This window comes from Haemaphysalis longicornis, unplaced genomic scaffold (genome assembly GCF_048455015.1).
Source record: "Haemaphysalis longicornis isolate Haplotype H1 unplaced genomic scaffold, Haemaphysalis longicornis Haplotype H1 scaffold_4, whole genome shotgun sequence".
In the NCBI taxonomy this organism is placed as follows: Eukaryota; Metazoa; Arthropoda; class Arachnida; order Ixodida; family Ixodidae; genus Haemaphysalis; species Haemaphysalis longicornis.
This window is the reverse complement of record NW_027526361.1, coordinates 11,319,683-11,460,002: the sequence shown is the minus strand read 5'-3', so window position 1 is coordinate 11,460,002 and position 140,320 is coordinate 11,319,683. Positions and strand designations below refer to the sequence as shown.

The window sequence follows — 140,320 nt, the reverse complement described above, 5'->3', positions numbered from 1 at the left end:
AAATGCTGGGAAACATTTTAAACTCCCGTGCCCCTTTGACACCTACTTCTTCTCGCTGTTTCTCCTGCCAACTCAGTGCAAGAAAAGCTCTGGCTAGCATTATGTACAAAAGGTGTGGTTTCTAAAAAAAGTGGACACCAGCTCAAAGCAGTATTGAGTTGCTCGTTTAGACGAGTTGTGGCGCTATCATGTGGCACAGTGGAGAGAATTGCAGCTTTATGTGAGCCTTGCCTTCGTCGGAAAAAAAACTCTTGGCACAGGTGATGATTGTACTTGTCACTGTGAACAGCAGCAGGGATGCCCTTGTGGTGCATCCACTTGTTGGGAAAAGGTTGTGATGCCTTGTGTCTTGCATGCAATTTTTTTTCTAGGCAAAGCAAGAGAAGGGCAGCACAACCCCACGAAGGCTTTACGTTGCTCGGCATGCAGAGCGAATTGATTTCACATTTGGAGCCTGGCTACCCATCTGCTTCGACGCAGCCGGTGAGGATTGGACAGCTTCTTTCTCTGATCAGTGTAGTGCTCTTTGGCGTCCCTATAGATGGTATTCACTGAAATGTTTAGCTGTCAATTTCTTCACTTGGCAACACCGCAAACAGCCACAGACATGGCCGAAGCACCATGGACATAACACACCTTGTGCCAAGGTGCTCGCACGCCACAGAAAAAAAAAAAAAGAAAAAAAAACACCGCCGTGCGTCGTCTGCTCTATTTCAACCAGATTCTCAACAGTGGGGTCAACAGAGATGCTATTAATCGCACACACATTGGAGTCGAGGCATTACTTTGCGTTCAGTGGGGTATAGTTTGGAACGTCTAACCCACATCCTATGCTTAGCACGGACAAGTACCGCCATCCTGCGGAGCCCGACGTAACCAGTGACGGCGCACTCACATGGTTGCCTGCATGTGTGCCTTGCCTGTGAATACAACATATACTGTGGTTTGCTGGCCAGATATAAGGCTTGCTGCTCATCGATGCATTTTAGTGAGCACTAAAGTCAATCATAATGTCACTACTATCTCAGCCTTCCCTTTTTCTTGCTGTGGTAAGCTTTTTTTATGTACAAAATACACGGATAACCTTAATAAATAGTCATTTATTGCAACATTGAGAGAGCGAGAGCAAACATTTTGTGTTGGCTTAGTGGATCCGTCTTTGTGATGGCTGTGACCTCAAGAAGGCGGTGGATCACTAGGTGTGGGCCAGCTGTAATGCGGCTTTCTGCCCCCTTGCAGGGGCACATCCAGGATTCTTTGGGAGTTGTGGGGTGGGGAGATTGGGGGAGGGCACGTATAGAATTGTTCATTTTCAGGAATAACTGAGTAACGCCAATTTGTACCCCCTGATAAATGTGTGGCGCGGGAAATTTGCCATCAACATAGATTTTTATGGTTACAAAATGAGGTTGTTTGTGACACGCAACTCTCGTGACTGAAAACAAAAGGTGCTGAGTTTGGTAGCGATCCTAAATCTTCTTGAAAATGGCCCCACGAAACTGTTATGTGACAGAAAAATCCTTTGTTGTAAATAATATCATCATAAAATGATGTGATGTTAGTGAGCAAGGGTTTTCAATGTAGGCATTTGGGATAGGGAGCCTACATGCACCGCGCCTTCGTCGTTTAGGGTGGCAACAGCAGAGTCCAAGGTTTCCTAATGGTGGCTTTGGCGGCCGCCAAACTTGACGGGCCGCCATATTGGTCCCCTAGTGCCCGCCCGACCTATGGAGCTGGCATCCGTAGGTGCGGAACAGGCTATCTCTAGCACGGCCTGCTTCGAAACGATCGTGCGTGGTTAGTGGTTATCGCCAAGCAGCTTTCCAAAAACTTAATGCTGCTGGGCACAGTTAAGATCGTGGGATCATTCGTTTAATGCGGCATTCACGTCCTTGGTAAAAGCTTTTCAGTGCCTCCTTTGGAGGCACTAGCTGTGCGTAGAAGCGCGCGACTACGCGATTTTTCGTGCCTGGAGCTCGATGTGGCGCATAGCCGGTGTATCTTGTTTTTCACATGCAGAATCGTGCTACGGTGCAATTATTTTTCGCAGGTCAGTTCGGTGGCAAACAGGAAATATATCTCAGAATTATCTACTAATACATAAGCATTCTTCCGCCGCTTGTTGCACCAACGTTTCATTTCCTTGGTGGCCTCAGCTTTTTCAGTCCATCTTGTCGGTGCTGCTCAGAACTTGAATCTTCAAAATGTGCCTAGAAGAAAAAAGTCAATCTTAACAACAATATTTGAAAACCACATTGTGCACTTGAATTACTCGCTCGCGAGGCAGAATGCTTGCTCTCGCGCGTTTTTTTTTACCTTTTGAAATGGAAATTGATTATGCCATCTAACTAATGCAGTACGGGAATTTTTATGGGACGGTTCGCTACAGAAATCTTTGCAGACTTTAGTGACCCCTCATACGCAGTTTGGCAGTGTTGCAAGAAAGAAGCAATCATATATCATATCATATGTTTTATAACCAATCAAAAGCGCAGAAATTTTTAGGTGTCTGGTTTGAAAATAATCTGTCATGGAATACACATGTGTGTAAATTAACCGCTGAACTGAGCAAAACGGTGGGCTGTTTATATAAAATTCGAGATATCATACCGTTATGGTTAAAAAAGACGCTCTATTATTCGTTATTTTTCTCTAAGCTTTCCTACTGCGCTTTAGTATGGGGCACAACTACTACGCAGAATTATAATAAATTGCTATTTTTGCAGAAGAAGGTATTAAGAATATTCGAAAATTACTACGGCAGGCCTGAATACCTACCTACTCATGAACTCTTTCTAAAGCATTCACTTCTTAAGGCAAATCAAATATATTGCTACAAATTACTTCAGTACATTAGAGACAACAAGTTATACAATACTTCCAGCCCTGTAACCACCACAGAACATAACTTGCGTAGACTACATCGACCAATGCCATCTACAAGAACAAACTATGGCCGGCAACACACAGGTTATCAAATCCCCTCCTTGTTGAACAAAGTTCAGAAACAGATTAATTTTCGCCAACGGTTGTCAAAAACACAGATTAAAAATGTCCTGTTAGAGCAGTTAATTGCATATAGCTAAAATTTACCCAAATATAAAATAAAATGTTGCAGCGAAATTGTAAATATATATGCTGAAGTAAGTCTCTGTTTCGGGTGTATTTTGTTGTTCGTTCTTTTGTTGTGTTGTTGCATTGTAGATATCTATGCTGAAGTAAGTCTCTGTTTCGGGTGTATTTTGTTGTTCGTTCACTCCTTGCACTGCACGAAAAAACACACGAGTGTTTTGATACCATATCCAGTGTGAAAATTTGGTTCTGTATTCTTTTTTTTGTGTGTGTGTACAAAGTAGTCGCGCATTGAGCGTTCGAGGAGCACGACTGCAAATGTACTCTCTGTAGTCTGTAGCCCTCTTTTGTTTTTGTTTTTTTTGTTTTGTACACTCGACTGCAAGTGTGCAATATACACGCTGCCTGCCACCGGAGCAGGGGCCCCAGTCAGGCTCCAAGCCTTTTGCCTCTGCTCCCCTTTCTGTACGGAAAGAAACAATAAAGAAAGAATATATTCCACCCCCGTGCGGAATATCACCACAAGCAACGCAGGGGACAATTTTTTGGCCGATCCGATGAATATCCAGCACACGGCAGCTTCAAAGTCGATTGCCGAACGCAGCTGAGCGATGAGAACATACTCTGAATTGCAGCGCGTTCTAAGATTGCGCAGTCGCCCAGCGATCACTTTTGTCGCTTGGTATCAACCAATTTTTGTCGCAGTGACGAGAATCGCGCCTTTTCTGTCGCAAGCGTGAACGGTCCGGGCCTTTCGGGGATGTTTTATAACCAGGCTTAGTTTTGAACATTCACGTTTCATGCACGGGTCATCCGGCATAATCGAGCCACGCAAACAATCCACTTGCGCGCACGCTGCATTCGCACGCTAAATTGCCACTCGGCTACGTGCAGCCGTCGGTGAAAGTCATCAAAACAGGCCATGGCCTGCGCTACCGGCGCGCAACGGCGACGGAGGAGACGTTGAGGGCACGACGACGCTCGCTGAAAGCGTCGCAGGTGCAGAGCATCTAAATACTAGAATATAGCTGCAAGTACGCGTGCAAAAAACATGAAGCGAGGTGCAATACTCACAGCGCAAACACGAGAAGCAGCAGTGGGCTCCCAGGGGTCCCTTTTCACTTGAACGAGCCAGCGCTTTCTTCGGTTCGGGCTGGCCGGGAAGGCGGAACATCTGTGTGCTTTTTCTGCAATGGTTCGTACATTGCGGAACGCAACAGCCGGGCATTTTTGGTGCTCATACAACTCCTAACACGTTCACCGAGCTGGCATGGTTATGAAAAGCTTCCCGTGGTCAACAAAAGTCACCGCGAGTCACAGGCGGCAAAGACGCAGCCCTACGCACATGGCGGCAGTGAACCGGCTGGGGAACATGGCGCCTTATCAGCCCCGTTGCTATGGCAACGTGTGCTGGCAACGCTGCCCGACGGCGGGAGGCGGCACGAGCTGTGTCAAAGAGTGGCACCACCCTAAACGACGAAGGCGCGGCGCATGTAGGCTCCCTAAGTTGGGAAACTCCGCCTCAAAAAACAGCCCGCCCTTGGACCCCCCTTGCTTTGCATCGTGCATATGGTGGCACCACTGCGGCCACCACACGCACTATCCAAAAAACACAGTAATTATTCAAATTGACAATTTAAGGGGACATGCTCCTCGAAACAACTTTTTTTTTAATAATGAAGTTAGGAGGCTGAAATTTTCACAGTTTGTAAAGATTGCGCTCCTCTGGTCATATATGCAATCAGATTTCGAATAGCTGCTCCGGATAAAATGTTATGCTGCATGACTTGCAGAAAAATGCCTTTTTTGTGCACACTTCTTTTTATAGTAAAAATTTTTCCTGAAACTTTTAAAATAGCCTAGGTGGTTCCTTATTAACTGCAGAGTGCACAAATCTACCTGAAAAAACCTCATATTCATTTTCCTCACCACGGAAAAAAAATGACTGGTAGTGTGCCTTTTCTTGTTCTGTATATTTTTGTTTTATGACCGTCAGAAATATCTAAGGACACAAATTGCATAATGAACAAGATTTGTGCACTCTACGTGTTATAATGAACATCTGTGCAAAATTTCATCGTGATACAACAACTTTAAGTGGGAAAATAAGTGTGCACAAACTCAGAAAACGGACAAAAACAACAAACTGAGAAAAACGCAATTGAAAATTTATTTCTTTGGCAGATTCAGAAATTCTTGCTCGAACAACATGAAACTTGGTGGGGATATAGTCTGAAATGCCCACATTGAGGTACTAAAACTAGAACGCTCCTGCTGCATAAGTTGCACCCTCACGGTTCTTGCGGGTGGAGTCCTCGGTACAGGCCCATTTCACTAGGCTGTGGCGATGGGACCCAGCCTCAGCAGTCAGCCTGGCAGACATCTGCCTGATCTTCCGCTGGTCACTTACACTGCTTGGTCTAACCAGTTCTTCTGAAGGGAAGATTCCCAGTTCTTGGAGAACTTGCTCATAGCTAGTGTGTACCCTGTTGAACCACAACACCGTGAGAGCAGTGGCCGTCTCCACTACAGTGAACTGTAGGTTGTACGATACCGTCCTGTGCCAGATGCGCAGTGCTGCTTCTGTCTCCATGGATGAGTAGTCGACATTTTTTTCACACACAGGGGCATGAAAGGCTTGCCACACTTCCTCCTCTTGCTAATCAAGCTTTTGGGGGTGGCTGCAATCTTGACAGTAGTTTGACAGCACCTCAAAATCCAGGCAGGGACCAGTGTCAAGAGAAATGGCAGTGCCAACACAGTTGTGGCTTTTGTGTCCTCGTTTCTGCCAAGTACAATCAAACATCACACTGACGTCAGTCTGACCAGTTTGCAACACAGTTACTTGCCTTGCTTCCAGCATGGTTGTCAGAGACTGCTCTTGTGGCCGCGGCATGAACTTTCTTGGCAATGTTGTGGAACGTCTTTTGGTGCAGTGGTTTTGGTAGACCAAGAATAGCACAAAACCTGCACAGCTGATCGTGTCCAATGCCAACCGCGCGTGCAGCGAGTACCGCTTTCACATTGATGGCGAAACTATCACGGGGACTTCCCCTGCAGAGTTCTGGGTTGCGGCCGATGGCGGCAGCGTGCTGCGACGAGTAGATAGAAGAAACCACTCCTGCAGGGCACTCCACGTTTTTGCAGTTGAGTTCCAGTACCAATGCAAGGCCCTTCCGCTTGTTTGCAACCTCAACTACGACGAGTTCGTACTTCCCGTACATCGCGCACACGGCGCCGCTCACAAGGTCACTCAGACCGTCGACTTTGGAGATAACAGTGCTTGCACCACTCCCGTTGCCGACTGTCTCCCCGCCATGGAAGGCTGAAACTTCTTCTCCGATGCGCTTACAAAGCTGATAGCGTCACTGATAAAACCAGCCTCGCCTGGTTGAGCCCTGCTCGCAATGCTTGAAGGCGGGTCGCTGTTGGGCCTCGCCGTGCCGGTCGTGCCAGCGTTGGCCATAATCGTCGCAATGCCGCGCCGCTTCCGCTTTCCCTTGTACGGGCGTGAAGTCTGGGACTTGCGGCGATGAAAGTCATGCTTCTTCTCACCGTTCATGATTAGCAACACACGATAGAAAAGATAGCGCAAAGTAGCGAATGGAACGACACAGGCGATGGCGGCTCACAAGCGGCGAGAGCCAATGGCGGTCCCGATTTCGCGTCACGTGATTTAAACCCAGTGGGAGCTCCTAAAACAAGTGGGAAGAAATATTATTTTTTTATTTTTTACGCGGAGATACGAAGCTGGCGAGCAGTTTGATTGAGAGAAGGCTTTGTGTACCTCTCTCAAGTGACTGAAATGGCGGCCAGCCTTGCTGCCGTGCAGCAAAAACTCTCCAAGACGGCCGAAATTCGGCTTGATTGCGTGATTTCTAGACTCACCGCGAGTCATTCAGACACGATTTTCCCTAAGTTCTCATTCATATTTCGTTTCCTTTTTTTTTTTTCTTTTTTTTTTATGAAAGAGGGATAGTCAAAGATGATAATGCAAGTGAAAACAAAAAACAACATATGTGTGTGTCCCCTTATTAACGGTAAATTTTATTTCAAAGGAACATAATTATTCATTTTTGTACTTTTCTAAGTTATTCATTGCTTTTTTTACTGCGGCTTCTTGTTGAGATTGTTTCTGTGTCTGCGCAACTGCTTCGACCGATTGGTGCGAACACTCCAGCACAACATAGGTCCGACCTGAAGTACTAAATTTGAATTTGTCGCTCGGCCTGCATCACACTCTATGCCAAAACTAATCCAGTAGCTGATCAAGTTGCTCTAAATGATGCTTTCAAGCCTGCATAAAAGCGTCGAAGCTAATTTTTAGCTCTTTTTTTGCCGCTGAAAGACCGCAGATGGTGTGCAGCAGATAACGCATATTGCTGACCACACAGTTGCATTTTTTTACTGCTCTTGGTTCGAAGGCATATAAAACACTTGTGTGGTTGAACACCTTGGACTTCTTTGGCGCGACAAATTTACGTGAGCACCCAAATACCATTTTTCGCTCAGGCATCTAGCGGTGAACCACGTTGTATAGTTTACTTTGTCACCAACAGATGGTGCCGCTGTACGGAAAAATCCAAAACAGTGGACTAATCGTGGGGCCACTTTTTGATGCATGGGGCCTATGGGGAGTTTCGCAACTCCTATATCAAGTAACTCTGGTTTGAGCCACGGTGATTGTTGTGCATTGGATAAATGTGTTGCTAGTTCTGGCTTGTATACTCCCATGTGTGAACTTGCGATGCTGTGCTCAGTGCAACCAACAGACTTCCCCTCCTTGTTCTGTTTTGTTGCCAGGGAACTACACTAGGCGGGACCTGAACATGCCAAATGCTGTGCCCGAGAGGACAGGAGGCTACCAGGACTATGCCAAGGACTCCCCGCTGACCAAGATTGGCCTGTATCAGGCCACACTTACAGGTGCGGGGGGGGGGGTATGGTGTTCCTTCTTCTTCTCCTCCCAGTGGGATGTCGGTCTCTGGATTTTCATCGCTGTCCCCTTGCCACTCGCAGGGACTGCCATGTCTGAGAGCGGAGTCACATTCACCCACGTCTTTGCCTCCCCATCTTTGCGGTGCATCCAGACGTGCACCAACATACTGGCAGGTATGGTCTGCGTGGCTGTCAGTGCTCATGTTGTGCTGGAAGCAGAGCTTTTCTCAGCACTTTGAAGGTCGTCCACGAAATAAGGCTGTGTTAATAGCAGCATGCTTCTTTTTGTTGGACACCGTTGGGTTCATGGCTGGAAATAACATCCTCTGTCATTGCGAAATCTACTGATTGAAAGAAGAAAAGCTGAGACTTTTTTGTCGCCCTTCTTACTCTTTTACTACTTGTACTTACTTACTCTACTTACTCTTGTACTTGTACTTGTACTGTTGCCATCAGAAATTTGGCCTGGATTGCAGTCTAGCCCTGTGGGACCTTGTATGTTGGTGTTGTAGCTGCATTGGCTTCCCCCTACCTCTTTTTTTTGAGGGGAAAAAGCTGCACACTAATGCACGTGAGCTCATATGTGCATAGCACTGATTGGTCTAGCCATAATTTGCATCATGTGTATGATACGTGCGCTGCCGTGGCCAACTTGGATCCTCCTCGCAATCTTGCGTGCACAGTCGCTGACCTCCTTCCACAAGCGTGCATTGAATTGGAATCTCATATCTCCACGATTTATGCAAAGTTTACAGCCATTGTGCCACATTTCTAAGCCTCGCGTGGGGTGGGGAATGTGCAGCGCTGCACTTTGACGAGGTGCTGATCAACGTGGAGCCGGGCCTGTTTGAGTGGCTGGCCTGGTACCCGGAAGGCACACCCGCCTGGATGAGTCCGGCCGAGCTGAAGAAGCTGGGCTTCCACATCAACCTCGACTACCAGCCGCTCATCGAGGCCGACGACCTGAGGCACAAGAAGGAGTCCGTCGAGCAGTACTACATGCGCAGCTTCTACGTGGCCCAGGGGGCCCTCAAGAGGACGGCTGCAGAAGGTGGGCACAGGGGGCCGTGTGGCGCATTTTCTTTCATTGTTTCTTTTCCAGGCCACAACTGGCTTGTATTTGCTGCTTCCCGTTGCTTCCCACAAGACATTTTTGATGCTGGAAGTGAGCTGCCTGTAAGAAATTGGCGGCTGATGTCTCTGTCTTGGCAGTTTCAGCTTTATATTTTCAGGGACTATGGAATTAGAATACAGCGATGGCACACCTCGGCTACCAAGAGATTATGGGTCCATTCAGTTGAAATGAGGTTCACTGCAGTGCGTGCCCTGGTTCACGATGTGCTGTACTGACTCAGCGCATTCAGTGGTGGTGCCCTGCACTGCGCCCCTAGATTACTCACGGTGCAGAGAATAACCACACTTGGTGCTGTCCAGTGTGAGTTGTATATCACTCCTCCACTGAGTCCACTGCGATACCCCAGTCGTATATAGCGCTTTCACCTAAACCCCCGTGCCAGCATCTCGGGTAAGAAGCTGCGCATTGCTCCGCTTTGACCAAACCTCCTTTGGTGCAGGGTGTGTTCGTCCCTACTTCCGTGTTTGAACCTACACCATGCGCCTGATGGTTTTAACTATAGGAGCTAAACGTCGCTGTGCTGTGACCGTAGCTCTTCTGGTGCTAAGTGCTCCGTAACAGGGCATGCATCTTGGCCGCAGGCGGCAACGTGCTTCTGGTGGGCCACGCTGCCACCCTGGAGACGTGCACGCGCCAGCTGACGGGCCGCAAGCCCCGGTCAGCTGCCGAGCTGGTGCAGCTGGTGCACAAGATCCCCTACTGCGGCCTCTGCGTGGCCCAAGAGGTGGTGGGCTCGGACGCTGCAGGAGGGGACGGCGCCGCGGCAGCCTCGTGGGCCCTGGTGGCGCCCCCGATCCCGCCCTTGACGCACAGCGCCAACGCCCGCTTCGACTGGCGCTGCATGACCTGACTGCACTGGGGGCTGCTGAGGGATGGTGGGGTCAAAGGCGACAGACTGGGGAATTTACAACGGCCCATTTGTTGGAAACAGCAGTTGCAGCACGCTGCTACGCGAGCCATCAAGCCAACGGGTGTCAGGGCAGACCAGCAGGCTGGTTCGCGCAGCATCTCTGGACAGTCACTGTTTTGCAACTTGGGTGGCAACGACCCGACCCGTTTCTTCCACGTGCCCTTATAATATGAGTAAGCTAATTCCACACATCAAGCCATGACCTGTCTGTACTCCCCACGCTGGCAGCAGCAGCCATGGGGAATTACAGTTCTAAATATCTGGTCTCTCTTATTTGCTTTCCCAGGCCAGTTTTGAGCAGTCCATAACTGCTCCCACATTATAGATTCTATGGGCACATCAAATACGGAGCTTCTTTGGAGCAGTTCTCGGCACCCAAAAGCGGCAAATAAAAAGGTGCTGCCCTTGCTGCCCTGTTTGGGTCCACTGTACAAGCGCAAGTGTGCAAAGCAGCAAGTGACAGGGAACTAGCAGGCGGTGCTTCCGCAAGCACCCGCCTCATTGGTGAGCCATTGCAAGCATAGCACACCGTTAGTCTTGCAAGTGCTTCTTGCTGGGTGCTCAGACAGGTTGAAGGGGCCAGGGAGACAAAACACAACATTTTCCATTCGAAGTGACTCGCCTTCATTGACCCACTCGGCTCCATTCCAGCTGCAAAAGAATGTTTTAATCTGGAAAAGCGAATACAAATATTGAACAACTTCCGAATTTCCCACCACAGTGACATTATGTGGATCAGCACTAAAAACATAGCTATCAGTGTGTTAACCACACGTTAGTATTGGAGTGATACGATCAAATGAAACTAGTCGTGTCTCTTGGTGGTGCCTCTTGCCGGTTGCCGCCAGTGGCACAAGCAAGATTCTGTCGTGCCGCAAAGAAATCACTGCAAAATGGCCACAGCTTCATCTGTTTTCCTTTGTTTGAAGCTTGCGATAAAATTGGTACCATTATTATCGACACAGAGCAGTCTTTTTAATGAAATAGCAAACTTGTATTTTCTCCTCGTGGCCCCTTTAAGGGGATGGGACATAGCCAGCAAACCTTGGGTTTTAGTGCACCTCTGCAGTTTTGGAGCTGTTGCCAAGTGGAACTGCAGGAGCTGTGGTAACATGAATACATCTGAGTGCCGTTTGATGCAAAACTTGTGGCAGGGTTTCTGTACGACTTTTTTTTTTTTTTTAAACTAAATGCTCAGGGCTGTTTGTTTGAACTGTTTGATTTGTGGTGCACCCATTGATGTGCCCTTGTCTGCTAGTGTAGCTTATCTGAACACCTAAACCAACCGGTGCTCAAAAATGCCCTTTCTTGTTTGTTTTTCGTATGTAGCACTCAGTGGAGGCGCATTGTTTTATCACTGGCCATGTATAGAGGCATGCTTGCAGCATGTTGAAAAGTATGGTGCATTCTGCTAGCGAACAAGCTCTTTCTGCACTTCTAGCAGCGCATGTGTGACTGACATCAGCCTGCAGAGGCCACCTGAGGATTCATGACTTATAAGCTGCTCCCCTTTTGTAAGAAGTGCTCCAGCAGCTGCATCACACATGCTGTTCTCCACCAATAGAGCACATGCTGCACTAACAGTCACTCAGAACAGCTACAAACTGGCTGTCCTGGCATCTTACCCCCATGGCACTGCCACGATTCCCGGAAAGTGCGCTATGGATCCGGGCTGCAGTCGATGGCAGCATTGGCTTGGCTCATCGGATTTTTCAGTGCAGTAATGTTTGGTTTCACGCGTCATAAAACTAACCAATCTCAACAAAACTAAAGAACAAAAATAATGGTGTAAGGGGGATGCATGCCAGCACCATGAAGTTGTTGGCCCTGACTCTGCTTTGCTGTGTTACTTTTCTAGCACTGCAGTTTTCTGCAGTTGTGTTATGAAATTTCCCCAGGCCACATAATATTGCCCAGAGAGGCACCCCACTCACTGCTGCACAACATTTTAATGGCTTCTTCCGAGAGGTTGGCAGTTTTTAAAGCTACACGCGCGTGTCGCTTTATTCCAGGCCATAGCTTTGTCTTAGTGTGTGTTGTTTTGCTCAGTTTTGTTGCTTGGCTCAAAGAATACTTTGGCAATGGCTAACTAATGGATTGTGCCAGGAGCTGTGTAAAGGCAGAGGGCCTGACATTTCACCTCTTACACTGACTGCTTTGTCTTTTTGTGGCTGCAGTTAACTTGAGAAGAGCCTAAATGCCTTGCTGCTTAGGCCCTGTAGGTAAGGCAGAAGTGCCGTCTATCTCCGGTGAGCCATTGCAAGCTAAAAGAACATGAGTGCGCAATTTCTTTTGGCAGCTTGATGATGCCTTGTGGGGCTTTCCAAATTTTTAGCCTCAAGTACCCCTCCGTAATCATTATGCGTCTGCTGCTGGCCTCTGCTTTTGTGTGATGTTCAATCCTTTTGTGTAGTTTCGCTAGGTTTAAGAGTGTTAATGATATTTTGATCAATTAACTTTTTTTTTGTTTTGAATTTTGATGTTGTAGTTGCACTAAGCATTTTCTCTGATCAACACAGGGTATTTATAACGTCACTGCCCAAAATCGCTAGGATTAATAAAAGTTGCACAAGGCTATAATAGCTTTGTTATGAGATCACTGTTGCAGTGGTGAAAGACCTGCTGTAACCTGCTAATTCAAAAACAAACAAAAATTTACCGCAAGCGTACACTGAAGAGCAAATTACAACAAAAATGGGTTGTAATGGAGTAGAAGCTGTAATGTAGCAGTTGCAACATCCAGCCATTGTTTTGCACTTTTTTTTTTTCATAATGCATATCGAAAGAGAGGCTGGGTTCTCCCCACAGTGGGTGGCGGTGGAAATGCCGTCCACTGCCCCGCTTCATTGCCCACTGCCTTCGGTAGACCGCCCAGTGCTGCGGCTGACCAGTTTGAAATGCGCGCCTGAGGAACTAAAAACGGCCACTGTGCGAGATATCAACGCCGGCGGCAGCAGGCCGCACCTCCCACCATCTAGTTACGTGAAAGGCCGCACCTCCCGCCATCTAGTTGCATGAAAAGGAGTCTGAACAAGTGGCTTTGACGTCTCGGATTGCCAGGTGCATGCAAATCTTGGAGTCAGTGCTTGCACTTATCACTTTCATGAGTGGAACTTAAGCGCAAACAGACACATGGACGAGAAAGGGAAACGACACCAGCGCTTAAGTTTCACTCATGGATGTTCACCAACTAGCTCGTCTCTCCATTTTGCTTCAACTTATCACTTTCTTATTTTGCGTGAGAGTTTCCGTCTCTCACCATGCGGCAGCCCCATAACGCTTGGCATTAGACCAGAGTTGTTCATGAACAGTGTTTGCGATGAAAATTTAAAATTTCTAAGCTTCTTGTCCCCCCCCCCCTTTCTCGTTCTCAAAATGTCCACCTCTCATATAGTGAAACGGTCTTTAGAACCGGCCAACTTCATTGTTACCTGTCGCAACAGTAGTATGGTTTTACTTCTTTTAGTGTAGCCTTAAAATTGTGCAATTCATGATGGTTAAGTCTTGTTAAGATGGTTAAACAGGCGTCTGGTCTGTCACACTGCATCACAGGTTACCAATGAATGCATTGGTGTTCTGACTGGTACCATAACCAGAAGCTTGAGTCAAATCTTTCCCATCTTTGAGAATTTTCGACTCCTGCTCATGAAACTCTCTGCATGTACTGAGGCGTACTTTTGCTTGCTGAAAAAAGTGGGGTTGCTGCAGTGAAGTCGACCCTGCAGACGTAATCAGTAGCACATTTTTTTGGTTCTCTTGTGCTGACGAGTAAATTGTAACAAGCGTTGCAATCAGTGCACGTTTTTTAATGTGCTCTTTGTTTGTTTGTTTTGCTTCAGCTGCTGTTGTCTGGTTGCCCGCAAATGCCGGAAGCATTGACCGTGCAAAAGACCTTTTTCTTGGGGCCTCCCTTGGCCATTAGTAGAGCCAAACAGTGCTGAATTTTTGTGCATATTCTTGGCTAGCAGCATCTAGTGATGGCTGGTCCTTGTGTAATGCAGTTGGCACCGTGGGTGTATTCTTGCTGCCTTTGTGTGTGCAGTGTGTATGTTTCCACGTGAATTCTCTGTGCTCCTTTAAGCTTCAGTGCAAACAGCATTTGGTGTGGTAGGATCAAAACACTTGGTCTATGCACTAAATGCAAGGTGTTTGTATGCATGTGAAGATGTGTGCGTCGGATGCGAAGGAAAGAACATTGCTCGCCGAGTGTTTTCTAACAAAGTGGACTCGCTGATGTGATAGTGTACTTTTGTACGAGTCGCTCCTCCTACTGCCAATGTCAACTGCCCCAGTGCGCGCGCGTGAGAAGACCCCAATGAATTGTTTTGCGTGCTCTGTGGAACTGTGGTTGCACGGGCGATTGTTGGCAAGCGCAGACGGCCATGTTGGCGTGCGACTTCAGTCGACGGTGACTGTGACGGAAAGTGCCATTGGCTGGGGGTTTCCTTTCTTTTCCCACTTAAAGGGACCCTCGCTTCTCTCTTTTGGAAGGGTTTAATGGTGTAAGCTCGCCGTTATTCACGCATATATAGACGATTTAAGAGCTGATGTCAGATAGTTTTCCCTGGCACGTTGCCGCTGTTAATTTATTTGCGTGTAAATACACCCCTTGTGCTGACGGATGTTTGTGTACAGGTTGTGAAGGTGTACAATGTGAGTAACTGTTTTTGGGCAAAGGGTGAACTATTCATTGTGTAATTCAAATTTTATATGTGGGACCCCCGAAGTTTGATGTGAAATTCCGTCATTAAATTATTTCTTGTTAATGTGCCTTGTCCAGTTTCTGCCGTCTAGTTTCTGGCTGCCAACAAGGATGAGAGAGAGAGAGAGAGAGAGAGAAAAAACTTTAATGAAGACCAGTGAGGTTAGCTGAGCTGTCGCGCTGGCTTGCTATGCTAGACGATAGAAGAAAAGGATAAAGAAAACAAAAAAAAAGAAAAAAGAAATCATAAAAATGAAAAGATGTCATTTGATGCGCCAAAATTTTCAATCGCAAAACTCTGTCCAGTTCTGTGCTGTGGAGAAACTCTAAGAGAGCTTTGATTGCCTGTGTAGCCTGACTGGGACCTGACCAAGGTCCCAGAGCAGCCCTCAAATCAAGTCGCGCACCGAGCTGCCTGCACAAAGATAATGTTAGTTTCTGTCTGTGCACGGTGTACTTTGGGCACACGCATATAACGTGACGAATGCCTTCTCGTGAGCCACATCTGGAACAAAAAGGTAAAGATGCCTGCTGGATTTTGTAGATGTAATGTCCTGTGTAGGCCACATTCAAGCGCAGCCTATGCAGAATGGCTTCCTCACACTTGCTGAACCCAGGTGGCATTCTAATAGTGCACTTATGATCAATCGCGTGAGCTGTTCTTTTGGAAGCGACTTTAAGCTCTCGAGTGCTCACCTGAAGTCTGTAAATACAGCCCACTGAATGGCCGGCTGCTTCAGAATATACTGAAAAGCAGCGCGCAGTCCAACCAGCTCAGTAGCTGTCGTAGAGGACTTGTGGCTAAGTAGGACGCAGGTGGTAGTGAGCGACAAAGGGATCGAGATCCCTATCGCCGGCGGTGTAGCCGTCACTGAGCCATTAGTGTACACACGAGTGTGGCCTCTGTATTTGTTGTTAATGTGCTCCAAGGATGAGAGAGCTGGTAAAGCAGTTGCCGGGGTTCTTGCACTGCAAGCTGAGATGCTTGGACAGTTGCTCCACTTGGGTACAAGTTAACGGCAATAGCTCATCTAGGGTATCACTCTACAAAAGCAACTGACCCGGGCGTGTGTGCGTGCACGTTTTGAAGGGGCATTGCGGGTAATATGTGACATTGTATGTTCTAACCTAGTTTGTGTCCTCGCCGAATTAGTGGCGAAATATTACGGAAACGGCTCGTGTGACGTTCAAAATACCCACAGTAACGCGCTGTTTGCGCCATGAGGAGGAACAGCCCAGTATGGTTACGCGGCGTAGCGGCAACTTCCATTGTCATTCTCAAGTTGCACCTGAGTATGTGGCTTCACACGTAGGAAAGCACCTGTGCATGTCCTGTATAAGATGTGCCCACACGAAAAGAAAAATCAAACGCCCACGGAGTGGGTTCAGAATGAAATCAAGACATTCTTTAGCATAAAGGCCACCCAGTGTTTATGGCTTTAAAAACTGCATCTCCAATACATGGTAAAACAAAATGTTGCATGAGCAAAGTTGCACATTGCAGCCATAAGCAAAGGCTCGACACATTTTTTTTCTAGCCAATTCTGTAGCAGCATCACACGAGTGATGATTAGTTGGTGTGCGTTGTCATGCCATAGAGTAGCAAAATCAGCAAAAGCAAGCTTGTGCGAGAAGATCCTATTCACACTAGCTTTGTTACTGTGCGCTGTGCGGAGTAACAGTGATAGAGCCAAATCTGCATTATTTTTTCAACATTTAAAACTGCATTTGCATAATTAAATGCAAACTTTATTCACCAAGTCTGTCTTGTAATAAGGTTTAGCTAATTACACTTTCTGCTAGTGATGTATTGCTTATAGTTATTCTTGCAGAGTGGTGCGATTTCCCCAATTTTTATAGACATCTGGTTTTTTTTCATTCAACCATGACAGCATTCAAACCAAATAATTAATACCTGGACTTGGCACATCAAACTGCTGTTAGGCCCATGTAGACACTGCAAAACTCACAAAATACTGGGAGAATAAAATTTTATGACATTTATTTTGTATACTAGCTGTTGTGGCTTACGAGATAAGGAATAATGATGCAACTCAATGCCTTTCTTTCACTTTGCACAGAATGTTTTAAATGCAACTGCAGCCAACCTAGTTTACTCAAAGGGTGTTAATTTGCAACATCAATGAACTACGAACATTTTTCAATTCTCGAAACGATTGGTTATATATATATGTATTTTTACCCATTCACTCCTCGATTTCAGGTGATAGTACGCATAATCAAAATCCTCAGAAACACATTTAAAGGTCTGCAAGAGCTTCGTATTAAACTGCAAGCTTCAAAGCTAGTTGTAGTGGACACGCACTTAACGGCTCGCTGAAGGTGCCTTTCCCACGCTTGCTCGGGCGGTTCACGTTACCCGAGCCGCCGAATGTATGACGCGTGACTTCTCATGTTCCACGCCTGCACCACCGCGCCATTGGGGACCAAGGGGGGTTTCACCGTTTCTCTTCACATAATGAAGGCACTTGAGTTCCAGCAACCGATCGGTGTGTACGCTATTTATCGTCGCTCGTCACCCGACGAGACAGTAGTAAAGTGGCCACATAAAAAAGCGACTAGGATTTAAAATACAATTGACGACCGATTTTTCGGGCGCCTAATATTTTGGACATGCTTGATTATTCTGGCTTTTTACTGGCACCAGGACATTTGCTTTTTTGGACTGCCTGATTTTTTGGACATTTTTGCGGTTCTTTAGTGGTACGAATAATCAGTCATCCACTGTAACTCTGAAAAGAAGAATTCAAATTTTCATTGACTTTTTAAAGCGAAGCTGTTTGTGCCACACGTATGGTGTCCTTCGTCCGAATAAAAAACTCGGCAGGAAAGCTAACTTAATGGCCTTCACAAGCAAAGGCGCATCAAGTGGCTTGAGAAAAAAAATGCTTCCCATGGTGGGAATCAAACCCGGGTACCTCTGGTTATGAAGCCGACGCCTGTACGATTACGCCTATCCGACACGGTCGAAGCAGTTTGGATTTTGGATTGCATGAGAGAAATCTTTCATATTTTAACAACCTTTCTCTTGAGAAAGAGGTTTCGTTTTTCTTTACCACCTCACTCATCTCCCATTTATTCCCCTTCCCCCAATGGCTACAGGTCATTCCCACATTGCAGTGTGTTTTGGTTATGACTGAGACACATCAAGTGCCTTCAACATTCTTCGGCCAAATTTAACTGGACAACAAGGCAGCCGTTAAAAGTCATAGAGTCAAGATATGGATGCATATACAAACGCTTCCAAAACAATGCCCCTTGAGGAAACCAGGACACTTCATCGAATGCCATTTTATCGAAGGCATGCCCGTTTCTTCGAAGCCGTTACGTCGAACGCCGTTTTATCGAATCAGCGGGGCCCCATTTCATCGAAAAGCACGCACCTACCAGCAGTGCATGAAAATTTTTGACTCTTTTTGGCTATCTTGCGGCTACTTTCCGACCATATGATATGGTTTCATCCCTCGCCACCCTTGCCCAGTTCAGAGCATCTTGCTAATGAGTCCTCAATGATAACCACACGTCGTGTCCTGCCAACACGATTTGGTACAGCAAACCAACAGAGATTGCACAGAAGCATACGAAAATTGTTTTTAAAACAAAATTAGTGGTGTAAAAAATAATGCAGGATGGGCGAAAGATGGACAGATAACCCACTCAAGCATTTAATCTTTCAGGTTACGAGCTATTGCTCTTAAGAAATCTCGGACTGGCATTTGTCGGCGATTCTGGCGATGATGCTCATGCAACGACTGTTCTTTTTTTGCTTTGGCGGCCTCTGGCTGCATAGCAAAGATTGAATTTTGTCTTCAGTCGCTTGACGTTCTTGCTGACGGCGGCTGAGGAAACGGCTGAAACCGGGGTGCCCACAACTTTGAGGAAGCGGCTGTGCCAGCTCTCCACGGCATTATTTTCCGTGGCTCCCCTGCAGCTATCAAAAGCTGGGCAGACCACAACTTGAAATAGTGGCGGCGTCCGAATTACAACGGTGCCCAGCAGCTGATGTGCTTTGCCCACGAAATAACCACGAAAGTAGCTGCGAAGCCGCTGGGGAAGTCATCCGCTTGATTGGCCTACAGCACTTCAACACTAGTGCCGTCTGGAACATGGTTGTGTTCTTTGAAGACTTTCAAATCGTGCGCTCCTAGATCCACGTCATAGAGAGTTACCACGCGTCCCCTGCAAGGTCCGTAACGCTTCCACTTTCCGTAAAAGTTCTACAGAACTTTCTTGTCGGAAACGTGGGCGTGGCCATCTAAGCAGAGCTTCGGTTTTCCATGGCTTGTCGTAGTGAACTCCATTGCGCGTATGCTAACTTTTCGGGGTAAAATATCTGCTACATATACCACCAAACACGTGCAAAGTTGCCAATCACACGATATGCCACAATCACAGCGAAACGCCCCCACGCCGCAACAAATACAATTTGTCGTGACAAGCATGCGCACATCGGGGCAACGCGCACGCATGTTTGGGAGAACGGTACATGAATCTTGTAGAGTCTTATCTACTAAGCGTTTCCATGTGGCTGGCAGCAAGCTTGCACTAACACTTTCACTGTGCTATTATAGCTCTCTTTTATGGGACAGAATAAATATTCGATGAAACGACATTCGATCAAAAGTCTTCGATGAAACGGTGTTCGACGAGACACTATTCGATGAAACGGCTTCTACGAAACGGCGTTCGATAAAGTGTCTGGAACCACCCCTTGAGGCATCCATGGTGTAAGAACACCTTGTTTATATTATCTCTAGATAAGTTTTTAGCTCGCTCGATGTGTCAGATAACTAACATGCAACCTATACATTTATACCGCTGGCATCATGCTTACGTTCAAGCTTCCCCTAGCCGGAATTTTCTTTTCCCGAGGTTGTAGGTCAGAATTAGAGTTTTATTGCAATCCTCATTAGTCCATTAGTTAGTCAGAGTGTCCCCTTTAAGTGCGTGTACTTTTAACATATATGGTGCAGAGGCTCATGTTTAGCTGAATGCTAGCCACCTCGGTGTTCAGACCAGGACAAATGGCAATGCACAAAAAAATTCCCTCAAGATGAGTGCACGCCAAGGCATATTGGTCACTCATTTCAGGATAGCCAACTGTGTGTTGACACCCGGCTTGGTGTCATACAAAGGCTACAACATGAAATCACTGTGCCAAGTTCTACTGGGAACACACCAGCAGTGTAGGCTGGAGACTTCTTGGCTTGTACAGAAGCAACAGAGCAGCCCACTGCATGATGCGTCACAGCAGTGTGCGTGCATCTGCTGCATTGCGTGCGTTCTTGTAGAACAGACAGACAGCCGGTTTAGTTTTAGTAACAAAGCTCTCTTTATAGGCTCTTTAGGGCAAAACAGAAGGGCAGCATAGGGGCGAGTGGTGCTTCCAAAGTATGTATGCCAGCCATCCCATTACCCTTGGTGTGAAGTTTTGCCTGTGAGCTCTGTGCCACAGGGCGATGTTCTGAATTACGAAGAAAAAAAAGAGAATAGTGATTTTAGGCCATTATGGCTTCGAAATTCTCACACAATGCACAGCGCTACGAGAAACACCAAAATAGCACAAACTGTTTGGCACGCATTCCCGTGGGCAGGCAAATCAGCACGATGCAGATAGTGATGCACTTATCCTCAAGAAATGGTATGTAGCACATGAAGAACTTACAAAGTTAATCTGTTTCGGTTGTTTGTGCGGGAAAAAAAGGTTTCTGCACTACAAGCTATTACGTCTTTTACACTCGATGCTCCCTTCAGGCTAGAAGGGGACGGAGGCACACCTAGCTGACCGGACAGCCACTGGCAACGTCGCTTGAGATCTGGCTATCACATGAGGGACCGGAAGACCAGAACTTCATCAGACAGTCATGCGTTCAAGGACAAGTCACGGAATGCATCACTGGAAAGTCAACCGAATAGACTTTAATAAACACAACAATCATGTGGCAATTATAACATCCTAAGGTTCCCCCAAAGAAACGTCTCGAACTGAGGCCAACGAATTCGAAAGGCAATGAAGAGGAGGCGGCTACTGCATGCGAAGGCTATTGTGGACACCACTGGCTGGCCGTGTTGCGCTCAGATGGGCTTGTAGAGGAGCGTGGTCACGTACTTCTTACGGTACCTGTGCGTGGCACTGAGCACCATGACGCCGTCCTTGATGGAGAGCGCGTACAGGTGGTTCAGCATGACGTGGTTCGGTTCGGGCAGCAGCGTGGGCTCGCAGCGCAGCGGCGTGTCCTTGTTGAGGATCACCTGCAGCAGGTGCGGCGGCAGCACGGGCGGGCCCTTCTCGTACGGCTTGGCCTGCGGCGGCTCCTGGCCGTAGTCGCCGGGCGGCGAGCCGGACACGCTCTGCGCGCCGCTGCCGGAGCCCACGCTGTCCATGGCGAGCGCCTCGAACACCTCGAAGTCGGACTGCTTGACGTTGATCAGGTTGTTCTTGGTGCCCATGTCGTTGTCCACGGTCGGCTCGTTCTGGTCGTGCACCCAGTGGCCGTCCACCATGAACTTGTACTGGTGGTCGCCCTCGGGCACGTCCAGGATCACCACGAAGTCCCCGTGACTGTGCACCATGGGGATGGGCTTCCAGTTGGTGAAGGTTCCGCTGATGGACACGTCCTTGCCGCCGCCTTCCCACTTGAACACGGTCGGCAGCGTGGCCTTCGTCGAGCCTTCCATCGTCGAGGCCCTCGGCCGCATGTCCGAGTCGCCCTTCCGGAAGCTCGGGTAGTCGTCCGAGTCGTCCAGCGAGGCCTGGTAGATGAAGCGGCTCTTGCGCGAGCTGCTCGTCGTGAACTCGAAAGCTCGGTCATCCTTGCCCGGAGACGACGGCGTGTCCGTGTCCGTCGAATAGGCGCGGTCGCGCTTGCTGCCGGAGCCGGTGTTGCCCATGGGTGGTTAAGATCTCTCTCGTTTTGTTTACGCGCTACAAACAAAAAGTAAGAACATAACCGACTGGCCGCTTGGTAAACAAAATCAATCACAGACGGCCATTTTATTTGCGTTTTTCGGTCCGCTGCTCGGCTGTTGCCAGATGACAGCGGAGCGCGCATGCAGCATGGCACGTAGACCGTAGACCAAGCGGTGTTCGTTTACACGTTTTGCACATCATTGAATTGACTCAATTTCTTCCTCCAATCGTAAGTAAAGTCGTGCACGACTATAAAAATTGCTTGGCGCTCTTGTGAAGCGTGTTTTACGCACTCACATGCGTTGTCTTTACATGTTCGTTTAAATCCCTCAAAACTAAACGAAAGAAAAATTATGTTTAAACAAAACAATTTACGTCAAATTGTCTGTTGTTTTATATTTGAAATTGTTAAAGCTTAACTGCATGTGCTTTATTGGCAACAGGTAAAAAATGTACATAAATGGCAACAACAAAGGGTGTATTCGATTGACTACACCGTGGTTGCACGGGTGGATGGTAGACAGGTGAGTTGACGAAACTGACGTTGATTTCACTGGTAGTAGTGGTTACATTGCACCTGTGGTAAACTTGACGATGTTGCGTTGTATTTGGCCTCATTGGTGTATAATTCAGCGTATGCCGGCGCGTGTTTGAAAAGTACGAAACATCTTAGCGGTTTTGCGGAAATGTTTCTCTCGCCACATTCATGCTGTGCCTTCGGCGGCTCTCTCGATGTCCGAGGTAAGTCGGCGTAAAAAAAGACGTCGCCCTAACTTTTAGTGTCCCTGAAAATACACAGACAACGCCGTAATAGTTGTGTTATCGTTTAGTGTTTCAGTTCCAGCTTTATAATTTCCTCCAAATAGCCCTTGGGGTGTCTGCATTTCGGAGCGCGTCTCTAAAAATTGTCGAATGTGCAGTGTACTACGCCGTTTTTCTAACGATTGCGTTATGTATTCATTTTACGCCATAATACAGTACTCAGAAATAATAACACGTACTCGCCAGTAGCATATTGCAACGGTAAACAGATAGTCTGGCGTGCGCGCGACCGTATTTCTGCTTCTACGCTCATCTTACGTTGACCTCCTCATTGTTTGGTACGCTAAAGTTTGACCTCTGAGTAAAGCTGCGTAGAAATAGATACATAAACTAAGGCAAGCTTCACCCAGTCTCGTCGTACATGTCGTTGCACCTCATTTTTAACGCCAAATTATGCATTCTCGCGTTACTTGCTAGGCGCATGACTAAACACGTCTGCGTTGTACCTGGCCCGATTCTCAATGCTTACGCCTCATCGTTCGTAGTTTTCATTTGTCGCTGCTATTTCACCATTGACAGAATCCGGCATATTAGAGACGCTGCGTAATTTCTCGTTACACCACCTGCGCCCATCCAAGTGCAGCAGTAACGCTATTTAGCTTACTTAGATGCTTCACAGCTTCGTTGATCCGTGTATTCCGTACCAAAATGACAATGGAAGAAGCCAGTTTTTTTTGCGCAGCTGTGCTCCCAAAAAAACCATTGTTCGGGTTGCGCACACGTGTCGCCTCAATCTGTAGTGCCCCACTTTAGCGCGAACGGTAAACTCATTTTTCGTTTTCCCGCTGTATTTTGTGTCCATTTCAGATTAATGTTAGGGAAAGCATGAGAGCACCACAATGTTTTCCAGTGCCGTTATCTCCTGTCTAGTCGAGACTCGTCTCAAGGAGCATGGCTGCTGACACAAGAGATATCAGCTGTCAGCCCGAGCGGCCGTTGCTTTCATCCTGTCAAGTGCCCATTATCAGCAAGTTGCCTAAAGCGGACACAGCGGAAGGTGCCATATTTCTTGGAGGAAACTCTCTCGAGGAAAATGCTGGTGTCCATAGCGGGAAAGGTGCTGGCACAGCGAAGGTGCCTGACGGCATGTCGCACACCGCACAGCCATCTGGGAACTGCCAAAAGCGCTGGGAGTGGAAGTCGCTGAAAGAACGCAAGTTGCTATATTATTTGTTCTTTTGTAGTTGCCGAAACATGTATTTGACACTGGCTATTTCTTCCAACTTCAGGGCTCAGACAGCTGTGCAACTAGAAATTTGCATGTGTAGAATAGCCAGGTGTGTGCCACTACTGCAAACATGGCTGGCACTGAGCTAACACAGATGTTCAAAGTTCAGCGCTTCTGTTGTTTTGTGTTTTTAACTTCATCATCCGTGTTATCTTAGCACCTGCGATGTTGGTAGGGAAAACCAACTAACTCTTTCCAGCTCTGGTGTGCCATTAGCATGTTATGCCGTTCCACGCACAATTCTATATATTTTTAATGTGATAGCATGCTTACCAGCTACCTCCCTGCTTCAGTTTTGTTAATAGCAAGCCTTAAACTCTCCTTACTGCGTCATAGAGCAATTTCTCTAGTAGCAAGATGGTTACACGTTGTCTGAGAACCCATCTGCCCTACCTGTAAAAGAGGGAGAAGGTGGCTGGGATGTGTAAAGCAGCAGGCGTATGCATTTAGGGCCCCTCTGTGATCGCAAAGTCTGCCAGTCTTTCTGCTTTTTTGGAAAAGCTGTATTTCTGTGCTACTTTCGTACCAATTGCTTCGTGTAGTTCTGGCTGTCCTAATGTCTTGGTAACGGGCAACCATGTCTTTGTGTTCTTCAGTTACGGAGCTCGACTGCACTCAGCTGCGACTTCTGTGTTCTAAGCTCTCCCACCTTATCAAGCGTGAGTACCCGTGCCACTGTTTTGTGGATGCTTTGCGTGTACAACGTCTGGATGACAGCACTAGGCTTAACTGTACAGCAAATCGAAAGCGATAATTTGACGCTGCAAAGTGTGATCACCTGTTGGACAAGGAGCAAATGTTTACATTAGTAACGTCTAGTGCCCACTTACTTTGTGTCAGTGGTCTTCTTTGCGATGAAAACGAGGTACATTGAGTAAGTGTTCAGAAAAAAATGTCATGCGCGCAGCCTCATTTTTTTTTTTTAAACATGGACAAACACTAGAAATACATAACAAACAGACTGTCTTCAGTGCAAAAGAAACGCACACAGGCTGAACATTAGGGGCATGCAAGTTACTCTACAACATGGTGTAGCCTAGTCCTTCTCTTCAGTGCACTTATATAGCAGGTATTTCTATAGTAGGTACTTATATAGCAGGTATTTCTCTTCAGTGCACTGATATAGCAGGAACACAGCAGTTCGATAGAGGACATTTGAACGTCCTTATGAATACTTTACATATCGGTTCTCCTCACCACTTGCCCTCTGGTGCTAAAACGGCAGCAGCCACATTTGTCTGTCTGCTTCAACATCAAGCAAAAAAATTCTTGCCTATAATGAGAGATTTTGCATTTCTTGAATGAGTAGTGCCCTCCGTCGGTGCTACAATGATGTAGTTAATTGTTTTGAGTTACAAGATGACAAGCATTCATTTTGGTGCTATAGGTGGCTTAATTGTTTCACAACACAGTAAAAATGACCTGCACCCATTAGTTAGAATTGTTTTGATTTCATTTTGATATAGTCAGGTTAGTGCATTTGCCATCTCGGTGGTTAAACAAACTACACTATCAAGTGTGAGCTTCATGCAAAATCAGGCAGATGCAATTTTAAATGCGCTCCCAGTAGCTTTGTAACACCCTACACATGCTGTTCTATTGCATGCTGCTCATTGCCGTTGTGGTGTAGTGTGACTAACACTGCGCTTAGCGCCTGTTGCAATTTTGTAAGGTTTTAGTGGCGAAATGTTTCCAAATGTGCGCTCCATTTCAGAACGCTCGTCAGATTTGGCGCCCTTGCTGGAAGAGCACCACAACCTGCAGGAAGAAATAGACGCCCGCAATGTTGTCATACAGCAGCTTCTGAAGCTCACCTGCCAGCACTTGGAGTTCCCCCGGCGTCCCATCCAGATGTCCGTCATATTCCCCGAAAGCAAGGCTGTTGAAAGCAGTGTTGACGCTGCCTCGTACGAATGATCTCACTGGGGCTGCGAATCTCTGGGCATCCGCACTGTTGGTTTTACTGTACTAACTTTTGTTGCAGGACATTTGAAGTCATTTTTTTTATTACCACTTGTTGAAACCACTGCACGGGTATATATTTGCAATGGATTGTCAAATCAAGTGCCATGCACAGCTTTTGCACGTGTGCACCTGTTTTGTGTCGCGGCAAGTTGTTTTGTATTTACATCTTTGCAAGCACACATTGATGCTTTAATAAAAGCTACTTGCAATTGCCAGCTTTCTGTCCTCTTCCTTATGCCGGCTGTTTTATACTTGAAAAGATGTGCTCTTCGCCTATACTGCCAATGTTGGCGGGCCCCTGTAACGCGGTAAAGTTTGGGCAACCATAAAGGTTCCTTATTTTTTTTAAGTTACAAGGAGTGCAGGCACACTTCGGTATGAGTCAACAGGGCTTCGTTAATTGTGGTGTTGTAAGGAGTAGCAAAATTTGAAGGCTAGGCTGGACTATAAGCAGTTCTTGCCCAAGACGCTGAGCGCAGGCGCCGGGCTAGGCAGGGCCCAGCATTTGCCCCTTCCTTGGACACATTTCTGCTGCTGAAATGCTGTGACCGGCGTTATCTTTGGTTCACATTCGGAAAGACTTCGGTGGCACGCAGCCGCAGAGCAGGGAGGACAGGCTAAGCTTGCCAGAGTTGACCGTCTAAAATGCGTGAACAACAAATGGCAGCGCCCATGAACCGTCGCAGTGTAAATGAATGTCGCATTGTGAACTGACCAGTCATCATCGCGGCGGCACGGAACAATAAGATAAAAGAGTGCCGATACTTTGTACTCTTGCCGAGCGCAACAGTGCCGTCGAGACGACGGGAAACATTTCATACCCTCCTCCATCACCATTCGTAGTGGAGCTTTGCTGGACATCCACTTTTACTGGAGGGGTGGCGACCTATTTTTTATAAGGGTGTCTAATCGTAAAAAGCAAATTGTGTTTGAAAGTTCATTCACGCAAGCTGTGTATTTCGGTTGCTAAAGCTTGCAACGGGGACGGCGAAAACTGTTCTCATGCATGATGCCACCTAAGGTCCAATCAGATCACAGACCATGTACATTTCAAGCAGATAATGCTGCTTAAAATGCACATACCAAAAGAGGCTTGCCAGTTAAAAAGGGTTGTATTAACCAAAATACCAGACAACTGCAATTATTCATCAAGAAGCTTGCACGCACTAGTGAAGCCCCAATATTGTCTGATTGACTGTCTGATCTTAAACCTTCTGTTGACTGTCTGATTTTAAGCCTTTATAAGCAACGAACCAGTGCAAGAGGCACGAATACGACGAGTAATAAAGCGAAATAAGGAGTGCTATAGCTACCCTCAAATAGCAGGAGCATGAAGACGTCCATACCAAAGGAACCTATAAAGCGTCCATTCTTTTTTTTTTTTCGCAGAATACGCCCATACAATTACGAATTTTTCTACAGTACCACGTCCGCTCGCCTCCTCATTGGTTGAGTGAGCGGCGCAGAGGACCAGGCAGACAAGGAAGCATCGGCGAAATGCGGAAGTGGGGGTATTAGTACTAAAGAACTAAAACAGCGGGTGCGCTAGCTCCAGGTAGACATCACTGGTAGCATATTGGCAGATGGACAAAGTTTGAGCGTTGATGACAAGGACATTATTTGGCTTTTACACAGAAAATTCCTATACTATGTTATTTTCATAATCATCTAGTTATTCGGGGCTGTATAAAAGTTTCTTGGCTGTGGTCTGGGGTTGGCGCACCACTTTTCCTCACGTACATGGGCAAATGTCTAGCGAGGCGAAATCGTTGCTGTCAATATGAGCACAAACCTCCTCAAGTTATGTAGACCGTGCGAGGTCTGTCAGGATAGATCAGGTTGGTTAGCCTATTATGCTTTCTCTTGTACTTTAAGGGGTATTCTTCAGTCTATTCTGTTTCTCTGAAACCTTTCGCCACACGCCACTAATTTTATAATTTATGTCTTCCTTTTCTTTGACAAATAGCCTGTTTAGAAATGTGCGTAGGTGAAGACAGCTGCAGCCACAGCTGCCATAAGGAAGTTATTCAGTCTGTTTGCAGAGCGGGAGGGAGGAGATCGAAATTGAAGCCAAATAACCTTGGAAATAGGGGTGCCTTCAATTGTGCGAGGCCCGTGACATCAGCCTCTGCTCTATAAATAAAGATTTAATCTCTGTCTGTCTCACCTAAAATGGAACCACCAAGGCTTTAAAATAATGCCACACCCAGAAAAAGCAGCCTCTCCGAAGTAGCGGATCATTGGACGACATTTTGTCCATCCACGCGCCCAGTATATGTAAAATCTTTTTTTACACAAAAAATACATTAATTCGATTTTGTGCGTCACTTGTTTCTACATTAAGTAGAGCTAACTTTTGGACCCGATAACTTCGCGACAAGGTCCCCTTTCAGAATAAGTTTTGTTCTTGTTTCAGCATTTTGATTAAGTGTGGGACGGCAAAAGTTAGACTTGGGTTGTGTGAATACAGTCTCCCGAAGCATCCTCAGGTGATTTCTCGGAAGGCCAATGCCACCTTCGCATCCTCGTTTTGGGTGTGACATTGTGGGTCCATGTTTCTCGGTACAGGCTTGATAATTGGATTATTTGGACATAGGCGTTTTGTCCCTCACTTCCAAGTGCACTGCCGCAGTCTCTTCTTTTGATGGACGGAGCACAGAGTCAGGTGGAGAGAACAGGGAGGAAGGGGAGCACATTTAGTGCAGGTCAGCACCCTGTGCGACTGCCCCGGTCACCCACCCCTAAGACGGGCACTGGGCACCGTTGCGATCGTACAGGTTTGAAGGCATGTGCCGAGGCGTCTACGTAATAGGTCAGCTATCTTGTGTGCTGTTTGGTGCGTAATTCTTGTGGTCGCGTGGCGTTTCCTGTCACAGGTGATAGCCCACACATCCAGCCATGCATGCACTCAGCAGCATTACTGTATGCTTCGAATTTGCCGCCATTAGGTTTATACCTTGATGATGTTAGTACCAGAGTTAATACTACTGACTATAGTTCATATCACAAGCTAGCTGCAGCACTGTGGAGGCTACATTGTTATCAATAGTGCGCCCACTGAGGGCGCCTAATCCGCCGTGAAGGGGGTCCTGAAAGGACACTCCCTTCTCCCCACTCGGCAAGTGGCACCGCACGGCCCCGGCGCCTTTTGTCGCTTCCTTCGCGGTGAGTTAGGCGCCCTGAGGGGGACAACAATGTAGCCTCCACAGTGCTGCAGCTAGCTTCTGATATGAACTATAGTTAGTATTGTGCTACTTGCGTCCAATGCTCACAAAAACAAATGTAAGTAAATTAAAAAATAGATACTTTTGTCAGCGCTTTGTTTAAATGAATGTCTTCAGTGCTTTCGTCTATTTTCTTTGACGCGATGCAAATTACGATTAGTCCTTAGGGTCTAACGTTCCTAGCTGATTAAACCCAATACAAATAGTCGGTGCGTTTTGAATCTAGAAATAAGGCACGTAAACTGTATATAAAATATTTATGTTCAGCAAATTTGTAGAATATTTTTATGCAAAAAAGCAGCCGAATGTGACGTCTGGGTGAGATAACACTTTTGTGCAGTGGTTTTGGCCCAAAAGGGTTATATCCACCGGGTGGTAGCAGACACTTGCCCTATCTGCATGAGTTCATGATCAGTCCGGTGCAGGCGCTGCCACTGCAGAACTGCATGGTCGTGCACATTTTGTAGCGAAAGCTACACTACGCTACCTCAGGTGCCCTTCGCGGGGTGACCACTTTTGACCTTGAGAGCAAGAGCTCAAACCACACCCCTTTCCGCAAGCGCCCGGCATGGAGCAGCGGTCCGATGGCGGGGAGGTCTGGTAGGCTTGTTCTTGGATGAAACCGGGGCAAACTTAAAGACAGAGGAAGTGGAACAAAAGGACAGCCGCTGGTCTAAACCAAAGTTTAATATCAGAAAGGCTGATATATATAGACACTTAAAAACAATAAAAAACACTGCGCATGAGAAAAACAAGTTTACAAAAGCTACGGTGATAAGACAACTAGATTGACGCGGCTACAGTCAAGGCCAACGAATATATGCTATCTTTTTGGGAGGAAGATACGCTTGCTTGGCTGAAACTTTCTTCTTTCTGCTATGTGGAAAGCTTCCATAATTTCGCGGGACGTTTGTTCACGGTGCCTAAATAAAATGTCAGTGACAGGAAAATTAGGTTTACATCTGCTGCACTTCGTACAATGTGAAGAAAGATGGGATGATGGGGGGGGGGCGTTTAATGACAATTCATGCTCTCCCAAACGCACGTTGATATAACTTGTGTTCCACTTCCTTTGTCTTTGCTTAAATTGGCGCTGGTTTCATCCCAGTATATGTCTTTCCAACTAGCCCAGCTTGTAACCTTTCTGGCGAGATATCGGCGAGGAGGGAACGGATTCATGCGCGGGATCTTGTGTCGCCACCTGGCGGAGCGCCCGGCAATGAGCAGCGGCCCGATAGCGGGAAGAGATAGGCGGCAAGCCAGAGATAGGCAAGGAGATAAGGGAGACGCACGTGCGTGAAACCTGTGTCGCCACCTGGCGGAGGAAGGCGAGGAGGCCGCCGCCGCAACAATGAGCGCGTGCCGCAAAAAAAGGCCAGGAGGCCGCGTGCGGCACAAAGCCGTGTGCGATAGTGGAAGACAAACATCAAGCTGTGGTCGCTCATACAGCGGGGCGGCGTAAACAACGCCGTGAGGCTAAAAATGATTGCAAACATGTATGTTGCAAACATGCAAACACGTTTTCTAAGCCACACCTCGACCACTCCCCGACAATGGGCCTAGTCAGGGCAGTGAAGCTCCGCTATCAGCTAGGGTTGACCAAAGCTAACCCACAGCAATTCTTCGTCTGCTCCTGCACTTCCTCTCAGGGCTCTCGGGGAATTGTGATAATATGGGCTTGTTTGTACATACTTAGTTTGATAACAGCGCTAGGACAGAGAAGGCGACACGAGACTGGGCGCTGTCTCGTTTCGCCTTCTCTGTGTCCTGTCCTAGCGCTGTTATCAAACTCTCAGGGAAATGCAGGGAAAGCCGTGAACTCATCCTGCGCTCTCTGCACCGTCGGTAAATCGAAGAGAAATGTGCAGGCGCCGCGCCGGCCGCGCGCCGCCTTCGAAAGTCGAAGGGGCCCGTGCCACGTGCTGGACTACCTGAATGGGTTCAGTGAGTAGGGCACAACCACCATCATCATCACCAGCGCAAAATAAGGCTTTGAAGACTTGTAGTGCCTCACTCTTTATTTATGTTTATTTTGCTTTGAGCCTGTAAGATACAGCCTTGTTGTCGTCTATTTTCTCTAATTGATGCGGGGGTTTCGGGCTCACCTGGCGTAGCGACCAGCTCGATGTTTGCCTATGCATCGACGTCATTCAGCCATCCATGACTCTCAGATCGTTCCCTTTGCTTTCATCTGTCCACACGTTGACGGTAGCAAAAGATGGAAGCGATGGAAGCGAGAGAAGCGTCTGCTGCTAGTCGCGACAAAATGTTTTTAATACCATGGAGTAGTCTTCGATGCGAAAATTTTTCTGGGTTGCTGAAACAAATTGTTACCCCGACTTCCATCACAGTCGTCGCGACGGACTTCAGATATTTGTATCTAGACCACCTCGATGAAAGCGCCCTACAAGACCGTTGTAAGGCAAGTAGCGCACCGGCCCGCCAAAATCGTGTGCTGAAGTGCTGAAGTATTCGCTTCCTTTTGGCTTTTCGCGTTAAGAACTAAGGCAATTGTTTGCGTTCTTCTAGGAGCTGAATCCGGACATCGAAGTCACTACTGAAAGCCTTGTGAAGCATGTTTCTGAAGGATTGACAGCGGCGATCGAAGGCAACACCAAAAAGGCACCTGAACTGACGGCTATTACAGCCTCAGATTCGTTGATCCTCTGCCTGAGCATGTCGATAGGAGACGTCAATTTCAACTGGAAATTCACAATGGCGGCACAGAGCAACAGCGCCGTAAGTTTAGTCACGTCACTTTTTAACAACTGCCTACGTAATACGTTCGCTCTTGTAGTTTTATTCGCAGGTCACGCTCCAGATGCTTGTAATGCTAGCGACCTTGCAAGAACAGAAAGAGCGTCTCTTTGCTTTCCTGCATAAGAAAGACGCCGAAATAGCGGAGTATAAAGCGTCAGGTGCAAGAACGACCAAAAGTAAGTGTATGACGTACGTGACGTGCAAGTCACCAATATTTACTGGTTCCGGTGCTTTCCAGAGCAACTTCGTACATCGCCATTTGACGAGGACGAGTTCAAGCACCAGACAGTCTGTGCAGGGGTATACGCTTCTCATTCCCTTGTTTCACACAGTACACCACTACCCAGGCGGTATTCATTTTCAGGTATTGAAGGAGCGCCTGATCAACTTGCCAACAAGTGCTTTCGCTGCTGAGGACATTGGACTAATGATGAAGATTTATCAAGAGGTGTCATCGTCTAAGCATCAAACCACAAGTAAGTGAAGCTGGCTGCCGGCACACTCTGAAACCTGGCGTTCTTTTTAACAATCAAACGCGGTGAGCGCTTGCCTCTTTGCTTGCCTTCTGGCATTTTTGTTTCCCTGCATCTCCTCCTGAGGTGTACTTCCGTGGGCAACCATGTTTCACAGCTGCCATCACAATAGAAACAGCGGAAACGTGTTGAGTGGTGCAATTGTGCCCTATTATTTTTATCGTCCTGGCTCCTTTCTCTTTGCGTCCTCTTCTTCTTCGTCCTTGTTAGCCCCACATATATGCTGTTAGCATAAACGTGCTTTGCTATTTCTATTACCAGCTTGCTCAAATTACTCCTGCAAGCCTCCGTACATGTCTGTCACACACATTTCTAAGCCAAAGGTTACAACGCATTTACTATGCCCTCCTCTAGTTAGCTAGAGCATCGCCTTCTGTATTTTACAATGCCAAACGCATCAGCCCCGAGCGGTCAACCAAGCCCCTTCCTTCTACTCCGGCCACTCTCCCCCAATAGCTAGCCTTCCCAGTGCTTTAGTCTTGTGACTGGTTAATCTTGGGGCGGCGCATCGTAAAAAACCGGCAACGTTGGCAAAACATTCTCCGCAGCGGTTCTGAGTTTCCTAACCCTAGTGAGAGCACTGTTACTTCAGCAATCTCAAACATCGGTTGCCCTAGCAACCAGGCACAAGCCACTCTCGAATTTAGTTGCGGTCGGGTGATCCCGGTTAATCTCGGGACCCTGCCTGACGACGGCATGCGGGTACTGCAGGTGCATTACTCACTTCCTTTGGGAAGCGGGCGATGCGTTTGGCATTGTAAAATACAGGAGGTGATGGCTAGACTTAAAGATCGGCTGTAGCACCCAATTCTCTTTTCTTTGCTAATATTTTTTTTGTTGTTGTTGCCCATTATTAAAGGCATCACTTGGTTACACTGGATGGTGAATTTTTGTGTTGTGGGGAACTTGATGCTTCCGCATTCAAAGATAGCGTCCCTCTGGAAGGTGCAGAGCAAGTGTGTGATTGGTTGTTCCTGTACCACCGCTAGCCATTGGAGCAGTGTTGCACATAAGCTGCATGTGTGGTGTTTTTCGTTGATTGTGAGGTTTAATGCACCGACGCTACACAGGCAATGTGGCACGCCGTAGTGGAGGGCTCTGAATTAATTTGACCACGTGGGGACCTCTTATGTGTGCCAAAAACTCAAACGCTCGGGCGTTTTTGTTTTTTGCCTCCATCAGAATAGCGGCCACCGCGGCCGGGAATCGAACCCGCGTCCTTGGGCTCAGCAGCACAACGCCTTAGCCACTGGGCCTCCGCGGCGAGTCGTGTGGTGACGGAGCTGATATGTGCTTGGGCTACTGAATGTACACGCCAGCTTTACCAAAACCAGAATTACCTGCTTGCTGCTGAAATTATAATGCATGAAAAAGTGCAGCAAATGAGGCAATAATTTTTCATTTAAATGTTCGTGTCATTCATTTGTGTGTTCATGTATAAAACAAGAAGTGACATATCATTCAACATATATATATCAAATTTACATTGAATGCTGAAGATAGTTTGGTGTATCAGTAACCTAATGTACAGAAGTTTCGCTAATGCAAGCTCTAGAAAGAATAACTATGTGCCTCCGGTAATTTTCTAATATTGTCGTGAAATTCAGAAAACAGCAGAGAAAAAGAAAAGTGCTGGCCCAAAATTTTGGGCCCCAGATGCGCACCATGTTGTCGTTGCCACGTGGTCTTGAAGGCATAAGGAGATACAGCAAGTATTGTGCCTAGCTAGGCAAAGGCTGTCTCTACAACCGAGTCCACTTATAACAATATCGTGTATAACAATATATTGGATATTATGATGAACAACTATGGCACCATACACTTTCACAAGCGTTCTATGGTAAAATAATCCACTTATTACAAGGCTCCAGCGCCGTGATATCGGATATAATAATTTAATCCGGTTACAGCGCGCACCGACCGAAAATTCGAGCTCCATGCCGACGGCATGCACCACGAGCCGCAATGTACCATGCATCTCTTCCACCCCTCAGAAAATGAGTCGACTGCACCGCTTACGAAAGGAGGAGGAAAGCAGTTTTCCTTATCTGCAAATAAGTAGTAGTACAATCTTTCTTGGATGCGAATAAAATGTTTTGCTCTCTGTTTTGTCCTATTTTCGTTGTGCAACCCGCTTGTAACAATTACCGGTTATAGCAATGGAATTTTCTTGGGACTTTAATGTTGTTATAAGTGGACCACCTTATTCTATGGTTTGGAAGACAACCGGTTACGGGTGACTGAACTCGACATTTTACCTACCGAGACCGTGTCAGACTAGGGGAAAGAAACAACAAAAAAAGCTAGTTACGCTTGATTCCAAGGTATTCTGAAAGCACTATTTTCAAAAACTGAGCCAAGGTACAAATAGAAAAGGTTTCAGTCACACACTGGGAACACAATTGCCTCTATATTCATAACTAGCAACTGCTTGCAGAAAAGGCATGCCAAAATGAATGTTTGAAGACCAATCGAGGCAAATCACTGCGACCACTTTCTCTTCTGCTACGATTAAGATTGATTTTATCAGCTTTCCCGGTATCAGACTCCCCTAGCTGCAGTGATGGCTAAAAGCCACAGTGCCAGGTTTGTGTATTCTTCTATTTGGCTGGATTAAGGACAACACTTATGTTTGCAAAGACCAGCGTTCGAAGGACGAAGAGCACCCTTCTTTTTCTTTCCCTTCTTCCCCCCCCTCCCCCCTTTTTTTTTTTTTTTTTTTGCTGTTTTGCTTAGATTGTTGCCAATGTAAGGACTTGCAAAATGTTTCTGTTGCAGATGCCGCAGGTGGCAAGCTATCCCCCCCATGTGAAGCAGGTGAAGCGAAAGCAGTTCCAGAAGCCAAGCCACACAACAACCAGTCATCAAGGGGCAAAGCATCATCCCCAGAGGTTATCACCGAAGAGCCTAAACCAAAGAAACCTAAGAAGCGTCTAAAGCTCTAGGAATTTATGAAATGAGTTCTTATGCACTGCGCAACAACTGAATAATTTCAGTGATAACTGGAAACGTTACATACATACGCTAGAGATGAATTTTGTAGGCACTTTTTGACTACCGTAACTTCTTGTCAGTTGGAACAGGTGGCTGCAACTGCAATATTTGGATGAAATTTTAATGCATGGTTTTTTAGGGCGGATGTTTTATGCGAGTATACTTTACGCCAGTAGTAGATGTGTTTTGTTTTGAAGTGAGGGCATGAGATACTGTGCTTGCCAAAGCTTTTTCTCATCTTTACCCAGCCAGATCTTATATTTTATACTGCATGTTGCTTCTGACTTTTCTTTTTATAACAACAAATTTGTGACCCGTTCACACTTTGGCTCCAGCGCTAAAAGCATTATGACCATGGATATGATGAGGACAGTGGCGAAGTAAGTAGTTCTATTTATGTAAATTTTACTAGTACATAGATGAATTGTCAACAGTGTAGCTACGACTTCATGGTTGGGAATAAAAGTCTGCAATTTGTTGAAAAAAAAAAAAAAAAAGGTAGTCCGTGTCGGCAACTTCGCATGCAGTAGTTTGTTAACCGATGCCCTGCCTTGCATTGCCACAACCCGAGGCAGGTATACGAGGCTGGTCTCGCACAAGAGATTCATTTTCAGTTGCTTGCATGCTGAGCTTTGTATTTCTTGTAGAACAAATGCTAACTGTGAAGTTGCTGGAACTTTAGAATAGCGGTGTGCGACCTCCGTGATGCTGCCATTTTCCCGCATTTTTCAAAATTTCATCCGGCCAATTATCTCCATTCACATTATTATAATGATTACATTTGTAACTTTCGCAAAATCGACATTATTGTGGAAATGCGGTGCGTTACACGGTTCTCCATTTTCCGTAATTATTTTAATTTTTTCTTGTGGTTTTCTAAATTTCGTTCAATTATCTTCATTTACACTATTATAATGATTACAGGTGGAGCTTTCACGAAATCTGCATTATTGTGTAAATGCAGGGCGTTACACGTTTTGCCATTTCCAGTATTTTATATTATTTTTTAGTTTTTCGGAATTTTGTTCGACCAGTTATCTTCATTCACACCATTATGGCGATTAAATTTTGAACTTCCGCGATATCTGCATTGTTGTGGAAATGCAGGGCGTTACACGGTCCTGGCTGTGGGGGTACCCTGCAAAGAATGCTACGCATTAAAAAGGCAATGCTAGCCCCATTAGGCTTTGCTTCTCACTGCCTCTACACTGCATGCTTGTTTTACCGAGTGGTGCAGTCGTTCTGTGTGCATTATATTCCATAACTGCGGTGTGGACTTTGGTTAAGAGCAGTCGAGCCATGCCTTATTTAAGCGAAGGCATGGATGCACACCTGTCCTCTTAATGGTGATAAAAGTGTGCGAGCAAAAAAATGTTACCTACCTGATGACGTTGCACTTTATGGCGAATGTTGTGAAATCCTCATTCTCTCCGCCTGTTTTAGTGTTGCCGTAGCTGGATGTCAAGTGTTTCTTGCCTAGTAGCCAAGGTTCAGTCATTTTGTTTGAACTTCGGTTTTAATAAATTTTTTAAAATGTTCTTAATAAATGTCTTGTGCTGTTTCGTCTTGAGTTGTTGTGCCACCGCAGGATCCCCAATGTGCCAAAATTTCATGGCTGTAATTTAGCCATGTTCTTGCAAATATTTTTTGTGCACCTTTGGAATACGCTGCCAGTCTGCAGTCCATTCTTCTTTTTGCTTCTCACTGTCAACCTTGCAAGGCACGTGCTATTTTGCATGTGAATTTTTGTGCCATATTTTGTTTAAATTGGACTGGATTGGAGTGGAAAAACGTTTGGAAGGATACAATTCCAATGCCCCCTCTCAGCACCTACGCTCACTGTTTACTCAGATAATAGGCACACATTGAAACATGAGCTTCGACAATGCGGGCTTGGCTTGTATAGCGAAATCAAGATACTCTGCTTCAAGTAAAACGTCAATATCATTTGCATTTGTCTTACATTATCAGCAACCAGTGGTGGTCCCAGGGGGGTAAGAAGAGGTCCTCAGCTTTTTACTTTTTGTTTTTAAGCATCCCACTTGTGCGAGGTCGCAAACGTGTTGCGACCGTCAGAAATGCAGGCTCGCGCCAGCTGTTGTACCGCCTAAGGGGGGCCAAAAACCACTGTGCCGCTAAGTGATTGTGCGCAAGTGGGTTACTCCGGCATGGTTATCACCTCCTCCACAAAATTGGTGCAAGGAGGGGAGCGGTTCTTCATTACCCCCCTCCCCCCTTCCCCCCCAAAAAAATTCGCCCCCTCCAAAACCAATCTCTGGGACCGCTACTGTCAGCAAGCCACAAGTCTTATCAATGAATGAGGTTGCGAGGTGCTTTAGTTTGCTGTACTTGCTGCTAGAAGTCTTCACTCACGTAAAAACAGCCTTGCAGGTATTTGTGGCATTAATGTTAAAGACCAACTTGGACTAGAAATTATACAATTAGATCAGCACCTCGTACAAATAACTTCCATACCTAGTGCCCAAAAAGAAACCATAAACTGCGATGACCCTTATTGGCATGTATTTCTTGACACTAAGAGACATACCAACAGAATTTTCTATGAAAACACAGGGTTTTAAATCCCACCGAGTGACACACTAACAGTATGGGAGAGAGAGAGAGAATAAACATTTATTGAGCATAAGTGCTGATGGCAGGGCACTCGCCCGGTGGAGGGCATCCTTATTCCGGGATACCCAGGCTGCGACTTGCCGTCCAGGCCCTCTTGACCAGTTCTTGCTGGTGTCCAAGGTCCGGATCGACCAGACGAGCCATCCACTGCTCAAAAGTTGGGTAGGGGATTGGGGTTAGGTTTGGAGTTTTTTGGCACTCCCATACCTGGTGGTACAGGGTGCCCGGCGTTGGACAGAAATTGCAAAGGGAGGGATACTGAGTAGGGTAGATGGAATGGAGGAGGGTGCTGTGGGGATAAGAATTCGTCTGCAATCGCCGAAGAGTGGTGGCTTCTTCTCTGCTTAATTGAGGATGAGGTGGTGGGAATACTCTTCTGCCGAGCCTATAATGTCCCAGGACGTCTGAGTACCGGAGAAGTGGGTCCGTTTTGATGTCAGCGGAGAACATTCCGTCTCGGGTAATGGCCCGGTGTGTGTACGCGCGGGCAGCGGTGTGAGCCGCCTCATTACCGTCGATGGATTCATGCCCAGGAACCCAGACGATTTCCATATCAGGTAGTTATGCAATATTTTTCAGAATGGTCAGTGCTGGTGTAGAGATGCGCCCCCGCTGATAACTTCGACATGCCGCTTGCGAGTCAGTTAGTATTGTTATAAAGTCCTTGCTGGTGGTGGCAGCCAGGGCAATTGCAACTTCCTCTGCAGCTTCTGTTGAGGCTGTACGCACAGTCATAGCTGTCATTTCCTGACCGGCCGCGTTAACAACACAGAGGGCGTGTGCTGGTTGATTCGGATATGTGGCTGCGTCGCTGAATCTTGTTGTTGGGTTATTTCCATACTTGGCGTTGACGGCTTTAGCTCTAGCGATGCAGCGTGCCTTGTTATGAACGGGGTGCATGTTTCTTGGTATCGGTAGAACTCGGATGTGCTGTCGAATCTCTAATGGAACACATATCTTGTGGTCTGGGAAAGTGGCTGCAATGCTTGCATCCTCCCCTTAACTGCAATAGAGCCACTGCCACTCACAAGCGCATCTTGTGGACTCGCAAACAACCGCAGCCATACTAAACTCTCATGTTACAGCTATACTAACCTGGCAACATTATGGTCCTTTGTTGAAACATCTGCCCTTGATTACACTGGTGGCCCAGCATTTCCACCACTTAAAACATAAGGGCCTTTTTAAAGGGTCCATGAAGACAACATACACCTTTGGTTAACTTGAAAGAGTGAGGCTTCAGTACCTCACTCAGCTCCATTCCAACCACAAAAGACGCTTTTAACCGATAAAAACGCAAGAAATACGTAAGAACTTTCAAATTTCGCGCCACAGTGACGTGTTATTGGCACGAGTGACGTCATATGGGCCATCACTTAAAACATAATTTTCAGTGTGTTAACTGCAGGTTAGCATTCAAGTGATTCAATCAAACAGAACTAGTGGCCCCACTACAATCGTCCAGTCATGTGTCCTGGTGATTGATCAATTTGGCCGCCGTCAATCGGCCAAACAAGATTCTGTGACGTCATAGAAAAGTTGCCGGAAACTGGCTAGCGAGCCGCCACTCCTCCACACGTTTTCTTTAATATCTCCGTTATTTTTTCCGAAGTTTGCGATGAAATCGGTATCATTGTTATCAGGACAGAGCAGTCTTTCTAATGAACCAAACTTGTATTTTGTCTTCATGGCTCCTTTAATGCTGTACTTTGTAAAAGTAAGAAAGTTTTTTTGTAGCATTTTAAGAAACAAAGCCAAAATGTTTTCAGAAAATCTCAGCTGCATTACGAGTACAAATTATTGTGAGAGGCACAAACCTTGCTCTTGAAACTCCCAAGCACGCAATCCGGCCATCCATGATTGCTCCACATCAACACAGCGAGCTGAAAACCCGCTTACTCTTGTCGGTGCTATTTATAGGCAGTTTATTTAGAAATGCCACATCTGGGAGGCAGCACTGTCGACGGGGGGAATCCAGAATACTGCCACATGTGCTGCTTTTGTGGGAACGCTGCAGCTGTACTGGATATCACCAACCCACCTCCATGGAGATATCGAGGATGGCTTATGGAAAGGAGAGCATATCATAACCATTATCAGCTTTAGTTCTAATTTTTTCATCGTGCGAATTCATAAAATGTGATTGGCTGTATGTCTGATTCAGGGTTGTGAGCAGGAAACGGAAAGAAGAGCGGGACTAGACCACACCTTGGTGGGGACACTGTTCAAGAGACCCAGACACAGTTGTCGGATGGAAATTGAATCTTTCAACTCGTATACTAGAGGGTGTGGAGAGTACTAGAGCCAAACATGACCTGCTTTTCATGTATGCATTGCAAGCTATGCTCAAAAGTGCATTTTTAATCCAATGATGCTGCTGGTACTAGTACGCACGTTTTTATTCACTGCCACTGTTGCCACACTACGTCAGGCAGAAAATTTTCATTTGCACAAGGTGTCTTTGCTCTTATCACTGACATCACATGTGAAACCAAAGGTAAGCTTCCATGACACCCATCTTCTCACTAGACACTTTCTGAAATACGAAACCTGGATCTGGGCAGCAAGGTTTGTATTGAGAATAAACCAACCATTCTACTCTACCTTTGACAGGATACAAAAACTACAGAACTACCGAATTCCACATGCCTCGCGAAGGAACAACCGCAGTTAGACAGTGTGCTTATAGAAGACACCAAAATGCGACAGATTATGCATAAGCACAGGCATTGGCAATAACAGCTGGAGTACAAGCACTTTTTTTTTTTTCACATTTTACATGTTTGGCGTAGTTCTGGAAGGTCTCAGCTGAGTAGTATATTGAGCCTGAATGTGCACCGGCAAGCTTGCAAGTTCTCACGTGAGAGGTGGCAAGATTGGAAGACAAAAATGAGGAATCAGTTGCAGTGCAGACCAGCCCCTGCACAAGATCCTCTCCGAGGAGCTGTACAGTTCGTTGAGACGTACGTGGCATTTGCAAATGCACTCAGGTGTTGCAGATGAATTTTCTTGCCCTTGCAGCAGATGATATGTCTTCAGGCACTGCTTGTCTTCGCCAAGACCACAGAAATGGCACAAGCGGCTGTTCCTGTGCTTTTAATTTGCACTTATTGAAGTCGAGAAATGGGCTTGTATTGTTCGAAAGATTTCGTGTTTTTTAAAGGGCCCCAGCGCTTGTACAGAAGCAAACGATGCTTTATTCACCAAGAAATTAAGCAATTTAAGTTTAAATTTTGATTCTCCCGCCAAATCGTGTGCTTTCGCACATCTACAATGACATCACAGGAATCGCTCTGCAGTCGGTTGCGGAGCCTTGTTTACCTTTAGTCAACCTTAATGGCAACGCATGCCGCGAAGGGCCGTTTTCTGCATTTGCTTTGTTTGTGACCGTATGTGACCTGGCTTGTCTTTGTTGAGGTAGAAAATCATCGTTTCATGAAACATGGTGTTTGCTCGACAAATATGGTCACATAAGACACCATCGCTTACGTCACTCAGCCAGTGTTGCCCGAGACAACCACAAAGTATTGCAGTGCTGTGCAGCTACAACAAGCATAGTGCGCACAGTACCAACAGCAGCACGCATCGTACTTTTAAGTATGTGTACTTGTGTAACTTCCACTGTTTACCCCACCATTCTTACTGATATAAAAAGAATGTGCCCTAAATGTTAGTGCAAATAGCTCGGTCGGCAAGCTTACAAGCCATGCTAATTTGCGTTTGCTTTTGCTGGCCTCAGCCAATCGCAAAGCTGGCACATATGACAGCATAGGTTCTGTTGCAGAAAACGAGTTACAGTCGAATCCCGCTACAACGAAATTGACGGGACGTGCGAAAAATTTCGTTGAAGCGAAAATTCGTTGAGGCGAAATCTGCCCCAACACACCACGGAAAGGCCAGAAAAATAGCCCCGTGCGTTTCCGCAACATTGGCAGCATAATACAATGTTTAGAAAAAGGAGTGACGCGCAATAACTCATGTTTATTCGGATAACAAACATACCAATGGTTATCTGATTTTTCACCACCCAAAGAACGCGTTACGGAGGGGGTGAAGATATGCAAAACGTATCGCTGTACAACAAGGCGTGTCCACCGAGCTGATTACTTGCAGATAGCTGCTAGGCCGTGGGAAGCCCCCCTCTCGCTTGTGGCAGGAGCAGTGCCGTTATCTTATCCTCTGACAGGGCACTGCAGCTACTGACCTTGGCAGGCAAGACGCGCGCGCTTGCATTTAACAGGACCGCGCGCTCGCGACTAAGATAGGATGACTAGGCTTCAAGACCAAACGCGCAAACATGATTTTCGCTCTTGGCTATGAAGAATGGTAGAAGGAAAACGGCAAGGACAGCTGCTCACAACGCATACATGACGGCACCGCGCCAGCAGCGGAGCACATTCATGCAATTTCAACTGGATACGGACACAGAACAGGGAGGATTTTAGAGAAGCAAAGGTCTAGCTTTGCCTGTAGTGCCAGAAAAAGCGTAGTGGCGGCGTCGTGAACTACCCAGTACGCCCGCTTGATGGCGCTGTAAACACGGCTTTGTAAACATGGCGGATGCTTTTTGCACAGGCCGCTTGAGCTCCTTAATAACATGGCTGCCCTCGCACGGCGGCCGCCGGCTCGCTGCTCCACGGCCGGACTCGACTCTCCTCCTCCCGCGCGCGAAAGGGGCGTCGAGTCCGGCCGTGGCTGCTCCTGCTGGCTCCTGGCTGGCACGCTGGTCGCGTGTTTACTTGCGCCGCGCTAGTGAAGTGATGTTACGCCAGGTGACCAGATGGCCTCGACTGGCACAGACCACAGTGAGCAGCAAGTGAGAACAAATCGTTTATTGACATCCGCAAGTTTACAGAGGCCAGGACATCATTTCATTTCGATCGCTGCAATTGTACGTCGCTTTCGTGACAACATTTTTTTTTTTGCCATAACAACTCGTTCACTTGCGCTAAGATTTCGAACGAAGGGCACAAATGAAGTATTGACGGCGACAACGGTTTCCTTTGCACCGTCTTTCTAGCGGAGTGCATAACACTCACCTTCTGTTGGAAGAATCGAATATTCTGGCCTCGACAGCTGCCTTCCGATGCGGAATTTCCCACATTTGTCATTCCACAAGCACTCAATTCCCGTGTTTTGCCAGTCCTCTCAACAACTGATGGACGCAAAAGCACATAACAGCAATAACAGTCACGAAACCGGTGCTCCGCGCACATTGAAACGGTCGGCCGTTGCAGCGGTTTCAATTTGAATTGGCGGCTTTGTGGTTGCGAATTCAGAAACGAGGTGGTGCACCAGTCGGCTGTTCGTAAAAAGTTGCGTACATTTTTGCTCAACGGATGTTTGATGCGGAACTTGTTAATAGTATTTTTAAATAACACATTGTAAGCGAACTGTGTGGGCTCTTTGAGTCACGGAATGAATGTTTTGTATTCTATACCAAAAGTAACATTTTGCCTGCGCCGTCTGGTGGGCTTGATGGTCGAAAACAGCGCTTTAGGTTGGTCACGTGGGGCGTCGATTTTTACGCCGCCTATAGGGAAGACAGGGAACGTCCAAGCTTGAGAGGCCTATACGGATTGGCTGTGGCTCTGGGGCTCCGCCTTGGCGAAGCGGGCCTGCGCCTCGTGTAAAGACGGCCAGCCACATCGCTATCACCATCAAGCAATGGCGTGCGCCTATGAGTTATTTTTTGTTTTGTTTTGGGTGGCGGTGTAGTCGCAACGCGCATTTTCGGTGAAACTAAGCGTCCTGAATGTATAAAAAGTTACAGATAGCTGGCGTTATGCTTATTTTATTGTAAAATAATTGTTCAAACCCAGCCCAAATCATCGAAAATTTCGTTGAAGCGAAAGCAAGCCTGACAAATGGTTCGTTGGGGCGAGGACTTTGTTGCATTGACTTCTATGGCTAGCTGACGGGGAATTGGAAATATTTCGTTGAAGCGGAAATTTCGTTGAAGCGGCGTTCGTTGTAGCGGGGTTCGACTGTAGTGGGTTGTATGGCCATTCCATTCTCTTCCTAATTAGATATATAGCTTATCCAAGCAAATTTTACGTTAAAAGTGGTGTCAGTATGATTTCAATGAGGTAATCTTTAGAGTGAACCAAACTTCTGTTTTGTCTGCATGGCCCCTTTAAGGTGTCCTCAGTACAAGATGCTTTAAGCACGAGTGGCATGGACAGCACTTCGTCCGGGCTGGTGCTTGCCAAGGTGCTCTCCCAAAGCTCAGCTGTAGAAAGTTGCAGGTTGGGTGGGAACAGATATACCATTGCAGCACGACTTGGTGCTTACACCTTTTCCTATACCTATTCTCATTTGTTCACAAACGTGCTGTTTACCTGTAGGCATCAACTGGAACTTCATGTTTGCTCAGTGGAAAGAATCATCCATGCAGCATCGTTGGTTGCAAAGTCCATTCCCATGCTCATTCTAAGCTTCCATTCCAGCATACAAAAAAGTTACACAGCCAAAATAGAGTTATAAGGCAGCACAAATAATGGCATAGAACTACTAAACAGCATGCAGCCACTCCAAAAGCCCAAGCAGGAGGAGACAACAGCATTTAATAATAGCAGAGGTGCACCTCTCATTGCTCAAAGCAGCTTTAATACAGGGTGGTGCGACGATAATTGGAACACTTTAAAAATTTTTCCTGAGTGAACCGCCGCTCTGTTCGCGCTCAAACTTCACATGAGGGTCACATTTTGTGGTCTATTTTGTTTTAAACCAGAAACAATGACGGTACTTACCTGTTTACTCTGAAAATAAACAAAAACGATTTTCGCCTATGGCGAAATGGCGGCCAATTTGGACGTGTGAGCCAGTGCAAGCTAATCTTGGAACGCCGGCGCCACCTGGGGTATACAGAGCAAAACGCACGTTTGGAATTCATGGTAGGAGGAATAAATATTTATTCCACAAGCGCTGGTGCTGATGGTAGAAAGAAGCCAAATGGTGTAGCAGACGATCAGAAAATCTGTTTCATCTCTAGTTTACAATGATCACAAATACTTGCATAACAGTTGATACCAATCATAATAAAATATTCCCACGGTTGATCGTTGCCAATAAATGTTGGATTTGTTTCCTCACCTGCTTTCACATTTTCTGATCGTCTGCTACCTCATTTATCTCCCTCAAACCGTGGAAGAAGCCAAATGAAGTAGCAGACGATCAAAAAACCTGTTTTCACATTTTCTGATCGCCTGCTACCCCATTTGGCTCCTTCCTGCCGTGAAAGGAGCATGAATCCTCATCGTCCATTTCGCTCTGCCTACCACAGGTGGCACCGTCATTCCAATATCAGTTTGTGCTGGCTCGCACGTTTAAATCAGCCGCCATTTTCCCATAGGTAAAAATCGTTTTTATTTATTTTCAGAGTAAACAGGTAAGTAATGTTGTTGTTCCCAGCGTCAAACAAAACAGACCACAAAATGCGACCTTCGTGTGAAGTTTGAATGTGAACAGAGCGGTGGTTCGCTCAGGAAAAAATTTTAAAGTGTTCCAATTATCGTTGCACCACCCTGTACAAGTTTAAAAAGCACAGATGCCGACGAGAATGCATTGTTTCATTGACGCCGCAATACGCCACAGGCATTTTCTAATTTCCTGAAGAAATCGAGGGGGGTGCTCTCAAAGTAGCAGTACAAGGCAGGCTAAGTCGCCGAAGAAAAGGCCACTCATGCACAATACGTTTTCTCCACATCGCACGAGTACAGCACCAACTGAAACAACAGGTATGTAAAAATAAACAGCTTTTAATGTAAATAGTATACAATAAGGGAACAATCGAAGTTAATAGCAAAACATGTGCAGACTAGCTTATGTACAACCACAAAAGAGCTGAATCAGGCGTCTGGAACACCATATCCGCCATGAGATAGTAGAGCCGGGTTGGCCTCGGCGACTCGCTTCTGGCAATGCCGAGCACTGCCATAGAGCAGAAGTCCCCACAAGAGGGTGATGGTGCTCAGGGTCGCCACAGGGTAAAGTGTACCGGCAGCCATGGAGAACACTGCAAGGGATAGGGCCAAGAAGGCAACATACAAGTTTGGTTCATACAAAAGAATGCTTTCCTTCATAACAATGACACCAATTTCATCGCAGACTTTACATAATCGAGATATTAAGGAAAACTCATGAAGCAGAGGCAACTCCCTGGCCACTTTCTGGCATTTCTCGACAAGGTCAAAGAATCACGTTTGTGCGATTGGCAGCTGGCAGATTGTAGTGGGGTGTCTAATTCCATTTTACTGTATCACTTTAATGCCAACGTGTAGTTACCACACTGTTAACTATGTTTTAGTGCTTAACTGTGCTAAACTACAGTCCTGTCTATATTAATTACTGTAGCGTAAGATTTGAAAGTGTTTCTATATTTATTGTGGGTTTTTTTTGTTAAAAATGCGTTTCATGGCCAGAATGGAGTGGAGTGAGTTACCAAGGCTTGTTCTTTTAGATTGAACACATTTTTATTTTGTCTTCATGGCCCCTTTTAGGCACCTCATGCTGGCTGGTTTTCAGACGAAACACACAAGCACTCTCCTTGCGTGCCCATTACAGGAGACGACTTGCACAATACCAGACAGCTGCCACAGGCAATGCAGCAAAACTAAAGCAGTAGAGGCTGAAGTGCTTCTACAAACTATATAACAAAAGCCTGCCCTCCTGACAAATCCAAAAGTAGCTTAGAAAAAATTACTTCAACGGTGTGCAATATGTGGGGAAATAAACCGAACAGCCCTTGCAAGTGTGGAAAATATCCACTTCACACTCCTTTATGTTTTTCAGCCTCATACACGTGGAGGTCTTTCAAGGTCTTTCTAATGTGAAATAAGGTGTTTCATAAAAGAAAATTGCTTTTGTTGTAAAGTACAACGCGGCCTCCTAAGGGGCTGAAACGGCACAAACAAGGGGTTGAAACGGCAACAGGAAGCACCAGGGATCAAAGCAATGCAAGCGCATGGGTCCAGCCGGAGGACTTGTAGTACAAAGTGCCACACGGTTATCCTGCAGCACAAGCACTGTAATTCCGAGTGCCAGCAAAATGGGCCCACGAAACACCCAAGAGTGCACCAGGTACACGGTGGCCCACTGTTAAAGGAAACACGAGAGAGCACGGCTGACACTCTTTAGAGTAACTTACCAAGGCACATGTAGCCTTTAACATTCCTTTAACTTTAGCGAGCATACAGCATAGACCACGCTCTCTCCCGTGTTCAACACTGAACCACACTGCACACAGCTTTGTGTTTGTAGCGTAAAATAAAGCATCATTTATGTTGCAGCAAACGCACCCGCGTCCAATAAAAAGCAAGTACTTTTCCGGCTTTTACCTTCACGCCTGGTGACAACCAGCGCCCAGTACGCCACGGATGCAATCAAGCAGGCTGCGGATACGATGATGGCCAAAGTTTTAAGGCCGCCGAGCGTGTGGACGTCATGCCAGACATCGAGCTTCCTCAGAAGGTGCAGAACTTGCAGGTGGACGACGCTTCCTGCGAATATCGCTGAAGCACGGCAAGAAAGGCGATCTGAAGGACATCTGCAGGTGCGTCTGCACAAGTTCCACAGCGCGACAAATTCGCGGGCTTGAACACGTCGCCTAGCCTCCAGGTGCGTACAAACTGGCGGAGGGAGGGGCAGCGCGCGTGGTTAGGAGCTTTGTTTGGTAATATCCCTATCCTGGAAACCCGAACCGCAACAGCAGGCTAGGCTAGCAAACGACAAACACACCTTGCCCGCCTATCTACGCCGCCAAGCGTGCAAATAAAAAAGAAAAGGTTAGTTTATCGTTGGCAAAAATGGTTTTGTACTGCTCACCCGACGCCAAGGCCCATATTGCCGCGTGATAGTGCTTGTAGGAGAAGAAACACAAGCCGAAGACACTGACGCCGACGACAGTCCAAGCAGCGGCTAAAATCAGCAAGACGAAGAAGAAAACACCTGGCTTGGGCGGAGGCATGTTTACCGCCACATCACATTCCGACACTGCACTTGATAGGTTTGTAGTTTTCCCTCCGTCCGAAAGGGGCTGTAGCGGAATAAAGTCGCTGTCACCATGGGCTACGGGCTTCTCGGGCACCACTTCATCGGAAGGGAACATTTCGCCCTAATGCGCCGGAGGCACAGCCCACATTGTCGTGGTGCATTCATGATGAAATCGGACATCTTATCTCATTGCAGAAAAAAAAATGCACACAAAAAGGGGGTACTACCGGCCTACCGCGCGTCACAAGATGCGTTATCTCCGACTCGCTGCAAATTCACCCCTTGCCGTTTCCAGTCAGTATTTCAGAGGCACCTGTGGTCCAAAAGTCGCATGTTTACCATTTCCGATAAGCGGAGTGTTTGCAGATAACTACAGCGTCAACGATTGTCACGATAAACAGGCCGAACCTGCATAACCGAACCACAAAATAGCGGAGTTGCCCGCACAGGACAGCTAGAACAGCTGCCTGTTTGGTCTAGAGAGGCGGGTCAAGGCAAGGCGGGTGACGCCAGTGACGCGAACCAACATAATCCGCCCGACTTGCCGTACCTCAAAATAATTGTGCACACCTACTCCCTTGCTTCCTGAATCCAGCAAATTGATTACTGTGATTTTTTAGATTATTTTATTTAAAATTAAATATGTGGATCAAATTCGTTGGTTACGTCGGTTTTGCCGCAGGGCGCTGGGCTATGGTGGCTACCGTAGCTGGGCTTCCACGGACCGAAACAACAACCTCACTGGGAGGCCGTCGAAGTCACGAAAAGAAGACTGGAGCACTGGTGGCGAAAGAACATGACGGAAGGTTTTAGAGGAAGTGGAGGACAAGATGTGTTTTAAGAAAGCCAAGAAAGCTAATGCCAGATCCGGATTTCCCGTCGATCACCCGTTTAAAAGGAAACGGCAACAGGATATCTATCTATCCATCCTAGACTCCAAGACAAGATGGAGGAGCGCCGACTGAATATCGAAGGGTTTCTTACCATAGTTTCTTACCTCAATGGTCGAGCGGGTTTTGACCACAAAGCAAAATACTAATTAATCTTTCAACCGTTTTCTGTGGCGGTTTTACACGCCCAAGATGCGTTATTGTCTCTATCCCTGGACTGTACCCTGGGGTAAAAAAGTGTACCACATGGCTTAGGTGGCTTCGCCTCTACACTAGTTATGCACTTCTCTCGGTGCTGACGCGGTTAAAATCTAGTTTAAAACTAGCCCAACTTTCAATCGCAGTGTAGTGAACTAGAATAGCTACAGAGTTCATATTTTTAGTCACTTCTCATTTAGGGTCAATCGGAACCTCCTTGATCGGGAAGGGGATTGTGGGCGCCATATCAATATGACGGTTTGCTGTCATGGAGGAAGAACTTTTCTTTCCTCCATGTTTGCTGTTCCGAGTACTTCACGTAGCCTCGTGGAGTATTCTTTACTCCACGAGGCTATCATTACTTATCATTGTCTTATAGTTCTTGATAGTATAAATACTAGCGTCCATTACGGTTAGCCTCGTACACATAAATAGATGACGAGCGGGTAGCAGTGCTCCATGCATAGAGTTTCTCACTAATAACTCACTATTGAGAAACTCTATGGCTCGATGAACTTTTGTGTAGCTGCTGCAACTTCAACGCTATCACTTTTGCGTCCCTCGACAACTCGCGCTGCGCGATAACGAAACGAGCACGCATGAAGGCACTCTAGCGGTCGTGGGTCGTAAACTTACCCCGCCCACTTTTACTAAAGTTGAAGATAATTGTTCATTGCAGACATTTATTACATAATAAAATAAAAGGTACAGCAGGAACGAGAGACGAAATTGGAAAAACATAACATTTGCTAAACGGGCAGCGACCTCTGTTCGCTCATTTGTGTTATCGCTACTCGAGGCGAAAGTCGGTGTATCGGCGTATGTTGTTGTGCGTGTTCGTTTGCATGGGGTTCGTTGTTCTGCCCTACTACTGTAATCGGTGCATTTGCAGCCATACCGTCGAGTTTTGTGTGTTGTAGGCAGTGGAGAGCTCTTCGAGACATGTGGCGACGATTTGTGTAACGTAACAGATTCCCGTGTGCTGCGTAGAAGAGGTGCGAGTGGCTGATAGTGCAGCGATGCTTGGCGGCCCTCTGTGATCCAGCAGTCCGCTGAAGCTACCACCACTACCACGGCTCAACGTGCACGCTGTAAGCACTTGCGTTGTAAACGCCACAAGTTATGCGTCTGTTCTGAAGAAAACACTTGAGATCCGGCGAAAATGATATCGATCTTGCCCTTCACACCTCCTGTCGTCAAGCGGCTGTTGGGCTGGAAAAAAGGTGAAGGAGAGGATAAATGGAGCGAAAAAGCTGTGAAAAGTTTGGTGAAAAAACTGAAGAAGTCGGGAGGAATGGACGAACTTGAGAAGGCGATATCTACTCAAGACGTCCACACTGGGTGCATCACAATTCCCAGGTTGGTATTACCGTGAACTGTTTTGTGTTCACATGCTAGTGTCATTCTACGTTTTTCGTGCAGTCCAGGCGCAGATTTTGCGTACTTGTCTTGTGCAACCGCCTTGTTGTGGTGACATGTATATTGTCGTTACCGTGGGGACACGCGAATCGTAAACGAAAAAAAACAAAAACAAAAAAAAAACTAGCGTGTGTTTTGTTTGCTTAAACGATTGCGTCGCATAATGTAACCAAGTTTTCTAGCGCAGGGATTCAGTTATTTAGAAGAGCTCGCAGAATTTATTGATGCTTTACGCTCTTATCAAATGAGCCCGTGATAAGTGCCGCGGGCAAACGGGCGATCGCCTCGCGCCGCGACAACAGAGGGAGGAACCGTTAGGACGGGCCATGCCCTGTGGCGTTGTTTAGCAATTGCGCTCGCTACCTTTGATTCGTGAGAACCGGTTGGCCCATCTTCCAACACAGTACAGCCACTTTGTGTTCAGAACTGAAACATGTTTCTGGAATAGGCTGCGCTACCTGAAGTTGCCGGCGGTAGCCGCTTCGTTTATACACCGATTACCCTTTTATTATTATGTTTTTTATTTGAACGAGACCCCCGTAATTGCTGGTTAATGGTCGCATGCCTTCGCACGACCTCATTCTGGCAATCCAGGAATTTGGTCGGGTCGTTTCGGCAGTCGCTGCTGCTGCTGCGAACGCATCGCCTGTCCCCCTCTCCCCTAATCTCTGCGTTTGGGCGAGGGCAAGCACATGCCGCCTGCGGGCTGCTTTGTGTTGCCGTCAAGCCTAACTCGCGAGCGCTTTCACGCGGGTGCAATCGGCTCGCGGTTCGCGGCGTGGAAACGTGCGTGAGAGGTGTTGTGGACGCGGGAGTTCCAGCCGGTGTGTGGCAGCCCCCGACGGAGCCCTTGAACCGCGTTCTAGCCCTTGTAACAGCGGCTGACATCAGCAGCGGGCGTGGAAATTCAGAGCCGAAGCCGCGCCGTTGATAGGCCTTTGCGGTAAGCCTCTGCCACCTCTCCCCCACCGGGTTTTCGCACAGCAACGTGCAGACGAGAGCTGCGCTTGCATGTTCGCTCTCTTGATCGACATTTGGACTGTTCGAAAGTTTCGCCAGCTTGCCTGACACTGATCTACGGGCGAAATCCTGCCAACTCCGGTTTGGTAAGCGGACGTTTTCGTGGAATCAGCGTCACCGGTGTCGTACGCGAGTGGATAATCTCCGCGAAAATCGAAATCAACAAGTGACTGACTCTTCGCGAGGTTGCGGGTAGTGCGACATCTCCGTAACCCAGCTTCGTTCGCAGTTTGCGCTTTGCCACCGTTATTGCAAACGGGCAGTTTGGTTGCTGTGCGTGTGTTGCATATGCGAGCCGGTAAGCCATTCGGGTGATCGTGCTCGCGCAGCGCTAGCTCAGAGGTGTTGCCTCACCGACGGTGCGGTCCGCGCCGGCGACATTGCATTGCTCGTTCTGCAATCGGTATCATGCACTAGTCGGATCGGCTCTATTGTGTCCGCACATTCGTGGATATGCGCCGTAGCCGGCTGCCCCTCGCGATTTGTTTTTGATCGCTTCCAGCGCTGGGAGCGATGCGGAGCTTAGGCCTAACGTGATCATTCCCAGCTCAGTCGCGGAGTTTGGGAAAGAAAGGGTGCACTGCTCCCTCCCCCGCCGTCTGCCGAACGTCTCCTGTGAACGTGGTCTTGAGCGGGCTTTCCCACGCAGATAGATCGTTGTTTGCCTCTTTTTGGCTTCCCTTATTCTCCCCGTACTCTATTTTTGTTTGTGCCGGGTTTCTGTTTTCGTTGTTTTTGACGCCATCGTCTGTCGCTGCGGCCGCGTGGTGCTCGCCTGAGTATATTTGTGCAGAATTGACGCGCCGCCCCAATCTGGCGCCGTCCGCGCGCTCAAAAAAGAGGGGTGGTTAGCAGTGAGGAGGCTGTGAGCAGCGGTGCGCCGCATCGAAGTTTGGCGCGGATTTCAGTATCCATACATGCGGATCACCCACGTTGTGGATTTACGAAATAATCCGGAGATGGCATTGCATCGGGTGGTGTGTGCCGTGCCCACGTGATTTTTTTTTCTTTTTGCTGCGCGTAGTAATTGCCGTTCTTCCAAGCAGGCAGCAAGAATATACAGGGTGTTGCGACGATAATTGGAACACTTTAAAAATTCTTCCTGAGCGAACCGCCGCTCTGTTCGCGCTCAAACTTCACAGGAAGGTCGCATTTTCTGGTCTATTTTGTTTGACACCGGGAACAATGACGGTACTTACCTGTTTATCCTGAAAATAAATAAAAACGATTTTCGCCTATGGGAAAATGGCGGCTGATTTGGACATGCGAGCCAGCGCAAGTTGATGTTGGAACAACGGAACCACCTGCAGAGTGAAACGCATGTTTGGGATTCACGTACGGAGCCAAATGGTGCAGCAGACGATCAGAAAATGCACCTAGAAATCACCTAACAGACGATCAGAAAACCCGGTTTTCGGGCTCGCACGTCCAGGTAAGTACCGCCGGTGTCAAACAAAATAGACCAGAAAATGCGACCTTCGTGGGAAGTTTGAGCGCGAACAGAGCGGCAGTTCGCTCAGGAAAAATTTTTAAAGTGTTCCAATTACCGTCGCAACACACTGTATGCTGAAACGAGCCATTGTTTTTCATATTTTTATTTCTCTACTTAAAAATGCAACACAACACACTATTGCTCACAATTACTGGTTAATAAGTACACAGGAGAAATGTAAGTGAAAGCTAAAGGAGCCAGTATATTTTGTTAAATTTATATTACTAATTTGGTTGATAGGAACCATGAAGATGGAATACAAGTTTGGTTAATTTGGAATACTGTCAATCAAATTAACAGTCATGCTGATTTTAACATAAACATAAAATAATTAAAAGATACGTAGTAAAATGAGTGAAGTCGTTCAGAGGGATTAGTCAGTGGGATTGACTGCTTCCAACCAAAGCTGCTACCAATAAGCACGATTTTGCAATTGTATCTGTGCCTGTGGTTTCCTTTGACTGCGCACTACTTAAATGAAGTTAGCATTAAAGAAACACTGAAGAGAACTAACAAGTTGGTTTCAGACGAGAGCCTGACCCTCCCATAGCAATTTTAGCATTGGTTCGGTGCCGAAAGATGCCTTAATTGCCGAGAAATCGCTAATCAAACAACACGTATTCCTTTATTTCCCTCGCAGTGATTCCATGATGCTGGCGCCTGTGTTGTGTCACGATAAATAGGAAGCAAGCGGTGCAGTGGTTATGCATAGGAAATATAAGCAACCTAATTGATAATATTCACGCAAAAGTTTAGTGGGCGATTTCTTCTCTTGGCAACACTGAAGACAATGATGAGGATGATCCGCAAGGAAGGTGGTGACAAGTGCCTGCTCAAGAGCTACCGACCCATTACTGTCACCTTGGACCGGTGCAGACACCTGGGACACATCGCGTGTGCGCATGTGATGGGCTGGACGGAAAAAGGTCAAGTGCTGGGGGAGCTTCAGAATGGTTTCCGACCCGGGCGGTGCTTGGAGTACAACTTGTTCGTAGTGACGCAGGGAATGGAGATTGCTGTGAAAGAAAAACGCACTCTCCTACTTGCTTTTGTGGACATTGTCCAAGCGTATAACTTTGTGGAGCACCCCAAGCTGTGGGAGACCCTCAGGGATCTTGGACTGCCCGACGAGCTCTTGCGGCTGCTGATCAGCCTCTACACTGGCACGCAGGTGGTAATTCACTGGGGGCACTCACTCACAGGACCAATAGAGGTGTCTTGAGGGCTGCGCCAAGAATGCCCGCTATCTCCACTTCTGTTCATGCTGTTTCTGGCCGGAATGGAAAGGCGCCTCACGAACAGCCGGCTGAGGTTTGACCTGAGTTACATGGAGGATGGAGAGCAGTGCGCCCACAAGTTGCCCGGCCTGTTCTATGCTGACGACATTGTTTTGCTGGCAGGGAACGCACACGAGCTGCAGACCGTGCTCTACATTATGTCCAGCTAGGGCAGGTTGCTGGGGCTTACCTTCAGTGCCAGAAAGCCCACCACCATGTCATGTCGCCCAACTGAGGACACCGAGGCCCACCACTGCTTTTACAGGGTGACCCAATCCAGTGGACCACCAGGGATAAATACCTCGGTGTGACAGTGTTGAATGAACCCCACTACAGTGCGGCTACTGATGTCTGCGATCCAAGTGGGTGGCACACACCCAACGCCTCGGAGAGCGGAATGGCATTACAGCGGCTCGCCTCACCGAGCCCCCATGGCACAACCGGCGACAAAAGGTACAAGACCAGGTGTTGACGACCGAACTAGAGCGATGGAAGCAAGCAGCGCTGGAGAAGCTGGCTCTGAGGCTACAAGACGGGCATTGAGAAGGAGCCTATCTATGAAAGCTTGCAAGGGAGCGGGCTCCTCTGCGAGGTTCGCAGCGGGGGGTGCTTTGCACTTGCGCCCTGCGCGCCAAGTTCACAGAGGGTCTTGACACCACCTGCAGCAGCTGCAACCAGGCCAAGGAGACGGTGTGCCACGTCATTTTGGAGTGCACCGAACTGAAACCTCTGCCCGCGGTGGCAGTGACCCAGAACCATGATATTTCCGCCTTCCATAGTGTCGGTGCGGATGGGCAGGTGGCGCTACCAGACCTGGGCTTCCACGGATGGAAACAACAGCCACAGTGGAAAGCCGTAGAAGCCACAAAAAAGAAGGCTGGAGCACTGGTGGAGAAATATGATCACGGAGGGCTTCAGAGGAAGTGGAGGACAGTGCTAGATCCAGATTTTTTGTTGATCACCCGTTAAAAAGGGAACTGCAACAGCCTATTTATCTATCAATGTCCACCGTGTCTGCACATGCATCCGCATGTTGCAGAAAGAAAGAAAACAAAAACGTCCCGCGTCTTTTGTCTGCACCTTTACCACCCTATTCTCGGCCGTGGCGACAGCAGACATAAATAATAGCAGCGAGATTGTGTGGTGACACTCTACCTGCCCTAGAGAATTCGGCTTCACCACCGGAGAATGGAGCTGCGGTTGCGAAAAGTGGCACAATGCACGAAATGCCTGTGCTGCAGTGCAGTTGCCTGCGAGTGCGGGTATACGCCTCGAGCTTCGCGATCGCTGCGCCGCCTGTCGCCGCTTCTCCGCGGCGTTGACGGGATGTGCGCTGCGTGACTGATAGGGGCTCGTGCAGTGTTTTGGTTCTGTTTCGCTTCTTTTCGCGTTTCCGCGCCCGACAAAACTTGTTATGGTGACGTCTATAAGCAAAGAGTACGTTTAGGTCACTTAAAAAGTAGCTGCGCCTTTGTAAAGTGTAGAGTACGCGATCGCCTGCAAGAGCTATCCGGGGACGCGGTACTGCGCCCTTCGTCGCCGCTCTTCCGGGCGTCCGCGACGGTGGCAGCATATAACCCCTGTCACCTCCACCTACGTCAGGCACAAATCAATTGTACTGTCGCCTCGTTTAGACCTGATACTGGCACAGTACGAGGTTGGCTTCGTTTTGCAGCGTACACAACGAATGCGGCTTCGTTTCGATATATACGTCCCAGAAAAATATGTTTCGGGCATGCGATTACCCAATCCCAGACAATAAGTTACGCCTTTTATAAGAATATAAACCATGCGAAAATGTTAAGTATATTCCAAGGCTGTGCGTCGTGAAATATGTGCCCACACATGCCTTACAGCAAGAACCAAGGGAAGTTAATGAAACCACGGGAAAAAATGATGTGCAAGTCCGAAAGAAACAGAACGGCTCTGAAGGAAATGAAAAAAAAAAAAAAAAAAACAGTGCAGCTTCTGACATGCTAAAGACGTTCGTCGAAAATTAAGCCAGGTAGGGCTCACCAGACCAACTATACGCGAAATGCACCGCTATTGTGCGAGACGTAGGCAAGGGGGGGGGGGGGGGGGCTGTGTACAAATGCGGAGCGAAATCAAGCAATGAACGTTTTAGTAATCCCACACACAAAGCTCGCGTTCGCTTTCCTTTTGGTTTTCAAATTCAACGAACAGCGAATCGTTCGGCGGACGCATTTTTGGAAGTATTCAAGGGACAGGCAGTTCACAAGCGATGAAAGTTGTCGTTGGAAGAGTGTGGTATGTGATAAGGCCCTCTGATTTCAGTTTCTCCCTTATTCTGCAGGCTCCCTGTGCCATACGACGATATTTTGAAAAAGCGTTTAGTCGCGGACGCCGATTATATTCTAAGCCAGTCTGCGCGCTGCTCGCAGAGGATATATGTAGCAGATGAATGTTTGCGGGCGCTCACCTCACGACAAAACGACTCTTCGTCGTGTGCTGATCCCGGAGTATAATTCTGCATTATTCATCGTACTTTCGTTGAATATTCCCAAACTTAACACACACTGCCTTGTAAATGGTGGTGATGAATATCTGAGGTATGATATTGGCAAACATAACTGGCGTTCTGTCAGGTATGAGTGCTCCGCTAATTATGTAAGCTCACAAAACCGATTTACATCTTAGTGTATAGCCGTTGCATGAACATCTCAGGAGACGGTGGTTACGGAGGCACTGCTAGTAAATTTCAGGGCAGTGTAACTACAACCAGCTCCATGGGCACGCCGGTTCCGTGATTCTGTCCTGTGACGTACACCTGGCGCTTATACAGACCGAATATACCACACTTATTGCACTCTCGTAAACACACCCCATTTGCGAACAGAGTGACTGCTCCACATACACATGGATTTCCAACGCCCACAAACAGTAAATCACAGCCTTGAACGTGCCGCAAAAGCAGTGGGGACAGTGAGGAGCGGGACGGAGACTCCCGCGGCTGCTTTCGAAACGGGCCGCTAGAGGGATTTCAGTGGCGCCCCTACAGGCCGCGCTCGAGGCGTATAGACAGGTGCGCCCACACATTGCCCACGGCAAAGTCTGAGTTCAGTACAAAAGCCAAATAATGCTTCCAAAGAAATTGTGAAGTTCACGCGCATGTCTACTTAGATACGGCGGTAGCATAGCAGCGTAAAAATGTGCACATTATTAGCTGGGAGACTGGCGACATCTATCGGCGAGTGGCAGAACGGTCGAAGTGGAAGCGTTTGCCGGCAGCTGTGGCCGATACCAAAACACAGCAGCTGGCAATCAGCTGATTTGTGCTGACGACTTCACTCTTCTTGTCGTCCAAAACAGAAGTTAACATCTCGGTAGTGCTTTTGAGCTCAACGGGACGGCCTCATGCGGGCGCCGCCATGAGGGTCCCCCGACACACATACTGGCGCGCATGCCACACCAATGAATGCAACCTATACGACGCTGCCACATACCAAGCGCTTTGGTCAGTTTCAATAAATTAATCCAGAACCCTCCCCTATGGCACTACTAGTCACCTGTGCGTGTCAGCAAGTTAAACCCCATGATCAATAAATCAGTTTCAGTAAAATCAATCGTGCTTTCACAAACTCCAATGACCTTTGCTGCTCCCGACCACTAAGCAAGATGTTCCTTCATGGGACCTGTGGTCACCATCGACGCATTGTTGAAGAAAACCATGTTGTCCTTTTTAGGCCGCGTGAATATTGGCATGGAACCAGCTGCTTGCCCGCAGCCCTGGCATGCCTTCTCGCATAGCGGTACCACCGCCAGCATGGACGAGTAATGCCATTTAGCAGCAGCCAAAGAAGACGTTGCATAACATGAAAATACAGTGAAATAACATGAAAATACAGTTAAGACAAACTCACTTGAGACGAATTCTCGCTCATGCCGAATGTGAGAATGTTTCTTTGGTTATCCATACACCCAAGGAAAAGAAAATGAGCGTAAGACGAACAGCCTTGCACATACTCTTCGGTTCAGACGAACAATTTTCATGGTGACCACCGCTGATGGTGATTCAGGGTAGAAAACATGGCAGTCTTCACGCGGTGCGGCGGGGCATTCCCGCGACGAGACGGAGAGATAAGTTGAAGGAAACCACAGCGCGAAACGAATGCGTGCCTCGGAGGAAAGGACAAAGCGAGGTCTACTTCTTCCACTCTTCAATCCACGGAGCCAGCAGCAAAGCAAAGAAAGAAATAGCAAGGGCAATTTTTGTGACTGCTCTGCTCTGGAGGAGATAAATGCAAAACCAGGAGGTTAAATAAGTAAGAAGAGCTATGAAGGAGATTTCCATTCAATAAAAGTAGCAGCTCTCCTGACCAATGCTGTTTCTCAGCGGGAGCATGTGGGTTTCCGTTGCGAGTCCCACCGCGTCACCGCCAAGAAAGCGAGGAGTTCTCTCTGTCTCTGCTGCCTTGTCACTTGAGGTAGTGGGTGTACGCTGTCCGTCGCCCGAGGAATAGGGTGTTATGTTGCAACAGTGATTCAGTTTGGCATCTTGTTACTTTTGATTAGCCATGCCTTAGCAATTTTCTTGCATTAGTGTGGGCAAATAGTAGTTTGGGATAACACATGATGTTCTTTGAACATTGTTCTGCTTGCTAAGGCTTCTAGAGTTTGTGCTACACGAGTGTTTGAAAGAACATTTCAGTTGAATGGCCTTCGAAATTTCAATTGCCATTCGAACTGGAAGGAGTTCCGCCGATCTACACGACAATTCTCAAAGGCAGTTGAAAGGTTCCGCATTTGCCCGCCATGGTTTGGTGTCACCACTGCTGCCCTGTTTTGTTCTTGACGAAAATTTAATTTTATAGTTAAAATGAGCAAAAAAAAAAAACAATTATCAGTGATAAAATTGATAAGTCTACTAGCGTGCACAAAACATGCGCAAGACAGCCTGTCTTTCTTTTTTCTTTTTTCCTTCGCAGTGCCTGTGTTGAGTACCAAGTTACCTTGTAATCGTAGAGCGAGTGATAGGGAACAAAAACAAGTTAACTTTAAACACCTAGTTCTACTTGTAAATAATTGTTTCTGTTCACATTTAAAAGGCCTTTGAGGACCTCAAAGGTTGTTGGTGGTGCTCCTTTGACCCAAATGGCATTTCAACCGAAGGCACTTGGAAATTGTCATGTAGCACCTAAAAGATGTCGTTTGAGTCAAATGACATTTGACTCAAAGGCCTTCGAAAAGCTCATGTAGCATGGGTATTAGTTTGCACGGTGTTTTATTGGATCGAAAGTTCCTTCACTGCCGACTTGGCCAATTGCAAAGGTGTGTGCGCAGTGGAGCTTCCAGATGTTAAACCTGCATACAGTGAAGAGAAGCATATACAGTAGAGCTTCAGCTAAAGAACAGGCGCTCTGAAGAGACATTCATTCTTGTGGAACTGTGCTCAAAGGACCCAAGGACATTTCGGGCAGGGAATTTCAGAATTATAACTCAAATGTTTGTTCAACTGAGTCTTAAGAACAGCTGCCATATCAGTTTCACTTTTACAGTGTGTGTGTGTGTGTGTGTGTCTTTGTTTTTGCTGTGTTACAGTGCAGGAAGCAGTAGTGAAAGAAAATGTGCATTGTAGCGAACACACGAGTCTGATGTTTTTGCTTGTCCTATTTGCTTTATAAGCTCTGAAAAGATACATTTTTGCTCACATATATGGATTGCTAGTTTTAGAATGCACGTCTTTGTTTGGCAGCTGGGGATATGTGTGGAACTTTTGATTGAATCGTGTTGTGGAGCAAGTGATGAGAAAGGGGCAGGATTTTTGGAGGGGTTATGGAGACAAAATGTAAGTTTGGTCCATTCGAAAGATTGCCTCGTTAGGATGACACTGTCGCCACTTTTAACGTGGCCTGTGTAATGAGGAAAACAGAGAATAGGCATGCGACACCTTAGCTACTTTTCCACGCTGAACTCATGACGTATTATGGGCAGCTCGCGATTGGCTGAGGCCGGCAAAGGCCAATGCAAATTAAACAGGGATTATAAGCTCGCAGAGCAAGGTATTTGAATTCAAATTTAGTGCACATTTTTTTATAGCAGTAAGAATGGTGTGATAAACAATGAAAGTTATGAACAAATGCGTAAACATGGAAGCACCAGCGCATACAGCGCGCATCATGCCGGCTGAAGACAGCCAACAGACGCATTATGCTTGACTGGCCAACTGGCGTGAGCGACATTGCCATGTATGGGATCCTGTTTGATGTTTTACAAAGGATTACTATAAACCATAACAAAAGTGAGCCAGGTACAAATTTGGTCACAGATAGGATAGGGCAAGTGCGGACGGTGGTCCTTGAGTGGTATTGTTCCACCATCTATGAAGGCAGACAGTAGACAAGGCAACAATTTAGACGTTTTGCTGTTCAAAGCAGCCTTGGTCAACACACTGACATTTGTTTTAGGCACATTCCCTGAATACGTCATCGCTGATGTTGCGAAACACGTGGTTTAGCGGAGGAATGGAAATTTTGGCTTGAAATGTATAATTTTCAGTGAATAAAGCATCGTTTGCTGCCGGACACTTGTTGGGGGAACTATAAAACACCGCGTATTTCGAATAACACAAACTTGCATTTTGTCTTCACGGCCCCTTTAATTAAGAGAAGCTCAGAGCTGTGCCTGAGCAGTGAGAGGCTAGAAATTCTCATTGCAAGCTGTTCGGAGTTGCATCTATCCCATGTCACTGCAGCTTAGTCTGCATGGTGTGCATTGTCTTGTCCTGTCCTGTGCCCGTCCTGTGCCGACTGATGCCTGAGGGTGATCAGTGGGGGGGTGGCCGTGGGCAGGTCTCTGGACGGCCGGCTGCAGGTGTCGCACCGCAAGGGCCTGCCGCACGTCATCTACTGCCGCCTCTGGCGCTGGCCCGACCTGCAGAGCCACCACGAGCTGAGGGCCACTGACAACTGCCACTATGCCTTCCACCTCAAGAAGGACGAGGTCTGCGTCAACCCCTACCACTACCAGCGGGTAGAGACCCCCGGTGAGCCCTCTCCCTATCAGTTGTGCCCACAATGGAATCTTCTCTCCTTAGCCAAGCAACCTGTTTAGCCGAGATACTGCATTGTGCGGTTTCTGGCCCAAGGCGAACTGCCTAAGCAAACGTCTGGAGGATGCGCGAATAATGTTGAACTTTCTGCGCCATTAATGAATGTGTAGTGAGAAATCATCTTTGGATGTTTTCGAGGGTAGTATGTAGAGGACATCCTTGAATGGCTGTTAAAATGAGGTGGATGCAGTTTTTTAAGTAGGGGACAACCAAAGGTTTTTTTTGTGTGTGTGTGTGTGTGTGTGTGTATGAAACTGCATTATACCGCTGCCAAACCAGAAATGCTTCACTTTAGTGTGGATAACCAATCGGGAATTGCAAAAACACACGGCCATTCTTGTTGAAATTGCAGTACGACATGAGTGGCTCGCTCAATCTGAGTGTGGAGTCCTTCGCATCATTAGATGTGCCCCAAGGATATTCAGGATATAAATGCCCTTTAAATACGCTGTGGATACCCTTCCTTGCTTGCTTGATAGTGATGTGAATACTATAGATTGTGTGTCATGATGAACCTATGGGGAAAAACTTATTTAATAGGCTGAATAAAAAAAGAATGTATGAGAAATAGTGTGGCTCATTGTAGAGTGACATCTCACGAAACTGCAGGTTCCACGTTTCAGCCTATCTATCTGAAGCGGTCTTCTATACCAATATGGAGTGAATTTGGAGTGAATTTTCAGGACTGCTTGCCGAACCTTGGCATTTATCCTTCTTACAATATCCAATAATGCCTTCTGCACACATTAAGCTTTTGTGTTCGATCAATGAGGAGCGAGAAAGTGTATCGGTGCAAAGGAAAGGCAGACGCCTTACTTGACCCGCACGGTGTCTCTCGGTGCTGCAGCCCTGCCCCCCATCCTGGTGCCTCGTCAGACGGGGGACCTGCCCACCGAGCTGCCCAGCTTGGATGATTATGCCAACTCTGTGCCTGAGAACACAGACTTCCCGTCAAGCTTAGACGTGCAGACTTTTCCCCTGACAGGTGGGCTGCACGAATTTTTAGTGCCTCGGTGCCCAATTGCCATGTGGGGAGGATGCGACAAAAGGGTGTTCCCATCCTCTGCCTTGCAGAGACACCTCCGCCGGGTTACATGAGCGAAGACGGAGAAACCACGGATCAAAATGGTGCCGACAGCATGGGTGAGTGGCGGGAGGGGCTTTTTTCTCATCTCCAAACAAGGCGCTTCCCTTCATGTACATGCTTCCGCTTTGGCTGGCTCATTATTGTTTCCTTTTCTTGCGCACGGTGTGCGCACTGTGACTTGTTTCTTCCCCATTTTTTTTTTTTTTTTCCTTCCTTTAAAATCTAAAATCACGTTTGAAGCCCTCTAACAAAAAGAAAACTGAGTAAAACATTCAGTGCTTAACCCTTTTGCTGTCATTGACGTACCGGTTCGTTTTCGCATTTCCCCTCCGTAGTGTCACTAACATACCGGTACGTTCTCCATTGTGCGTTCAAAAAGTCACGCCATAGCTCAAAGCTGGCGCGACTGGACTGTTCGCACCATCTGTCGAATCTTTCTAGTAGCTTGTATTTTCACTCGCAAGCTCTTTAGCAAGGTATTTTGAAGAGTACGGAGCAACCGTGGCCACCCTTCGTTGCTGGGAAGCATGGTCGCTCCGTGGGCTATCCCGTACGGGTGGAAGGGTTTTTCCATCCTCAACGGGTTTCTAGTTTTTTCTTTTTTTATTATTATTATTATTTTGTTCCTGTATCATCTATGGCGCGCCAGACTAGCCTAGCGCTGTTGCCTCTCCAATAGACCGAAGCATGACTCAATTGCGGCTTTCGCTCGCTCGGCGCGCCCTCACTTGTCGCTCTCTCCAGCTGACAAGGTGGTTGTATCCCCTTTTTATCTCCATCTGCCCTCATGATCGCAACGCGTCATTTCTGTGCGTTGTGCGGGCTGCTGAAAGTGCTCCCTTCATGCACGTGGTTACTTTCTTATGGCTGACCGTGCAGGGCCTTCAACTGCGAACAGGGGTGATGGTTCTTCCGATTCCGATCCTAGTACGAGCCAAGCTCAGATTCGCATTCTGAGAGTTTCTCATCCGAGGAAGGGAGGAAGGGGTGTGAGTTCCACAGCGTCGGATAATGATGTTGAAACAATAGGGTCGTCATTCCAGAAGCATGCACGGCGAACTGAAAATATCTGGAAGAAAGGCGCTTTCTCACCCAAACTCTTTCCTTTGAATGTGTTATGTTCCGGACACTATCATAGTCAAATGAATTGCTATGCTTCTTCCCTGATATTCCAGAAACCAAGCTGACACTGGGGTGTGTCACGGCCAGAAACACCCGACAGTGAAAGGGTTAACTTGGATGAGGACTAGCAGGCAGACAGACAACTTTAACATCATCCTCCAGTGCTTACATGTCTGTCACGACGCTGGCACTAAATTACGTTTAATGTAATTTAGCGCCAAGCGGTTGGCCTGATGGGCACGACTCAAATTATTTTGCTGGGGGTGGTGTTACCGATGCCAAGTGCTGGCTGGAGTGCCTTGCAAAAAGCCGTTGCCATCTGTTATTACTGTTATTGAGTTTGTTACCCCTCTCTTTTTCAGATACCGTACTACTTTCTTCGCCCAGCCCTTCACCAGGTTTGTATTGACCTTTCTGGTTGAAGTCGAAAGTCTTTCTTGGGCTACTTGAACACAGAAATTTTAGCTTGTCTGTATGTATGTCTGCCTGTCCCTCGATTCAGCCGCCTGTCCAAAGTGAAAGGAATGTTGAACAAGACGTTTATATATCCACAACCATTCCTAAGCATCTAGGTTTGGTTGCTGTTCATACTTGTCAACATGGTTGGACAAAAAAAAACATTATGCAGTTCTGCTGCACAGAATCAATTCATAGGTGATATTTGCAGTGTTCTTTTATTAAAACATGCATGGATGCTTGATGTTGCCCAATGAAGTACTACATTCGCTGTATCACGCCGTCGCCTGCGGTTGCTGGTGCCACTCCAAGCGGCATTCCAAGCCGTTCAACTGTAATGAAAGATTCTAGTAGGTGGCGCGTGGGCCGCATGTGAAGTTGGGTGCCTGGACGCACACGCTCGCCTCTGCTGGGGAGCGGTGGGGAGTGTGTGCATCCAGGCACCCTAGCGTGGAGAAGGTCCTCATAGTGGAGCAGTGGAACGCGGCAAACTTGAAATGATTTACGGTGCAGGGCCGGCAGACCACCATCCTCTTGAAACGCCATTTGCAACAAAGTGAACAGATGCGTGGCCTTCCCCCCTTCCCTCCCTGGTAGTGCTCCACTGTTGAACCCCGTTATAAGAGGTGTGGGTTATAACAGACAATCGGGTATGAGAGACTCTATTCGCCCTTCAGCAAATGCAGAGTGATTCAGTCAGCTATTAAACGGCGATAAGAAGACCTGGTAATAGAAATGCAACGTGCAGAAGTGGTTTAAGTCTACCACCAAGCGTACGAGCATGACCACGCATGCAGGCGTCTGTGCGAGCCAAGAATACTGGAGATGCGCATTGCGCTCTCCCGATCCCGTAGCTCCCAATCAAGAAGCATTGGAGATGTTGATTCCATAATCCGGATGAACAGCCTGAGTGCACCGCGGAAGAACCGGTGCGCTCTGGCTATTCATCTGGCTTGCGGACTCCACACCTGCGATGCTTCTTCCGCACACAGCGGGAGTGCTTGAAAAACTTGTTGTAAAAGACATATACACAGCCATAAAGCAAACAAGAATTCAGAACTACTTGCTTCATAAATTTAGGTGGCAGAACATGGATTACAACAGACCATTTGCAGCATGCTGTAGCCTTCCTTCGACCCGCCGCGGTGGCTCAGTGGCTAAGGCGTTGCGCTGCTGAGCACGAGGGCGTGGGTTTGATTCCCGGCCGCAACGGCCGCTTTTCTGATGGAGGTGAAAAGCAAAAACGCCCGTGTGTGCGAGATTTCTGCGCACGTTAAAGATCCCCAGGTGGTCAAAATTAATCCGGAGCCCTTCACTACGGCGTGCCTCATTGCCTGCGTTACGTCGGCGCGTTAAACCCTACAATCAATCAATCAAGCAAGCAACCTTTCTTCGGGCTTATTTTAGTCGTACGGTGTTTACATTGAACTAGGGATTAATCAGAAAGGGAAAACATGGTACCCTGTTTATACGGGACCTCTCATACAAGAGACAAAAACTGCTCCCTGGTGTGTCTCTTATAAAGATGTTCAACTGTACTTATTTTGTTGCACGTTGGTCAGGTTAAGTGGATACGGAGTATTTACCTGCCCGATAATAATGTTCACACTTGGTAAAAAGTATTTTTGTGTACTTAAAATTTTCAGGGAGTATGTGAAACCTGTTACATAATCTCTAAAACATGTATGTGGCTGCCTTACAGGTAGTGGCACTTGTGATTAGTGTCTGTACTACTCGAAAAGTTAAAAGATGGGTGAACTGATGTGTGCTCTACAATACGCCTTTGTCTGCTAAACTTGGCAAGCTTCAAAGGGGCGCTTCCTTGAGCACCAATGCCCACTGAAGTTGTTGTAGTCGAACAGTTAATTCCTTTTTATGTTCTCGTGTGAATAAAATTTGCAGTTTTTGGTTCAATTCTATCGCATAAGTGAGTGGCTCCGGGCAATTTTTGTTGGAGACAGTTTTCTGGATTTCAGTAAGTCACGGCAGTTGTGAGACCCTTCCGATACTTGATATGTCTAAACCCTTTTTAGAAATGGTGCGGTATCATGCAGCTTGCCTGATGTCAAATATAGTGAGGTGCACCTGTGTCGAAAGGGGAAAAAAAATGTATCCCACTGAACTCTAGCATTAGCTGGATAGAACGTGGCTCCGTTGGGTTGTAAGCACAATGTGCGCAAGCATTGAGTTGGGGGGGGAGTCACGGTCCCTCCTCTCAAAAGCACGTTGGTAGCATTTTCTGTTAAGGTATCTGTGCGGTAACTTGCCCATGCAGAAGTGCAGCCGGTGACGTACACGGAGCCGGCCTTCTGGTGCTCCATCTCATACTACGAGCTGAACACGCGTGTTGGGGAGACCTTCCACGCCTCGCAGCCCTCCCTGACGGTGGACGGCTTCACGGACCCCTCCAGCTCGGAGCGCTTCTGCCTCGGTCTGCTGTCCAACGTCAACCGCAACTCGGTCGTCGAGCAGACCCGCAAGCACATTGGTGCGTCTGGGACACTTCCCACGTTGTGCCATTGTTCTGAACTGTACGAGGAGCAGGTTGAAACAGCTCACATTGGAAGGACATTGGTCGCTGTTCACCAAGTACCCACACAATGCTGCGAAGTCCTGCTTCATGTTATCCCTGCTCCCCCATCGACAAACAGATGCAGTTGTGTTTAGGAGTTATCATGTGTGGGACAGCTGCACCAAAAGCTTGAAAATGCCGAAAACAGCTTGAAAGCCTTATGCCAGTTTCAGTGTCAGATAAAAACCGAGTTAGTTGCATCTATTTCTTTTATGTCAGCAGCAAAGTAAGCCACCAATGGCTTCAGCACATTTGTTGCTGTGCAAATGTGTGTGGCTGCACCCAGTGCAGCTACTGTGGCACCCCGATTATACGACTTTCGAGGGACCGCGCGATAGCATCAAATGATTGGGGTACAGGTAAATATTGCTGTAATAGACAGCCTCACGCAACAGGTGGGCTAAGAAGTTATTTCAATCACTGCATTTTGCACGTTCTCACACAATTTGCAAACCCCTAACTGAAACCCTAAGTTTCTTTAGAAAATAAAAAAGAACTGTTCAGGAATTTTTAACGGTTATGACTATACAAACCGCTTGGTTTTCGAAGCCTCTGCGGGATGCCGTTACGGTATGCCGTTGGGCTCTACTTAGGTCCGTTATCTTGCGGTGGCACCTGATTCCGCCAGTCGCTTGGCATCGAAGCGTTACAGCGAGCGAGCTATGACGACAAGGCGAGCCCCTAAAGTGCTCTGCACTTTTAAAAAATGCGGGAGGAGATGGAAACGAGCCTAGTGGCGTTGAAAGGGGAAGCAAATTGAGCGGTAAGATGAGGCGGCGATGGGGAAAAAAAAAGGTGTGAAAGAAAGGAACGAAGCATTAACGCGGCTTTGAAAGACGCTGATAAACAGATCTAGTGGTAAGAGCGGTAAAGGCTGGAACGAAACGCAAAGGTTGGAACAATGAACAGGGTAGAGGGAGCGTCGTTAAAAAAAGAAATTTGAATCGAGCGGGCGAGGAAAGCGGGAGTTCAGTCATTGCTGTGGAGTATTGCGCATGTGTTTTCCTGTTCATTAGCTTGATAAGAGCTTCAAATTGACAGTTCGCCGGCCACCGGGACTTTGACTTCTCACGGTTGATGCGCTGGCATTATGCTGCCGCATGGGGCCGTCGAAGGCTGAGCTCCCGCCCACCAGTACCTGCCTGCTTGCTTGACTGTTCAACAAGTGGTCGGGCCCACTGCGGACTGTTTACCTTTGCACCTCAAGCAGCGTCAACCAGGGGTTAAGAAATAAAGGTTGGGACGAGGCGGCAAAGTGTCGTAAAAGGTTGAGAAAACACCGGCTTATACCCGCCAGCGTTCGTCGTAAGAAGCGGATTGCATGCATACCAAAGCGTCGCATAATTAGGGTTTTTAATGCACTGTTTTTATGGAAAGTTTGCCAGGATTGCGGTGATCAGTCAAAGAAGCGGGTCGTCATTCCTCCATCCATGTGCTCGTGTTTTGTTTGCACTTGTGGCGTGTGTGGCTGTTTCTTTTAATTTATTTTGTTTTCATGTGCGGCACTACATATTACAAAAGAGTAGTGGGCAACATTCCACTGGCAGGGAGCGAATGACATGCATGCTTGTTGCATTGTGTTCAGTGAGTGTGAGTTGGTGGGTGTGTAGAAGACATTTAGGGGTGCTGTAGCTTTGCCTGTGACCTGTGATAGTATTTGTCACCAAGTTACACTATTTAACTATGAAACGTTTATTAGACGCATTTGAGGTTGAGTTTTATAAAACTGTGTCTGTTGGCTCACAGCTTGAGTAGAAGTGTGCCAATGGTTTAGCTTGCCTTCGCTGCGGTTGCGCGCTCAGCGCAATGCGATGTGGCGTGGCAGTTTGCAATTTGCTCTTTGGTTGAGGTTAAAATAAAGCCTGCTGTCATGTAAGTGAAATACCAATTGCGTGTGCATAATCGCTAGTAGTTGGCAATTTGTAGGCCTGCACTCGGTGTGGGCTGGAAGAAGAAAATGCCCCTGTTGTCGTTGCGCAGGGCGTGGTGTGCGCCTGTACTACATCGGAGGCGAGGTGTTTGCCGAGTGCCTGAGCGACAGCAGCATCTTTGTCCAGAGCCCCAACTGCAACCAGCGGTACGGATGGCACCCGGCCACTGTCTGCAAGATTCCTCCCGGTGAGCAGCTCTCTTTGTCACCGGGGAAGTAGACAAAACAGGCTTTGCTTATGGCGAGCGAGAACGGTGCGGTCATCGTGTTAGTGCGCCACAAGTTTGCTTGTTCCACACAGTGGTCTTGGCAAAAGGTGGGACAGTGGGCGTCTATGAGCAGATGGGAGCATGGAGGGATGCAAGACAGGGGAAAACAGACTCATTAGTGTTGTATAAACGCCATTGATCGCACTTCAGATATTTTGGGGGGGGATTAAGGTGCTTACTACATTTTTGAACATTGGCTTATGTTTGAACATGGCGAGAAAATGGTATGGACTGTTGAAAATGTGTATTTTGCTTTTGACTTGCACATTGGGTAGGAAATCACCTTCCATCTCCTCCATTTGGACGCGTGCTTGCGAGATGGCACCACAGTGCTGGAGTCAGAATCGGAAGGGCTGGATGTTTGCTCCTCCTGTTCCAGTGACGAGCTGTCTTTCTGAATCCGAGTTTGTATTCTATTCAGAATCAAAAGAGCTGCTGCTGTAGTCTGCAGGCGGAGGTTTTGCATTTCCGAAACAAATGTGTGCACGAAGGGACAACTTCGCTACAAAACATGAACAAGAAGCTAGTAAAAAATGTCCGAGTGACTTGTGGTGACTCTAGAATTCAGTCAAATCTAAGCCATTTTATTTAGGTGGCTTCATAGTTTTGGTCATCTGGTACCAATTGTGGCACCTCACGATTGAGGGCAGTTTGCACATCCTTTTCAGTAAAGCTTGATGTTGGGCTAGTTGGTGTAACATGGTTTTGAAGGTACGTTGCGCTTGCTGTGAACACAGAGATGGGCACGGGAAAAAAAGTCTACGTCTACGTAGACTTTTCTTGAAAGTCTGTTTTTTTCCCGTGTTCATAGCAAGCGCAACGTACCTTCAAAAACATACTTTTCGCTTGGTTGCCTGTATAAGTTGGCTAATTTCTGTCAGAACTTCCTTTTTTTTTTTTTTATTATTATTGCACAAGGGAAAAGAGCTTAATACAAAAGGAGAAAAGAAATAATGTAAAATGTTCCTGGGTTGGGATCCAAATTTTGGGTCGCAGAGGGGGCATGCATTAGAGGCCAATAACTTATCCACTCATCCGTGATCAACAACACCACCACATGTTGTTGAAAAAGGAGACAAGAAAAGCTTTTGCTTACAGTCAGTGTGTGTGGCTGTGGGAAGGGGCACTTGCCCCCCCCCCACCAGGCCACACCAGCACAATTGCCCTTTCCCCCCACCCCCTCCACTCAATACGGAGGGTTTGTCCCCCTCAAGACGAAATCGTGCCGACACTCATGGCTGTGTGCTATAGCTTCTCGGTGTGAATACAGGAGTACAGTGGAATCTCGGTCATACGAATCTCAAGGGGCGGCAAAAACATTCGTGTCACCCGAAAATGAGAAAAAATGGATTAGTGCCACACATATGACAGGCGGCGGCAAAATGGTGTCGGCTCTTGCTGTGAAGAAGTGCAAGTAGCTTCAGCAACCGCTTGTAACCTTTTGTTAAAACGCAGCTCAAGGTGTAAACTAAATTGCTCATGCGGGAAAGGAGCTCACAGTGTGGGAGAAAACTGCGCTATAAAATCCCATCTGCGCCAAATATCCGCAGAGGTGGCCCAGCCAGCTGCTGCGAGTGCTTCGAGATTGCCGCCATGAGGCACACGTCTCCCCATTGGCGCAAGTCGTGAGGCTTCTCCCACTGCCGTTCATGGCAACCGAGGCAGAAGCTGGCACCGGGGTGCCGGCCCGAATCGTCAATGCGGGAGTCGAAAGAACGCGCACTCATTGTCGACGCAACATGCACACACGAACCACATGCAATTCGTGTGCATCGGCGTTGCGCGCGCGTTATTGCGCCCGCGTTGACGATTTCGCCCCCGCAACAGATTCTACCTCGCTCGGAAAATGACGCCCGACACGTGCGCCAGTGGGAGGGGCCTGCTGACTTGCGCCAATGGCGAGGCGCGCTCTTCATGGCGGCAGTTTGAAAACGCTCCGGACAGCCCGCTGGCCCCGCCGCCGGAGATGTTTAGGCTTACCACGGTTGCGGATATCAGCATGCAGATGGCATTCACAGCGTAGCGTTTTTATGAGCAACATACATACTTCAACATAATCGACGCGAAAGCGGCACAGGCAACACGGCAAGGCGACAACAGGGTAGCTAGAGCGCGGGGCATAGACCTCAGAAGCGAGGAATGCAAAGGCAGAATGGCAAAAGTATTCACCATCAGAAATGAGGGAACGCTTGATTGCCGTGGTTTATTCAAAAAGTGTAATACAAAAAAGGAAGCTGGAGGCACTCGAGCTGCAGCCAGTGGAAACGAAAGGTACAGAGAGAAGAGATTGTAGCGGGAGATAAAAGGGAGGGAGAAAGACCAGGCGTCGAGAGGGCAAAACGTTCTGTGCGTTCGGGACAGCACCTCTCCTGCCGCTATTGTAAACACCCCACGGGGAGGATTACCGTCAGCGGGGGAGGACTAATGCTTTTGTGCACGCGTGCAACCAAGGCCGCATGGCCGCACCAACGCCCTCGCCTCCCGTCCACGCCGCAGTCGTCTGCTCGTGGCTCGCGTGTTGTATCACCCGCACCGGTTTTAAATGCAAAGCATTTCTTTAACTCACATGTAGCGTCCGATGTCCGTCCGCAACAGCTCAGCGCGCAGGTGCGCCCTCTCCCCCACTCCTCCTCTCCCGCATCACGCTACCCTCCTCGCTCTCAACAACAGGTCCGCACCCCTCCCCCTACACTATATAAAAAAATAATACTTACCAGCGCCAGGTTTCGATCCCACGATCCTGCGGGCGGAACGCAAGGTACATGGTGCTCTATCCACTGCGCCACAAAGCCGACACGGAATGGAAGGCTACGAACGCGCCTTATATCCTTGACTCATTCAAACTACGTCAAGAAGCTGCTGATACAACGCATTCACTACCTGTGGGCGGAACGCGAGGTACATGGTGCTCTTCCCACTGCGCCACAAAACCGACACAGAATGAAAGGCTACGAACGCGCCTTATATCCTTGACTCATTCAAACTACGTCAAGAAGCTGCTGATACAACGCATTCACTACCACCAACTCCCCAAACACTAAACGTTAATGCAATACACCCACCCCCTATGCAACGCATTTACTCGAGTCCCCCTCGCGGGGAGATGGGCCCTTTTTTAAAGTGGGAAGTGAGCAGCAGAGTCCCTGTTTTAGAGAGAGAGAGAGAGAGAGAGAGATCAACCTTGCCTTTGCTTGTATTTTTAAATTGAAAAATGGAATAACTCTTTTACTTCTGCACGGATCTTGATACTTCTTTTCACGTCTATCTCTGCATAACACGAAGAACAGACGTAAAGCTTGAAAAGTACCTCAAAGAAAAGTGTTGCAGGGGTTCTTTAATTTCTTCTGTTTGGCTTGTCATATATGCAATACCTGTTCTGATTCAATTTGTGCAAGCCGCATGATGTGTAAACCCCCCCCCCCCCTGTTGTGTGGTATCTTGAGAAAATAGTGACGGCATTTTGAAGTAGCTACTAGTTGGCACCTTGTAACCTGCAAAGCAACCAAATCTGTGTTTTTTTTTTTATTATTAGAAGTACAGTAGGGGGTCATTGTCTCTTTGGTCTATTTCTTTTTTCTTTTTCTTATAATGACTTTTACTCTCCACGCATTAAATTGCACAGAATTTTATTGTAATGCAACTCCGAGATTGTGAAACCCTTGGAGGGTGGGCAGTGGAACCCTCAAGAGCAGGGATATTCCCGTGAATGTCACACAAAGGAGACCAGGGTGTGTGATTTGTGATGAGAGAGTGTGCTAGGGGCTGCAGGCTATGTAGTTGCTGACCTGCGGTGCGTGGCGTGTGCAGGCTGCAACCTGAAGATCTTCAACAACCAGGAGTTTGCGGCGCTGCTGACGACGTCGGTGTCGCGCGGCTTCGAGGCGGTGTACCAGCTGACACGCATGTGCACCATCCGCATGAGCTTTGTGAAAGGGTGGGGTGCCGAGTACCGCCGCCAGACGGTCACCTCCACCCCCTGCTGGGTGGAGCTGCACCTCAACGGGCCGCTGCAGTGGCTCGACCGCGTGCTCACCCAGATGGGCTCGCCCCGGGTGCCGTGCAGCTCCATGTCCTGAAGGGGCCCGGGGCCCTCTCCTCTCCTCCTCCTCCTCCTCCTCCCGCCCACACCCTCCTCCCCCCGCCCACGTAGCGGTGTGCATGCGTGCCTGGGGCGGCAGCTTTTGCGAGCAGGCAGCGTTCCAGTTGCACCCCTTGTTGGGCTAGCCTAGCTGAGAACTGGAACGGCATGAAAGTTGGAACGGAGGGTGTCTCCATCCAGTTGTGCGTCGTGCACCAGTGCGTGTGGTATTTTTAACGAAGTACGCCAAGCCTTGCCAAGCAGGGGGCTTGCACCGAAAGCAGGTGCAAGAAGTGGAGTTGCTAAGACCTACCACGACATCGCAGGCCAAAACTGATGCGCACCGGTGAATGCAACTTCAGCGCATCAACATTTGTGAGTGAAATTCTCGTGGCAGGAACATTTTCAGCTCGGCTAGCGTGTGGAGCAGGTGATGGCAAGGTATGGCTGTGATAACCTATGTTCCTGATTCACAGAGGGTTACAGAAGTTTAAAAGGTTCAACCGCTTGGTGCCACATTCCCACAATCAGCACTTTGCACTTATTTTGAACAAAATTTGATCTACCGCTGGGGCACTCACTGTGCTCCTTGCATTAAATGTCTCCTCAAGGTGTCATTTCGCCCCCCCCCCCCCCCCCCCTCTCTCTAACTCAGTTTCTCTCCCCATCCCCTCAATGAATTTTTATTGAGAGAGCAATCCTAGGCTGCCCACGAAGTGTCCAGAACTATTCTGCACTGACAAATTGGGGAGATCATGTTAGCGCTGCAAGTGTAGGCCAGGCTGTGTCCCCATCACTCAGCTGCTGCATTCTTCTTACTGTCGCCAATGGGTTTCCTTTGCTTGTCTATTGGCGGCAGTTGGAGGGGTTGCCAATCTGTGCATTGAGCCAAGAATGGTCAGTTTTTGGCATGTTTGGAAAGTTGTTGAGCGCAAAAGCTGCCTGCCCATATGTGCGTGTGTGTGTGTGTGTGTGCGTGCGTCCCTGTGTGAATGCTGCTGTGTGGGAGATTTCTTTCAGTGAGTGGTTATGAGAAGCCCTTGCACTGATGATCAAAATCACCAGGGTGCTTGGACTGTCACTGGGAAAACATTTTGGACATTTCTGTGTTGTGTGTTACTGTTGTGCTACGACCTGTTGGCGTGGAGGCTGTGAGTTGGGGGATATGCCTTTTATAACGTCTACTTCAGACAAATGCACCCCCCCCCTCTTTTTTAGACTGCGTTTACGCATATTGTTACATATATTGATTTTAGCTTTAATGACTTTTCAGGAAAAGATTGTTTTTACTTACGTCGGTGGCCAGATTTCTGTGTTGTTTTTAGAGGCGGTTTTTGCTTCAGTTGTGTTCCTGAACTGTCCAGGCCGACACTGAAATCAGGCTTTACCACGCTGTTCACCCAAACATGTTTCAGCTTCAGGTCAAATGCTTTGATGTCGGCGTTCTCTACTTTCAGCGAGCATCAGGCTTTAACATACAAAAAAAAGGTATATTTACGTGTTTGTGAAAATTGTGCCCTTGGGGTCTCGTTCATGTGCAAAAGAAAGCAACAGGTATAAAGGACTTAATTTCACATGTAGGACTGGTCTACATTAATGCGCACAGGCTCTTCTTTTGTCATCTTTCTTTCTCTCTCTCCCCCCCCTCCTCCCTCTTGACGATGGCAAGCTGTTGGCATTAGCACTTTACTATTGGCAAAACAATCCTTGTAGACTGACTTCAAGGAGTAAAACTTGGTTCGCGATGAGGTTGAGGGACAATGGTAGTCCTATGATTCTTGGGTTCCTTGTTCGATATTTTTGTGGGCCTGTGGTGTGAAGCAATTGAAAGGAGTATGTTAATGCTGCTTTGTAGTCAAATGTGCTTCACAGCTTGGACGCCACAGCACGGAGGTCCAAGATGTATGGTCCACCGACACAATGAAACAGGGTTCCTTTTTCTTTTTCTTTTGACTTGTCAGTGTGCGTATGTGCCTCACGCGTGCTATATTGGAGTGTCTTTTCGCAAAAATGACTGCCGCAAAAGAGCAAGCTGCCATGCTCCCCTGTGTGGCCTTCATCATAGTTCTGTTTTTCCTTTTTGCGGGCCTTCGTAGCGGATGCCTGAATTTCAAAAGTAAGGTGTGAGGGCGTGGTTCGAGCATTGTTATATTTTGAGGTTTACACGCCATAGCGTCCGGATTATGTTTTGACCACTTGAGAATCTTGTATGTGCACCGAAATCTTCGAAGACGGGCATTTCTGTCTTCTGCCTTCATCCGTCTTTTGCCTCCATCAGAAAGCATTGTAATTTTCCACTGTGCAAGTTAGCCATCTATTTTAAAACTAATAAATGCCGCTGCGTTGCTGTGACTGACAGCAAGAAGACCTTTGTTTTGTTCAACTGATGTCACGTCTAGCCTGTCTGTCACCAGGATGCTTTGCCTCTTTGTGGTCCAAAACATTTTCGGCACTGCCAAGGACATTGGCACCTCCCATGCCCGAGCCGTTTGACAACATTTGGGCAGCGTCTGGTACCCCTCAAAGCATTCTGATTGCATGCTTTGTGGAAATGCGCTTTTCTGCCCTCTTGTTTTCCAGTTATCTCCGCTTTTGCTAAAAGCTCAAGAATCCTTACTGCACAACGCACAGTGCCAAAGGAACCTTTCGGTTGTGGCAAGTTCTGAAGCAGTGGAGTGTAGCCGCCTTATGTCGAAAAGCCAGAAGACAAAACCGAGTTTAATCACTCCTCAGGAGATAGCACCAGATGGATAGGAAGAAACGCACACAATTCAAAGAAAATTAACACGGAAAGTTTGTATGGTGCTGCCTCACTAGACTACAAAGGGTGAATGCAGTTGGCAGTATTGGCAACTTTTTAGATGCATGAATACTGTTAGTAATGAAATGTGCAATGGCCTCTGGCTGCAATAGAAGCTGAAAGGGATTGTTACCAGTTCTCGTAAGCTTAGGTCCGTGAAAACCAGCAGGACACACATTTCTTTTTGGCAGTCTTGGTTTCTTGCGTGCTCGATCTGTTTGCTTTGCATTCATTCACTTGTGCACAATTGTGTGATCAATTTTGGTGGTCAGATGATAGCTTGTGTCTATACTGCAATTTAGTGTATGACCATTGTAAAAGTGCCCAAAGAAGCTTTGAATGTCCCATGTGACAATGCGTGTATGCAGAAAGTGGCAACTGGCTCTCGCTTTGCACGAATGCGAAGGGGAGCTGATGGGGCAAAGAGAAGAAGCCAGGCAAGCGGTGACACTGTGCTTATGTTTGGCAGAACTGTGTTGGGGAAACTCCAGAGGTGTGAGCAGTGTTTCTTGGCTGTTAGTGCTATGATAATTAGTTTCACACCACGGGTATTTAGTGTTGTGCTTAAGTATAATTCCAATTCTGGTCTAAAAACGAAAGAGCCTGAATTGATGGTCAAAAGCACTTCTCCATCCTTGGGAAGGGGTTGTAGCACCAAATGGCACTGGCCTGGAAAAAATGCACGTAGAAGGAATACAACTAGCAGGTTTCTTTTCATTAGTGTGGCAGGTTCTGCTTAAAGCAAAAAATTTTTTCTTATTTGTGAGTGGTCTTGGCCTTCACTCGTGTTAGCACCTTTGGAGCATTGTGGTGAGCACATTTTTAGTGAATTTTCTTTTTTCTCGGTATCTAAGGAGAAGTAAGGCGCTGGTTTGAGTGGGAGTTAGGGCATAAACTGAAACATAATGTGTGTCATGCACTGTTGATTGGTATGAGCTCAATGATGAATCTCGGACTCAAACAGGACTTAAAAGCAAATAAATAGCCTAACACTTCATGAAGGCTCGTGGATATGGAAGTGTGCAAATTTTCATTGTTGCAAATTTCAATTTTCAGAAAATTGGCTGGCTAGTGCACACTGGTATACATACTTTTTTTCAACTCTAAACCGGCAGGTCAAATTGTGTACCGTCTTCTGTGGTGGTTACGGTGCACGCCATGCTCTCCAACCTTCGGATGTTTTTCGTGCTGTGCCATACTGTGAAGGGAAAAAATGCTGTGTTTGTCTCGAATTCTCTTCCAGTTTGTATAGCTTCCTGTTCGTGTGACTTTTGTACCTTTTTACGTGACCGTACAGCTGTTGCTAGTTGTGCCTGTTTATCTCTTGTGCCAGACCTTTTTTTTATTTCTTCCAGTCATTTTAAATGCTCTTGCCTTGTTTTGTTGGCAGGTTGCACTTGGATAGGCGCAGTTATCTCAATCTATTGGCGGTAGCAGTGAAGGCAGGTTGCAAGCTAGTATCTACTGCAAACCAGTATGTGTGAAAATGTTTTAACGTCATCCGGCATAGCCGCTGAACTTTATTTGCATTAGGTAAGGATGAAAGCAGACTTCCAGGGCTTCGCGTATGAGGGTCACTAGAAAAGTTTTGAGGTGTTGTTTACTGAATGGCCGTGGGGCAAGCGTTACCCAGTGTTCACCAAAGCTACTCCATTCTTGTGAACAAACATTGAAGACCTGGCCTCATCCATTTGGATAAATGGAATCTTGCTAGGCCAAGGCAGCATCTTCAGAAGCTGAGAAATATCGGTGCACCTCTTTCCACCACAGGAGGCAAAAAATAGCTGAACTGAAAAGTATCTGAAAAAAGGCTTTGAACTGCTGAGTTCATGTATGACGACTGAATGCACTGTAGTTCTTTCAAGGGAGAGACGTTACTAGCGTCCCTACAGCTTCTCCAAGAAAAACTGGCCCCTGGTTTTTGGGCAGGGCAGTCTTCATTCTTTTTTGTGCTCTTCTCAACTTTGATGGGTTGTTGCCAGGGAGGATCCAAACAGATAACCAAGTTTCTTTCTGGGCACAAGGGAATCAAAGCTTTGTTGCTTCGAAAGTTGTTAGAAATCCACCATCCCATATTTTGAACTGTGTCTTTGGCATTAAATCATTGCAAGGGTTAAGGCTTGGGCGAGTTGGTACATGATTATAAAAGGGGAACAGCGCAAACTCAGACAAGACACAAGAAGAAGGAGGTGACAAACACGAGCGCTCGTGTTTGTTACCTTCTTCTTGTGTCTTGTCTGAGTTTGCGCTGTTCCCCTTTTCTAAGCATTAAATCACATGTGCCAGCATTCAGCTTTCGATCAGGTTGTCTGGTGCCCTGGTACAGAAAATTTCTCTGCGGCCACCGAAACATTTTATTCAGTTGGGGCCTCAGTTTGTGGCAAATGGAGAGTTTTTACCTGTTGTTTGCTGGTTATTACTTTTGGCGCGTTGCCGATGCTGCAACGTTGCACGTTGGTTTTAAGGCTTTGCGAGCGATGAGCAGAGGTGCCATTTAAAGTCACCTAATCGGCTCAAATGACAGCGTCTGCCCCCTTGTCCTCATCTAAGGGAAAACTAAAATAATTGTGGAGGAAGTGAGTTGCATGCTTGCTAAATACCACACAAGTGTAGTGAGAGGCTGCACTGAGCTGCACCAGTGTCACTGAACACGCAAACCTTTATACTGCTGCACTGTTTCATGAAACATGGATGCAGTCATTCCCGATTGTAACGAATTATTCAGATATTGTTTTAGCTGAACCGCAATCTAGCCATTTTAGTTTAGCCGCATGTTGAATACGAGGAATTTTTCATTAAAAGTCAAGATATACAACTTTTACATGGAAGTGTATTGAACACCCGAGTGCATACAGCTGTTGCCACAGCCCAGCAGCTTTCTTGCAGAAGGAGCTTTGGGAAGCTTTCGTCTTTGTTTATGGGCTAGCATAATCTTTGCACTTCCTTTTTTCAAGCTGGTAACATGGTAGCGCATGCATTGGACCACAGCTATCAATTTGTTTTTCGTACACTTACTGTAGGTGTAGTATGCACATTGTTCTTAGCATCCATTGCATTTTTTTTCTTCCGGGCCCCCTTCTTGATTGCTTGTAAAAAGCAATGCCCCACAAAACGAAACAAAAACAATTTTTGTGATGCTGATGGCACAAAGCAAGGGTGCTGTGTTTGCCACTCCTGCCTTGTTTTTCTTTGTATTTGTGAGATCTATCCAAACTGTTGGAGATTGTCTGTACTGGCAAAGCTTAGGGATCTGCAGTGTTACAAGTGGAGCGTGGGTTTATAGGTGTTTTATTGCACCACTTCATGAACCTTCATGTATCAATTGCATGTCAAATTTTCTGCATGCAAGTTCAACTGTGGATGCATCAAAATACTAAAGTACTGTAATTGTCGCAAGCACTGCAGTTCATTTTAATGAGTTTTGCTGTGTAAATTTAAGGTAAAAAAAAAATCTGGCGACCAACCGTGGGTATGCTTGGTGTTTTGCAGTGCTGCGTGAAATGGTGAAGCATTCCCGTGCATAGCTTCTGTACCCGTCCCGATTTGTTCGCTAATAGCCAATGAAGACGTCCACCTACTAGCGTGCAATGCGTGCGCGTGTCCCTAGTCAGGCGTTTGGTATGTGTGCAGGTTTGCCCGTTACCCCCCTGCTCAGTTTGTTACTATCACAGAATCAAAATGTTGCATAGTGGTGTGGACCGTTGGCATTCTTCCAATCAAACGAAGCCCACGGCTTGCTTGTGTTTTGCTTTTGAAACCAACAACTGGGGTTGCTGCTGTGCATTGCAGCAGTCGGTGGTGTGGAGGTCAGCCACGTGGGGATGCTTGAGGGTGGTTACGTGCAATAGTTTTGGCGATGTGGCCCTGAGAGGTGTGAGTGGCCCCAAGCAGCTGCTCCAGTTTTGACTGCACTTTTCGCACTGGCCAGTCATTGTGCCGTAGTCTGCTTTACCACTGCCTGAAGGGGATGAAACGCGGCTGTCTGCAGCTGCTGGCCAGTCATTGTCAAGTGTTTGAGGCTCCGTGATACACCGCGTATTCAAGTGCCCCGACCTGAACTGTTTGGAAGTGGTGTACACTTCACACTTTGACGCGAAGTTGCACGCTGTCGTGCCCCCTACGCACTTTTTTTTTTTTGCCTGCCCTCTTCGTACACTTCCCGAGTTTCTGTAGAGTGTCGTGGCTGTGATTGTGACTGGGCTTTTATGAGAGCGTGTTCTAGGTTCGTTCTGCTGGCAGGAACAAAATTGTTGAGCTTGCGTAGACAATTTACCTCCGGGTACAGTCTAGAAACCTGTGCTTGTTTCTTTTTATGTGGCGCATCTTCATTTATCGAGTAGTGTGAGTGTGTGTGTGTGCATAGATGTCTGCTTTTTGGCAGTTACAACGATGACATTGTGAGGGTCGTTTTTCTTTTCGTTTTTTTACAATTTTTGTATGTGCTTTCTACATAGCGGCTGACCATGTCACACAACGCCCTTGTGATATTTCGCATTGGAGTAGGCTAGTGTTGGTCTGGGAAGCGGCTGTGGGTGCTTTGGCTGGCTCACCAGAAGGCATTTGTGGTGTCTCGTGTCGGAAGGCAGCCTTCACGTGCTGTCTGCCTGCGGCAGTTGGTGACCAACTGCCCCTTGCGTTTGTGTGCAAGGGTTGCACTGCACTGAGCCATTCATTATTGCAGCCAGCCGACGATTGCTTGACTAGGGTGTAGCCAAGCAGGCAGATTTCGCGCGTTTGTCGCACGGATAGAATTACAGGCCGATATCAAATTCAAGCATGGGCTCTAGTGAAGTCGCAGCTCGGAATACCAACTTTCAGCCTCACTTGGATGGCTGCTTGCTGCGCTGTGTAGGAAGTTTCGAGAGACGGGCGACTTTTTGGGGTGGTTAGCAGGCCAGGACTTCCTTGTCACAGGTTAACCCTTAACTCTGCACATGGACTTGTCAATAATTGACTGTCAGCTGGAAAGAGTCTGTGCTTGTGGGTTCTGTTATTCCGTGGAGGCAGCGTGGAAACGGACTGTCAGGGTTGTCGAGGGCACTGAGAGTCGCTCAGTAACTGGGCTTTGAAATTCTTCAAGAAGGGTTCATGCCTACAGAGGGCTTGGAATGGGCTGAGGGACAATTTTCGTGTCCAAAGGATGCGTCAAATGTGAAAGGCGCACAATATTCTTTCTTTGCAAGTCGGCAGAAAAAAGGACTGAGGCTGGCGAGCCGTGGTGTGACAGGCGGCCTTGTGTGCTGCAGCCCTGACGTAAAAAAAAAAAAAAAACGAGCGTTTCTGTTCTTCCCTGGCTGATCCCATCAGTGTTGCAGCTCAAGAGGTTGGTCAACGTGGCTTTTGCAATACTACTATTCATTCTTCAGGTGTACATACTACATGGCTGTCTTTTGTGTAATGACATTTTTGGATAGTAGTATTTCTCTGCTGTGACATAATAAAACTGCTTGACAATGAACTTGTCACCGCTTGTTTGTTTGCCAGCTGCGATTGCGCACCCGCGGTCAACATTAGGGCCAGAGATGGATGTTTTAGGTAACGTCATCAAGGCAGATTAGACTGCTGCCCACTTTTTTCATCCACACAAATTAGTACAGTTTCTTTTTCATCCATTTTGAAGTTAAAGGGCAGAGTTGGAAGCACTGTGCTGCTAGGCAATCCTCTACCAATACTTCGCGACTAGTGAAATGCGCCTCCCTGCACTGCAATAATTCTTGGAGGTGGGCATAGCAGTTTTCAGGTACTTAAAGTGAATGTGAAAAGATGGCATTTTGGATGGTAGGGCTGTTGTCGCAACGCCGCTGCTTCTCCTGACATGCACAGGAAATGACTTGCACTGCTGGGGGCAGTTGCTGCCAAATTGCGGGAACGTTGGCACGGAAAGGTCCACTTATACCCGTGCCACACGTGCACAAAAAGTGACGTTAAGGCCTTGAGGAACTGAATGACATTATTTGAGCGGGCCGTGCTACACCCCAAAACGTAAAAGGCATTAAATGTGTTAGGCATGATGGTGATAATGACCAAAGAGATAAATGAACTCGTACTTTACAAGTTTTTAACATGGCGAAAACGTCTTGGAAGGTTAAAAATGTTTCTTGTGAAAGGAAACTGTGTGAGAAATAGCGTTGGCTGTTTCTAAAAGTGGCTTGAACAACTGCCGTCGCCTTCCAGCGGTAGCCGAATCTGAAAAATTGAAGTAACACGACAGTCTGCCTTCGCCGCTGTTTTAGTGAACTTGGTCTTCAGAACTTCGCCGGGCACAAAAAAGTCTTATTTGAAGTTCAGCTATGTTTCTGCGTCAACACTGGTGCTGAGAGTATCATTTTGTGCCAATCGCATTCGAGGGTAGGCAGATTTGAGGTGTTCATGATAGCGAATGAGTTGTACGGAACTCCTTAATTAAACCAAAAATCATATTTGAGTAAATGGCATTAGATTTTTGAGTGTAGCAGCGAATTAACGACATTAAAACTGAAGGCCTTAACCGTTTAATTTCATTTTTCGCATATGTGTGGCATGGGTATTATTTCCACTAGTTAGCACGAAAAATTACTCAAAAATTGCCAATGTGAAGAAGCAGCTGTTCTAGGCTCGACCAAATTTTTCTAGGCGTCCTCAGCCTGTTGAGTGCAGAGTTCGGGAGTGTCAACTCCAGGGCTGGAATGACTTCACATGAAATTGGGTCATGAGGAATTAAAATCGAACCAAAGCCTTTAAATCCATAATGAAGTTGAAGTGAACGGCCGAGGCGACCTGCCTACTCGCATGAGGCATTAACATATACTTCATGCCAGTGTTCAAACAGGCCGTCCAACTACTCACATGAAGCATTAACATTTGCTTTATGCCAGTGTTCAAACAGGCTGCACGTCTCTTCTATTGCTGCAGAAGAGAAAGTGAAAAGCTTTTTATTTAGATACCAGAGCTGAGATGCCTACCAACATGTCAAATCGACATGTTACTTCAGTGCAGAATGTTTCTTCACGGAATTTTTATAAAAAGTTCAGCACAACATCCCTCCAAGTGTCGGCTATCGCGCTGGACCACTTTTCCGAAAAATGTTACCCAAGTGTGAAGAAGCCGAACGATACACCTGTAGACGAACAAAGGCATTGTTTATTGTTCGCGAAATAGCTGCCTATGCAGAGATTCCTTTGCTGGATGCCCAAAGCAGGAGGTTTTTTTTATCACCGTGGACGGCAGGAACAATGGGGATTTACAGGTTTACTGTATCATTGCGACATATTTCGTTGGAGACGAGTAGCCAAAAGCCACCTTTGTTTTGGGATAATACGAAGGGAAGCGACGGTCACAAGACTGGAAATCTGGTTCTGGACGAAATGAAGTCCCGGACTTTGCCTGTTGAAAACCTCTTGGCCATGTGATCAGACAATGCCACAGCTATGGTGGGAAAGAAAAAGTCTTGCTACAATGTCGAAAGGTTCTGAACAAGATTGATTGGGGTCGGTTGCCCGCGGCACCTCATCAATTTGGCCACCCAAAAAGGAGCTTTATGTCTTCTTGTAATTGTTGGTGAGGATCTTGTTGACATTTTTTAACAGCGGAGCTACTGTTGCTGGCTGTAATGTGTGCAATGTCATCAGAAAACACAAGTCATAGTTACTCCTATCGTTCACCCAGTGATTGAGTTGAACGAGGAGCGTTTGGCGTCGTCCAGGCTTGCTGGTGGTGCTCGCAAAAGAATGCCAAGAAAGCAGTTCACGTGTGTCGCACCTCAAGGGGGGAGCACAAGATGGCTCATGCTAAAGACGCTCAGTTTGCAAAGCCGTTCTGTGTTGGCGCATTCCACTTTGGGGGAAATGTGAAAGCCTGCAGACAAAATGATCCGGGCTCGCCAGTCATGCGCGAGGAAGGCGACGATATAGATTTGTAGACGATTCATGCACTTGTAGATTTGTAGATTATAGACGATATAGACATGTTTTATTTCATGCACTCTTGGGCTGTGCTCAGCTTCGTTGGTCATCCTCCCTCACGAGTGGAAGGGCACAAAATTTTTCATCTCTTCGAACTCCACACAAGCAACTGCCATGGCTGGGAAATGAATGTGTGACCTTGTGCTTGAGAGTGCAACGGCCTAATCACGGGAACTTCTACAATTTCGGCTGCCTCAACAGTCTCCTGTGTGGGCATTGGACACTGGAACCACTAGGCGGATTGCACAGAGGGTGTTGCCTATAAGCTGCCACTTTCCTGTGGTAGGCCTACATTGGCCAGACTAGCCAGCACCTTAAGCACCGTTTGCACGAGCATGTGAATAGAGTGGGAAAAGGCACTGGTGGAAACTTGGTGCCTTTGCGAGTGCACGCCGCTGTTTCATGAATGCACTGTTGTGTTTCAGGACACCGCTAAGTGCAATGAGATTGTTGAAGCAGTTGAAATGCAGAGCGTGGGCAGTCACCGCGTCATCATTACCTCTCCATCTTTGACTACGAAGGAGTTGGCCTTCCTGGGGGGATTATTTAAAATAGGTAGCTGAGGAGGTGTGCGCACTTGCACAGTGCACATTGAAGACGTACAATCTCCTTTTTGTGTTTTTTTTCCTTCTATGTGGCGCGAATAAAATAAAAATTAGTCGGAACTTAGTGCCTGTCCTCATGTGTCATGCCCTTTGTGCGAAAATTCTTGTACTTAACTGTTGTGTTCCATCTTCTCCCCACTTTATCCGAACATCTGTTGTCTTGCTAGTGTTAAATGCACAATTTTCTACTATACTAGTGTGTATTTAGTAGACGCAGCATGCACATGTATTTTTGTAAGCTGCTAACTTTTGTGTGAGCCGCTTTCATGCGTACCTGTGAATGAGACAAATGACACTGTCGATTCCGTGAAAAAACATACATATACTTCATTTTAAACAACAGTGCAAGACCACCCACGTGCTCAGTGGGATAGCCTAAATTGCAAACAGAACAACGATTATTAGAAGGCACTTCGCCTCCAAACGAATAATTTACGAAGCTGCCCCGGAATTTTTACGAGGCGTTTGAAACTATACTCGATGCTCTATGATGGCACGGATGTAATCGCGATGGAAGAGAGATGCTCTGGTTAACCGATGGGTCATATACAAAGTGAACTGTGCGTTGCATGGAAGTATGGTCCCACGAGGCACCTGGCTTTGGCTGCCCCGCAGGCCTATCACAATTCGGGGCCCTCGCCCGCCCACCTACAGGTCCCACAGGACCTTCTGGCGCACCGGCCGCTCGGGCAGCGACTGGCCCGGAGCGAGGACCGGCATGCGCTTGTGGCGGTCAGGCGGCTGGGCAGAACCTTGGTCAGCCCAGACGGGGGCCCCATCTACGGGTGTGCGCAAGAGTGCGCAACGAGCCGGCACGCCGACCCGATCCCCCGATGGTGAAGGCGTTGGGCGTGACGGGGTGCTGGCACTTCTAATGACGATGGTTTTCATGGTTGAAGGCACGGTGGGTTTGGAGACCTTCGGCAAATCTGCATGGAAAAGGGACGTGTTGTACAGGCTCACGTGCACCTTGTCTTGTAATCAGGAATAGCGCACAAGCTCATCTTGCCTAGTGCAGCTGTGTTTCTAGTTGGCATCTTGTGTGAGGCAGTGGGGCTCTTCGATTCAGCCTTGGACTTGCCACGGGTAGTTTACAGGTAGGTCGAGGATTCCCCACGGCATAGAAATATATATGAAAAACAAATGCCTGATTGCTTCTCCTCAGGTGGTTGGCAGTAAGTCTGAGACTAAACTTAAGGGCCCCATTCTGCCCAAAGTCCCTTTTCTCTGCCAATGCAAAAACAAATATCGCCAGAGCATTTCAAAGCCCCTAAGTTGTGAACTTCAACACTGCTGGGAATGCTGTGTGGCATCATACACATACTGCCGCAGGCAACTGCAGTGTTGTGAACAGCTCCGTCGCTTTCACTTGTGCTGGGCATGGCACCTATCATTTTATCACCTCTGACATTCTGCACTTGAGAGTGTGCACCAAAAAATTAATTGTAGCTTCAAAAAAAAGAAAATCATCTTCGCCTGTCAGTTGGCGCTGCACAGGCAATAGCCGTCGCTCATGCCACCACAACTCACTGCAACGAACCATACCTCACAATAATAACACACCTCTCAACACACCTGCCACCTATATCAAGCCGAACTAGCACCACCCGAGGCTTTCCCCATAGAAAAAAGCCTCATGACAACATTGAAATACCCATTGTATGGGCCGCAGGCCACTCAGGGCTTGTGGGGAACAAGGCAGCACATGCTGCCACCTGTGACCTTCACGTCCGGGCATTTCCAACTTCTGGATAGAAAACCCAGAGTGGCACGGAACTTGCAGCAAGCAGTCAAGCAGCACCTATCAACAACATTTACAACTTGATAATCACACTACACACACATAAAAACATATCCTCCTCCGCACCCCTCACTATCAAACCACTAAGCATACACACTCTGAAGACTGCAAACAGAAACATTTTACACACACATAATCCTCTAGAAGATGTCACCATCTTTCTTCTCACCGGACCGTCCGTTCAGATGTATTATCTCGCATTCTCCTGCTTGCATAACATCAACCCCTTTACTAACCTCATCCCTTGAGCAGTGGGAGTCTGCGCTAGCCAGCTCGGTGCCGGAAGTTCAAAAAGCCCTGGTGCAACGAGCCCCGGATTCGGCAAAGGCTCACAGCCTCCTGGACATAGATTGCTGACCACATTCCCATCCCAGTACCCTCTCACTCAAATAAATGCTTACTCCTTCTCCTCACAAATTCGAACAGAAAGTTTTAATTAAGCGATGACACTTACAACACCACTATCTTTTCGCGCCTCGTTTAAGGGGATTACTGAAATTAATCTTCCCGTGTTCACAGCCAGGCAACGGCCTGGCAAGAGTACGTGGTTTTCACAGCCACAACACGTGGAGCACTGGACTGCGTGTGCGTGTGTGGGAGCACTAGAGTATCCCCTTGTGTGAGAAACTTGCTCAAACTGCTCTGTGCATGAGCAATATCATCTTTCAGGCCTGCCTTGTATGGGGTCATCAGAAGCCCACAAAGACCACACCAAAGGCTAACGTTAAGAAGCAGCAGCCCTAACTCGCCGATGAGCGCGCCTGCCTCGGGGCTGGCTGTCATAGCCACTACATCGAGACATTGCCACAAGCCTATTCAGAGGAGGAGCAGGCCGAAATCTAGTTGTTGAAGAAGCCGCAACAGCAAACCCTGTTGTGGCCCCTGGAGCGGTGCGTACCGAAGTCCCCCTTGAGCATTCGGTTGAGCAGCAGCACATCCATGGTCCTGGACGTTGGGTAGTAGATGACTTTCCGCTGGAGGCCATCCAGCTGCAGCACCTTCTGGTGACCGTGCACCAGGAACTTGACCCTGGGCGGCAGCTTCTGGTCCATCCAGCCGATCTGGAGGGGGAGCAACAACAGGGGCCACTGCTACTCCACGCAAGGGTGCAGCCACTTACGACCATCATCTACACAAGCAAAGGCTTTGCAAGGAAAGCATTTTACGTGGCAAACACGTGCAATGATTAAGCTTCTGCAGATATCTTAAAGGGGACTGTGACTGCTCTTCTCAACGTTAGAGAACGACATTTGAAAGTTGCGCCTATCTCGTCCTTTTCATGACAGTTAACGACACATGTTGAGCAGCAGACAAAAATGGGCAGTTAACAGCCTTTCATGTGAAGTGCAAAAATAAATCAATCAATAAATAAAAAATTACAAAAAGGGAGCAAAATATGAGCAATGTGGCTACAACAATATGTGCATCAGAATCAGTCTAAATGTGTAAAAAACCAATATTCAAAGATTTTCATAGTACTTTTGACTACTTTCAAACAATGTGCCTCTAGAAATGAAAGAATGCCTTGAAAATAAATTTGTACATTGCAGAACAATATTTTTTAGATCCACACAACATAGCTATCACAGTCTAACAACCATGTGCATGCGAGAATTACAGTCCTCAAAACAAATGCATACATACCCTCAATAGGCCGGACCCTCACACTTACAGGGATTATTTCTGAAATGTTGCCTGCTCCCGTGCATGTTTGAGTTTATGCTAGCTGGTGAACCTACTTTGATGTTCCTTTGCGACCTCCTAGGACACAAAAGCGTCCATGTGGCTGGGATAAGCAGGAAATTACTCCTAAAGCCAAGGATGGCAAAAGAACAAGATCAAGAACGTTGATGTCAGAACAACAAAAATAGATGGGCACAAGCACCACTGTTTCTTGGCTGTTCCGTTCTTTTCCTATCTTGTTGAATGCAGTACCTGGGGAATACGTCAAAGCTCTACTTCTGGGAAGTTTCGGAATCTATTCAACTGATGAAGATGCCCAACGATTTTAACTGGTGCCCAAAATCTGCAACTGTACCCTTAGAAGTTGCACGAACAAAGGATGTCTCTCAGGCCAGATTCTCTGTCCATTTCAAAATGATGGCCATTGTTTCAGAGAATCCAGTTTCTGGTAGGTAGGCCAACGCCGCCTGTAGAAACATTGCCTAACGCGTCGCTCGCTTTCCAATGGGAACGGTAGGGACGCTTAGTTCAGGCACTTATTCGCTATGTGGGGCGCGCCGGCGGACGTCCCGCCTTACGTCACTGCTGGCGAGTTGCGAACGCTTGCACCCACTTCTACTGTGTATGTATGTCAGCTTGCCCGTAGGGTTTCAAGAGCCATTTCGCTCATACCTTAGCTGCGACGGGGCGCTAGTTCAGCAGCACACTGGGGATCTTGTTCAACGTGTCGCTCGCTTCATACCTGCTGCATTTTTCGTAAGATGACTGATGGAGGCGGAAGGGAAATAGTATAAGAACATAATTATTGTCAGGCAGACAAACAGCAAACAGAAATACTATAATTTATGGTACAGGCATTATTTTACTGATATTTTTTCTCTCGGGAGGACTTAGTGAAGAAAAAATTGCATGCACATCTTTTGTTCAAGCACTCACTTCTACCAGAACTTTCCAAAAAATATCACGTGCTTGTAAATTTCAGGAGGTTATAGAAAACAAAAGGATGAGCAGCTGAGGTTCCAGCGACGCTGTCTTGTCACTTCTACAGTACAGTTCTCAATTTTAAAACTGCGTACCGGGGTGTAGTGCGAACAGCGCGGACAAAACAAGGCCGAAATGTGGAGGGGACAGAGGGGGATGCCCCACTCAGAAAATTTCACTGCACGTAATCCAAGTAGGCAAGCGCGCAAAGCCGGCATCAGCTTGCGGCAGCACAGGTGGTTTTGCGTCTGCCGTGGCAAAGGCGGTTTTATCAGCGATGGACCAAGGCAGACAGGCATGGTGCAAACAAGAAGGCGTAGGAACGCTGCCTGGGGAACGCTAGACAAACTGTCAACTATCTTGCATAGTTTCCGAGAAGCGGCGCTGGCTGGCGGACATAAAGCACGTAGGAAGGCTACGGAGCGGGAAAGGGTAGGAGAGAGCAGCAGGAGAGTGGCTGTTTGGACAGTTTTCGCTCACGCGTTAGGCAATGTTAATACAGGCGGCGTTGGGTAGGCATTACTACAGTGAAGCAAAAGTGTTTTGGTCGCCGCAGCTGTGACTGCAAGTAAAAGTGAGAAAATACAATAACTAGGACTAAAAAAGACTTGCAGAGTGCTTCTTTTGTAGTTTTTTTTCTTCTAATCACGAACTTCAATGCAATAGCCCAGCTTTCTGTTTTAGTCAAGTTTACAACCTTCGTAGTTACGCATTTTTTTTAATTACCACTTTTAGACGCCATGGTGCACCAGTCCAAAAATGCCCGGTGCTAAACACCTCAGCTTCCTACTGAACACCTGACATTAGCGTTGACAGACGGGACACAGGATACAAATACACGCGAGAAACACTAGTCCCATCTAGCGTCCATCCCGCCTTTAAGTGCTAACATGATGTTTTCAGTATCAAGTGACTAACTAGCCCAACTTTCCAACCTCAGCCTCTCTGCTCTCTGGAAATTTTCGTCTGCTACCCAGCACCGCGACAGCAAGAGCAAGTAGTGGGCGAGGAGGACAGAGAAAGGGCGCACCACTGCGGGAGCAGCCACGAGGTAGGCGCCGTACTCGGTGCCGCAGTCTGGGTAGAAGTGCACCCAGCTTCCGCGGTTCTCCTTGTAGAAGGGGTGCTCCTTGGTGGGGAGCAGCACTGCGGGGTCTCCGTAGAACAGGTACAGCAGGGTGCCCGCCAGGAAGGGCTGCCTGGCCTCCTCAAAGAAGCTGCACACGCCCCCTCGTGCATGAACCCACATGCGCGCCCACCAAGCAAGCCAAGATGCACAACACCACCACCACACTGCCCGCTTTCTGAAAGTACATGGCAAAAGCCTGCATCTAAGAAGGCCCTGCCGTTTGTGTTAGCTTGAGACTGTTTGAGGCACCGGCCTAAAGGCCCAAACACATTTGCGGAGATCGACGCATTTCTGCACATAATTTCCCCTCTGGAAACCAGTCCGGTGATGGTCAGGAGCACGCATGAAAGCTGCAGGACGGGTTTCGGAGAGGGGGAAAAACATGCGGAAATGCATTGCTGAATTCCCACGTGTTTGGCCCTTAATGCGACTCGCCAAAAAGATGCCATCCCGAAGATCTTCCAAGGATTCAAGCTGAGCTGGTAGAAGTGTGCGGTGAGATGACCGCACCCCAGTTCACCTGCCACTAGCTCGGCACGAATCTCCGTGGCATTGTGTCCCTCCACACGCAGAAAGCAGATCCATGCTTGTGCTTCAGCTTGTCTGATTAGCCACTGCCATTCTTGTTTTAACGCCCTGATGGGTTCTGCCGGGCTATATAGAGCACAATTTTATATTCCACCAAAAAGAGAGGAATGTGTACTTCTTTCATTGCCTAGTGTGTAAGCCTGTTTTGAATTGATGGCATCCGTGATACAAACTTTGTAAATGCCCTTCCATATTTTCTTCGTTCAGCACATGCACACAAAACAACTTTTGAGCAGTTAAACAGAACTTGCCTCCTCTTGTCGATATCCACGAAAACAACATAGTTCACAGCTTCTGCCTGGATGTCGGATGGCAGAAGCCTACTTTCATCAACTTCATGGACATCAGATGCAAGGGAATTGGCGCAATCAGTCTGTAATTAAGAATGAATCGTTGGAAAATGAAAACAGAACTGAAACATGAAGTGAACTTTACCACAACAACCTCCAATGGTACTAAGGGCTACAAAAGTGAGCCACTCTAGATCACTTGCACATAATGGCTAACCCTCTCCCCTTCTGACTGAATTCGTACTACAGCATTCACCAGTTGTATTCGTCAAGACTATAATATATACCATTTTGGTGGTAATGTTATTCCCTTCAAAGTTGGTTATATGAGCACTAATATGAACACTAACTGCAACAAACCCAATTTTGGTTTACTTAGCAAACATGACATGCTGAGCAGACTGCCAGTGCCAATTTGGCAAACAAACCATATACAGCTTGGCGCAGTATTATGTACACTTAAATTCTCGATGTGATGCTAAATTTCTGACCTTGCAACAAACAGCCAATGCTATACATAGCTTGCACTGACGTCACTGAAGCAGCCATCTTGGAGCACCGCTTGCACGGTGGAAGGCCGTGAACTTATCTCCCCCTCCGATCTCGAGTATCACTGGGAAAGCGGAGAGCGGTACTCCAGAAAGGGCTGTGGGGACGTCACATGCAAGCTATGTGTAGACATTCACTGCAAGGACCAAACCCTGCCGTCACCAGTACACAGAGAGGTTCAAGAAGGCAGCGTTTCGTGTCTCTCACCTCAGAGAAGTGGTTTTCAACCCACAGCTTGGTGTTTTGCTGCATGCTCTCCCTTATGGCTTGCTGCCTTATCTGCCGAGCTGGGGCAGGCGGTCCAACGGCCGGAAGTGGTTGCTGAGAAGACACCGGGCTCTCCTCATCGCCATCTTCGAAGGAATATCTTCTCTTCCTTTCCAGAATTGCGCGCGCATCATTGGTATTGTGGCAGCTGTGGACGGGCCCACTTGCTGTTTCCTCTTTGAGGATGTCTGGCGATGGGGCTGGCTCGCGTTTGACGAGTGCCGGGCGGAAAGCTGCCCTGCCTCTACCCTCCCTCCCCCTCCAGGTGCCTCGAAAGCTGCGACTCTGAGGAGGGTCAGGATGTTCAGCACCACTCGTGGATGCCCGGAAGTTTGTAAATGTTGGTGCACTGTCGTGGCCTTCAAATGCCGTCACCTGTTTACGGACTGGGGACCGGCTGCGACATTGTGGGCGCTGCGCCGCTGGGAAACTTTGTGACCCGTGACTTCTCCCAAACTGGATCCTACCTTGTTCGAGCTGCCTGAGCGTCGCGAAGTAACCACTGCTGCCCTCGCCACCCGGTTCGACGCACTGCCGTACTTGCCGCGAGGTTGGTTCATGCTGATGGCTCTGATGGTTCATGCTGATGTTCCCTGACGGCGTGCGCGGTTGAATGCTGTGCGGTGGCGGCTGCTTTTTGGTAGGAAGCAGAGGAGAGCGACTCACATTCCCAGAATGTCCTAGGCTTGGCTGAACAATGTCCTGGCAGAAAAGATCTTCGCCATCACCACCGTCTTCCCCTTTCCACGGATTGCGAACTTTCTTCTTTAGGAGTGGCGGGGGCAGTATTTGCTGGGACGCCGCGGCTGGCAGGGTCCGATAGGGATTTCGGTCAGCGTCTTGCCAGTCGTCTTCAGAACGAGACAGCCTCGCGGAAAAACGAAAATCTGTATCAAAAGCGGCTTTCCTTAAATCTGGCATCTCACAATCTACGTGTGGGTGCGCGTTGTAAGTCGCGTTCGTCGGGGGACAATAACGTTCAGAGATTTCGGTATCCACGAGGCGCGAGCCCTGACTGTCATACACACCGCGCGACTCTGTCCGAAAACCAACGTCATTATACTTTTGACTGGGCATCGTAGCTTCCTCAGAACCGTTTTGACTGTAACTAGAGGCCAAAGAACTATCAGTGAGCTCGTGTCTCCGGTAGCCGAAACTGGACACATTGGAACGAGGCGAACGCGACTGCCAACGCTGGTTATTATTGTGATACCACGGGGGTCGCCTTCTGTACCTGTTTCCACTCATTTCTGGGACAGACACGTGTCTGCAACTACCAATTAGTCTGCGCGTCACAAGCTTGAAACAAGCCGCGTCGAGCACGTTTATCGTAGAGCGCCTAAACATCCATTTTCCTTTTTGTCGTTGCGAGCAGTGCCAGCATAGGTGCCAGGTAGCCGCAGTTGCGTTCCCAACATGACTCTCGTCATAATTTAGTAATTTAACCAAATCAACAACACAACCTCTATTGCAAGCAGTTATATATATTTTTGTTAGATTTAATGAACACTTAGAGGCTAATGGCGCTATGAGGTGTTCTGCGGGATGCTAACTGCACCAAAACGGCTAGCGTTCGGTGTTGAGCCAGGTTGAGCCATGCTCGCATGGAGCACATGGAGTGCATGCTCGAAACTGTGGCCAGTCATCGCGATCAAGCTAGTGAGAAACTCTATGATCGCGACGGGCCAGTATTCTTGGTATTCTTTCCTCCATGCTGTGGCCGTATGCTAGAACCTTGAACTGGTTGAGCCATTGGTTGAACCACAAAACAATATCCCCCATCGTGTGACCTGCAGCCTTGCACACTTGAAGGAAAGAAGTACAACCGTACCATGATGACGCCGCCGTCATGTCAACAGAGGCGCTGTGCTGTGAGTGCGTAAGCTGCCGTAAGGTCGTAAAGCTTCCCGTGCGGCGGGCTGTGGACTGGCGCTGTAAACAATTTGGATGCTTCTCGAAGTGAAACATCTCTGAGTGTGCCCCGACGTTTCTTGAATCGAACGGCAACAAAATGAACGAGGAGGCCGGGTTCCGATGCAAGAAGTGCCGCCGGACGTTATTAAGCAACAGCCACGTTGTTTCTTCGCACGGCGAGTCGCGGTCAGGAAATGTGGGTTTCGCGTGTCCGATCAACAAGACTGACACTGTCTGGTACGTTCGGGACGAAAACCTGCCTGGCTGGTTGGTGGAGCAGCTTGACAACGTAAGTGTCCAGAGCCCAGCTGTCTTTACCAATGATTCGGATCATGGGCGCCCGCGGAGGGCGGACAAGGACGTTTTACTCCCTCGCTTACTTTAGTGGCGCTTTTACGGCGGTGGTACCAGTTAGATGGCTCATACCCACCCAGGGGGATTGGCCAGGAAATACGCGCCGTACCGAAAGAATATATGCAGTTTTTGTAGGGAAAGGAAAACATTTAAATATTAGAATGGCTTAACAGTTGATGACCAGAGAAATAAAAGTGAGGAGAATATAGAAAGAGGTACAAAAGGTAAAAAAACACCATTGAATGGAAATTAGGAAGTAAGAATAACGAAGAGGCGCCCATATCCTGGCCAATCCCCTTGAGTGGGTATGAGCCATTTCACTGGTACTACCATGACGCAGTGAGCTAGGCGTGCATAGGCTTGATAGGGGAATTTAGCAGGGCCAGATGATATTTTACACGGCATACGGCCTGATTCTAGAATTAATGAGTGTAGCGCACGGTAAAGATCCCCGCCGTGGAAGAATCCCAGTTCTTTTGCCCCGAATGACAAAATCATTGTAGCAGACAGTGGGAGGTTTACCCGGTTGAATGTGCTTTCTAGTGCTGTATTCGGGTGGTCGCTCTGATACTCCGACTCGGAGTATGCCGATGCGCCGCTTCCCCCAATCCGAGCAAGAGTCGCCGCTCCCCAACTGAACGCGTACCCGATCTTGGAGCAGCACAAGACCGTGGCGCCGCGTCTTTCTAACGGTGCCCACTTGGCAGGTTGTGTCGGTCTCCTCCTGGAACTGCACTGTCTGTGATTGCAATTCTTTCAGATACTTGGCGCCAGCCAAGGGCTGCTGCCATTGCAAGGTCCATGGTGCACCTCAAGCCACCCACACCGCTTTCACCAACCGCGTCCAAGCTCTGGCCTTCATGGTTGCTCATAGTGTAATACACCACCTTCAGGTGGATTCGCCTGCTCTGCTACAGCTTCCAGGTGGCCATTGCAGTCAATAGCCTACAACCAGGTGTACCTCCCTGGCTCTTGAAAGAACACCTTAAACCAGTTGTTAATTTTTTTTTCAACGAGTTCCCGGTACCCTTGAAGGATCAAACTCAAATCAGGAGTCAACATCAATCCCAACTTTACTCTCATTCGTAAGAGACTCCAGAACTAATTTTGCTCAAACCCGAAGCGCTACATGAAGCTCAGATCATCTAACCTACCTTGGAGCCTGCCATTAGTTGAGCCGTGCAGCTACAGGTGCGTGGTAGCACTAGGTCGCAGTGCTAAAGCGCTTGACAATGCACTAGGCCACTGGTGAGCTCCACCATCCCCATGCCTCACCAGCGCCCAGCCATGGGTTACCATCATGATGCGGGCGCACGTTAAAGGGACCATGAAGACAAAATACATGTTTATTCGTTAAAAAGACTGCTCTATACCGATAAAAACGACACAAATTTTTTCACAAACCTCAAATAAGTAACCGAAGTATTCAAGAAAGCATATGAAACCACTTTTCAGGTATTTCTCTACGACGTCACTGAATCTTGTGTTTGCAATTGGCAGCCACCGAACTAAGTTACCGCCAAGAAATGTGATGGGGTGATTGCTTCCAGTTCAGTGGGATCACATCACTTGAACGCTAGCATTCAGTAGACTCACTGACAACCATGTTTTTAGTGCTGGCCCATAACTACATTACTCCTGCCCACATTACGGCACTGTGGTGCAAAATTTAAAAGTTTTTTTCACGATGCTAATGTTTTTTGAGTTAAGAAAACGTCTTCCGCAGTTGGAATGGAGCTGAGTGCGTTACTAAATGCTAGTACTTTCAAGTTTAACAAACTTTTATTTTGTCTTCATGGCCCCTTTAATGTTAAAGCCTCCTCATCTTACCCCATTTACACTGGCAGACACAAAACTCGTTCATAGAGCCTTATCCAGAAGCTTCTTGGTCATTCGGTGGCCATTTTTAAATGAGGTGGCCCTGGAAACCCTCAATGCCTTGTTTCTGCACCACTTTTAGATTACGGGGTTCTGCTATGTAGAGGATGTTGTTGAAAATACTGCAGCAGTTATGATGGAGCTTCATAGATGAAGAAAACCACCTGACTGTTAAAACAAAAAGATAATCATCAAAAAATGCTAAAAATATTATGAGGGTGTCTTAATTTTCACCATTAGGTCCCTTGGTGGTGGTGCACCATGTTCATAATGTTTCTTTTTGCCCTTTGCAGGGAGAGTGGGTGAAAGGAAAGGTTTACTGTCCGGAGTGCAATGCCAGACTGGGCTCCTTTGACTTTGTGACCGGTTCTAAGTGTGACTGCAATGAGTTTGTTCTGCCACCAATACACATTTCGAAGAGCCGGATAGACTGTGAGCAGGTGCGCAAAGTGGCGTCCATTCTACAACACATTGTGAAACCACCAGTTGCAGAGCCCATCGACATTGCTGGTGAACCAAGTGCAAACTGAGGGCTGCATCGGAAAGACTTTTATTTCTTTGTTGCAAAGCAGAAATAAATTACGGATTTCTTTTGCCTCTTCTATGCCTCACTGTACTGCTTATGTGAAACCTTTTCAGTGGGAAACAAGTTTTTGTTTTATGTGCATGTAAAGCACTGCATAACATGAATCTTTATTTAACATTTTTTTAGCATAACATAAAACCATGAAAATAGCATTCAACTGATCAAATTGTAGCCATAACCTAACTGAATGCTATGCTGGACTGAACACTTGGTTGCTAAAGCTTCTCGAACATGTGCCATGTAGATTAGGCCTATCAGTGTGATTATTGATTTTAAAATGAATAACTTTTGCCTGTTGGGCTGGCTTTGCCACGCCTCTACGAATGAATAGTTATGCAAAAATATTGGGAAAATTGTGTATTGACGGTAATGACAGCTTTTGGAAATATCGATGGAGTAACAACACTTTAAATAGTTGGCTATCGATAGTAGTATTGACGCTTTTACGAACACTGTCTGTTGATAAAATCGTATGTAGTTGTACAATAGGTAACTATATTTGCTGTTTTTGAATGTTAGCACTGCCTGCACTGGTGCTCTGTGCTTGCTGTGTTAGCTAGTGTTAGGAGGGAGCTTAGAGTTTATGCACCACTGGCTCCACTCCATTACAGGCCTTCACAAATCCGCGTGATTTTGAAAGTGTGGGTGAATCTTAGGCTGGAACTATTGACAGGGTGCACAAATTTTGTTAGATAATGCAAAATGGCTCATCATAAATACTAAAAATGAAAGCCTAGCTCCTTACACTTGTATGCGTGGCTTGGGAGCACAGGAGTAAAGGTTCTTTTAAGCATTCTAATGTTGTGTTTTGCTGCAATGTGTGCGCAGTCTTCAGGGATGAAATCAGTCTATATTCGAAGAAACATTCCTTCCTGCTCTGGAGATTCATACTTTACTTGTAGGGGCTGAAAGACCTCACATTTTATTTGATCACACACAGTTTGTCGAAACGATCCATGGAAGTAGTCTAAACAGTCTAAATGCAGTTGGACAAATGCTGACTATCTGCCAAGAAAACCTGATCAAAAAGCAGCCACCAGTAGCATGTAGGTGATACACTATCGAGATCATCTCTCCACGAAATTTTTATTGTTTCTCCATGTGTTCAATGATTTTCGGAATATTCCCCAGTAATTATACGGATGTTTCTTGCTTCAGTGTTTTGAGAGATGAGACTTCGTGGTGCATTCCTTGACGCTCTGTGCAGCCTATTAGAATTGACATTGGTAACTTTAGCACTCTTTGTAGTATATCGGTAATTTAGTGCAGTCAGCACAGTATAAAGGTGCATTAATAGCTATGCTATAGGCACTGTTAACAGCATTATCCCAAGAATTTCTTTGTGGTGCCTATGACAGTGCGATTGTAGTGATTGTAGTTATGGGGTGGAACAGCTGCGCGATTGAGTGCAAAACTTGTTCACCAGCTTCATCCTGCGCCGAACCGCCCCTATTGCGCCAAGCTCGTTTATCAGCGCCGTCCTGCGCCGCACAGCGCGAATTGAGCCGCAAGATACGGCCGCCATGACTCCACGTCCACTTGCCCGAAAACTTGGCTGAAACCTCGTGTTTTCTGTTTCAATGCGGTTATGGTTTCGGTTTCACCAAGGCTACTGTACTTTTCTTGAGCACTGTACCAAGGCTATGAGAGGCTATGGAAGTTGGCTTTTGTTTAGCTGCAAGGCCACAGGCACTACGCACATTCTCCGCCTGCACTTTGGTTTTAATTGTGTCGCATTGGCATGGATTTGTTTGCCGGTGGCGGCCGCTGTGCCACAATCAATGAAAAATGACCAAAAGTGAGTGAAATGTTTTTGTGTCATATCGCAAACAGATAGAAAACAATAATATTCGCATGAAAGGTTGTAGTTTACTGGGGGTGAACTTACGTTTAGCCGACCATTTTTGACGAGCATAGCTGGATGTACTGAACAAGTAGGGTCCTGGACGCTTTGCCCTCGCTTTTATTTTGGTTCACCTTTGTTGTGAGGTACTTATTCATTTTCGCCTGTGAACATTGCGGTTAGCTTTGCTTATGTGGAGCATGGCCCAGCATTAATTATTCCTTCTAACACGCTCTCGTACGTGCGTCGACTCTCGCAACCCTGTGACGGGCGAACACGAAGCTATGTTCTGCTTCACACGCACTGCAACCGCTGTCCGTTAGAAAAAAAATGCAAGCAAAGGCCTTGGTTTACGGAATGCCGTCGTGAGTAATGATGAAGCTTGATGATGATGCTTAGCGGCTTCCCCTTTGAAACGGGGGGGGGGGGGGGGGGCAACCGTAGTCGCAACGCCACTGTACAATCACCTCGCAAAAAAAGAGAAAAAAAAAAAACACCTTCATGGAATTTTTGTGCTAGTTCGCATGTCTTCCCACATTGTTCTCTGCTCTTTTCCAACCAACATTCCAACCTTTTACTAACCTGTACTGCTGTCCCATTCACTTTTCCGCTAATCGTAAAGCCGAGGGCTTCCAGAAGCGGGATGTCTTCCTCACTGAGGATCGGACGGATACCTTTGCACTCCGTTACAATATGTCGCATGGTTTCTGGCTCCCTGCCGCAACCTGCGGACAGTTCTTCCTGTACCGGCTCGCGGATAAGCGTTTTTGTCCGCAAGCAACCCGCCCGGGCTTCAAAAAGCAATGCACTCCCTTTGGTGTTGTCGAAGAACTCTTCCCTCTTGATCTCCTGCTTCCCGATTCTGTATATATTTAGGACTTCTTTGCGTCCATCCTCCTTTTCCTGGTCTTTGTCTCTGTTCTGGAGGAGACAGGCGCAAAACTAGGAGAATAAAAAAAAAACTAAGAAAGCGAGGACGGAGACTTGCACAAACAAAGCAGCTCTCCTGAGCAATGCCGTTCCTCAGCGGGAGCATGTGAATTCGCGTCAATTCGTGTCGCGAGTCCCACCGCGTCACCGCCGAGAGAGAGAGAGAGAGAGGCTATTTCATGTGAACTGGTGAGGTCAGCCCTGCTAGTGACAAGGCTTGCTACGCCAGATGGGGATGATTGCAGTGATGAGTGGTGAATGTTGGACATTAGGGGTACAGCAGGGAGAAGAAGAAACGTTAAAAACGAGGAACAAGGGAATGCTGCTAGCAAAGTCCGGACGCAAAAATACATTTGAAAAGGAAATCTTTAATGCACACTTTGAATAAAAATGCAAAGTAAACGGTGCAAAAAAAAAAGAAGAAAAGGAAGAACACCAACCCAAGAAAACGAAATGAACACCATAGTACGAGAGAGTAGATATCTTGAGACACTTGCACTGCCTATGATTTAACAAGATTTGTCCAGTTCACAGTCTCGTAGGAACCGGAGCAGAACTTTTGTTCCCAATGTACTATCAGCACTATTGGCCTAGGGTCCAAGAAAATGACAAAGTTCGGGCCTGTTCCCTCTGTCTCTGCTGCGTTGTTGCTTGAGGTAGCGGGTGTACGCTCTCCGTCGCCGGTTAGACTGGATAAAACCAGGCAAGAGCACCTGAAGACAGTCTCTATCAAGTTGCGCACTCAAATAAATGATTTTTTTTCCTTTTTCCTCCATTGTCAGTCCGTGACTTTATTTACCGCCTTGAAGCAAGATATTTGCATGCACACGGGCGTGTTGCCGATTATTTTTTTTTTTTTTTGGTGGGGGGAGGGCATCTGATAAGACGAACAAACCATCATGCATGGTCCATTTTGAGTTCGTCTTAATGGGAGTTCACTGTATTTGGATGTTGAAAGCTTTGTTTCGAACACGCTTTGGTTGCTTTCCACCGGTTCCGGTTCTCATTTGTACGTTTATCTTCTTTTGGCAAGAACGGCGCCTGTACAGTAGGCCCTGGAGTTGTAGCGCTCGTGTTTGCCGGCACCTTGCTTTGCGCTGTTTAGTTGTTCCACGTGCAGAGCACTTACCTTGTAATTTAAATTCCACCAGTGCGAGCGCTGCTGTAAAGAGAGCGGCATTGCCAAAGACGCTTTGCACGCTCCTGACGTCCGTATGTAATACACTGTGATCCTTTAGTGTTTTCACGCGCGTTCAATTTTCGCGTCAACTAATCTATATTTATTTTCCAAAGCGAAGCTTTGTACATCTTCCCTCCAAGGGTTCTGTCGCGACCGTTGGTGTCAACAAAAAACTCCCGCGAACAAGTAAAAGAAGTTACTGGCAAAGCTGGTAATCGAACCTGGAATGAACAAAAAAACAAAGCGAGAGTTCGTTGTCTTGCCGATTGAACTACCAGCCCATGCTGAGGCTGGGGAGACAGACGGTGCTCTCACCGAGCACATCTGCAGGTTTACCCCCTTCGTAAATGCCACGTGATAGCGTCACGTGACCTCACGCGCCGCTGTGCTCTCCTCCCGCGGCCCGTGTAGCAGCCATGTGCGCGCCTTGCGCATGCACTAGGAATCAGTAAAAAATAAAGGAGGCTCACACCAATGCATGGCGTCTCACTTCTCTTCCGTCTCTGCCGCCGATCCCGTCGCCTCCGTCTGCGGCAGCAGAGACGGAGGAGAAGTGAGATCGTGTAACACCGGGTTTGAGCTTTCTTTTTTATAAAAAAAGGAGTTTCCACTGATGTGCTTCACCATACAACTCAACCAACCACCATTCATGGATCGTGCAAGGATCTAACCCTAGCTAAGAATATCTCTTCGAAGTAATAAAGGGTGTGGTTAAGTGCATTCCACTTGCCTCTCGTTTCTTTATTTGATTTATTGATTGGATTGATTGTAGGGTTTAACGCACCGACGCAACGCAGGCAATGAGGCGCGCCGTAGTGGAGGGCTTCGGATTAATTTTGACCACCTGGGGGTCTTTATCGCGCGCCGGAATCTCGTACACACGGGCGTTTTTGCCTTTCGCCGCCATCAGAAAAGCGGCCGCCACGGCCGGGAATCGAACCCGCGCCCTCGTGCTCAGCAGCACAACGCCTTAGCCACTGAGCCACCGCGGCGGGAGGTTTCTTCGTTGTGGGTGTCGTTTCCAGCTTCGCTTTCCAAAAACTTTCACAGGGTGGATTGGCGCGTGTTTTTCGATTTATTTGGATCATCTTGGGCATTATCGTTCGAAAACGCAGCGTATTCCGCACTTCGTGAAGCCTCTTGTTTCGTCTTTATTTTGACGCGTAAAAATTGTTGAAAGCGAGGGCTTTTAAATGGGCTCTGCCAAGTTCCTTGACACTAGTTGCCGGCCAGCGCGCACAATTGCGACGTTCTATGCCAATGGGCAATTTACTACGTGCGGCGTTAAAGGTAAAACGAACATTTAAACGCACCTGTGCGTAACCGTCGGACTTTCTCTCAGCGAAGGCTCAGAGTGGAAAAACAAGCAAACTAATATCCTAGCGTTCTCGTGCACGTACGCGAAAGCGCTGGAATAGAGCGGCTACTTATCACCTCGAAAATTTAGCCGTCAAGCACTAAGCCGAGCCAAGACTTTTATATAGAGATAACTTGTTTGGTAGGTGGTACCGCGTTTCAGGGCTTAAAAAAACAATAAAAAGAAACACACCCAACTCCGGCAGCACGTTAAACCGACGCTCGCAAGCCTCGCTTCCATTGCAGTGAGGCGAAGTACTCGTTGGTCGCATGCAGAATTAAAAGACAAAATATTTTAATTTCTTACCTCTGTCTTTTAAAACTAAAGTGCGAATGATGTGAAGCAAGGCAACAAAAAGAAGAATACTCAACCTATTTTGGCTGCTGGAGCGCGACGTCCTGTAATTGCATTCCCTGATAAATATACTGCTCTTTCCGGACTCCCACTTCTTAATTGCGTTCGGTGCTGCGTGCTGTGTTTTAAAAAAAAGCGTATCTAGTCTTTCGTGCCGTTGCATAAGCGATCCGCACTGCACGTTCGTTTCTCTCCCTTTGTGTTCTGGGAGGGGGAGGCCTCGCTACGGGGCCTTTGATTAAGCTACCTGTCACGGAGGGGAGTCCTACCTTGTGGCGGGATGCTCTTGTTTTTCACTCTAAATTTCTTCTTTGAATAGCATTTCTGAGTGTGTTCGAAATTTATCTCAAAAGCACGGGGGCAAGCCTTTAGCTCGAGTGCTTGCCAAGAATGTTGCTGAGCAGCGTTAGCATTGGAGGAGTGCAATAAGCCTCGCGTAACCTCAAAATGAGGCAATGCATGGCGACAAAAAGATGAGGGAGTGAGTGCAGTTAGATAAAGTTTACAGTGTTTGACCGTGTTTGCAGTTTTCGAGGCTTGAGCGACCGGGCCGACGTATCCAACAGCCTCGATGCACACTCGTTCCGCCCGTCAGACAGAGGTAAGCTGGTTGTCTAACGGGACGTCATTAACCACGACAGTTTGGGAAGAACTAAACACCCTGCAGCAGACAGGAGCCTGTCAAGATGGCAGGCACTGGCGTGGCGCCTTCTTCAAACCAGTACCTTCCAAAACCAGCGCTGTATAACCGCTGGCTACCCGGAGCAGTGCTCCAGAGCATGTGAACATTGCGGAGCCAAAGCAGATCTGCAGAATATGGTCTGAGCCTGCCCCAACAAAGAAAATAGAAGCCACAGGAATAAAGCTCACTTAAATGCTTCTACAGTCGAACACGGATATATCGAACTCCAAGGGGATCGCGAAAGAATTCGATATATCGATAATTCGATATATAAAATACGCCTATCCGAAGATTATCTGACAACTCCGCACATCACTGAGAGTCTTCTGAAGTCGTGGAAAACGGTAGTTTACAGTTTTGACCCTCAAAGCACGGAAAATCCGAACCGCAGCATGATGACCACCGCACTTTATTTATCATTGAAATGTCGTTGAGCTTCGCTTGTTTTTTTCTCCTGCGTCGTAAAGTTCGCCAAATTGTCTTCAAGATTACAAACACGCACAAATGAGAAAATCAACGCTGTACACTGTGCCACAACAGAGGCGAATAACACTGACGTAACCTCGGCTGCAGTAGGCGGCTGGGAACGTTGTCAGGCACTGAGGGCCGTTAACTTCTGTATCCGAACCGAACACCTCCCCCATCTGGAGGCGTGCAACGAAGTCGCTTCGCGCCCGACACGCTCCGGAAACGCCGGGGCGGGTTGTGCTGCATTCGCCTTTACGTCAACGTTGATGCGGGCATCGCCCTCAAAACTACTGCGAGGAATTCCGAACGCCTTTTATACCAACATCTTTTCAGCAGCCTGCACCCGACGAATTCTCGCCTTAGTTGCTCCGAAATGAATGCCTTGGACAAAACAAACATACAACGCCGCAATCGGTCCCCCTGCACGAGCCACCAAACAGCTAAATCACAGAAAAAGAGTGCCTCCGGTCAATTTCTTTTGCTCCTTTATGTCCTTTCGCCCCAACCACTATCCGTGTTCTAGCTATCATGGAGGTGCCCGTCGTGCTAGCGTGGAAACAGCTGTTGAATGCCATCGAAGCGTCATAATGCCGCGGACGCCGCCTCTGTCTCCTCAAGCCAGGCAGCTACTGCGATGAGTGAACATTATCATGAACTCCACCCCATCAGAGGAAGCAAACTTTCAGGGGCACCTTCGGCGCGGAATTCGATATATCGAATTTGCCCGTGATCAGGAGTTCGATACACGCGCACAACAGCCCTATACTTTTGCATGGGATTTTCAAGGGGATGTTTGCACTGTTCGATATAGACAATAATTCGATATATCCGTGTTCGATATATCCGTGTTCAACTGTAGTTCCTGGCTGATGGAGACAAGGGGGAAGGGAGGGGGGGTGCTCTTTCGGCACTTCCCCTTCCCTTACTACCGACTGTGGACGAATAAATGTGGTCACTCATCCTTTTACTCGCATGTACTTCCCTACAATGCAGTTCCAGCCCCTGAAATTTTCCAGGGGCCAAACTATTCCCTTTCCCCCACTCTAAACTCTTAGAGGATACGTGGGGCGTCGACTGAGAAGGACAACTTCCATTGATTTTTCACCTCTTTCCACCACTTATGCAAGCATTCTGCAAGAGCTGCAAGAATTCCAAGCTGCAGAAAAGCTGCAAGAATTCCGCCCCCTGCCCCCATCCAGCAGTGGGCGGAATTTGCGCTAGCAGAGTGTATGTATGCAGTACACTTCGAATAAACTTTGTTCAAATGTGAGAGCAACATAAAATAATAAAACAAAATATATTAAAATCAGGTATCTGGCAGAACGACAGGAGTACATAACAGAGCGCAGCACAATAATGCGCGTACACATGAGCTGCCACAGACAAAGGGAGTACAAAAAAAGGGTTTCGTTATCTTCATCCGTTCGTTCATCCACCGTGCAAGTGCTGCCAGCTTTACGATGTGAGGAAAAAAAAAACGTTGCTTTCTTAAAAGTAAGAGCATACTTTACCATGGAAAAAATAAATTTAAAATACTTTCATCATTTAACAATAAAGTGTGGATTTCTTTCCGGTCAAATTTGTTAAGTATAATGAGCAAGGTGCTCCTAATCCGTTGTTGCCCGTAGTCAGTATTCGAAAATGGGACTTAGCACGAGGATCGGTATCGACAGAAATAAAGGGTATGAGTCATTGTCAGAGCGGCTTCAGTTAAAAAAGAACTCAATTTTCCTTCCGATGCGTTCTTGCAGCTGTGCAGTAGCAAATAATTGTAGGTATATGTCACATGCGCGCGGCAATTCATGCTTCTTAAAAAAGCGTGCTCTGATACGGGACAGCATGTATAGCCCGAACGGCCTTTTACTGCGAAGCAGTATGTGTCTTCACCCCCCATTTTTTATTCCGGTGAAGCCGATTTACTTGGCGCCACCGCTTTCACAACTGGTATTCCGCGCGCTACCACCGATGCCTCTTTCACATTGCAAGCTGCGCAATCGGCTGATAACGGTGGTAGCGCCCTTATCAGTGGTTACCAGAGCAACTTACCCGCTATGAACGCCGACGTGAGCGCATAATTATTTTTCAGCATGAAAGGCTTTCCGCGCGACATTTCCGCCCGTGTATTTCACGCCTATAAGCACGCGCCCATCGCCTGTTGCCGGTTTATCCGTGCACTGGTTGCGGGTGGAAGCAGGGGCGCGCTCGCACAGCTAGTCTTCGTGCCGTTACCGATGACATGCGTGTTGTGCTGGTGAAAATTTTAAACGTGGAAGTCTCGCGGCTCAATGCGACCTGTCATCTATCCTCAATGCCCGAGAGGTTCGGGTTTGGACGGAAACGGACAGCCATATGCTTGTCCACTAGAATAAACCTCGAGTCTTTCCAGGTTTTAACTCCTTATTGACAGACACGTGTCTTTCACTCGGAGGAAGAACAGCGGGAATCGAAGGACCATCTGCCAGAACAGAAGCTCGAATGGGCTCGAGAACAACAGAAAGGCCGCCGCCGTTTCCACCGCAAGTTCCAGCTCGCCGAGTACCTGGCAATTTCTCTTGGATGAACAGCAAGGTTGACGTGAGCCAATATTTATTTTTCAGCTTAAATGACTTTCAGAGCGACAGTTTTGGCGGTGCCTTTCACTTCTTAACAAGCGCACATAACTGGTTGCCGGTTTATCAGGCTCGAGTTAGGTGTGGAGGGAGGGCGGGGGGAAGGGGCCCGGGCTTGGGAGATAATGGCGACGTTTGCTAGTGACGCTTCTAACCTGTCGCCCTTTTGAGAAGATAGCATTAAAGTGGTCGTTCCAACTCATGTTTTCAGAGAATACAACACCAAATTTCTTTATAGATTTTTTTGATACCTATTGTATAGGGCCCTAACGTAACGCTTTTCGGCATATCTAAACAGGTACTTCGAGAACAAAAATAATTCACGTAGTTCTTGATTTGTTCAATGATAGGCTGTTTAGTTTGAACCAATTTTGAAGCTGATAACAAATGCGACTTGAATTGGGCAAAATTTCGGACAAATCCTTTCCACGGAGACAGTGCAATCGTCAGCGTAGATAATGAACCTACTAATGGTGTCTATACGTGCAATATCATATACTTAGTTTACAAAAAAGCACTAGTCCAAGAATACTGCCCTGCGGCATCCCAACAGTTATTTGACGAATGCGGGATTTGAGTTCGTTAATTTCTACAAACTGATTTCGTGAGCTTATGTGTGACCGCACAAGTTCCATGAGGGTCACGAGCTAGTAACAGCTCGTGGTTTACGCTGTCGAGAGAGAGAGAGAAAGGACTTTATTGAGGTACCGGCAGTCGGGGACGGATCAGGCTACGCAGGGCTTCACCGTCCCGTAGTCTTCACCGCTCACCGCGGCGTCGGGCCGACCCCGAGGTCTGCGTCTGGTCGGCGCGGGCTACTTGGAGTGCCGCCGCTGTCGCCTATAGCCCTCGCTCCCGCAGGAGGAGGCCGAGGGGAGTGCGGGTTCCCCTTTCGCCTTTGCCTGTCCAGTGCAGCCTCGAGCCGCTGGATGGCCCTTAGTTGATCTTCTCGCCCCGAAGAGCGCACTGAGTCCGCAATGTCCGGTGGGAGGATCGGCCTCCCCGCACTTGAGTCGTGGTCCGCACATCCCCACATCAAGTGGGCCAAGTCTGCGTTCACACGCGCACACACACTGCACACCTCGTCCTCGTACATGTCCGGGCACACGTGGCGCGCGAGCGCCGGCGTAAGCACCGTCCCGGTTTGCAGTTGTCGTAGAAGCACGGCCTCTCTCCTCACGAGCCCCGGGTGGGGCGGAGGATAGGCCTGCCTCTCTGTCCTGTACCAACACAGCGTAGCACCGTATGTGGTCAGGGGCTCTGCGCCGTTGTCGTCCTCGTCGTTGCTTGGCTCCTCGTCGACGTCGGCGTCCGTCGCTGGCGCGGCCCGGCACGCGGCGAGATCACGGGCCGCAGCGTCGGCTGCCTCGTTGACGTTCCTGTAGCCGCCTCGCAGCTCCCGACCCATGTGGGCCGGAAACCAGCGCACGGTCGTCGTTGCGTTCTTGCGCGCGCCTTCCCCGATGCCGGAGAGGACTCGCATCGTTGTCTTGCAGACCATACCCCTGGCGAGATTGGCGATGGCCGACTTCGAGTCGCTGAACACCGTTCGCGTGTCGGGGTGAAGCAGGGCCAGCGCTATGGCCGCCTCCTCCGCCTGTCTGGCGGTCTTGGCTCGCACGCTGCCCGCACTCAGTACTTCTCCCGTGGCGGCTCGTATCGCCACCACGGCGTAGGTATCTTTCCTGTCGCGGCGTTTGGAAGCGTCCACGTACACCGCGTCGCTCCTCCCATTGTACCCCTTGGCGAGCGCGCACGCCCGCGCCATCCTCCGCTCCGAGTTTCGCCCCGGCGCCACGTTCTTGGGTAGCGGCGGGATCACCAGGCTGCTTGCGATGTCGTCGCGCAGCGGTACTAGCTCGTCCTCCTCGTCGAAGGAGCAGCTTAGTCCCATGCGCTGTAGTAACCTTCTGCCCGTGCGGGTCGACCCTAGGCGCTCCAGTTGCGACGTTCGCTGCGCCTCGCTGATCTCCGAGAGCGTGTTGTGTACTCCTAGAGACGCGAGGGCCGCGTTGCTCGTGCTGTTGAGGAGGCCCAGGGCCGCCCGGTACGACTTGCGTATCGCCGCGTCGATCTTTGCGCGCTCTTGGGTCCGCCAGTCGTGGAAGGCTCCCACTTAGGCCACCTGGCTGACCACGAACGCCTGCAGCAGGCGCAGCAGGCTCGCTTCTCGCATGCCGCGCGCCCGCGTGGCGAGGCGCTTGACGAGGCGCGTGGCGATGCCCATCTTTGTTACCAACCGTTCGACCGTGGTGTTGTTGTAGCGTCGGCTCGCATCGATGTGCATACCCAGGACGCGGATGCTCGTCGCTTCGGGGATCGCCGTGCCGTCGCTCCCGCGCACCACGATGCTGCGCTCCGCGAATTCGGTCTTCTTGCGGTGACGTCCCGTCGGGGGCAAGACCAGGAGTTGCGACTTTTGCGGGGCGCATCGGAGACCCGTGCCGCGCAGACTCTCCTCTATGCCGTCCACCGCCTCTTGTAACGCCGACTCGATGTGGCCGTCGCTGCCGCCCGGCACCCACAGCGTAATGTCGTCGGCGTAGTGGTGTAGCGGACGTCAGGTAGCTCGTCCAGGCGGCGGGCCACGCCGATCATTACGAGGTTGAATAGCAGCGGCGAGATGACAGAGCCCTGCGGCGTGCCGACGCTGCCCAGTTCTCGCTCCTCGAGTTGTGTCCCGCCCACCTCCAGTCGGGCCGTGCGGCCGGTCAGGAAGGTTCGAACGTAGTTGTAAGACCGTTGTCCCAGGCCGAGCCGGGACACTTGGGCCAGGATCGCCGAGTGCTTCACCTTGTCGAAGGCGCTCTGCAGGTCCAGGCCCAGGATGGCGCGGTTGTCCGAGGTCGGTCCCGACGGCGGAGCCAGCACCTCGCGTTGCAGCAGCAGCATTGCGTCCTGTGTCCCCAGCCGCGAGCGGAAGCCCAGCATCGGGTCGGGGTACAGGCCGTTGGACTCGAGATACCGTTGCCACTGGTCGTTGAGAACGTGCTCCAACACGCACGACGTGAGAGAGATGGGGCGCAGGCTCTCTATGCCCGGCGGCTTGTTGGGCTTCGGTATGAGAATTGTCTTGGCCGTCTTCCACTGTCGCGGGGGGCTGCCGGCTCGCCAGTGCTCGTTGAAGTACTTTGTGAGCGATGTTATGGCCGCGTCGCTCAAGTTACGCAACGCCTTGTTCGTGACGCGGTCCGGGCCCGCCGCCGATCGGCAGTTCAGGGCCTGGGTGGCGCGCCGGACCTCCCACTCCTCGATGTCGCGGTCGAGCGAAGGGTTGGGCGGGCCGGCGTACTCTCCTTGTTGTTCCATCGCGGTCTCGGGAAGGTAGCGCTCGTTGAGCCGCTTGTGTACCTCCCGTTCCCCGAGCTCCTTCGTCGCCGCGTACATGATTTGCGCGAGCCGGTGGCGTTGATACTCCTTGCTTTGGGTTTCGTCCATCAGGTGACGGAGGAGTTTCCACGTTTCCCCGCGATGGAGCTGGCCGTCGGCTTCGTTGCACAGCTGAAAGAAATAAATAGATGCGGTAAAAAAATTGTGTGATGTTTTTAGCTCGACATCCGCCTTTCGCTCGGTTTTGGATCAACGTTACTCGATCGCCTTGTGGTGTTGACGCCAAATTTGACCTCCAGAAATGTGTTTTTCTTGTCAGCCTCAGATACCGTCTTAATTTTTATAGCACATGCCAACTGTTTTTATATCTTTCTTGCACAATATTTGGTACCTTGGTAGCGATCTTTATGAGTGACTCGTCAAACTGCACTGCATGTCGTCATAGCTATAGGTGCAGCACGTCACTGATTGCATACGTCGTGCTTACGCAAAAAACATGGGCGAATTGCCGGCAATTTGTGCAGTCGAGAATAGGGCCCTAAGTATCCAAAGAAAGACTATCGTCTTTAGTAGTTGTTCAATTTGCCCGAGAGTTCTCTCCAAGTTAAAATTTCATCATCGGCTACGATTTCTTCTAAATGGGCACCCCGGGGCTTTTTGTTGATCACTTGGCTTAATTTTTTACACACGATATCACTTCTGCTTCTGTAAGCTGCTGTGATGATAGTAGTCTTTCTTTGCTCTTTCTATCTCTCTTTTTAGTTTGTTTTGAAAAAAAAAATGGTTATCTCTACGCTGGTGGTTCTCGGGATTTGACAATTGTGTGGTCAAGTTTGTTATTTTTTTAGTTTGTTTTACAATATGCGCACTGATATAGGTTTTTGTACTTTCTTTGTTTATGTGTTGTCGTTGGGAACGATTCGAAATACATCGTTTTTAAAAGGTTCATGAAAGCCTCATAAGATTAATTTTGCATCCTGTACGGCCAAGACAGCCAAGATCTCAGTCCAGTTTATTTGGTCAATATTATTGATAAAGATTTGGAGCGTGTTCGGCGATATTAGACGGTATGTTGCTTCGTTAGGCCGCACACTCCGGCTAGCGCCATGCTTACCGAGAAAAAGAAATATTGGGACGTGATCACTGATGCCCCAGCTCAGAAGCCCAGGTATGTTATCGATCCGTTGATGAATTTGTGATGAACATGTCAAGAAGCGAACACGTTGAGCTGGTGACACGTGTTGGCAATGTGGTGATGTTTCAGAATCTGTTGCACTCAAAGAGGGCCAAGAAATCAGCCGTTGTACCGGAATGTTTGGACACATCGATATTAAAGTCTCCCTCAGAACTAGACGACAACACCCCCCGTCATTTGCATGAGAAAACAAACAGTCAAAAAAGCGAGAAAAGGCAGCAATGCATCCATTTAAGGTGGGAGGGGGGGGGGGGAGCGGTAGATAATAGTAAATAATGGGGAGAACAAGCGCTGGGAGGGACGAAGGACCGAGTAAGTAGGCGGGACACTGCGCTCTGTCTCGTCAGCGCAGTGTCCCGCTTATTCGCTTTGTCCTCCGTCCCTCCCAGCTCTTGCTTTCACAAATGGATGACCAACTCGCCCAAGGAGCCACACGATAGTAAATAGTTCCTTGCCGTGGTTTTTGCATAAGACTTGAGAGTTATCTGTGTTTTGGCTGTACTATTCAGAGACTCCGTTGAATGCCATTTGGATCGAGACGCCACCTCCATGGCTGCCTATGCGACTCATACAAAAATGGCTGTAGCCGGGCAGTATGTAATGGTCTAAGCCTTCGGTATACCAGGTCTCGGTGAACATTCCAACATGAATTTCAGATTGCGTGCCTGAAGTAACGCGGAGACATCATCTTGTTTTACTCTCGGTGATCGGGCGTTCAGATGAAAAAGCTTTAGCCACTTATTTAGATTAATGTCACTCGCAACTGGAGCAATATTTTCTGACAGGATGTAATCGGCGCTCATGGAAAGGCAACGAAGTGTCTTCTGTTTATGGAAGCATTATTGTCGGCACCGGTACTAATTGGGTATCGCCTTCATAATCACGGGAAACTATGCGCGACTGCCCAACGAGATCCCTTCTCCACCACATTCGCCCGTCAGAATTCCCCTCTCCCGAATGTCCCCTTTGTGGTGCGTATGCATCACTCACCCATTGCATGTGGGAATGCCCTCAAGACCCTTTCCCCCCAATCACCAGCAGCGAGCAGTGGGAGGAGGCGCTGGGCAGCTCTGACCTGGCCACCCAGGAGCTCTTGGTTGAACGAGCTGCTTTAGTCGCCACCAGCCTGGTGGCCACCCCGTCTCCTTAACCCATCTGTTCATAATAAAGTTCTCTCTCTCTCTCTCTCTCTCTCTCTCTCTCTCTCTCTCTCTCTCTCTCTCTCTCTCTCTCTCTCTCTCTCTCTCTCTCTCTCTCTCTCTCTCTCTCTCTCTCTCTCTCTCTCTCTCTCTCTCTCTTCCGAGCTCCACATTCAACGATATGCGCAGCATCGTACGCGCCGATCTTGTTCATATCGCTTTCGCTGTTTGCAGCAACTTCTCGGTTCGACAGGCAAAGGTACTGCCGTTTCTCACCCGCGCAAATTCACAACCGTTTTCCCGTTTGCGTGCATCGGCCATTCCAAGCAACCGTGTCATTCCAGGGAATAGGTGTTCGTTTATGTAGATGGCTTGTCAGATCCTACGTCATGGCAGAGTCATGGGTATTATGCGCTTCTTGCGCGCCTTTCGAGAAACTTGTCGCAAATCGCGACACGGTGTTGCTATTGGACTGCAATTTTAACAGCAGAGCTGTTCAAAGCTTTTAGCTCCGTCGTCGAGCGCTACCAGAAGGCTCAGCCCAAGCTCACGTGAGCGTGCGCCTCGTTAAGAGTGCCCGGCGTCAGCCAGCTCGACCTTCGAGAACGCTCTGCCCAGCGTTCGTGGCGCGATCTCTCGCGTACGGTTATCCTCGCCAGCTCACGTGCGTTCGCGCCTGAAGTGGGGTCCACAGGCGCCGAGTTACGCCGAGTTCGCGATGCCGGTTGCCGCGGCTTCGAGCGCGTGCTAACGCGGTCCACTTTGGGAGAGATTTGAAAGCCTGCGCGCTGTTGAAAACAATCTGCAGGCCTGCCAGTCATGTAGAACTTTCAGCGGCAAGTTCGGAAATCCATGTGAGGTGCGACAGCCGGGTCTCCGACGAAGGGAGAGGGCCCGCCAGCACTGCTGTTTCTCCAGCCTTGCACCACTAGTGCAAGCTGCGCCAGTTTTTTTGTACTGGCGGGGTGCTCGGTTGGGACTCTGTAGCAGATGTCTGTCGTTTGGCGACAGGGTTTCACCGACAGCTTCTTTCGCACATTGGCAACAAGGTTTTCACTCGGTTCCTGCTGAACACCTTTGATTTCGATATTCCTGTTGCATGAATATTGTTCATTTTTCAACAGGTTATGTTGGGTTGTGCTCAGCTCGTTCCCGAGCGTATAAACCTTGGGTTGAAGTGCCTCATTTTTTTTTTTAGAACACCGTTTGCCATCTGCGTCACTGACAAACGTCCATTTGCCTCATCGGGGCCCTCACTTATGAAATCGGGATTTTTCTTAACTTTTTCTATCTCTACGCGCAGACTTAGTTCGTCAGATCGAATGCTACGTTCGAGCGCCTCTTTGTTACACAAGCCCTTGCAACGGTTAACGCAAACGGCAGTTGAATGCCGTAACGGTCGTGGGAACTGAACGGTGGCGGAGGCGCTCACACGTCACTTTCCATGTTCAGGGATGGTTAACGGTGCAATGTGAGAGCTGGAGGGGTAGGAATGCGAGGAATAAAGTCGAGACCCTTACAGAAACGATGGCACGTAATTCAGTCCGCCCCTTCACCAACTTCTGCCGTTGCTGGAAGATGGACCATACCGAACCAGTCCGGGTCTTCTTCCACCTCAGGAGTGACGTGATGTCCACCGTGACTTCTCTGCCTTCCCACTTTTTGGTGTGCAGATAACGATGGTATTTCTAAGTGTTTTGCTCGTAACCAGGGTGCGTCACAGCAAACGTGGTGCGGTTAGCTAGGTTAGCTAACCGCATTAGGTCAGCTAGGAGTAGGGCAAGTAAGCGTAATAAAATAGGCAAGTCGGTTGCTGACAACCGACGCCCCGATTCAAAGGGTTAACCACTAATCATCATCATCATGCGGGTTCGGCTTATGGTTTTTAGATGCGGAGCATCTCATGCTCGGGGCTGTGTCCCTCCCTCCCTTGTCCGCCGTCCGCACTCTACTGCGCGTGCGCGTCTCTTCAGCCCCGTCAGCGTTTGGGTTGACGTCAGCGCAGTCCACTATAAAAAGAAACAGTTAGGCGGCGGCCGGTTTCGATCCCACGACTCTCTGGCAGCAACGGGAGGTACGTGGCGCTCTTCCCACTGCGCTAAAAACCGAGACGGGAGCATGTGCTACGAACGCGCCTTATGTCCTATATCATTCAATTGATTGATTGCAGGGTTTAACGCGCCGACGCAACGCAGGCGATGAGGTGCGCCGTAGTGGAGGGCTCCGGATTAATTTTGACCACCTGGGGATCTTTATCGTGCGCCGAAATCTCGTACACACGGGCGTTTTTGCTTTTCGCCTCCATCAGAAAAGCGGCCGCCGTGGCCCTATATCATTCAAACTACGTCAAGAAGCTACTGATACAACGAAGGCACGCGAAGCTGAACGTCAACGGAAACGACGAACTGAAAACTAATGGGAACTTCAATCGACCCCATGGCTGCTTCGCATACTACTCAGGGTTCCCCTACGGGAAGATGGTGTAATTTTTTTTTTTTCGGTGCCCGCCGAACAGGGCCGGCCTTAGCCCGTTCGGCGCCCTGTGCGAACTGCTGCCAAGGCGCCCCCCCTCCACCCACCCCCTCCCTAGCCTGTCAAACTCATTTTTACAGCGAAGCTCTAAAATGAGTTTGACGGGCTGAGGAGGGGGGGGGGAGAGGGGACATTCCCCTCCCCCCGTCTACATAGTCGGCGCCTATGCGAATTGTAATTTTAACGTCGTTACTACTTGTCCTGTGAAGAACCGGGAGAACAGATTAGGGGGGCATTATCGCTATACAGACATTCCCGAAACCCTGTTTATGCATCTTGCTAATCGACCTTGTTCAACGCTTCCAACTTGGTAGTTTGTGCTCGAATTTTAAATCCTATTTCTGAATCTTGGACTCGTAGTGACGCTTCCTTATCCTCGCTGCTTCGAAAACGCTAGTTGTAATCACGCGTATTATCCATTTAAATCAGCATCATCATCATCAGCCTATCTACGCCCACTGCAGGGCAAATGTCTCTCCCATTATTCTCCATGTAAATGCAGTAGACTCTAAATCAACAGAACTTCAAGGGACCGAAAAAATTAGTTCCGTTTAAAAGGAGTTCCGTTCACTGAGAGAGATGAGTGGAAGTGCAAATTTATGTGCCTACACACTCTTAATACCACTTCATGGAACTCTAAGCACTAGAAGGTGAATGTAGCTGATAGTTTTTCAGAAAGCAAGAAATTATTTTTGTTTGAGTCCTTGCAACTACATCTTCACAGAGGCTAGAGGCCTCAACTTCGCGAATGCTTACGAGCCACCGAATTTAGAAGACGGCAACGCGGTAATGAAACGCGAATAGCACCACAATGACACAAACGAGGCTGCAGCAGCTGAGCCCTGTAACCTCGGAGTCTTGAATCGAGACCGAACGACTGGAACAAGAACTGCGATGTTGCATTCGTTGCGCTGACACGGCTAACCGCTTACGAGAGGAGGCTTACGAGGCCAACAAGGCTAAAAAAGCACGGAGGAAGACAAAAAAAAAAAAAAAACAGGAACGAAACAGCCGGAACCGTAAAAAGCTGATTCTCATGCCAATGGATTTCCCAAGTTTCATTTCTGGTTCCGTTTACACGGTGACGCAGAAACTTTAGTTCCGATTACCGAGAGTTTTAATACGTTATCTGAATTCAAAACCAACCAACTTACAGGCTACTGTTCCGTTTAAGCGGCAATTCCGTTTAAGCGATTTCCGTTTATCGAGATTCTACTGTACTGTTTTACTAAATGTGAGGGTATAATGTGTGCAATTTCAAAACGTAATTTCAATTTCAAAACGGACATAAGACGTGCTGGAATTAAGACTCTATGGAGTTCTTCTGGAGTGCACAGCTTGAAGGCTCCACATGGGCTTCAGCTTTTTTGCCGTATTTTTTTACGGGTTATTGGAAGTATGCGCACGCGGTCTCGAGTAAAATAATTCGGATGTAAGATGGCTGGTCACATCGCGAAACTTTTCAATGTTGCACTTTTTGCTTCAGCCATCTGTGTGTGACTTACCTTTCATAAGTAATATAACTTACCTCCTTGTGAAGCAAATAGTCGTGTTTTATTTCGTTTTTTTCAAGTGCAGGAGCCCGCAGAACAGTAATCGACGCCAGGGTAATGTAAACGGCTTTTAGTGTTCATTTACTGCTTGTCCGGGAAAAAATGCACGATCATATACAACGTCCTGCCAAAGAAATCTACCTTCGCACAATGTCGTGTGTGGAATGTTGCTCAGAAATGGCAGTGTTTAGTAACAATGATGCGCGTGAGTGGTGGCCGTAGTTGTTTTACAATTACCACGAAAAGAAGTTCAGTCAAGTCACACCTTATTGCGCCGTCGCAGTGAAAAAGTTGCTTCATTAGGGGGTGGCTTCACTACGACCACTCAGCAAATCTTGCCGACGCCAATTCCGTTATTTTCGTACTTCTTAAACACAGATCACTTTTTGACTTTGTTAACTAACTTGCTAAATAATGCTAACTTTGTTAAAAAACTCAAAACACATTGAGACAATTTTTTGCGCCACTGTCTAAAATAACGCTACCGAAACGTAAAGGCTCCTTATCTTTGTGTGTTGTACGTGTGTATAACCGTTTTCTAGGACTGCAGCGTCACATAAACCACATAGTTTCGTTCTCCTCGTTCAAGTTGCCGCATATTCCTTTCATGTTTCCACATGAAATGGACTTGGGTCAGCTCTACGCGACCGGGGCCAAGAGAGGAGGAGCGACGCATTGGCGCCATGCTTCCGATGGGTATACATATCATACATTGCGCGTGCATACCACTTCTCTAGATATGAAATGTGCGTAATCTGCGCTGTCGCAGTAATGGAAATAACAGCAAGTACAGCATTCAACACCAAGAACAAGTTTCCCGACCTGCCAGTTGACGTCACACAATGGGGTACGTGTGTGCGTGTGCGAATGGGAAGAAGTCCTATAGCTTCTTTGCTCGCAGCAGTGGCACGCTCGCACACAGCGTGTGGACCACAGCGAGGAGTCTTGGAAGGTGTCACATTTGGACGAGATCTCGAGCACTGGCACAGCACTTATTTGACGCACATTTGTTTCGTCTCTCGATTTCGCACGGACACAGTTTCAGTAAGTCTGGACTTACTGACCGGCGTTCTTTTTTGCGTTACGACAAGGGTCGTGTAGATGGAATGTTGTCAGAACTCGTTCACAATACCGTCTTCGGGCGGGCTGAGTCCGCGCGTGTTTAACCACCTTATGCACAGGGGCGACAGGTTCACGTTCAGTAGACGGCCAGTGTGAACGGGTGGCACTCGTCAAGCGGGCGCCGCCGCCTTTTCCCTGTTAAGTGCTGTTGGGCGGACCAGTGCACGGCCGACGGTGGTGGCGGAGGGAAGAGCGCCTACTCGATGACGATGTCGCCTTCGGCGAGGCGCTGCTCTCGCTGTCAGGAGTAGACGCCGTCGTTGCTCTGGATGGAGAAGTGTCGGTAGGAGATGTACTCCTGCGGCACCTCCTGCGCCTTGGCCGGCCTCCGGCGCCTGCGTCGCCGGCGGAACTTGAGCGCCGTCAGCAGCACGGCCAGCACGAGCACGAGCACGGCGCTCACGCTGCCGCCCAGGATCATGCCCAGCGTCGACAGGGTCACGCGCGTGCGGTCCGTGCGCGCCAGCGTGCGCACCTGCGGAGCCAGACAAGGCACGCTGGTTGGTGCCAATACTTTACCCCCTTCATTCCATACATGGGCGGGCGTAACGTGCTGGAGGCGCCGGTTTCGTGCAGCCACGCATAGACTGGATAAACAAGGCGTTGGGTTAAGGTTTAGTTTATGCAACACAAATCTTAGTTCAAGGATATACATATGCACGTGTGGCCTACGGTTATTTAGTTGTGCGATAAGTTTTGATAGGTTTTACTAAGTAGCCTTGAGCCTTCGAAGTAACTCTGCTATCACGCTTGATCCATCGTATACTTCTGCGCCCTTTGTTATTCACCCATAGTGGTGCTAATATTTCATACTTAACGAAGTATGTTTAGCCTTATTTTCTGCTTCAAACACCTTAAACACAGGGAGAGCCATATAAACGCAACCGCATCAAAATGCTCTGTCGTACAGCTGAATGCGTGCCGTGTGGTCAGACGGCTAAAATGCATTCCGCCTATCTAAACAGACTTTCTAAAGCTGAAAACTAAGTTTTATTCTTGTCATCATTGCTCTTAGCAATCTCAGTACATCACGCATCGCAAGAGGCCATCCTTTATTTCGTTCACGCCTGCCTTGAAGACAAAATACAAGTTTGTTTTATTCGAAAGATTTGGTGTTTTATACTTCCCCCAACGCTTGACTGGCAGAAAACGATGCTTTAATCACTGAGAAATTGAACATTTTAAGCTGAAATTGAATTTCTCCCGCTAAATCGTGTGTTTCGTGACGTCAGCGATGTTTTTAGGGAACCAAGGAGGTTAAAAAAAATTGCCCGTAAAGTGAAGCCGCCGCGACGCCATCTTGCTAGGGGAGAAGACGCGTAGTTGTTGCAGAGCGCGTTCCATGCGTGCACGAAAAAGTGTTGTTGATTCGTGTGCGCGCCATGTAACGAGATCAAAACAAGTATGGTTGGTTCGTGTGTGGCTTACGGTTGTACAAACAGTGTGAACCCGGCCCCAGGAGTCGCATTGCACACGTAACTTGCACGCGTGCAAGTCGATTCCTAACTGCGGTCATGCTCGTTGCACTGTGTCGCGTAGTATGCGCCTTCAATGTTTAATTCCTTTGCTGCTAGGCTTCCGAAAGATGTTGAGTCATTGTCCTTTGTCAGTGTCTTTTGTTTGTCATTTGATAGTATGTTTTAGCAGTTTAATTGACGTCTGGTATCATAAATCTGTCTTCTTTCAAAAAATAAACACTTTGTTTCCAAAAATACAAATTGGTTCATCTTTTTTCGGTAGTTCATGTCACTGGTAATGTAACCTCATGGTGTGATTTACCGGAAAGATAGTTTTTTTTTTTTTTTGCAGTCTATTTGTGTGTTAGGTTGGGCAGCAATGCAATGAACGTAATAGCATTGGTTGCTATCATACACTCATGAAAGTTTTCTGTATCGGTTTTTTGTCACTCCATGATGTCTATTATCACAATAATTCTGGGTGTTTCCTGTTGTTTTCCGGAAAATGCTGCATTTTCAGGTCATGACTGCTGTTTTTCACATTACAGTTGTAACCCTATTGCTTTTCGTTTGTTTTTTTTGTTCTTAGAACTTTCACAATCAATTTCTGCATTTGAACAGTTTAGAATAAAGAAGATAAACGAGTTCTTATGTATTTTTTACTTTGTGGCAGCTACATATCCGATCCATAAGGTGAAAAAAACAATGTCCCTGTACTCGGAGATCTGACTTTTAACGGAATTTCTGTGGTAGAAATCAATACGGAGACATCGGACATGGCTCGCAGTGTTGAATTAGAGCATGAGAATCCGTTACGTAATTTAAAACCGCTGGGAAAGTCGGCAAATACTGCTGCAAAGCAATCGACATCTGGTTTCCTTCCCTGAGCAAGATGGCCGCCGGTGGCTTCAGCCGAGCCCATTGGTTGGTATAGGTGACTTCCACTCCAGCAATTGTTTTTAACCTCCTTGTAGGGAACGTACCTAACACCGTTGAGTAATATATCCTAGAGGGAAATCTGGCGCTGCAATCGCGGGCCATTAGGGACCTTAGGGCCATCATGGGCGCCGCCATTGACGCCCCTCGCCTACACGGCTTGGCTAGCCACATGACTTTTTTTTTTGTCTCAAAGCAAAAATCAACAAAAAAGGTTAACATCTTTTTGGTGTTCATTTTGCATGAAGCTTCTAAATAATCCTTGACAGATAAATATTTTTGCCGCTTCAACTTAATAACTTTCGAGCCTGTTTCTGAGCGATGCCAAGGGCAAGTGGGACGTGTCTGTTCGGTACATGACGGAACGCTCGCTGAGGCGCGGCTTGCGTAGACGGTGGCGCCAGATTTCCCTCTAGTATATATTAGTATGAAACTCTATGTTTCGCCGTACGCAGCAGCCGTAGTCAACAGTCTTTTGTGTTGCCCTGTCTACCATTCGCCTCAATAGATGGCGGGACGATACCGCTTGAGGATTGCTGTCAGAACTTGCCCTGTTTTTGACTTGATTTGTACTCGGCTTACCTTTGTTACGGTTTGTAGTAATCGTTCGTGAAAGATTGGGTATGCTCGACGAACACGATCACGTAAGTGGCGATGTCGGTTATGCCAGTTGGCCAGTGTCGTGGCAGACAAGCTCAACGCACCCGATGGCTGTGCAGCTTCGGCCGGCATAGTGCGCGCTGTACGCACTGGCGCTGGGTAATGTTCTAAATAGCGTTGCATCACGACGGCCATGGGAGCAGTCATAGTTGATTTCACCCAATCGGCCAAACCGCTTCTGCTCACTGACGAGTCACAGTCACTGTTAATTTTAGTGAGGCTGGCCAGTGAGTGAGCGGGAGTGGTTTGGCCGTTTAAGTAAAAACCAAGACAGACTGCTCCCACCCAGTAGAGCAATCCTCGTTGGTGTCATTTCACAACTGCAAGTGATCAGTCTGTCTTGATTTTACCCAACCGGACAAACCGCTTCCGCTCACTGACAAGCCAGCCTCACTATCAATGATTATCAGTGACGCTGGCTAGTCAGTGAGCGGAAGCGGTTGGTCGGGTTGGCTAACTTCAACTGACCGCTCCCATGGCGGCCATGATGCAACACTAATTAGACCGTTGCCCTGGTGCTTCCATGTTCCTTCGTAACTTCCATTGTTTACCCCACCATTGTTTTTGAATAATTAATTTAAGCGGCAACAGATCGTTCTGAAAGCTTATAATCCCTGTTTAACTTGACCGGGCTTTGCCGGCCTCAGCCAATCGCAACGAGCTGCCCATAATACGCCGAGTTCAGTGCGGAAAAGTATAGATAGGGTGTCGCATGTTTATTGTCTGGGTCTCTCATTATGTAGCTTATTTTAGTGAAATTTGTGGGTTAAGATTGGCGTCAGTGTTATTTTATCGAGGCAATCTTTTGAATGAACCAAACTTGTGTTTTGACTTACTGTCCCTCTTTAAGACAACGTCCAGAGATTCGTGCATCGATCGAAAACGAGGGCGGGCTGACCTGTAGGCATTTGCGGTTGTTGGTGGACATGTCGTAGGGGCGCTCCACGTCTGCCGTGTACGGCGTCGGGCGTCCCAAGCTGCGGAGGTACTTGCCGGTGGCGGTGACGCAGACCGTGTACCAGGTCTCCGACCGGAGGCCCTCCACCTCGTAGCGTCGCACGGCGGGCTCGAGCGAGGCGCCCGCGGCCGGCGCGGGCTCCGACGTGGCGTGGTAGGTGACGAGGAAGCCGCCGATGAGCGTGCCGTTCTGCACGTCCCACTCGAGCGACAGCCGGTCGTGGTGCAGGCGGCGCACCTCGGCCGACGTCATCAGCGGCGCCGGGCAGAAGTCCACGGGGTGCAGCGAGGCCACCGACTGGTTGGCCAGCTTGTCCGGCTGCGCGCAGCTGGGCCGGTTGAGCCGCGGGTGGTCCTGAAGCCACTCCCACAGGCCCAGCAGCCGACAGTCGCAGTGGAACGGGTTGCCTGCGCGCGCGGGCAGTCACGGGCCTCCTCCTGAGTTCGACCGAGGTTACAACTTCCTTGAAATGCACTGCGAACCAAAGTTGCGCTGAGATGGCGTCTGGGATCCCTCCCCCCACGTTACTTCAGCTGCTCCCGTCCTGCGATCCCCTCGTCCGCAAGATACGAGAGCTTCACAGAGCAACCAGCCTCTCTGGCCTTGGTGGTTACGGCGTTACGCTGTCGGCTTCATTTCTCAGCCGTGGCGGCTGGAGATACGGTGGAAGCGAACAATTAGGACGGCCTTGCCAGGGGTCTTGGCGATAGACATCATTGCGTAGGATTCTCCAATGGCGCCTCACACAAACCAGACGTTTAATCGTAGCCTCGAAGTATACATTTTCATTATTTGTCCGATTATTTAAAAACTGCATCGATGGCACACCGACACGATGTTCGAATTATTTAATGTAAACTGCCTGTGGGAAAGGAAAAAGATGGAGCAGGAGTTTAAGCGCGAAGTTTTAAAATCTCTCCTGACTAAAAGACAAAAAGAAAGAAAGGGGTTCGTAGCCTGTGGGAGGCACGCGTCACCGCTCAGGAAAGTTTGGGACGAAATTACGCCTCGCTAAGCCATAAAACTGGCTGCCTCCATTCAGGAATCCAGCGCCTGAGCCGCGGGCATTCGTTCAGATAAAGGGACGCTGCCGCGGGCAGAAAAGCGGTCACACCGCGGCCTGGACGGGCCACAAAGAAGACACAGCGCGGAACAGAGTTGGAACTTATTTCTCTAAAAGGACAGATAAAAGGGGAAAAAAAAAAAGAATATACGATTGTGAAAAGGGAAAACGGAGCCACGTTGAACTGAGTGTTCCAAGAACGAGGCTTTCTCTTTATCCCAACACTGCGTGGATTGATCAATGAAAGGCTTTCTATTTCGCCAGATTCAGGTCCAACGAGAGCGTCAGCACAGCGCGCAAGTCGAGCGCTTCTTCGCTGACGCTCTCTCTCCATTAGTCTTCGTTCTCGCAGTCTACGCCGCTTTCGCACATTTATTTCCCAGTCTGGCTGTCAAGCGTTCAGCCTCCCGGCACCGCGCACCCGCTTCCCATTGTCAATCCGATCGTTCGACGTCGTGGGAACACATTCGTGAATGCGCCAAGTATTTATTCCTCGCCGAAGGAGAGAAAGAGACGGAAATCGCAACGTCACCAACAGCATGTCTTGAATTGTTATTCTGATTAAGATTGTTCCGCGGGCATTTGGTTCTCTTCAAGCCACGATGAAGACGGCTTATCTGGACGGTGGAACGGCGGCTGGCGGCTGAAAAGAGTTTCGGCGAATGCATATACGTGCAATAAAAAGAATGAGTTTGTGGCACCGGGCAGGGTATTATGCGCTTTTCTTATGTTAATGCTCCGTAATTTTGGGCTGTATAAGCTTCCTCGTTTTTTAAAGCTGAAAAGGCAACCCTGAGAATATCTAGCAGTTTTAGTAACTCCAAGTACAATGTGAAAGTTCATTATGGAAACTTTTCTGCCCGTGAGGCAACACCAGAACGGCATATAGAGTTACAAAAGCAGCGTTAACATTTCTTGGGGACACTAGACTCGACAGAACAATGTAAACTTTTGGTGAAATGATTGTTTTGCCTAGTAGTGTGTGTGCCTTCGCATGTGTTTCTATTTCTACATTTGCGTGTGTGTAAGTGAACCTTTTATATCACGTTCACACCCATCAGACGTAGCAGGTCGGGTGACTAGTCTGGCTCATTAAAGAGCTGTCTCCCTCCTCCTCTCTCTTGGAGGATGCTGAAGCTCACTGCGCCAATAAAGCCTTTTGTTGCAAGGCTTGATCTTTGAGCGGCAACCACATGGGGCGTTTTGCTCGTGTCTGTCGTCTGTCGGCGTCTCCAAGCGGCGACGTGAAACATGTTGGAGAAGATTAAATTAAAAAAAAAAAAGAAAGAGCCAATAGGACCAATTAGGCAGTTTTTAGCTAACAAAGCAATCTTGCAGATGCTGGTGGGGTAAATTGTGCTCTCCAACGTTTCTCGCGTCGCCACCAGGAGACGCCGACGGCCACCAGACGCGAGCAAAACGCTCAATGTGGTTGCCTCAGCCGGTCATGCATGCGATGTTGCGCGGTTTCCTCCCCCGTACACGCGTGCGTGCCGCGCTACGGTAAGTGAACGCACTCACCGGCGAGCAGCAGCTCCCCCAGGCGCACCTCGATGGGCTGCAGCACGGAGCTGGAGAGGTAGGCGAGTCTGTTGTGGCGCAGGTCCAAGCTCACGAGCGCCGTCAGGTTTGCGAAGGCGTTGACAGCAACCCAGGCGATGTGGTTGTCGCGCAGCCAGAGGCCTCTGAGAGCGGCCACGTTGCTGAAGACCCCTTCGTGAAGGCGGGCGACTCGGTTGAAGGACAGGTCCAGCTGCTCCAGGTGACGAAGGTCCGAGCCGAACCGAGTCAGCTCCACGATGCTGTTCCGCGTCAGGTTGATCACCTGCGCGGGGCAGCCGCCGCCATTGAGCCTCGCATCTTGCGCTCTAGCGAGTCCGCGCGTTCCCGCTTGTGTACATTCCCGGCCGAGGTGAAAAGCGAAAAGGCCCGTGTGTTCGAGATCTCGGCGCACGTTAAAGATCTCCAGGTGGTCAAAATTAATCTGGAGCCCTCCACTAAGGCGCGCCTCATCGCCTGTGTAGCGTCGGCGCATTAGACCTCATAATCAATCAATAAATCTGTTTCTGTACATCTGCGGGAGACTTGTGTGCTGGGTCAGGGGCTTCAGCCCCGTATAAAACGACAGTCATGTCCGTAAAGCTGAAAATATGTGCCCTTTCATAAAGAGATATCCACCCGTACTTACCACAATACATTTAGCCGTTCTATAGACGCAAACAACCACGATGACCCCTGAAAATGCTGCGCAAACTATTTACCACCAAGATTTTTTTTTTCTGCTGTGGTAAATGGAGGAGGTGCGGCTTGATTTGTATGACTCTGTCACGAGAAGCTTACGCATGTCGTTCACTATTGTACAGAACTCCTTGATAGCAAAAACAAAAGGCGTGTCTGCGTAGTCGAGCAGCTGCGTACATCACTACTCTAGTTTAACTAAGGCTAGTTTAACTAAGGGATTCTCAGAAGCGAACCGCTGTGTTCGTTTCAATGAAGGGAATGCTTTAGGACGTCTGCGAATGACAGCGTAAGGTCGAGTTGGTTGTAACCCAGTGCAAGGGCAAACAAGGCGGTTAATTATATCGGAAGCACAGCTTAATTAAGAAGAGCTGACTAGGGAACCGCATTAGCGCGAGAACAACAAGCTAAAATGTACCACGTGCCTCGTTTTCGCAGCAGGCACATCACATAATTGTAGAATAAGTGCTTCGTTCGGGGAATGAAAAGTATAAAGACCACTCAAAATAGCTGCAATAGTCAATTGACATTGGCAGAGCTAGCGCTTTCATGCTTGGAAGAGAAATTCCTTTAGCGGGTCTGCTTTAGGCTATTTGAGTTTATAGAACAGTTTTCTGAGGGGGTCTTTAGAAAGAGCGAATTTTGCTCCGCAGGAAATCATTGCGAGGATATGTGTAATTGGAATTTTCAGTTCACCAGCGACACTCCGATGGCACGCAGGCACTATATAGGGTGATCAAAGTTAAGTCGACAGGTTTTTTTTTTTAAATTAGGCGCTTATATTTGCGTGAAGACCACCTATACAGTGATGTTATGCGGCGAGGGGGACACATAATTAGTGGATAATTATTGATGTCGGTGGCTTAATTAACTAAAATTGAATAATTAACTTTTTTGTGGCTGCAGTAAGCAGGCATGTTTGTATTAAAAAGTTGAACGCAATCGTGTTTCTACGCAGTTTCATTTGCCAGAATTCTTCTAGCGCATCCGCACTCCGAGATATAGAACTGCGAAGTTTAACTGCCGTTCGCGTGATTACGCATGCTAGACAGAGAAGACCGGCGCAAAGCTCCTACCTTTTGTGACGTGCCTCTGTGTACGGTGTTTAGTTTGACAACGGGGTGGAGGCATAGGCAAAAGTGATAAATGGCACCCTTTCAGTATTGGCTGGCGTTATCGCAATCTGCAGTACTCGGAACCGCTATCTAAACACATAACAAAGGCGAGGAGCTTTGCGCCGATCTTCACGGTCTAGCATGCTTAATCTTGCGATCGGCAATTCAACTTCGCAGTTCGATATCTCGTATTACGGATGCACTAGAAGAATTCTACCAAATGAAACTGCGTAGAAACACGATTGCGTCGAACTTTTCAATACAAACATGCCTGCTGCACTAAAAAGTTAAATATTCCATTTCATCCCAATTAAGCCACCGACATCAATAATAACCACCTAATTATGTGTCCCCCTGGACGCATAACCTCACTGTATAGGTTGTCTTCACGTAAATCGAAGAGCCTAATTTTAAAAATACCTGTTGACTTAATTTTGATCACCTTGTATTCGGCAGGAAAGGGTGCGCGAATGCTTTTGTAACCGGGCGGAGTTTTACGCCTCAGTTCCTACTCAATTCATGTAGCATTTTAATTACCTGAACTGTCAATCTCTTAATGAGCTGCTTTGAGTGTATACTTTAATTCCAGTTATTTTAATGCGAATAAAAGCAATTTCAACCACCTTAATGCATTATTATTGACAGTTAAGTTCGCGTTTCTATGCTATGGCAGATTGCCGTTCCATCCTTTCCGCTGTTATTGCGAAACTTAGATGGGAGGTGGGGTTGCAAGGAAGAGCTTGAAAAGCATACATAAGAAGACTGTACCATTCGCGAAGACTAAAGGCAAAAGTGCTCTTCTTCAGGTGGAACTTGCTGCGTAATAAAAGTACATTGCTAAAGCTCATCACTTACCTGGAGGCGGGCGATGCCTTGGAAGCGTTCAGATGGCAGGATGTCGATGGCATTGTACCCCAGGTCGAGGACCTGCAGCTTCTTGAGGGGCTTGAACGCTCCAGGGGACACCTTAATGATGTTGTTGTGTCGAAGGGACAGGACGGAGAGTGCTGGGAAGCCTACGAAGTCATTAGATGCCACGATGGATATGTTGCCGTGCTCTATGTTAAGTGTGCGCAGAGCAGGAAGGGTTCCTTCTTTCACGAAATCTTCACGTAACCTGACCAGGGGGTTGTGACACAAGCTTAACGTCGCGAGGTCATCGATGTTGGAAGCGAGAAGTGCGTTCGGGATGAAGCTGAAGTTGTTTCCATCTAGCGATAACTGTTGGAGCGTGCTCAGGTCATCCGTCAGAGATGAATCCAGCGAACTGAGCGCGTTATTGGCCAGAACGAGCTCCTTGAGATTCGGCAGCCCTCGAAAGGCACCTTTGCCTATTTCCGCAATGAGATTATCAGTCAAGTTTATCCGCTCTAGTTCGACGTTTCCCCTGAACGCATTGCTCGGTATTGAGGTTATTTTATTTTCGGACAGCGACAGCGACTGTAGGTTTGGCATGGATTCTGAGAGCGACGGCAGGTTTTTGAGATTGTTGCCATCAAGGTAGAGCTCGGTGACGTTCACCAGACCTCTCATCTCTGTGCCGTCCAAAGAACCCAGGGAGTTGCCCTTAATGTTTAAAACCTTCAGCTGCGACAGTGGTTCGAAAAGTTTGGCGGTGATCGGGCTTATTTCTGTGTTTTCTACCTTGAGTGTTTCCAAAGAGGAAAGACCGTAGAAAATGTTGTCGTGGACGTTTGTCAAGTTATTGCCTGAGAGGTCAAGGTGCTTAACGCTGGGCAGGAACAGGAAATCAACCCTGGCGCTGATGAGTTTGTTATTACTGATGTCTAGGTTCGCCAAGGAAGACAGCTCGAGGAACGAGCCTGCCTCGACGTCCTCCGCCATCACGCTGGAGAGGAACAATTCCTGGAGGGGCATTTGGCCCTCGAACATGTACTTCCTAATCACGTAAATTTGGTTGTGCGACATGTGCAGAACGCGAAGCTTCTTCAGAGACTGGAATGTCTGCGGCTCGATGTCCATGATGTTGTTGTGCGAGAGGTAAAGTTCCTCCAGGCTTTCGGCGCCCCGAAACATGTCCGTGTTCACGTGGCTAAGGGTGTTGTACTCGAGGTACAGCGCTCTCAGCTTAACCATCCTCTCGAACGCGCCGTCTTCGATGGCGATTATTTCGTTGTGGTTTAGATGCAGCCGATCCACTTCGATAAGGTCACGGAAGATTTGCTTCTTAAGTCGCTTAAGCCTGTTCCAATCCAGCCAGAGGATGTCCACTTTGTTAAGGCCACTCATGCTATCAGCATGCATATTGCTTATTTCGTTTTGGGTCAGGATGAGCGACCGCAGGCTGGATGGATAGCGGCTTAGGATGTCACCCACGTCAGTCAGCCGGTTGCCGTGAAGGTTCAGGTGCTGGAGGTTGGCCAGGCTCTGAAATGCCTCATTCTCGATTGTCTCGATTCGGTTGAACTGGAGGTGGAGCTCTTGCAAGTTAGGGAGGGAGTAGAACACACCCTTCCGTATCTTCTTCAGTAAGTTATTCTCAAGCCGCAAATCTCGAAGCTCGACAAGTTCCTGGAAAGTGCCAGGCAGCAAATCCGCGATGAGATTGCTGTCGAGTGAAAGAGAGCGCAGTTCTCGGTTGTTCTTAAACATACTCGGGTGTATTGCACGTAGCTGGTTATGCGAGAGGTGAAGCTGGAACAGGTGGGGCAGTGAGTGGAAGGAGGCGATTTCAATCTGCGTTATGGCGTTGTTCGCCAAAAACAGGGCCGAGATTTGAGACGAATTGAGGAAAGTGTCATTTGTGATCCTCAAAATGTTGTTGTTGGTGAGAAGGACTTCACGGAGGTGAGTCATGTTTCGAAAAGTGCCACTTTCTATGCTGTGCAGGTGGTTGGAGCTCAGCTCAATGGTGCGTAATCTGCGCAGAGGAGTGAGAACCTTGCGCCCGAGCGTATGAATGGTGTTCTGACTGAGGTCCAGTGCTTCCAGCTCCAGTAGATGGATGAAGCAAGAGTCATCCAGATCGCTCAGCTCGTTCATATGTAGTGACAGAGAGTTTAGTCGAGGCATGGTCACAAAGCTCCTCTCACTGAGCTCCCGAATCCGGTTTGAACTCAGGTCCAACCTTTGCAGCGCTGTGAACCTCGTGAATCCGTCGTCGGGTATGTCTTTGATCTCGTTGTCGGCGAGCCTGAGCGCTTTAAGGCTCCGCAGTCTTCTGAGGGCGTTTAGAGGAAACTCTTTTTGACCACTGTCGATTAAATTAAGCTCTTCCAGGCTGTTTTCTAGTCCACCGAAGGCGTACTCTGTTATGTCCGTTATATTGTTCTTCGAGAGCTGGAGATTGGTAAGTTGGAGTCCGTAAAATACGTAGCTCTCAAGTGCCCCGATGTTGTTAGAACTTAGCTCGAGTGACCTGAGCGCTTTGAGGTCTTTAAGAGCTCCTTTGGGAACTTCCCTGAGCTTACTCTGGGTCAGCGAGAGAGTCTCGAGCGAGTCCTCGAGGCCTTCAAACACGCCATCTTCTACCGTAACGAGCTGCGTATTAGACACGAACAGGCGCGCTATTGTCCGATTCACGAAGAAACCGGCCGGTAACGTGGTCATGTTGGAGCGCAGGTTGTAAATGCTGAGCATTTTGACGGGGCTGTGAATTTCGACCAGGGTGCTCCGTATCTGGTCTGGAGTGACGGAGTTGCACTCGAGGAAGACGTCGCTGTCAAACTCGTAGCACGGACACCAGGGCTTCCTGTTCCAGGAGGGACACATTTCCTCCTGCGGCCGCTCGCAGACCAGCGGCGGTGCGAGCAGCAGCTGGGCGCCCAGCAGCCTCGCCAGCCACGCCAGCAGCCAACGGCATCGAGTTGGGAGGAAGTGGTGGGCCGTAGCGCGCCCTGGGCGCCGGGCCGCCCGGTCTCGAAGGGGCACCATGTCACGTGGCCGGCATCTGAAAGGCCCCGTAAGTACATTCGCGCATGGTTCCGCAATGCACATAATGGTGATTGAATCTTTAAAGGGACAGACAACCGATTTTTGTCGCGTATATGGTCTCTAGCTCAAATGAAAGCCAGCGTTTTATATATCCCGGTCGGTAACCACAAGCAATTTCTAAACAAACTGGCGGAAATAATTTTAATTTGGCAACAAACTTCCTGAAAACGGAAGGGTGGCGGTTCGTAGTGTCGAAACTTGGAACTACAATATGTGTCCCTGTCACGTGACCTGCAAACCTAGCAGCTACTGTAACTGCTGAAGCGTTTATTTACGTATTGAAAACCTTTTAACACAAGTATTTGTATACGGTTAAATTGTATATGTATTTTTTAGCATTATTTTGAATTTTTTTTAGACACGCTGGGTTGCTCTCAGTGTGGCTAACTGAGCCTCCACAACGTGAAGCCAGATTCTACCTATCGTCTGTCCCAACAGATGGCGCATTCGTGCAAAATAGACTGTTGCATTAAAAAAACACATACAGGAACAAGAAAGCCTGCGATTCAAACTTTTTTAGCTGGGAACAAGTTTTTAAATATTGTTTTTTATTTCGCATACAGACAAAAGTATGTTGCCGAGCTACTCTATGTCATGGTTGCCAGCATTAGTTTTAGGAGGGACACATACGGTTCGTAGATAAAAAAATTCGATTTAAAAAGTTCTAGGGCGTTATCAGCAAAACCGTTTCTCGTCAAGGTGCTTTAAGTGATACCCTTTCATTTGGGATAGAGAATATATGCTCGACAAAAATCGGTTGTCTGTCCCTTTAAAGGGACCATGCAGACAAAATACGTGTTTGTTTTATACAAAAAATTTGTTGTTTTGTAGTGCCCCATCGCTCGTCCGGCAGCAAAGGATGTTTTAGTCGCTGAGAAATCATTCAATCTAAGTTAAAATTCTGATTTTCCCCCGACATATCGCGTATTTGGTGACGTCTGCGATGACGTAACCAGGACCGGTCTTCTAGCGGGCGCTAGCAAGCTGTTTATTCTGCCCCGAACTGCCTAATGCCTTGTTTACCATCAGTCCTTCTAGATGGCGCCATCATACTTCACAGCACCGCTCTCCGCCATCACTTTGTGTCTGGCCGTATTTGCACCTGGCTTGTTTTTGTTACGGTTGGAAGTAATCGTTTCGTGAAACATGGGGTGTGCTCGACAAACAGCGTCACGTAAGACAATGGCGCTTACGTCAATCGTCCAGTGTCGTGTGAGACAACCTTAAAGTGCCGGACTGCTGTGCATCTGTAACAACCGTAGTGCACCCAGTACGCACTGGAGCTTCTATGTTTACGTGTACGTTCGTAACTTCCATGGTTTATCGCAACATTCTTACTGCTATAAAATGAATATGCATCACGCTTAGGCGGAAATAGCTCGTTCTACAAGCTTATACGCCTCGAGCGCGGCCTGTAGGGGCGCCACTGAAATCCTCCTAGCGGCCCGTTTCGAAAGCAGGCGCGGGAGTCCCCGGCCCGCTCCCCCCTGTCGCCGTTGCTTTTGGGGCTCGTTCAAGACAGCGATTTACCGTTTGTCCGCGTTCGAAATACCGAATAACGTGGAGCAGGCACTCTGTTTGCAAGCGTGGTATGTTCACGAGAGTATAAACGTTTATGACGCGATCTTAGTGAGATCTATATGAGCGCCGGGCGTGTGTCACAGGCCGCGGCGTTCCGAAGCCAGCATTTGCATGCAGCTGATTGCAATTCCGCTGCTCTGAAATTTAGTGACTGTGTCTCCGTAAGCAGTGTTTCCTCCGATGGTCATGTTGCGGCCATACACACTATGATGTAAATCGACTTTGTACACTTACAAAATCTAGCGGAGCACTCATACCTGACAGCACGCAAGTTACGCCTGCCAATATCACATATCAGGTGTTGATCAGTACCATGAACAAGCCAATGCGGCATAAATTTCACAAACATTGTACCAAAGAAGTACGATGGATAATGCAAAATTACACTCCGGAGTCAGCACACGACGACAAATTTAATGCTGGGTCGTCTTGTCCCGAGGTGAGCGCTCGCAAAGATTCATCTGTTACATTTATCCTCCACGAGAAGCGCGGAGACGGGCTTATAGAGTTATCCGCGTCCGTGACCAAACTCTTCTACGAAACACCGTCATATGAGTCATGGCACAGGGAGACTGCAGAATCTAGCATAAACCGAAATCAGAGACCGTTATCAGATACGACACTCTTCCAACGAGCCCGTGGTACGAGATTTCGGCGCGCCTTAAGGCTCTAGGTGGCCAAAATTAATCCGGAGCCCTCCACTACGGCGTGCCTCAGTCTCCGTTGCGTCGGCGCGTTAAACCCTGCAATCAATCAATCAACTCTTCCAAAGACACCTCGTATCGCTTGTGAACTGCCTACCCTGTATTCTTCAAAAAATGAGTCCGCCGAGTGATCAGCCGTTTTTCAAGGCGAAAAACAAACGAAAAGTGAACACGCAGCTTGTGTGTGTGATTACTAAAACGTTCATTCGTTGATTTCGCTGTGCATTTGTACACAACAATAGTTGAGCGTCCTCCTCCTCCCCCCCCGCATGTCTAGCGAAATATCAGTGCATTTCGCATCTAGTTGGTCTGGTGAATACTACCTTGCTCAAACAAACGTCTTTAGCATTTCAGAAGCTGCACTCGTTTTTTTTTTTTTTTTTCATTCCCGTACGACTATTCTATTTATTCCTTTCTTGCAGACCATTCATTTTCCCGTGGTTTCATTAACATATACCTTGGTTCTTACTATAAGGCATGAGTGGGCACATATCTGACTTAACATTTTCTCTTCTGTACTGAACATTTTCGCGTGGCTTATATTCCCATAAAAGGCACCAGTTTTTGTCAGCTATTGGGTTATCACGTCCCCGAAACATATTTTTCTACGACGTACATTTTCGAAGCCAAGCCGCATTTGTTGTCTGCGCTGCAAAACGAACCAACCTCTTACAGTGCCAACATCAGGTCTAAACAAGGCGACAATAAATAGAATTCACTTGTGCTGACGTGTTCGAAGGTGACAGCGGTGATATGCTGCTGCCATCGCAGACGCCCGCAAGAGCGGCCAAGAAGCGCGCAGAACCGCCTCCCCAAGTAGCTCTTGTTGGCGTTAGAGCGCTCTACCAAGACGCAGCTGTTTTTTTTTTAAGCGCCCTAAACGTGCAGTTAGCTTACAGACGTCACCATAACAAGTTGTTTAGAGCGTGGAAAGGCAAAGAGAAGCGAAAGAAAACCAAAACACTGCATGACCACCTATCAGCCACGCAGCGCTAATCCCGCAAACGCCGCGGAGAAGCGGCGGCAGGCGGCGCAGCGATCGCGAATCTCGAGGCGTATAAGCCCTGCCTAACCTGCGTTTGCTTTTGCCGGCCTCAGCCAGTCGCACAGCTGCCCTAAATACGGCATAGATCTAGTGCGAGAAATGAGCGAGTTTGTCGCGTGGCCATTCTCTTATTTCCCAATTATATGGCTTATCTGAGTGAAGTTTTCGCTAAAAATGGTGTCAGTTTTATTCTAAACGCGGGAATCTTTGAAATGAACCAAACTTGTATTTTGTCTGCATGGCCCTTTTAACCATTGTGCCGTTCTGCATCAATGGTGTTGTGGCAAAGTACAAGGGTATAGCACCTGAAAAGACCGAGTTTGCTGTCTGAGCGCCAGCAGATTAGCGCGTTCACCGGCTTGGTTGCAAAAGACAGGCTGCAATTTATCTCCACTGCGATATCTGGCCACGTTAATGCTGATGTATGCCCCATCACTCAGACTTGCCCCTTCTGTTTGCCTGCAGAAATGAACGTCTACACTGTATGTTTCACCGAGGTTTCCCGTGCGAGCACTGATCTCTCGCTTCACCCCGAGGCCCCGAAGTAAATGGCGAAAATTGTCCCGACTTCGTCTCATCGTTCAATGACGCAGCACTTCATCTCCCTAATGGACTCTCCCTTGGCGTGTTCAGAAGAGACCACAGATAGGACACTTGCCGTAAACACATCGAGGCTATTCCCGTCTGAATTCTAAAACCGCCATCGCGACCACCACCTCCCCTGCCGCTGACAGCGCAAGTGCTAACTCTAAAACTGACTTGTATTGGTTGATAGAGCCATACTTTTGCCTTAAAATGCACACCCCTTCGCCTATATAACACGAGTGATAAACTCATTTCCCAGAATGGTCATTGCCTACTTAATCTAAAAAAAGGTAATCCAGTGCTCGTAATTTGTATGTGCATTCACGAAGATTTTTCTGAAGTATCCCGTCACATGGAGTTGAACAGCGCACGGACGGGACTAAGTGCAGAGACGACAAACACGGGCGCTGTCATGCAATGAACCAACTAGCCCAGTTACAAACCCTACTACTATCCCGTCACGCCGAAGAGAAATTTATCTCAGTATCTTTATTTTGTAAAAGTTGTAAAAGTACCAGTAGAACGGAACCTTAATTTTTGCGAATAGTGAATAAGCGACCGTTATTGCAGGAAAAAATAAATACCGGGCGCCGTTGATAATGGGCGGTCAGCCCATAAGCATGATCACTAAACATTGCATTTAGCAAATATTGGGACAAAAAGCTGGGCTTAGCCAGCTTGGAGGCGACAAGGACATGTACCAGTGTAGCGGCACTGTCCCACAAGCACGCCGGTCACTCCAGCTAGGGAGATCGGTCCTCAAGCGTCCACATTAGCGAAAGACGTTCCGGAAAGAGGCCGAGCCGGCACAAACGACGACATCCCCTGCGAACGGCCGAGACGACTGCGCTCATTGTGGTGGCGGCGTTGAGCAGCCGCGATCTTCCTTTTTTTTTGTTTCCTTTTTTCCTCTGCATGCTGACGAGGATGAAAGGAGCCATTTACATCCGAGTGACCTCAAAACGTCGCCGCCATCTGATACTGGCTGCTTTGTGGCTCGGAAGAGATGTTCGCGTGCCGCCGACCGCCGCGCGGATGTAGACGAGCCAGAAGCGTTATTAAAGGCATCGACGCGACCCTGCTCGGCGAGCAAGCCATGCGTCGTCGTCGCCAGGAATGGACTCCCCCCGCTTCTCTGCTTCGCTTCCCTGCAGTGCGTTGCGTATTCTGCATTGCTGTCCAAAGGCTTTTAGAAGTGCAACTTGAGGGGGCCTTTCCACCGTTGCTCGCTGCGGTTTAGGCCCTTGCGAAGCGGACGGTGCAGGACGATTACCCTTTGGCGTGTACGTTTTTTCATTTCATAGTTGGCGCCGTTGACCTATGTTTTGTCTTCTTTGCCTGTCCTCTCCCATTCACCCCCACCATTTATCGTAGGCCCCTTACATTCACCCCCCCCCCCTTCGCCTAAAAACGCTGCTGACGCATCTGTTAAGAACACCGACCGTCTAAAAGTGGGCATTAATGTATTGAAAATCCATACCAGCAATAGAGCGACTTGATCACTTGAGAAGAGGTGGACACGACAAGGCTGGTCTATGCAACGTTTTCTTTGTGCGGCCGTTCTTTCTGTTGATTTTACCCTTACTCTGCCTATGTCCTTAGACTGCGACAGATCTAATTTTTGCAATAATTTTACATGCTGAAATATTAAGTTGCGAGCGTTTCGCCCTGCCGGGCAGTTTGCATCACTTGCTTTCTCGAGATCACTTTTTTTTCTCAGCGCGCACTAAGAGTTACAAAAATTATCGCGCAACCAGCAGATCTCCAAAGCGCTTTGCTACATTGAATATCGAGGCCAAGTCTGGCCATCGCGCTCGAGTCAGCAAACGGAAGCGAGCAACTGGATCGGTCGTTTTCTTCCCCAAATGCGGTTTTGCCGCTGACTGCTGAGCGTCGAGAAAGTTCCGCAAGAAATTTAGCCGCTTCTTGAGGGGAGGGCGAGCGCCCAAATGAGAAGGCTGTTGTGAAATCATTTGCTCTACGCGCGGTTGGGCGCCGGATATTTTGAACGAATCGCTCGTAATTTAGTGGCGTGAGGCGAGCGGTCTGCCGTTTGGCTAGCGAGACAAAATCTTTGGGGGCGAGCGCATTGCAAGAGAGTGTGCGCTTGGGGCGGTGTAAAAAGAAATGTTTGCTAAGAATAAAGTACAGTTCCTGAACACTGCGCGCGCATTCCTGGAAGGCTAAAAGCATACACGTGAAAATGATGATAATGACGTTGACCATGATGATGGTGACTGAGCGTTTATTGTGGGAGTTTATAGTACACAGGAACAAAATGAATTAAAAACGTCTACCCGCCCCAGTGGCTCAGTGGCTAAGGCGTTGTGCTGTTATGCACAAAGAAGCGGGTTCGATTCCCGGCCTCGGCGGCCGCTTTTCTGATGGAGGCGAAAAGCAAAAACGGCCGTATGTTCGAGATTTCGGCGCACGTTGAAGATACCCAGGTGGTCAAAATTAATCCGGAGCCCTCCACTATACGGCGCGCCTTATCGCCTAAGTAGCGTAGGCGCGTTAAACCCCATAATCAATCAATCAATTACAAATGTATATTTTGTGAGGGTATACACTGAGGTAGTAGAGACGCACATTCATACCCTTGCAGTTACTTACACTGGTAGCAGAAAAATTAGAAGCCGTTCCACTCAATGTGAAAGCTGTCGGAAATGCAGAGCAGTGATTCGCCATAGTGGCCTGTACCGCCGTTATCCGCTTACTGCTACCACCCCATGCAATTCAAATTTCCCGCCTTCGCAGTGCTCGCGCGCCCCCTGCCTGAAACTGCGCCAGCGGGAGTTCTGTTCTCTTTGTTCTTTTCTCCCTGCACGTGCCGGCGTTGCACTGCCATCGTAATTGGGCCCATCTCCCCGCGAGGGGGACTCGAGTAAATGCGTCGCATAGGGGGTGGGTGTATTGCGTTAACGTTTAGTGTTTGGGGAGTTGATGGTAGTGAATGCGTTGTATGAGCAGCTTCTTGACGTAGTTTGAATGAGTCAAGGATATAAGGAGCGTTCGTAGGCTCCCATTCTGTGTCGGCTTTGTGGCGCAGTGGGTAGAGCACCATGTACATTGCGTTCCGCCCGCAGGGTCGAGGGATCGAAACCAGGCGCCGGATAGTATTTTTTTTATATAGTGTAGGGGGGGGGGGGGGGGGTGCGGACTACGACTACGGACGTCAACGCGGGTGACATCGTGAGTTACTGAAATGCTCTGCATTTAAAAGCACTGACAATTGTTGTACTCCCTAATGCGAAATTTGTGCCCAGCGCGAACTGCAGTTTTCTAGATTTACGGCGCATATCTGCTGCATCTCAGGGAGTGATCGCATGATCAGCGAACTCACGGCGGCGCGCGCTACTCTACCGTCATCTCTAAGCGCTTCGCCGGTTGTTGGAAATCGTGTTTGAACCTCCCGGGCACATGGCAAGTGGTTCGAATGAGCCACGAACGGAGGGGCAGTGCATGGTGAAAGTGTGAGGGGGAGGGCGCTCCACGGTGGCGGCGCATGGCGAAAGTTCGAGGGGAGGCAGTGAGAGCGTGGTGGTGGAGGTAAAACATTTATTCAAGAGGTTCGCGCTTGAAAGCGGGAGAAATCTTCAGTCCAGGGCCCCTGCGGCGGCTGCGGTCCTGCGTGCCCGGTCCACCAACTGTCGCTGGTCCTCAGGGTCCGAACTGCACAGCACGGCCTCCCACTGCTCGAGAGTGGGGGTGCGAATAATGGGGGCTGCCGGTGTGTTCTGGCAAGCCCACGTGGGGTGGTACAGTGTTGCATGTTCGCTGCATTGTGGGCATGTTGGTGGATATATTGTGGGGTGTATGATGTGCAGAAAGCTATATATTAATTTATAAGGTGGGGGTATGTGTTGGTCTGTAGTTGCCGCCAAGCTACAGCCTCTTCTCGGGTAAGCTTCTGGTGCGGTGGTGGGTAGGTACATCTGGCAGGGCGGTGGTGTTGCAGAAGTGTACGGTACTGCTGCTGGACAAGATCTGGGTCTCGGAGCGACTGGTGCGGTGCCCGGAGGGTGCATTCTCGGGATGTAGCCCATGCAGTACATTAGCAATGCTACCATAGAACCCGATATGGCAGCACTACAGTGAGAGGGATTACGCCATAGCAGCCCATGCCTTCTTCCCCTCCCACCTTCGCCAGACGCTCCGACGAGCGTCTGCCCAGCACCGCATAAACACTTGACGAAAGAGGAGGAACGGCAGCTCCGTGCACTCCAGACGAATACTTTTCCCCATCCCACTAAATGCCATATATTGCACCCCACCATATATTCCCCGCTATGCCGCTTCTGCGAAGCCCCCCGGGACGCTCTCTGCGCGCACACCCCACTACATTCGCGAAATCCCTCCATTTCTTCTCACGAGCTTTGGGAGAGAGCTCTGACCAGCTCCGACCTCAATGACCAGCGCCTGCTGGTGTTGAGGGCTGTTGAGGCTGGGAAAGCTCAAGGGGTCTTGGACTGAGGACTCCTCCCCATTGCTTTTCGCAATAAACACGTTTACTCTCTCTCTCTCTCTCTCTCTCTCTCTCTCTCTCTCTCTGTGGACTCAGCGTACTGCCCTCCCCCTCCCACTTTCGCCGAATTTCCCTCCGCCGTTTTCTTTGTCTTCGCTCACTCGATTACAACGCCGTCGCCGCCGGCGCCAAACCACCGTAGCGGTCTCCAAAGGGCTGCGCACTAAAAACTCCCGGCCAGCTGTCGCCCGTCATGTGGGAACAGGGAAGTAGGGGGACTCGGTTTTATTGGCGGCGCGTTCAATGAACCCACTGTATTTGCGGATATCAGGCACGGTGTTCTTGTAAAATATTGGGCGGTAGTGGCCACCACTGTTTTCTCTACAGATCACCATTATTTCTGTTTGCAGTTCCTGGCAACGAATCCGGTTAACTTCGCCATAAAAATTATATTTTTGTCTGGGTAGAGATGATGCATTTCTTCAATTCGGTGGGGATTAAGTTCATCCGGAATCATTGTATGGTGGCCTCATGGAATGTCGTCTGCTGAGTTATTCCAGTAAGGCGCCTGTATAAGTTGTGTAATGTTCCGACTACAAAACCATTTCATGGGGTCCTGTAACATGACATGGTAAATAAATCTGCGCAATCGTGTGCTCGCGAGCGCAAGGAACATGCGAGCTGAATGCTGTTTTTACGCGAACAAAAGCAAGCTCACAGTTACGCTTTGCGCTTCTGCATGCCACGAAACAGAAATTCTCTGCTTGACTTTTTCCGCGCACTTCCTGTAACGCACAAGCTTGTTACCACCTTAGTACCACAGTACAGCCAACTTATAACCAGGTTATCGAGAAATGGAAATCAGTTCGTCGTGTCCGTTTTTCGCTATATCGTAACATAAAATAATACATGTATACAAATGGTAATGGGAAACGAAGGTTTGTTCTTTATAGCCGGGATTTTGTTAAAACCGGGTTCACTGCAGTGTCCATACTGCGGGGAAGGGACAGGATCTTTGTAGATGCCTTTTTGCTTGCACGGCGGCACCATTGCGTGTACGGCTTGCCTCCCGACAAGCGCTTATACGCCTTCTGTTAGCCCCTGTGCGATTTACTGAATCAGAAAAGAAAGTCTTGATTCGGTTGGATGGATGGATTTATTCATGACGGAATTGAAGAACGTTGGCTAGGTGTCGCCGACGTCGCCATAACAAATGATATCGTTAATGATCGCTACAAATAAAGAATGTGGAAGTGCATAGAGTAGGCAACAGGATGTACATGGCATTGAAGGGAAGTAATGTAAAAAATAACGGAAGTTTTATTGGTGGATCTTTAAGACTGCGTGAGCATCTCCTTCCTCTACTTCTGGAACTTGATGCTGGGCTCGATGCGCTCACCCTGCTCCTGCTTTAGCAACCCGCAACACGTTGGTTCCCACACGCGGCTCTCACTTCTTGCCGACCGTGCATTGCGTTCTAACAACGCCACCTAGAGGTGGCGTTGGTTCTAATCGCCTGAGTGGCCGCGTTTTAGATGCAGAGCATCTGATTCACTCGCCTTGTCCCTCCGGCGTCGTCGTCGTTGTAGTCGGCGTTGTCCACCCCTCCCCATTATCCTCGCCGCGCCAGCTGCGCTCTCCGCCGCTCACCCCCTCTCCTCTTCGATAGCGAACACTCGCTCGCGAAGGGCATTGTATTGGATTCGATTGGATTGAATTGGATTGGATTGGCTTGACTTGACTTGGATTGGATTTGGGTTTGGATTGGATTGGATTAAACTGGATTGTGTTGGATTGTGTTGCGTCATAGCCGCGGCAGACGCGCTGGGGCCGGCGCATGCGCAGTACTCTCTCTTCCGCGCTTTCCTCTCCTTCGGGCGCGCTGCGCATATAACCGGTGTGCCGTTCTCCGGCGAAGCAACATCCACGCTTGGCTCAAACACCTAGAGTCCACGCCGCTTTACAAGTACGCCAACGTCGTCATCGACTGGGAGCGGCTTACGCAGTCCCCTCAACGTTATGCGCGCTATAAAACGCGGTCCCTTCGCTGCTCCGCCTATGCGTCGCATCTACACAGGGGTTCCCGCGAGGGGAGGTGGGAGTTTTTTTTAGCTTTAGCTGTGGTACTGGCTGCCTGTCGCTCCTTTCGTTGTTGACCAGTATTGGCACATTCCATCCGCTTTGGCGCCTACTCGGCCTGCACTCGCTTCACACTCCATTTCACGCTGGTATTCCGGGTGACCGGCCCCTCAGGTGCGAGGGGCCGCCACTGCTGCCCAAGGCGCCTCTGCTGCCAGCTCGCTTTCACGTCACCTCTCTCCTTACCCTGCTCTTCTGTCTCTCAGTCTCCGCGGGCCGATTGTGCAAATTTCTGCCGACGAGGGCCTCTTGCTCGCGCATTAACAATGAATTTGTAAGTGTGTTCGAAATGCTGATGAAAAACAAGTAATCACACAAAGAAATCTAGACAGTACTTGGCCACACCATGCAGGCATTAACGTGTGCACACGCATGCTACGCACCAAAGCTCTGCATTAGGAGAAATAAAACAGCAACCTTGATTACCTTTCCCAATTCCATTTTCGACACCCTGGTTCTCTTGGGACTTCACAGCCAAGTGCTTCAGTTTGGCATGCTAAGCGTCTTGCGCAACTAAGTCAGCAACCTCCATCACCCAGCACCATCAAAGTCAATGGATCTTCACGCCACTGTCTTGTCTGTAGCGTTTATTGATACGTAAAGCACACCAGCCACACAACCTATTTTTACGGGCACGACGCCAGTGCTCATACCTGAAATGCACAGACCAACGCCACCTTAATGCGTGCATGGTGGCAGCAAACTCCGTGATCGAAGTAAACGTGTCATTGGAGAGCTAGCCCCAGGAACTGCGAGAAACTTGCTTCGAAGGGCTTACACTCCCGACCACGTGCTCCCGACGTTCCTGCCGACACCGTCATGTTGGCCAAAAATAAATCGATCTCAGGCATTTCACGCGATGAACGCGCGGCATCATTGGCGCCTACAATAGCTAACTGCGAACGGCGACTGCGTCGATTCAGTCGTCCCGCCTGCCTCTACCGTATACTGTGCTCACCGAGCCAAATGAGACCAAAAGGGATCTTCGTCAGCTGTCCAGCTCCGACAGTTATTGCGTGCGACACTGGCAGCGCCACAAAG

At 48.2% G+C, this 140,320-nt stretch overlaps 9 protein-coding genes across 15 annotated transcripts in view; 5 read left to right on the top strand and 4 right to left on the bottom strand.

Annotated features, from left to right (window-relative positions):
- Epp (Ecdysteroid phosphate phosphatase) overlaps positions 1–14,821 on the top strand; it is a 37,959-nt gene extending 23,138 nt beyond the window's left edge. For all 5 annotated transcript variants that reach the window (XM_077705952.1, XM_077705951.1, XM_077705953.1 and 2 more), the window contains 5 exons: positions 372–483; positions 7,876–7,998; positions 8,092–8,184; positions 8,813–9,061; positions 9,727–14,821. In XM_077705952.1, the coding sequence (XP_077562078.1) occupies positions 372–483; positions 7,876–7,998; positions 8,092–8,184; positions 8,813–9,061; positions 9,727–9,995 (846 nt within the window). In that variant the 3' untranslated portion in view covers positions 9,996–14,821. The remainder of the gene's footprint in view (positions 1–371; positions 484–7,875; positions 7,999–8,091; positions 8,185–8,812; positions 9,062–9,726) is intronic.
- A 5,854-nt stretch (positions 14,822–20,675) lies between these two features.
- On the bottom strand, positions 20,676–21,829 carry Alc (5'-AMP-activated protein kinase subunit beta-1). The gene has a single exon (XM_077705947.1). It carries the CDS (start codon positions 21,667–21,669, stop codon positions 20,854–20,856), a length of 816 nt encoding a protein of 271 aa, XP_077562073.1. The 5' UTR covers positions 21,670–21,829; the 3' UTR covers positions 20,676–20,853.
- Positions 21,830–22,177: 348 nt separating this feature from the next.
- On the top strand, positions 22,178–25,918 carry LOC144178245 (uncharacterized). Of its 2 annotated transcripts, none has more exons than XM_077705950.1 (4): positions 22,178–22,212; positions 23,318–23,663; positions 24,335–24,397; positions 25,453–25,918. In XM_077705950.1, the coding sequence occupies exons 2-4, from the start codon at positions 23,402–23,404 to the stop codon at positions 25,653–25,655; spliced, it is 528 nt and encodes a 175-aa protein (XP_077562076.1). In that variant the 5' UTR covers positions 22,178–22,212; positions 23,318–23,401; the 3' UTR covers positions 25,656–25,918. The 2 variants fall into 2 exon arrangements, with proteins under 2 accessions (XP_077562076.1, XP_077562074.1); XM_077705948.1 differs by lacking the exon at positions 22,178–22,212 and adding an exon at positions 22,230–22,429.
- A 4,959-nt stretch (positions 25,919–30,877) lies between these two features.
- On the top strand, positions 30,878–36,776 carry LOC144178243 (non-homologous end-joining factor 1-like). Its single transcript, XM_077705946.1, has 6 exons — positions 30,878–31,349; positions 31,457–31,666; positions 31,725–31,863; positions 31,926–31,987; positions 32,052–32,163; positions 34,999–36,776. The coding sequence occupies exons 1-6, from the start codon at positions 31,146–31,148 to the stop codon at positions 35,163–35,165; spliced, it is 894 nt and encodes a 297-aa protein (XP_077562072.1). The 5' UTR covers positions 30,878–31,145; the 3' UTR covers positions 35,166–36,776.
- An 8,816-nt stretch (positions 36,777–45,592) lies between these two features.
- On the bottom strand, positions 45,593–48,340 carry LOC144178241 (uncharacterized). The gene is made up of 3 exons (XM_077705945.1): positions 47,674–48,340; positions 47,187–47,360; positions 45,593–45,865 (listed from the first exon to the last, which is right to left on the bottom strand). Exons 1-3 carry the CDS (start codon positions 47,954–47,956, stop codon positions 45,699–45,701), a joined length of 624 nt encoding a protein of 207 aa, XP_077562071.1. The 5' UTR covers positions 47,957–48,340; the 3' UTR covers positions 45,593–45,698.
- A 1,364-nt stretch (positions 48,341–49,704) lies between these two features.
- On the top strand, positions 49,705–74,296 carry LOC144178240 (mothers against decapentaplegic homolog 3-like). 2 transcript variants are annotated; one of them, XM_077705944.1, is made up of 8 exons: positions 49,705–50,288; positions 60,947–61,140; positions 62,054–62,191; positions 62,281–62,349; positions 63,778–63,813; positions 66,147–66,359; positions 68,424–68,561; positions 72,450–74,296. In XM_077705944.1, the coding sequence occupies exons 1-8, from the start codon at positions 50,092–50,094 to the stop codon at positions 72,716–72,718; spliced, it is 1,254 nt and encodes a 417-aa protein (XP_077562070.1). In that variant the 5' UTR covers positions 49,705–50,091; the 3' UTR covers positions 72,719–74,296. The 2 variants fall into 2 exon arrangements, with proteins under 2 accessions (XP_077562070.1, XP_077562069.1); XM_077705943.1 differs by having other exon boundaries at positions 60,926–61,140.
- A 10,071-nt stretch (positions 74,297–84,367) lies between these two features.
- On the bottom strand, positions 84,368–92,739 carry LOC144178238 (uncharacterized). The gene is made up of 5 exons (XM_077705940.1): positions 91,294–92,739; positions 90,499–90,620; positions 89,561–89,747; positions 86,765–86,927; positions 84,368–84,994 (listed from the first exon to the last, which is right to left on the bottom strand). The coding sequence occupies exons 1-5, from the start codon at positions 92,698–92,700 to the stop codon at positions 84,714–84,716; spliced, it is 2,160 nt and encodes a 719-aa protein (XP_077562066.1). The 5' UTR covers positions 92,701–92,739; the 3' UTR covers positions 84,368–84,713.
- A 250-nt stretch (positions 92,740–92,989) lies between these two features.
- LOC144178239 (E3 ubiquitin-protein ligase RNF180-like) lies at positions 92,990–96,101 on the top strand. The gene is made up of 2 exons (XM_077705942.1): positions 92,990–93,556; positions 95,793–96,101. The coding sequence occupies exons 1-2, from the start codon at positions 93,365–93,367 to the stop codon at positions 96,027–96,029; spliced, it is 429 nt and encodes a 142-aa protein (XP_077562068.1). The 5' UTR covers positions 92,990–93,364; the 3' UTR covers positions 96,030–96,101.
- Positions 96,102–116,550: 20,449 nt separating this feature from the next.
- LOC144178236 (uncharacterized) lies at positions 116,551–128,711 on the bottom strand. Its single transcript, XM_077705937.1, has 4 exons — positions 125,662–128,711; positions 122,975–123,278; positions 120,331–120,797; positions 116,551–116,854 (listed from the first exon to the last, which is right to left on the bottom strand). Exons 1-4 carry the CDS (start codon positions 128,698–128,700, stop codon positions 116,621–116,623), a joined length of 4,044 nt encoding a protein of 1,347 aa, XP_077562063.1. The 5' UTR covers positions 128,701–128,711; the 3' UTR covers positions 116,551–116,620.
- Between the last annotated feature and the right edge of the window lie 11,609 nt (positions 128,712–140,320).

Coding starts and splice junctions, on each gene's coding strand:
- Alc (XM_077705947.1), bottom strand. CDS start 21,669: ATGGGCAACACCGGCTCCGGCAGCAAGCGCGACCGCGCCTATTCGACG.
- LOC144178245 (XM_077705950.1), top strand. CDS start 23,402: ATGGCTGCTGACACAAGAGATATCAGCTGTCAGCCCGAGCGGCCGTTG. Junction 23,664..24,334: donor GTGGAAGTCGCTGAAAGAAC/GCAAGTTGCTAT, acceptor TGTGTTCTTCAG/TTACGGAGCTCGACTGCACT. Junction 24,398..25,452: donor GCTCTCCCACCTTATCAAGC/GTGAGTACCCGT, acceptor GCTCCATTTCAG/AACGCTCGTCAGATTTGGCG.
- LOC144178243 (XM_077705946.1), top strand. CDS start 31,146: ATGGAAGCGATGGAAGCGAGAGAAGCGTCTGCTGCTAGTCGCGACAAA. Junction 31,350..31,456: donor CCCTACAAGACCGTTGTAAG/GCAAGTAGCGCA, acceptor GCGTTCTTCTAG/GAGCTGAATCCGGACATCGA. Junction 31,864..31,925: donor AGGTGCAAGAACGACCAAAA/GTAAGTGTATGA, acceptor GGTGCTTTCCAG/AGCAACTTCGTACATCGCCA.
- LOC144178241 (XM_077705945.1), bottom strand. CDS start 47,956: ATGTTCCCTTCCGATGAAGTGGTGCCCGAGAAGCCCGTAGCCCATGGT. Junction 47,361..47,673: donor AATATGGGCCTTGGCGTCGG/GTGAGCAGTACA, acceptor GCCGTGCTTCAG/CGATATTCGCAGGAAGCGTC. Junction 45,866..47,186: donor GGTTGTCACCAGGCGTGAAG/GTAAAAGCCGGA, acceptor TATCCCTTGCAG/TGTTCTCCATGGCTGCCGGT.
- LOC144178240 (XM_077705943.1), top strand. CDS start 50,092: ATGATATCGATCTTGCCCTTCACACCTCCTGTCGTCAAGCGGCTGTTG. Junction 62,192..62,280: donor GCAGACTTTTCCCCTGACAG/GTGGGCTGCACG, acceptor TCTGCCTTGCAG/AGACACCTCCGCCGGGTTAC. Junction 63,814..66,146: donor TTCGCCCAGCCCTTCACCAG/GTTTGTATTGAC, acceptor TTGCCCATGCAG/AAGTGCAGCCGGTGACGTAC.
- LOC144178238 (XM_077705940.1), bottom strand. CDS start 92,700: ATGTTTAGGCGCTCTACGATAAACGTGCTCGACGCGGCTTGTTTCAAG. Junction 89,748..90,498: donor GTGGATATCGACAAGAGGAG/GCAAGTTCTGTT, acceptor GGGCGTGTGCAG/CTTCTTTGAGGAGGCCAGGC. Junction 86,928..89,560: donor TCGTGGCTGCTCCCGCAGTG/GTGCGCCCTTTC, acceptor CTCCCCCTCCAG/ATCGGCTGGATGGACCAGAA.
- LOC144178239 (XM_077705942.1), top strand. CDS start 93,365: ATGAACGAGGAGGCCGGGTTCCGATGCAAGAAGTGCCGCCGGACGTTA. Junction 93,557..95,792: donor TGGTGGAGCAGCTTGACAAC/GTAAGTGTCCAG, acceptor TGCCCTTTGCAG/GGAGAGTGGGTGAAAGGAAA.
- LOC144178236 (XM_077705937.1), bottom strand. CDS start 128,700: ATGGTGCCCCTTCGAGACCGGGCGGCCCGGCGCCCAGGGCGCGCTACG. Junction 120,798..122,974: donor GGGGGAGCTGCTGCTCGCCG/GTGAGTGCGTTC, acceptor CCGCGCGCGCAG/GCAACCCGTTCCACTGCGAC. Junction 116,855..120,330: donor ACAACCGCAAATGCCTACAG/GTCAGCCCGCCC, acceptor CTGGCTCCGCAG/GTGCGCACGCTGGCGCGCAC.